At 40.1% G+C, this 144179-nt stretch overlaps 1 protein-coding gene across 5 annotated transcripts; it reads right to left on the reverse strand.

Moving 5' to 3' along the window:
* Window positions 1–13550: 13550 nt before the first annotated feature.
* On the reverse strand, window positions 13551–76057 carry ZC3H12C (zinc finger CCCH-type containing 12C). 5 transcript variants are annotated; one of them, XM_089508223.1, is made up of 6 exons: window positions 75990–76057; window positions 32816–33567; window positions 20365–20504; window positions 17366–17600; window positions 16021–16127; window positions 13551–15422 (listed from the first exon to the last, which is right to left on the reverse strand). In XM_089508223.1, the coding sequence occupies exons 2-6, from the start codon at window positions 33493–33495 to the stop codon at window positions 14026–14028; spliced, it is 2559 nt and encodes an 852-aa protein (XP_089364349.1). In that variant the 5' UTR covers window positions 33496–33567; window positions 75990–76057; the 3' UTR covers window positions 13551–14025. The 5 variants fall into 5 exon arrangements, with proteins under 5 accessions (XP_089364349.1, XP_089364352.1, XP_089364350.1 ...); XM_089508226.1 differs by lacking the exon at window positions 75990–76057 and adding an exon at window positions 69469–69566; XM_089508224.1 differs by lacking the exon at window positions 75990–76057 and adding an exon at window positions 69477–69526.
* Window positions 76058–144179: the final 68122 nt, after the last annotated feature.

The raw sequence follows: 144179 nt of genomic DNA on the forward strand, positions 1-144179 counted from the left end.
GGCAGGATTGACCATGGAGAGACTTCCATTCTATCTCCTCTGCCATGCCACGCTGGGTGAAGACATGCTGAATAATGCACTGAAGAAGACAAAAGTACGTTTGTGCTATTTTTAGTCATGGGAATGATGAAGGGGGAAAGTGACAATTATAGAAACAAGACCATGTTAGTTCATTGGCAACAGAAATAAGAGCTGTACCTCTGCAGGTCACAGGAACATTTCTCAGTTGCATTTTTATCCACAGCCTAAGTACCCTAAAGGCACCATCTCCTGCCTGATCTTGGAAGCTAAGCAAGGTCAGCCCTGGTTAGTACTTGGATGGGAGCTAACGAATAGCAGGTGTTATAGGTTATATTTCATTGGAAAGAATCAACAAAATCAGCTCCAGTGTATTCATTGTATAAGAAACCCCTATTAAATACATGGGGAGGACAGGTGACTTGAAGGCAAACATGTACACACATTTTTATCCTGGTCGTCAGTTTTGCTCCTTGCAAGTCCTCTTCCTTCTAGCAAATACTCTTAAAACTCAAGCACTGAGGGGCCGGCAGAGTTCACACAAGTTCCAATAGGTTAGGATCCACATTCTCAATATTTTTGAGATGTGGTGTATAAAACCAGGTAAGTTTTTACATCAGAACTTGCCCCCTGAGATCTGGTTTGTTGTTCTTATCTGCCTTCACGTTGACTCCAACTTAAGACAATCCTATCCTAGGTGTTATTTTGGCAACATTTCTTCAGAGGTTTGCCATTGCCTCCCTCTTTGGCTGAGAGTGTGTCACTTGCCCAAGGTCACCCAGTGGGTTTCCATGGTCGAGTGGGGATTTGAACACTGGTCTCTTGGAGTCTCAAACCAAAACTAAAAAACTGCAACACACAAAAGACTACATTTCAAACCACTGGAAATCTGTGTTCTCCATTTTAAAAAGTTTAAGAATGTAATTAATTTGAAAACTGCTGAAAGGCAAAGAAAAGTTACCATAAGCCTCTCAGTACTGATTGTTTGGGAGCCTGAACAGAAGGCTGCTGCTCCACAAATAGAGGTATTTGGTTAGCCACTGTAGGAACAAACTGCCAGACTAGTTAGGCCTTTTGATGATGCAGCAGGGCTCCTGTTACTTCTTATTTCCCATTCTCTTAGATACCACACACAACAAGGCTTTAAGTCAAGCGTGCACAACCTTTGTCAACCCTAGGGTTACATCCAATTTTGGATGAGGAGGGATGTTCTAGGGCTGGGAGATTTCCACACATGCTAACACACATCCCCAAATACTCTCTTCCCCAGTTCCCTCTCTCCTCCCCATGCCTTACCTCTCCTAATATTTAATTTAATCAATGCGGATGTTTAGAGAGTAGCAAAGTAGAAAAGTGAGATGAAGCTCTTGAGAGTGAACGATGCATTTTGACTTACTATCCAATCATTAATGAGAACTGGAGGCGCAACGGTTAATGCTGGTACTGTGGCCGCAAGGTTGCAAGTTCGATCCCAGGGCTCCAAGGTTGACTCAGCCTTCCATCCTTTCGTAGATCAGTAAAATAAATATCCAGCTTGTTGGAGTCAATTGGCTTACAGATTATAAACTGCTTAGAGAGTGCTGAGTTCATGGATAAGCGATATAGAAATGTAAATACTATTGCTAATGACGTTGTCTACTCCCTGCCAGGGCCAGTTTTGGGCCACAATTAAGACTGCCCCAATTAAACAGTAGGACATGACATCATTATGCATCTGCAAGGTGATAACCTCAACATGCATCACAGGGCCAGAAGGCTGAAGATGCTGCTGAAGTTTTTATTGGCACAAGAAGGTCTCTCTCTGCTGCAACCACACAGGTCTGCATCTAAGACCAAAGAAATACACACACACACACACACACACACACAGCTGGTTTGCCCATGCAGGAAAAAAAAAGTAAGGCAGCAAACTTGCAAGCCTACCAAGTGGCATGTCATCTCACACGTGACAAATCTGGACTAGATCCCAAAGGAGTTGCCTTTGAGCAAATTGTTTACTGCTTTGACATGCTTTTGTTTCTCAAATACCAACAATAGCCAGCAAAGGATGTAGCCTTTTCCTTCATCAAACTTCCTTCCCACACCATCTTAAATTCAGCTTTAACACCTCAAGGAAGGTGCAGCATTGTGACTTTCCATCACCACATTTATTCCCCTAAAATGACTGTTAACATGTATGCCTGACTAAGAAGCCTGTGAGCTTCAAAAGCTTGTGTAATGAATTTTGCAACCTTTGGATTGCCTTAATAAGGGTATCGAAGTAACGTATGTTTTGGATTTTAGTATATTTTGATCCATGACTCTGCTGTACTAGAAATGGAGTTTGTGGGGCTGCCCCCGCTCCACTGCCGATAAGTAATGTACATTACATTGATGGTTATGAAGGCATGAAGAGTGTGAAGACTGCAGCAATATCTTGACGTTATTACTTCTCACCAGGATCTAGTTCCTTCTGAGCTCCATCCTATTCATATACTCTGCATTTATGGTTTCACATAATTATTAGAACACTTGAGCTCAAGGGCATAAGGCAGGGACAATGTAGGATGGGTGGTACAGTGTTCCTGAAGCATAAGTCACTTGCTGGCTGTACAATGCCAAGGCACAGCAACAGAATTAAGGCCTAAGACAAACTTTCTCCAACCTGGGATCTGAGAAACCCATTTGTGATGTTATTCATCAATACCTTGTAGAAGTTGACTGGAACTGATAACTATGCTGCGGGAAACTAGAAGACAAAATAAATAAAATAAATAAATAAATAAAAGGCACCAGAACATAAAACTAAACACTAAGGTCAGGTTTGTCCACGCCATTGTATTCCCCATCACCATGTTCAGATATGAAAGCTGGACAGTGAAGAAAGCTGATACAAGCAAATCAACTCATTTGGGATGTAGTGTTGGAGAAGTGGATGGCCAAAAAGACAAACAAATACATCACTTAACAGATAAAGGCTGCTCTCCTGGAAGACTAAGGCCCCATACAGATGGGCCAAAATAAAGCTGCTTCGGGTCACTTTGGAGGTATGCTATTTAAATGATGCATGTGTCCTAAGAGTCCGGAAGCCGCACCAAAGCCACAATCCAGTCCTATGGATTGGAGCGCAGCTTTGGCACAACTTTCAGACTCTTAGGATGCATGCATCATTTAAATAGCATATCTCCAAAGTGACCTGAAGCAGCTTTATTTTGGCCTGTCTGTATGGGGCCTAAGGTAACTAAACTGAGGCAGTCACACTTTGCCCAGGGAACTCACTAGAAAAGACAATAATGCTAGCAAAGGTGGCGGGTGATAGAAAGGAAGACATGACAGATGATTAGTCAGGAAGGTCATGTGCTTGAACCATGAGGACCTGAGCAGAATGGCTGAGCATAGAGTGTCTTGGAAATGTCTCATTCATAGGGTCACCATGAGTCAAAATGCATAATAGGGTCGCCATGAGTCTTGAGCAAGACCTTTCTTGTCCTTACGTTCCATTGCTGGCATACTTACATGGATGGAGGCTAACAGTGGCAGAAGGTCAGTGTGGCTAATAGCTTTCCAACTGTCTTGGAGTACATTCCTGTGGTTTTCCAGTCATGACAGGCCAGAGCTTTGTCAGTGTGGCACTGTGTTTGCATGGGGAATGTAAAGGGGTATTGCATTCCTCCTTGCACAAGTGTCTAAACAGTGCAATTACTGTTACAGGAGTTACGTTAGCATAACAACTCAAGAAGAATCTGCCCATTATCTACCCATCTTTAGCTACACCTATATGCATTGCCGTGAAGAGTCCTGTTATTTTAAGCACACTGAGCCAAATATATTTTTCCTTGTGTACTTGTACAGTAAATCTCCTTTCCCTTCATTTCTATGAAATCATAACACATAAGCAGTAGCTAAAACAGGTTAATGGGAACACAACAGACATCTCTCTGCCCTGGAAGGAACATGGACAGTAAGATGAACTGGAAGAGATCTGAATGGCTACAACACACAACCAATGACAGCAGAAATATGGTAAGGAAAGACTGGGTACTTGTCTCGTCTGGATACTTCAGCGAACTGATCCTTCAGAACCTGTCTGCACAGACAGATTAAACCCATGTGGCTGGAGTGCAGGATATGGAAAAAATAAAACAACAAATTCTTAAAATTAAGGATGAAAAGTCCTGGCATTCCAGACCTCCTCGCACCAGAAAGATGTTCATCCTGACAAGCAATCAGCAGCAGTAATTTTGAGACATCTAGTGATTTCTATGCAGAGTGTGGAAGTTCCTTTTTTTGGACTACAGTTCCCAGTCGTCTCTCAGTAAGGGGTACATTTTAATTTACGTTCAGAAAGTGGTCTGGGCCACCATATAAATAAGGCTTGCCTGGGGGCCATTACTAATAATGCACATTACATCGATTAACAAGACTGATTTCAAGACATAGCTATAGAATTTGACATTTGCTTTACACTAATCTCAGGTTTACAGTGTTTATTCTGCAAATGGAAATCATGCCATATATGCAGCCATTTTAAAATAAAAAGAATATTCTTCTTTCCTGGTTTTTTTCAGAAAATGTATGGAAAACTGTAGTGAGCCTTGGGGCCAGCTCTCTTCCAAAGACTCCCTGGGGGAGTCGCAGAGATTGCTAAAATGGGAACAGTTGAAAACAAACAAAATCAAAAGTGGCAAGAAGTCTCCTTCAGTTTAAACAAAGTAATAAAAGAGTGCAACAGAACTGTTGCAATTTATTTAATAATTGAAGTGCTGTTCCTCAAGGCAACTCACCTTTTGGAGTGAGATGAAATTGGTGGTTCAGGGAATCTAGAGGGGTGAGGCATTGCAAAAACAATTTGGGGGTCTTTGTGTAGTCCCAGGGTCCTCACTTCACCCACATCTATGAAAATCTTTCTCCATGGTAGATGAAAAAGTGTACATATTAGCGGTTTTGGAGTGTTGTTCAAATTCTACCAACAGTTTAAAGCTTATGTGGGCAACCTTACAAGGGCCATGGGGAGATATGGAAGCTTTGGTGGCCACAAAATGGGGCCCCAGATGCTGCATGTGGCCCATGGCCTTTGCTTTCCCCACCCCTGGTCTAAAGACCTCTCATCTACAGTGCTTGAAAGAGGCGATCAACAGTAAATCTCAATCACAGAATTAAGCACATTCTTTCATATTTGATGTGCTTCCATGGCACAGTGCAATGAAATATGCAGCCATATAGCTGTTTAAGTTTGACCGTCCTTTCACTGGTTTCTCTTTCCTGAACTGAAACATTCATCAACATTTCATTTGGCAAGAACCTCCCAGTAATGTCTGGTTTATTCTCTTAAAGCACTATGGGAAAAACAAATAGTCTCAGCAGACATGTTGGCATGATCTCAAAAGAAGCCATTTTACTGTCTTTGAATGGCGCAATGTTTGATATTACTACTACTACTCCCCTCTAAATGTTACATGAATTCTGTAACTATAAATATATATGTATGTTCTGTACACGTATAGCAGTTCACAAGAGGTTTTTCCAGTGGACTTTCCTTCTGCGTTGCCATATCAAGGAATCAATATGCATACTGATGCCAATGTTCCATTTAACCCAGTGTATGATCTCAGGAGACAAGAGATCTTTTGGGTGCTGTTCCCTCTTTCGTTGTAGAATGTAAAATACAGAGGAACTTAGAAATGCCTAAGTATCTTCATGTAAATCCTATGAGATGGCTCACTACTAATCCTGAGGCCAAGTAACTGCTACCAGGGCCAGACTGCTACCAGGGCCACAAGTAGCATTTCACATCCGAACTGTCAGTAGTAGCAATGAATGAAATAAGTGAATTGTCCTCATTCTAAGATTCTCATATAAAATCTCCTGCTGTATGACTGAGGATGCATCTGAAGTACCAGTATACACTAGTTTCAAGTAAAGTACACAGTATACACTAGTTTTTAGTAAAAAAAAAGTTCAGTGGTGGTGGGAACAAAAAGAGGGTCTAAGAATAATATCCTTGAATTAAAAGAAGCCAACTGTCTACTGCCCATTTAATATATTTTTAAATGATTTGATCAGTTAGAGGAATTTCCTTAAATCAAGCCAACTCAAGCAATTTAAATTTAATAACTCAACCATTTCATTACTGAATGTGTTTTTATAATTTTGTTCTCTTCTAGCAAGGTCAGCGATATGAAACAAACACAGCCCAACCATGAGGGGAAGAAAACCTAGGCATTTTTATTATTTGGTCTGAGAACAGAATCTATGTACATGCTTTGCCATTGCTTTCATATAAATCCTGTCCAAGGACTTCATTATTAGATGAAAATAGGCAGATCACAGAGAATGTTCACAACAGCCAGTGGAAAAGATTATTAACAAGCACTTCACCAGAAGTTTCATACACACACACACAAACCTCTTTCCTAAGAGTTTCCAAATATGTATTAAAACCCCACCAGATCAAATAAAATAATAGTAATAGTGGGAACAGAGGGCTAATAACCTAGGCACATCAGTGAAACATCTGTTGATCTCTTCCCAGAAATCTACAAACCTGTATGTAGTTGCAGGGTAATTTAAAATTCAAAATACAGAAGTGTCTGCATAGGAATTGATATAGACCACACACACAGACACACAAAACCAAATATGGAACACTTAAAAATGGTTACACATTTGAAAGGTGCCAAAATAAGAAACTTGAATAAATCCATTCTGAAACCCAAAAATTTACTATGTTTTGTCACTTCGCTGGGTTCTGTTCCCAACAGTGTGTGTGTGTGTGTGTGTGTGTGTGTGTGTGTGTATTTACAAGCAAGAAATATACACATTTTAAAATTCATTGGATATCCTTCCATAAATGTATACTACAGCAAATATCTAAAATGTGGATACTGCTAATAACCACATTTAAAAATAAATGTCTCATATGTCAGAAATGCCAGTGGGTATCAGTGATCACTTAAATGCCTTAAGCTGTCAGCACTTCAATGGTGTAACACCACAATACTGAGCACAATGAAAATGTTTACTGTATACTAAATAAGGATCATACATTTTGAGCATTCATTATCTCTTGTTTCTCTCTCACGCATATCATCCCAACATCTTGCAATCGTTTCAGTTTATGCTTTAGATCAGTGATGGTGAAGCTTTTAGAGATCAAGTGCCCAAACTTAAAGGCGTTCCCGCACCAGGTGTTACCAGGTGCCAGGGAGTGAGACTTCCAAGGGGCAGGACTTCCACCTTCTGGGGGTGGGGTGGGATTTCTGCCTTCCAGGAGCAGGACTTCCAGGGGTGGGACTTCCCCAGAGACATCCATATGCCCTCATTAATGGCTTTGCGTGCCAGAGAGGCATGAGTGCCATAGGTTCGCCACCATGGCTTTAGATAGATCTGTATAAGTGAGCATCCATGGTTTATATGAACTCCTGTTTGCTTAATGGATGAGGTACATATCCTTTTGTAGTGCATGAAGTTGCATTTTCAGTGAAGTGAATGTAACAATGTAAAAAAAAATCACGGGTGTAGGGTCAGCATCACCATTTAACACTGCTGGGAACTGCTCATCTCTGGGAACTTCGTTCATCTGCTCCTCTTTTTGTTTTTTAAGCTTTTACAAAAGCAATATAAGAAAGGAGCAACAACTTCCCTCTCCTGGTCAGTGGAGGTAAGTGAAGCCAGAGGAAGAGGGCAAATGAACAGGCAGTGGTGTCAGTGGCAAGGAAATTCCCTGCTGCCCTAATATGGAGCCAATACCACAGTTATCCATAATGGAACAAAGGGCTTACTAGACTGGGCAACTGGATTATAGGTGGTTCAGACATGTCCATAGGTGCATGTAACAGTGGAATTTGTCATTAACACAATACCTCGAATGGCAAGAGAGAGCTTACCCATAAATAGACATATTCCTATAATGTTGCTTTTTTAAAAAAAGGATTAAATTCAGTCCCCAAAAATACTTTTTGCTATATTCTACATAATACTATTATCACTTAATTTAAGAATATTATCCCTTATAATAGTAATTATGCATTCATCTAACATTTAGTTTCGTTAACTCAGAAATGCTACAGACCATGTCTAATTTACTTAAGCAGATAATTATTTCAACACTTTGGGTAAGTACACACTATAAAAAGATTACATGCCAACAGATGGCATGTACACTATTTGATCATCATACTAGGTGTCACTCAAGATGAAACTTCTAGTGCAATTAACACAAAATTTTGCTTACAATTGCTAAATGCAGATTCATCTGCACTGGACTACAAAGGACTAAGCAGGGTGTGCAAAATCTATACCAACAACCACTCACCCCTTAAAAATCTCTGACATTTAAAAATTATAAAAATGGAGATCATCTGCTAAAATTGTTATTGTTTTAAAATAAATATATGGCTAGAAGTTTGTGTAAAGTTCTCTTATAAAATATCCCACCTTCACATTCTAAAATAGGAAAAAAGAGTAGTCCTTTCACTTCCTTATTTTAAATAAAAGGATTAAATAATATTCAGATAGACAATATATCAAAATAAATATTTCCCTAACCTATTTTTAAAATAAAGATGAATAAAGTTTGAATAAAACAGAATATAATACTTACACGACATTAGGCAGTGCCCAAAAGTTTATCACATTTTATTTTTAATAAGTGGATATCCTCTATATGAAGCTTTCAGGCAGCAAGAGTAGGGGTGAAAAGAAAACAAGTACAGAAGGGGTAGGACGGACATTGATACGGCTAGTCAGAGGGAAGTAAAATAGAAAACAAAAGTCCAGAGAGAAGGAAGATGAGGAGGAACTAAAAAGAGTTCATGACAAGGATTAAGGACTTGGAAAGGAAGAAAGCAGACAAAGAAAACAACACCGAAAGCAAAATGGGAAAGGTTGAAAGAAGAAAGAACAGCAAAATTTTTTAGAAAGATAGGAAGCAAAGCAGCTAGCACTTATAGCAGAATAAAAATATCCATGAAATCACAGTTCAGATGTACTCTATTGCAGTCTACATTTAAAATGTTATGCAACATTTTAGATCCAGAGTGTTGTTTTGTATTTGATGAAACATAACTTTTATTGTTGATTTACTGATGTCACTATGATGAATGACATCATAGCGACTCCATAGTGATATCAAAACCCTACAATTATGACATTCACATTATTTTCTCACTTCTTGTCAGATAGCTAACAACTTTTAAAGAGAGGGAGACCAAGACTCCAAGGAGAAAAGCCTCAATATTTAATTTTTAGTATTGAGTTGGATGACTACATCCATTTTCAGTGAACAAAACAGTGAATCAAGCATTAAATGCAAACAGAAACTCATCTTCCTAAATGAAATATAAAAAGAGCTCAGAAGGAAAACCAGCATATTAATCAGAAGTGCAAAGAAAATTTAAAAGGGGTTACGAATATAAATAAATAGATGGTGGAGTGAAGAATGCTGGAATCAAAGTTAAGTGTAGACTGATTGTCAATGGAACTTCAGTCACTACTAATTTAAAGCTCATTGATTTAATGGATTTACACAAGGACTAAATCTAGATTCAATTGCTGCACCTTAAAAACAGGTCCAGTTGGGGGACCTATTAGAATGGAAACATTTGGGTCCAGATGGGTATGCCCAGTAGCACTCTTGCCTGAAATCTTGGAATGCCAGGATTCAGCTTCACAACTGCTTCCTATGTTTGAAACCTTATGGGGAAAAGTAATAAGCTTTTTTTGTTTTGCAATGTGATCTCTTCCAAGACACCTATTTTTAACTAACCTCTCCTGCCACCTTTTGGACCTGAAACTCCCACTCACCTTTCTATTTCTATGGCATCACTTCAAGTCTGAGGGAACTCTTTCCTCTTTTCCAGCTCTGGATCTGAGTTGCCAAGCTAATTACTTTGGGGTGAAGGAAGAGAAAAGGGTGGTAAAGACCACTATGAGATCAAATTTCTCCCAATATAACCAAATGGTATGATCAGTTACAGCAATTGTGACTTCTAAATGTAGTATGTTTTAACTTTAACAGTTACAAAAGTGACAATTTACCCCTTTACCCATGTATGAGTTGATGTAATTTTCACTGTATGTGTTTGGACCTTACTCTGTGTCAACACTAAGAAATGGACCTAAAACAAGTCTGGAATTTCTATAGTAATATCATTTCCCCTTCTTTTCTTTTTTAAAGTGTAATGCCATTTCTGGAAACCCATTAAAATATACTACAGAATTGTGCTTCTTAGGATATCTGATGTGGGAGATCAACTATTGTTTCCCAGTGTGCCACTGAGCATTAGTGCCATTATTTCCTTCTTTCCTGGAAATTGGCCAGGGATGAGCAGCCATTGGCTCAGGAATCTGCACTGTACCAGGGACCACTGGTTTGAGTAGCACTGCTCAGGACTGGGCACAGTGGTCTTAGATTTCTTTTGGACCATTGCTCTCATGTTCCCTCACTATTGTTTACCTCCTGTCTATGGCTGCAGGGAGCTGCACTCCAGCACCATCTGCAAATTCTCAGTGGTTCTATGAGATGTACCCCATCAGCCGTTTTGTACATCATGGCAAAGAAAAAGGAACAAAAAGGAATCAATGTGGATAATAGTAAAAAGTAGGCATGAAACAGAAAAAAGTAAAGCGAATAAACCCAGTGGCTGCATACTTATAAAAGGTGTCATACAATTCCTTGGCTTTCTCTTTAGAAAATTCTTCTTGCAACTTAAACTCAGCACATTCTTGTGCTTAACCAAATCAGTTGAGAGAATTAAGGATCTGTTTAAGAGACATCAACATAACAGAAGAGCCAGCAAACATTTCCTTTCAGGAAAAGTACTGAGGCCAGACATGTGAGTCTTTCAAAGCACAAAGTGTTTTTTAAAGTTAAGAAACAATAATGGGAAGCTCCTGCAGCAGAACACACTGGAGCTGTGAGGTTTTCTTTTTAACCACTAACTTTTCAAGGCAGGCCAAAACCAAGCTTCAAGACTGAAGAAGAATTTTATAAAGCACAGCTGCTTTGTGTTGTCTCTCTAGACTGGCAGACACTGTTTATTTGTACATGTGTTTAGGTGTATGTGTATGTGAATGAATATTCATCCCATATTAAATGTATATGTAAAGAACTGAGTTCATATTGTAGCATACAATGCACAGGCAAGCTTTTTTTTGTACCCTATAGCCTATTGGTCAGGCTTCTGCAAGCAATGCACCACAAGCCAACAGAAAATGCAACTTATGAAAGGATCTCAGTCCAGAAGACATAAATTTCTACACTGTACACTCTCTGGGGATAGGAATCCCACTATACCTTGGAGAAGGGCATGCATATAGAGTTGGGGGAATAGTAAAACATTAAAGTTAGAATATAAAGCCATAAAACAGCACATGAATCAACTATTGCTTGTGGAGATAGTCCACCAGGAATCTTTTTTTTACAAGTAACAAGCAAGTCAGGTTTTTGCACAAATTCTATTTGTTTAAAGGGGAAGGGAGGCTTGCGTACAATACACTATGTACAATCTCTTAATTGAAACATACTATATAAATAGTGAAAACCCAATTCCAGAAGAAGAAATGGGAAATACATTCTCTTTTAGGAGAGATGGACAAAATATAAGACAGCACCTACAGGAGGGCAGAGGAACCTAACACAGGTTTCCCCAACCATTTGTCCTCCAATTGTATTGGATTACAACTCTCATCAACCTAACATAATGGGAGTTGTACTCCAGCACACGTGGATGGTACCAGGTTGGCAAAGACAGGTCTATGAGAAATGAGATCCCATCTCATTAGCAGTATAGAAGAGCAATCATGAATTAAAGTTGCTGAACACGGTTCAGATTATTGGATATATCTATAAGCACAATGCTTTATAGGAGCATTTACTGTATACCAAAATCCTACTTCTTGCAACACACAGTGTTGCACAAGAAGTGAAAAATGTTTTCCTATTCAAAAGGTGCTTGGACATTCTTTTCAGGCAGCATTTTACCAATATTTTTAGGTAAGATCTCATTTGATATTGTTTTAGAGCAAGAGAAAGAGGCATCTTTAAATAGGAGGAAAATGTATACGATATAAGAACTCAATGATTTCCTATATAGGAGGAGTTCTGGTTTTAAAAACCATTAGATTTCTTTCTTTTTTAAAAAAATAAGAGATAAAATGTTGCCCAAAGTTCAAAAATTAACTATACACATTTGTGTCTGTGTGTGTCTGTGTGTGTGTTTAAAATTAGATCTATAAATAAAAATAGTTCTCATAGTTAAAGATACAATTTGTATCAACAGTAAAGGTACTTTCTGGTTCTACAGGGTCTTCAAGTGACAGCTGCACACACATTTATCAGCAATTTAACACTGTATACTAGGGAAACATCACAGTATGTTGCTTTGCAGGGAATCCTAGTGTGCAGGCAGCCGACTGCAATGCCTATAAAGTCACTGACTACCAGATCTATCTATGTAAAATTACATTTTAAAGAAGCTAGCAGAACCCATAACTTAAAACCAGAAATCTTCCTTACAAATTCTACAAGAGGCAATCCTATTTGCATTTAAAATTATGTAGTTTCTAGAGAGAATTAGACCTACGTAATTCAACAAGCCAAACAAACTAACTTGGAGAACATAGTCTACATAAACTAGGATCCAGCACTGCACTACTGCAGTTCCACTAGTGTAACAGGAGTTTCCCCTCCTTTCCTCTCCCTTACAGCCTTTGGTGTTGCTTAAAAATCTGCTCTGGAGGGTTTCCCAGTTCTCCAGAGTAGATTTGAGACTGTATGGGAGCTATATCCATAGGTGTGGGTGGAACTAGTTCCCTCCAGTTCTGCAGACAAAACTGCTTCCATCAGCAATACCATTGGATTCTAGCCAGTATATCATAACATTCTCAGCTATAATGCTATAATACTATTATTACTGTAGTGCAGTTAATAAAATGTTGCATATCCTCAACACAACATAAAGCCTTCTCAGGTCAGCTTTGATAAATAGCACAAAAATATACAGTATCTTATATACAAAAATTGCATTGAAAACAATTAGGGTTCATTTAAAAACAGGTTTTTTTTATGAAAAAAAAGCATTTTGTCCATTATACCTGCACATTAATTAGGGGAGCAAAAGACACACCTAACACAAATTTCAATTTCATTGCCATTTCTAATGAATGGAAGTACACATCAGCTGGATACGGTCAGTACCTAAACCAGTCTATTTTTAGGCAATTATGAATTGGATGAACTGAACATTTTCCAAACTTCACATAAGGCTTTTGCCTTCTACATAATAAATTAGTGATAGCAGGTTTCTCTCATACTGATTGCTTCTGCTTGCAGAAAAAAAATAAACAGTCATCAACAAATAATTTCAATTAAAACCAATAAAAAGTGCCATACTATAAAGTACTAATATATTGTTACCCATTTCAGTGATAAAACTGGTAACTCACAAATTGCTTAAAAAATAAAGTCAGTGCTGTATAAGACCTTTGTTTTCTATAAATAAAATGATTATAGCACAGCGAAGATCACACAATAAAATTAAATAACTTAATTGCAATAAAAAAGAGTTCATAATAAGCTTGGCTTGAAGAAAAAAACGTTGGCTGGGTGCATAAAATCCTCTTCAATTTTCTGCAGTTTAGAAAAGAAACTCTTTTGTACTCAAAGGAGAAAGCACCCAATATAAAAATATGTAACAATATTAGAAAGTGCTGCATATAAAACCCCAATGCACCAAAGATTCTATTCAGAGAACACAGATATAATAATATATTAAACTGGAAAAACCTTCCAGTTATGAAAACAAACAAACAAGTTGAACGAGCATTTAAAACCAAACCTGTCACTTCCAATGCATGGGGTTGTACATACAGATTCCATGGCACAGTATTTCACATAAATGGATTACTATATAACCTCCTTGCTGAGAAGGAGATCACAAATGCTATTGTAGCAAACCTCCCTCAGCATTATAGCTGAAACTGAACTAATAGACACCACAAAGATGCATCATCATTGTCATCATGTCATCAATAACCTAGCTGAGATTTTTCCACTAAAATGGCTGCAGCAAGCTGCTGAGCATCTGTCATATGAGGATTCCTTTTCATAACAATTCTCACAAGGTCAGGGGGGAAAATGTTGCACAGGTTTATATAGACTTTTTCTCGGCTATCCAAGTACCTTGGAGGGTCTTGAGGCATTCCACAGTAAGGTATCCGCCAAGGCTGATCTTGTTGCTCAGGCAAGCTTTGGAAAGCAAACTGTTCATAACATGGCTGTGAGGGGTTACTGGGCAAGGAATACGTTTGACGAAAGCTATACGCATCCATTCCATAGCCCTGCCTATCCCAACTACTGAGTCCTTCTTGACCAGAGTATGATTTTCTTTGTCTTAGTGGAGAATTATCATATAAGCGTGAGTCTGATATGCTGTCTACTCTTGTGGACACAAGGGCTCTCCCCAGGTGCATGTTCTTTGAATGCTGGGAACTTTGAGGAGCAGGGTAGTCACCAGGACAACTTGAACGAGCACCAGCACTGGGATGCTGAAGGTGTCCAGCCATGTATGAAAGTGGAGGTTTGTGATGATGCTTTGGTTCTTCATGACTATAACTCTGAATCCTGGACAGTGTATCATGGTAGCTCTGCAAGAAAGACTGTGAAGTTACATGGCTATGGGGATGCATATGTTGGCACTTTAAATTCTCTTCCAGTTGGGGATCAGGAGAACTCATGTAGGATCGATCATTGTAGCCTATGTAGGAATCACTACTGCCACAGCTCATGCTCCCTTCGCTACTACAATCAGAGGCTACAGAGCTGATTCTGTAATCTATGTCCAAGGAGAAACGTCTTTCAGGGCTTCGTGGACCAGAGAGGCTTAGGTTTGGATATGCACTCAGCATAGAGTAGTAACCTACATCCACTGGAGACTCACATTTGGGATACTGCTCATAAGGCATTGGCGTTCCATGATTTTTGGTTGCCATCATCACTGGGGGATATGGTCCCTGTGGTCTTTGATCCTGAGGTGGGAAATGGACTCCAGATGGAAGGCCATTGCTTAAAGGTGCAGTACTTTGGGGCTTTGTAGCAGCAGAATTCGGTATACTAACTAAAGAAGGTACAGACCTGGTTTCCAATTTGTTTTTGGTGGGAAGCTTTTCCTCCAAGTCTTGGTAGACTTGAGTCCTTATACTAGGATCTGATTGCCTCTTTGGAGCAGCTCGCTTAAGATCTGAAGTGCTATCTATTTTAGTGCTGCAAGGAACACTGTTGCTCTTCACCAGCCCTCCTTCACCAGCAGCTTTGGCAGCTGTGTTCTTAGACATGGCACGAAGTTCATCAGCTACTGACCTCTGAGGCTGATTTCCTCTTTCTGGATGGTAGTACTTGCATTTGTGTCCATAAGTGCATTTCTTCCCTGTATAAATTTGTTTGGAGATTTCAGCAAAGGGGAAAAAGGAGACAGAATTTAATTCTACACTAATGTTAAGATCCATTGTTATTTTGTTGTTTTATTATTATTTTGTATTATTTATTTATTTACTAGTTGTTATTTTGATTTCTAGATTGCAACAACTACTCTTTCCTATGACTGTTAGTAGGACAGGCTAATATCCCGCTTTCCTGTTGAAGGACTTGTATGACAAAAATAGTGACTTGTGTTAGGTTCTCAACACATGTTTGAGTAAGCAGGAGATGCATACTTAGGCTTATGTAATACCATAAACAGAATTTAGATATTTTTAAAAACCATAGTTCCTAAAATTATGGACAATCTATGGAATTGAAGTACAAAATTTCACTTTTCCAAGCTCTGATCATATCTATTTGACCAGATTGATTTTGTGGATCATAGATCTTGAAATATGCTTTCCAATTCTGGAACTGTTATTCAGTTAACGGACTAGGGTCATAAGTATGCATTAGGCTTTTATCAGCTTTTACAATGAAACAAATTAATAATCAATGTTCATTTATTTAAAGAAAACAGGTAGAGTTTTGATAAATAAAATTACCATATGGACATGGTTGCTTCTTATGTTCTGGTACCACAGGTTTTTTCCTCAGAAAATTATCTAGACTTGGACCATGGCGGCCAAGTGGATCATCTGGAGGCATGAATCTACAGAACATATAAAAACAATAAAAATGAACAAAGTACTTGAGACATATTTTACACATTGACCTGGAAAAAAACAACAACAAATCCATGCATAGCTCATATATCTAGTTTTGATAGAATATAACTTAAAAACACTTTTTATGCAGCAATATATGAGATCCAAGACAGGAAAACGCAGCAGTTAGTTAACCATATGTATGGGCCTATTTAAAACGGTATAAATGCATTTAAAAACCTAACAGTATACAAAAGGACCACAGACACAACAAAGTTTTAAAAAGACCTTTGTGCAGCCATTTAATCCCCCAAAGCCTGTTTAAAAATAAAGTGATTTTTACCTGCTGGTGTAAAGAGAGCAGAGAAGGGGCCAATCCTGCCTTCCATAATAGAACATTTCACAATCTGGAAACAGCCATCAAGAATGCCATCATGTATGCTTTCCAGATGGGTCTGTGACAATGATAGGGCTGGAAAAAAGCTCTCCACTGAGGATCTTAAAACTTGTGCAGGCTCAAATAGGGAGATATACAGATGGCCTGGTTAAGCTGGCTTTGCACTGGCTTGGGGACGTAGCATTTAGACGTGCCAAGCACCCAAGACGGTCAAACGCTGCGCCAATGATTACACACCAGCTGTCTTCTATCCAGCTTGGGGGTGCGCTGTTTAGATGCCACTTGCCCCAGAACTGGTGAAAAGCCAGCTCTAGAGGCAAAGGGATGGCTTTTTCCCACCCCAAATAGGAGCAAAAATCTGTTTGCTGTGACCCCAATCTAGCCTAAAAGGCGTGGCTCCAAGCTACCCCCTTATGGCCATCTGTTTTGGCCCATGGTCATATTCTGGATCCAAGTTAGATCCATTTACATTAATGTGAAATGAATCAACTATCTCATTGATTTTAAGATATTCCAATGCTCCAGTCTGCAAGGCAGAGGAATGTATACATGCTCTTCCTAATCCTCTCTCTACTGTTCATACAAAAAAAATATGCATGGCAGGTTCTCCATGCATACAGTTGTTTAATTCTCATGGTTTCCCTACATTTTAAAGGAAAACAGCAGCACAAATTGGGTTCTTGTATATAAAGGTTTCTATAATAATAAAAATACTAGCTGGCATATAGGATTATACATAGAACTACACTCAAATATACAGAAGTGATACCAGGGCTATAATGTGCTCCAGCCCTTGTTGCCAGCTACCTTCTAGGAAAAGGAGGGAAGCAAATCAGGGTTACTTACTTGTCATTGACAAATGAATACATAAGCAGTCGTTCATCAATGAATTTCTTCCATTCTGGTTTTTCATTAGCTAGATCCCTGTAGTTATCATTAGACACAATTATACCATCAGACTCAAAGGCCAACTTTACGATGAACCTATCATCATAGCATACCACCCTTCTCCCTTGAACACGGCGGGATGGGGTGAACACCAGAATTTTCTCTTTTTCCAATTTACGTAAGATTTCTTGATCTAGAAATATTAAGAGAGAAAAGAAAAAAGCAGAAACACTGAAGAGAAGTAAAAAATAAATTGATTCTACTGAGCTCTCTTGTAAGAGCAGATAAAAACATTTCAGGTTAGACTACAATGACTGCAGTCCAGAATCAGATGGCTAGCATTCACCAACATATTAACAACATATAAATACAAATATAAAATACATTTACCTCAGGTTCTACAGTCATGTTTACACATATTACTACAGTTAATTCCAGTAACTGGTATAACATGTCACTATTTTCACAGATTGCCTAACTGAAAGATGAACAAATGAGCAGGAAACAGAGTTTATTTTATGGTATCACTGATCAATTAAGCAAATATATACCCCAATCTCTATCAAAGAGAATATAAAGGGGTCTAATATAACTTCTTGATTCAGATGTGCTGGACCACACACTCTCATCATTCCAACTAGCATGACCACTGGTATTATGGGCATCATTATAACATGTTCACACACCTTCTCAAACATCTGAGCCAACTCAAAATAAAATGATGCAATGTGAAGTCAAAGGTTTTCATGGCTGCAGTCCTTAGTTTTCTGTGAGTTTTCTGGGCTATATGGCCATATTCTGGAAGAATTTATTCCTGATGTTTTGCCTGCAATTGTGGCTGGCATCTTCAGGGGGTGGCAGCATGGAAGTGAGTGGGGTATAGCTGAAAAACCCACAAAAATGATGCAAGTTTGAAGGATATTTAGATTATGACTTAGACAAAACTAGGGGTTCAACCCCCCTACCCCTAGTGGTTTGATAATTCTGCAAGTTTCTGAGAGGACTTACAAGAGGTCAGACTCAATGTGTTGATATTAATTACCATAATTACATTTTTTTTTAAAAAAAATGTCAGGCTTAAGCCTGAGTGTAATTCACTTCCCCCAGTCCAGTGAAATTCACTGTAATTGTCACAGCATTTATCTGGGAATAATGGGGGGCATTTAGCAATAGCAGCACATACAATTCTATACTACTTAACAGTAAACTCAGCACTCTCTCAGTGGTTTACAATCTGTAAGCCAATTACTCCTAACAAGTCAACCTTGGAGCCCTGGGATCAAGCTCACAACATTGTGGCTGCAATACTGGCATTTAACCACTGTGCCACTATGACTCCTTATTTGTTTGATTGCTGTGTGTCTTAACAACACCCTTGAGGCTTCACCTGTTACCTTAAACAGAGTTTCATAGTGTGTGTGTGTGTAATAGCTGCTGTAAAAGGCATGGTGCGAATTGCAATGGGCAGCAATGGACCGGAGGGAGGGAGTACAGTGTGCACCCATGGCAAGGAGGCTGCTGAGGCAAGAGGGATATTTCACGGGCAAGTGACAATGGGTGATGATGAGAGAGAAAATAGACATGAATCATAGAGTTGGAAGAGACAAGGGCCATCCAGTCCAACCACATGCCATGCAGGAACTCAAAATCAAAGCATTCCTGCAGATGATCATCTAGCCTCTGTTTAAAAACCTCCAAAGAAGGAGATGTGTGTGTGTGTGTGTGTGAGAGAGAGAGAGAGAGAGAGATGTGTGTATGTGTGTGAGAGAGAGAGAGAGGGAGAGAGGGAAAGAGAGAAAGAGAGAGAGAGATATTTTAGGAAGAGAGAGGATGGAGACATGGGAAAAGCAGAAAAGAAAGACAGAAGACTGTATAGGTTCAAGAGGAGGTGTCCACAGCACCTACAGCTATTAAAAGGAAGACAAAGGCAACAGAATACTGGAGGTGGATAGTCAAGATACAGACTGGGAGAAGACTTTCAAAGAGGTGAAGGCCCATTAAAAAAAAGACTGAGCAACTGGGGGAGGGAATAAGTTCAAAAGTAAGACAGAAGACTGTATAGGCTCAAGAGGAGGTGTCCACAGCACCTACAGCTATTAAAAGGAAGACAAAGGCAACAGAATACTGGAGGTGGATAGTCAAGATACAGACTGGGAGAAGACTTTCAAAGAGGTGAAGGCCCATTAAAAAAAAGACTGAGTAACTGGGGGAGGGAATAAGTTCAAAAGTACCCTGATTGTAGTATCAATATGTTTTTTATGCTTGCATATAGATATCATGCAAGTTTTTTTGGGGGGGAAATGCATTTTCTAAGCAGCAGATCTGCTGTGAATATGTTTTTGGGGTCCCCGCCCCATTAGATTACTAAATTCTGAACTTTAGTAGGAAAAATAATTCTTCACAGGGGAATTTCTTCCTGGCATCTGTTGATAATACATAATGCCTAACCCCTTTTTGCCTATCCCTAATCACAGATACAACTGACTCTGACTTTACAGGTTTCAGTCTTTATCATAGCCAACTGCTGTTGATAATTCCATCTATTTAAGATCACATGCACAGAGAGATTATCATCCATAGTTAGAAAGCTTTAAACATCAGTACATGATTGCACCCATAAAAGCTACTCTAGAGCAAAACAGCCAAGAGGCAATATTTTGTAGTTGAAACATTTGCTTGGTCAATCAAAAAAGTGATACTATTATTGTCATAGACCAGTGATGGAGAACCTTTTAGAAGCCAAGTTCCCAAACTGCAACCCAAAACCCACTTATTTATTGCAAAGTGTCATGTCCCTCTGGCTTTCTAGTAACAAACCCTGGCAAACTGTGCTGGGGCGATGGCACATGTGCCCACAGAGAGGGCTCTAAGTGCCTCCTCTGGCACACATGCCATAGGTTTGCCATCACTGTCATAAACTTTACAAATCAAGCTACTGAAGGCAGAACAAATTATACCTGTAATGAGAGCATCCGGTCGGGACTGTTCTTTTCTCCATGCTGGCACAAACACTGTGACATCTTTGTGGCCTCTTTCCAAAAACCAATCCACTGCCAGTTTAATCCCTCGACAAGAGAATACTTCTTTGTTTCCATGGCTGAAACAGACATCCCCAAATCACTGATGCCTTGTATTACAACCTTTACTCAACCTTGCGAATGAATTTAATGCACCAAATACTTTGGAGTATTAGTAATGTTTCTTCACACTCTCAGTTTGCAACCAGGTCAGCTGTTTTCACTTTGCATTACTACAGACAACCCCAAAAGATTTAAAGGAAGCTTTAAGAGTGGTACCTCAGACACTCTTGTAAGCTAAGAAAAGCAACACAGCACATTCAAGAAACTGGTCTTTTCATTTTCTAGAAAAATGCAATTGTTCTGTGTATATAATATATGCTGCTTTTCAGTCCCACCACCAAGAAGTCACAAAAATCATTTCAGTGTTTTTACATTAAAATGTTTATATTCTTGGGCTTCGCTCATGGATGAGTATCAAAATTTATACTATTTATGCAATGGACCAAAGTCTGAGGTATAAATCCAATTGTTAGTCACAACCAGCAATCTCTGTGATGAAGCACGATGGTGGCAGAATCACACTAAAGGGACCTTTTTTCTCTGGAAAACTGGTCAGAGGTAGGAGGGATGAGAAGAAACCTAGTCTGCATGGAACCTTTGACTGAGGTGGAGGTTCACCTTCCAACAGGATAGTCTCCCTAAATACAGAGCAAAAGTAACACTGGAATCATTTGAAAACAATAACCTAAAAATAATATTGCAAAAATCAAGAACCATGCAGTATCTTCGAGATCAAGTGAGAAATAGAATTTTCTAGCATACACTTTTGTGGACTCCAGTCCACTTCATAGATGTGCCAGGATGTCTTAGTACCTGAATGTATTAGAATGGCTTGGTAAAAGTTCAGATTTCAATTTGATTTGGGCTAGACCTGAAAGTTCCTGTTCACCAATGGTCCCCATCAACCCAGAGCATTTTTGCAAAACAAATGGTAAAAATTTGTTGTTGTTAACTGCCGTCAAGTCAACTTCTATTCATGGCAAGCCTGGTCAGGTCTTGCAGACTCATGGCTTGGTTTCCTTGACTGAGTTTATCCATCTGTCATGCAGTATTCCTCTTTTTCTACTGCCTTCCCTAGCATCATTGTGTTTTCCTGTGATTCATTTTAACTCTTATGGGGCCAAAGTACAACAGCCTTAATTTAATCATCTTGGCTTCCCAAGAGAGTTCAGGCTTGATCTGTTGTAAGACCCACTTGTTTGTCTTCTTCACTGTCCATGGTATTCGCAGTAACTTTCTCTAACACCACATTTCAATTGGGTTGATTTTCTTCCTATCAGCTTTTTTCACTGTCCAGCTTTCACATGGTACATATGGAAAATGGCTTTGACTAGTATCACTTTAGTATTAAAGAGTTATGTCTTTACACTGTTTGATCTTAATCCCAGCTATATTTTTTAAAAATTGAGTGGAGGAGGTCTCACATCACCCCTAGGGAACAATTAACATGGTTTCCCAGTATTCATTATTTTGACATTTTTAATGATTGTTATATTTTATCCCATCTTTCCAGTAAGCACAATTAGTGAAAATATTGTGTATAAAATTACCTTCATGTTTAAACTTGGGACCTGTCTCATTATGTATATGCAACTATATATCATTATGTATATGCAACGATTCCAAAATCCAAGCAAATTTGAAATTGAAAACAATTCTTGTTTCAAGTATTTCAGATAAGGGAGACTCAACCTGCATTATTATTATTACCATAATTAAATTACCATAATTGAAAAAGGTCTAAACCCCCTAGCCATGAGGAGGCCTACTGAATCAGTTGCTGCATGACAAATCAAAGCTTACATAAGACTTATTGATTCAGTGGGTCCACTCTAACTGAATTATTTAATTATTTATTATTTAATGTATAACCTTTCTTTCTCTTACCATGGGTAAAAGTGGATTATAGGCTGTTTGATTCAGGCCTAGGGTATTAACAAGGTACTTGTTTATTCATATAAAATGGTTCTTGCCATATGAATCTGCCTGTGCTTTGAAATCACCAAGGCTCTGGAACTTCCTTTCCAGAGAAGACAAACTAGTATCTTCCTTATCTTTCTGGAATGAGCAATCCTCTTTTTATTCTGTTAGGTCTTTGATCACATTTTTTTTTTTAAAAAAAGAAGAATCAGATTTTGTATAATGTGATGGATATGGATAATGTGATTTGCTGTTGTTTTCAAGGGTTTATGTTTTTAGCTGATTTTAGTGAATTGCTTTTAAACTTTTGTATCATGTAAATTTTTAAACTATGTTTGTTTTAACTGTTCTAAGCTGCTTTATGTTCTATACAGGGTAAAAGTCGGACTATAAAGAACAGCAACAATTACTGCTGTACTTTTCAGTATTTACAGTATATGGGTTTTCTTTCATTGTATATCATGCTTAAATTTGGAAAGGGCCAAGAGAAATGGACAATGAAGGAACAGAGAGATGTGTAATTCTTTTCTGTACTCCTTGCTTTCTACTAGTGTAAATAAAAACTCATAGAATCATCATCAACATTCTGAAGCCTCCTGTGTTTCTGCCATCATGGTCCTTTTTCGGTGGTCACTTCTAGCCAATTGGCCCATTCTGCTCACTTTCCTCATTTTTAAAATTAACTCATGGTTCTGTGGCTATTGAACATGCTCAGTCCATTGTGGAGGAGGGTCTCCCTTCCAAAGAAACTTCATATTGGAAATCTTTGACCACAGTTGGTGTTACTTTTGGCTACAGAAGGATCATCACTCAGAGAATGATTTTGGCATTAATATATATGCCACCATGTGCCAAACTAGCCTCCAGGGGTGGCTTACACTAATTAAAAACAAGCAATAAAACCCAAAGAACTTTATAAAGAGCCAGGGCGGATGCTGGTGGGCACATAATTTTCACAAAGCCTAGCTAGTTAAAAATGATGAAAACTCTGCTCCACTCTACCAGCATCTGGAGAGACATACATTTCTCATCCCTGTACTATAAATAGAGTAACAGTGGCCCCATACAGACTGCCAAAATAAAGCTGCTTCGGGTCACTTTGGAGGTATGCTGTTTAAATGATACATGTGTCCTAAGAGTCTGGAAGTTGCACCAAAGCTGCACGTCAGTCCTTAGGACTGGATCATGGCTTTGGCGTGGCTTCCGGACTCTTAGGACGCATGCATGATTTAAACAGCATACCTCCAAAGTGACCCGAAGCAGCTTTATTTTGGCCTGTCTATAATATTATAATAATAACATTAAGATGACTAAACCAAGGCTGTCATACTTTGGCCACATCATGAGAAGGCACGACTCACTGGAAAACACAATAATGTTAGGAAAGGTGGGGGGAGTAGAAAGAGAGGAAGAGCACATGCTAGATGGATGGATTCAATTAAGACGGTCATGGGTATGAATCTGCAAGAACTTAGAAGAACAGTGGATGACAGGGAGTCGTGGAGATGTCTCATCCACAGGGTTGCCATGAGTTGAGATCGACTCAAGGGTGGTTAACAACAACAAAAAATTGCTTTAAGGCTCTCTACTTAATTATGGTGCATAAAGAGTATTTTGTAGATGCCATGGATACGACTATAAAATACAGTATATATAAATAACTGATTACTCTCACTTTCTCTTATGGAAAAGAAACCCCTCATAGAGTTACATGAAAGATAAACAAAGGTTAAACTGTAATCTCATACACATTTATCTGTAACTCACACTGAACACAGTGAAATTCTCCTCTGCGACGAGGCAAGTATCAAATAGCACTGTAAAGCTTACTTCTGCTCAAATACCTATCACAGGCGGGTTACAGACTGCCGAAAAGCGGCAGCCTGCACCCGCCCGTTTCCCCGCCGGATCAGGGCCTCAGCAGCCAGAGCGGCAGCCGCTAAGGCCCCGATCTGCCGCTTTCCAGGCCGCGGGGAAGCGGCAAAATGCGGCCCCAATACATCACAACCATGCCGCCTCGTTTGGAGGTGGTGCGGTTGTGACATAGTGATGGTGGTGGCTGTGTGGAACGGCCGCCGCCATTTTCTACGCGCAGAGCACATACTAGGGTTAGGGGCGTCCGGAAAGGACGTCCATTTCTAACCCTAGTACGTGCTCATTGCGTACTTTAAGGCCCGTTTATAACGGGCCACAGAAAAACATTTTCTGCACTCCAATAGGTAGTGATGGATGTGTGTTCTTTAAAAAGAGTGGAATGCAATACCTTACATCTGTCGCTAGAATATAACTCCCTGGGTATATGATCTCAGCCACCTATTCCTTATAAAGCATTTACTTAGAACTGAGTTTGTCTTTTTTCTAGTTTTATGACATATCTGTTTAAAAAAGCAAGGCTTAAATCCAATTACTAGTCACAACTAGTATGCAGAGAGATCTTGTAGCACTTTTGAAACTAACTGAAAGAAAGAAGTTGGCAGCATGAGCTTTTGTAGAATTCAGTCTACTTCCTCAGATGCATTTGGACCAAAATGCTAGGTTTGAAAATGCAAGTGGATCTCCCTGAAATTTAAGTAGTTTCTGATTATTTCCTGGACGTATTTAAACCAAATTTATGAGACTCAAAGATTACTACGAAAGATAACAGACCAAGCTGGCTTTGAACTAGATAAATCTTCAGTGTAACCTTTCTTAAGCTGGTGCCCTCTAGATATTTTGAACTTCAACTCCCATAATCCTTTACCATTAGTTATATTTATCTAGGTTGATGGGAGTTGTGCTCCAAAAGAGTTCAAGATTGGAGAGGGTTGTTTCAGAGGAATCATATTTAGAGTATCAGAAGCAAGTGATTATTTGCAACCAAGAGAAGCTTATTAATATAGCTATTTTCCTTGGTAATTACTAACAGTTTGTTAAAAATTGTCTGTACCCAAGCCTGCTGTTCTCTGATTTTTCATTTTGTTGTGCCTGTACATTTTATGTTTTACATTTGTTTTAGCTGTTAAGAGAGTGGTTTGCTATCCATGTAAACTAAAATTACTTATGATAATACCAACACATATTTAAAAATTGCTCAAGGGGGCATAATGCTTGAAGAACCAAAACCACAGCAACAGGCAAGAGAAAACTGGAAAGGGTGAGGCATAACTGATAGAAAGGTATTTCTGTCAAGGCCAAATTGTGAACATCTCTTTGTTGCTCACTTTTATTAGAAAAAATAACCACTGTATGTTTCACCTTTCAGAAGGCACTTAAACTAATCTAATCAATATAAAAGACTCTGACGTTTTAATGGCTTAGAACACTGGAAGTGGAGTCAAGGCCTTCACAAAAATCACAAGCATTAGTTACCCTTGTTTTTTGCATTTGTAGAAATGCGCAATTAATCAGTATTCATCCACTGAAGAGCCAGTCATATTCTACTGTAAATAATAATATCTTCAAATTGAACTTGAAGGCAGTCTAGTTGGGAGAACACTGTCATTAATTTATATTTTCCTTTATGATTTGTACCAATGAGAACCTGCAGCAAAGAGAATGTTCATGCAATTTTTACATGTCTTCTATCGGTAATGGGAAAAAGAGACATGCAACGGGGAAAAATGCATTGTAGATGCAACAGTATTTCTTTTGCTGCCACCAACCTCTTGGAAATGTCACTTTGTGTAATTGGATGTACTTTTAAAGGCAAGCTTAGCATGGTTCATTACTAAGGTGGAAGCTATAAGACCTACTGGGTGAAATCCTGATTCCATTAAAGGCAGCAGAGTGTCTATGATTAACTGCACTATGATTTTATGGTCATGTTTTCATGCCTCAACACGGCTTACTAAAAATATCTGTTTATTAGCCTCAGCATTCTGGCCAAATGTCAAATAAATTCAACAAAACTTGCCTTTTAGGTAAGAATGAATGATTTCTCTCCAGTATTGTATCCAAATTGTGGCATTTACCTTGGAGGATGGTGCACCTCATCTTTTCTTTCTACATAAGGCTCCTGTTTCTCATATCCAAAGGTAAGAAAACCTGGAGTTCTGACACATGAGTGGACACACTTTCTGTTATAGTGAAACCACTAATGGATACAGTCCATTTTTTAAAGTTTGACCTGGTCCAACAAAATGAAGACATGTAAATGTTTGGCTCTATTTTGGTAGGTCAACTTGATCATGGGAAGTGATTAGATTTAAGCTCAATGCACCTCCTTGGTCAAAATGTTTCAATCAATGTGATGTTCTGTCTACTAGCTTCTGGAATTTTTTGAATATGTGTAAACACAAAAAACGAAACTATATTTTTAAAAAATCCACAGAACTGTGGCATGCATTTATTTATTTATTTATTTATTTATTTACAGTATTTCCAGGATTTATATTCTGCCTTTCTCCCACAGTGGGATTCTAAACCATGAAGACAAAAATTCAGAAAAGGGTTCAGTATTATTATGATGCTGGTCTTCAATGTTCAGAACAGATCTTGGTGTTATTATTAAATATGATGGTACTCTACTTCCATTATTTATTATGACTTTGGGTTGTTTTATTTATTTTAGTGATACAGTATTTTATCTGTTTGATTTGATTGCACAAAATTTAAATGCTCAATTGCTCAAAGAGTTTAGGCTGCAAGGCAAATAAGCAATATAAATAAAATTATATATCATCAGTGTCAGAGCTGGTCCTGCCCCACAGCAGGATGAAAGAACCAGCTTGACATGGCATTGTGTGAGTTGAGGGAAAGACAGATAAAGGCAGAGAACTGCTGAAAAATGGCGAGCAAGACCATGGCTTGGATGTAGCAAGGAAGTAACAGTTACCTGCAGCGAGTTACTTTTGGGAGAGCAACAAAGAGATAAATGGCAAGTAGTGTAAAAAGTGAAATTAAAGTTCCTTATTAATGTAATGAGTAACAGCTTCCCAGTGACTTTTAAATATCACCATTAAATGGCATTTTTAGAGGCGTTTTGACAGGAATTACTCAGGTTTTATGTGACTTTTGTTTTTCTTGTTGCTGTTGTTGTTGTGTGCCTTCAAACTGTTTCTGACTTATGCTGACCTATCATATTATGTAAGCCTATCATAGGGTTTTCTTGGCAAGTTTCTTCAGCCATTGCCATCTTCTGAGGTTGAGAGAATGTGACTTGCCCAAGGTCACCCAGTGGGTTTCCATGGCCGAGCTGGGATTTGAACCCTAGTTTCCATCCAGAGTCATAGTCCAATGCTCAAACCACTATGCCACGTTGGTTCTCTGACTTTCTTATCAATCAGAAAAAAGCTTTGGGATTCATAGAATCATAGAATCCCATGATTCTATTAATCCAAAGGCTTTTCCCCTCTGTTAAGAGTTCTGAAAAGTAACAGAAAAATAAAGAGAGGTGCTACAAGAAATTTTTCAATGTTGCAATGGGTTACTCTCCAAATGCTGCACTAAGTACTGGGAATGAATTGCTTCTCAAAAGTACCATAATGTTCCAAGTTACAGACATGCAACTTGGGGGAAGGCTCATTTTTATTCCTCTCCAAGCACACTGGAGTAGCATTTATGGTGTTTTATAGAAAATGAGAGCTACTCAAAAAGCCATGAAGTTGTGCTTGAAAGGGTCTTCCCATCACACAACTGGAGCTTTAATATTTTTCCTCCTCACATTTCCCACAACAGATGAACTAACTGCTTATCTTTTTGGGTGCAGCTGTAGAAACTGCCAAGAAGGCTCTGGTTGCACATGTGGTGCCCTCAGATATGAATAAGCAACTATTCTAGCTTGCAGCCCTGGTTTACTAAAGCATTACACTTAACTTCATGGCAGCAACTGATACTATTTGTTAAAGGCTGTAGAACACATATTTTCTGTTATGTAATCACCTCAATTTCATTTTTACAATAGGTATTACAACTCTTTAGCAGGGTTTGAAAAAACATCCCTGGGTTATAACTAAGAAGACTTGAAAATCATGATGAGAAGACTTTAAAATAATAAATACGTATTTACTCCTGTTCAGGGATGGCATTTAAACATTTCATTTTGTGCTCTAGAAATCTGGCGCTTGTACTTGAAATTCAAAGCATTTTTCCAGATGTACTCTTTGGAGTTTTGAATCTTACACAAATTATTGTTGTTTTGAAAACTATATAGTTTTGTTGAAAAACTGTTTGTCCCTTTTCTCCTTGCTCCACTCAATCAGGTTTATATTCATAATATGCTGCAGTTTGTTAATGTCAAGAGATTCTCCAGTACTGTGGAAGAAAATACATAATGATGGAAATATCTAACAAAAAGCTTCATGAGTAACTCTGGTCACTTAACGTAATCCTACATGTTTGGAAGAGAAGATTCATGGTGTTTTATTGTACTTCTTTTAAAGCAAGGAGTCATTATAAAAGCTCAGTGAGGTAAGATTTCTTTTAACTGTTTAGTTTTGTACTGACTGTTAGGTTCAAAGAAACAATCCAGTTTGAGACCACTTTAACTGCCCTCAGTGCTAGGGAATTCTGGGAACTGTTGTTTTGTGAGACATTTAGCCTCTGTCAAAGAGCTCTGGTGCCACAATAAACTACAGTTCCCAGGATTCCCTGGCACTGAGCCAGGGCAGCTGTAGTGGCCTGAAACTGGATTATTTCTGCAGTGTGTTTTGGACCTTAGTCTAGAAAATGAGATCGTAAGAATTATAAAAATAAGAAATTACAGGATTATAAAGTAAAATATGAATGAATGTACATTATCAGTATAGTTTTCTCCAATAATAATAATAATAATAATAATAAATTTTATTTGTATACCTCTTTTCCATAGATCAAAGCGGTTTACAGACCATATAAAAACCATTAAAAACATCTCATAAAAATAGATAAAATCCACTAATACAAATTATACAAAATCTGAACACAATCATTCAACAGGGTAAGGCAGAGAATCGATGGGAACAGGAATACACAGCTTCATTTTACGGGGGGAAGGCTTGACAGAAGAGGAAGGTTTTGAGCCTCTTTTTAAATGTTACCAGGGAGGTCACAAGACGGAGCTCCTCGGGGAGACCGTTCCAAATTTGTTCCATTACTACAGTTACATACAGAAGGAATAACATGCAGAAGGAAATGGATTTTACAAATATATTCTACATCATATTAATTAAAGCTCAGGTGCTTTTTCAAGGTTACTACAATGAATGTTGATGATCCTTCCAGTTTGGACAGAAACTGCACTAATTTCTCTCCGTTGAATATCTTTCTGAATTCTAATAACAACGGTTTGCAGTGTTCGTTTAATATTTCAATAAAAGAGATAATACCTTTATTATGTAGACGCACCCTATTATTTTAAAGGATGCTTCTTATATATCCAGAGTAGTCCATGGGGGAAAGCACATTTACCAAGATTTGTAAAGGGTGCCCCAAAGCACTCTCTGCTTCAGGTGCACAAAATAGTGCGATTTAGAAGAGAAAAATCATGGTGCTGGCATGTTTTTAAAAAATTACCTAACAGAAAAAAACACTGGCACCATTAGTTTGAAACAAAGCACCATTCACAAGCTTTTTAAAAAAAAATCTATTGTAAACCACTTTGACACCCAAACTGGGAAGAAGGCGAGATATGAAGAAGGCGAGAGAAAAGGTTGCTGCTGCAATAATATTCCTTTGGTCTTGTTATAGCTAGGGCTATACAGATAAGGATTTTTTAAATATTCTGATTCAGAATTACAGTAGAATCTACCAGCTTGTTAGTGTCTCAATCAGAGAAGCTGCTTGGAAACTATAGTAACTACAGTCGTCCATCCAGATTCGCTGACTTCCCAGTCACAGTCTTGAATTTTTCCGCTGATGGGAGCCAGGATGGACAAAATGTTGCATATGCCCGCAGTGCGCGTATGAGGCCATATGCTGGAGCACTCCGCCATTGTTTTCAATGGGGGCTTGAATATTTGCCGTTTTCTGATTCATGGGGGGCCTGGAATGGATTCCCCATGAATCAGGAGGGACAACTGTATTGTTATAATCTGAATAGACAAATCAGTTTCAGTTGTTGCTTCCTCTTCAGGAACAGTTATATTATAGAAATTGAAAGAGGAATAGATTAAAAACATCTAGACAAGCAACTCTAAAGTATGGTTTACTTTGACAATTTGAAACTTAAATCATGGTTTGGATTCTAAACCATGATGTTTGAGTGTTAAAAAGCCCAATATATTTTAGGAGATGAATACTATGAGGAAAGGAAAATATAGGGCTAAATCCAAAATTAGTTCTACAATCCGCCAGCCCCATCCACATAATTGCCATCTGTGGATTTGAGCATCCATGGATGGTTCCAGCCCATTCACCCCAAAAGCAGCGATGGCACATGGCTGTGCTGCCATTAAAATGAATGGGACTTGAGGTCCCACAGTTTTTGGCATCCACAGAGAGGTCCAGAATGGAACCCCTGTGTCTATATGGTACATAGGGTTACTATGTCAAAAGCATGCAGATCTCAGGATTTCTACACTAAAATCTGAGGCCTAGTGTGATGTCATGGGAATGATCCCTACTGCTATCTTTAACCATACTGCATTAAACATCAACCACAGCTGCTCAGAGCAAATCATTTCAATTAAAAAAAATAGTACATCACATGTGAAAATACTTCACTGTTTGGAAACTAATGTTTTTGAAGAGGAAAGGCCCACCTTTTCCCAGCTCTGTTTTAACTGCTTTGCAAGTGCTGCTTTAATAACACATGAGAATTGTACTTCAACCAAATAATTCTCCAAATAATTTTTCCTAATCTGTTTTTAATGGGTTGTTTCCATTAACCAGTGCCCCTTATTGGCCACATTTCCCTTTCCCCCAATGTTAGGCTAGATCACTCCAATCAATAACCATCATCATCATCATAATGCTATTAATAACAATGAAATATTTGGGGGGGGGATGGTGATGATGAATTTACAGCTTTAAAATGCTAAAAACCTAACATATCCCAGCCATGATTTCAAGCGAGTTTGGGAATAAGTGGGAAAGAGTGAGGGGGGACAAGGAGAAGGAAATGATGAGTGTAGTTAAGAGAAGTGAGGGCTAGAAAGAGAGGATGAGAGAAAAAAAGGAAGATGAAGAGAGAAAAGACAAGTGAATAGGATAAGGAGAAGGGAAGGAAGGGGAAGTTGAATGAAACTAGTAGATATGGGGTGGGGAGAAAAAAGGTAAGATGTTTATTCAAGGGATGTGTGAGTTTGAGAAGGAAGCATGAGAATGATAGAGTGCTTGAAGGAGATGTTCAGCAAATAGTTCTGGGATAATGGAGAGGAGAAAGATAAGAGAAAAAGGGACTAGGGCAGAAGGAGAAGATGAATGTAGGATGTATGAAGGAGAAGGTAAGAGGAAAGAGGTAGAATCAACACTGAGTGGGTGAGGGGAATACAGAATGAGTCAGAAAGAAAGAAGAGTTAAATCAACAATTAAAAATTAACCTGGTGCCCAAGTAGAACTAACAAACACACTGCACATTTTGCCAATATTGGTGCAACACATGTCCACTTCAGACCAAGAAATTAAACTATAGTGAAGATTTAACCATTTAGGGTAGAGTGAAGACAGTAGGAACAGAACTAGGAAAATAAGGTATGAAAACACACAAAGCAGCAATTTTTTTAGTACTATGTTCAGTGACCCCATAAAAAAGCATATATTGAGACAGCTGTGGATTTCCCCATGCAGACCAGTTCCTCCCACTGAACCCTGGTGCCAGTCACAGTTTGCAAGTGAGAATGAGAGTGAGGGTTGAAGATGATTAGGGAAATCCTCTGGAGAATACATAGAATACATGTCCTTGTGGTATTTTTTAACCTTACAGAGTATCTGTCATTATTTTGAATAATCTTCTTACATATATTCTTGTTATATGCCTTCAAGTAGTTTCTGACCTATGGCAATCCTAAAGTGAGCTTATCACAGGATTTTCTTGGCAAGCTTTGTTCAGAGGGGGTTGGCCTTTGCCTTTCTCTAACAGAGTATGCTTTGCTCAAGGGCTTCCATGGCCAAGTAGGGATATGAATCCTGTCTTCCTATGTACACAGAATATTTTATTTTTCCTTCTGTTCAATATCTAATCTCATTCAAAATGTGCACAAAATCCCACACTTTTAATTTTATATAGTTATAAAACTTACAATAGATATTTATTTTTAATCATTTTAAAAGGCATATTCATATTTTACAAGTACTTTAGGAAGCTCCATTTTTAAAAGCTGCTCTGCTATTCTTCCTCTATATCACTGTTTTTATTTTCATTTTTCTTGGGTTTTAGTTTTAATAAAACTACAATAAATACTACAGTTAAATGCATGACTATTTGAATAATAATCACAAATAAAATCTACAGCTGATTAAAATTTAAATCAAACATACATAAGAACCTATCATTAATGTAGAAACAACATACCTCATTGCAACATTGCTGCCATCGATAACAATAGGTCTCAAGTTATCACCATCCACTGGCACATCCTCCTGAAGAGGAGAATCAGATCTCTGTGACTCAACAGAAGATGCTTCTCGCATTATGCAGCTGTTAATGCTACTTACACTCTGTTCAGTTTCAGTTTTATTTCCAAGTTTGACAAGTTCTCCCAAGATATCATTGATTAAAGCATCTGTACCAAGTTTATTGAGGACAAGCTGAACCTGTTCTTCAGAGTAACCTAATTTAAGTGCAAACTCTAGTTTGGTTTGATATTCTTTCATAACGTCAGGAGGCTTCTTAACTTCTTTAGACACTATCTGAGCTTCCTCTAGTTTAAGGTCTTGCAAGATTTCATTGCGTTTTAATATATGTGGTTCTAGGCAAGGAGACCTACACAGCTGTCTATGAGTCTTAGGTAAGAAGCATGATCCAGTTGTAGCTGATCGTTCTGATTCATTATCAGAATTTGTGCTTTCCTCAGAATCGCAACTGGAACTTCCAGTTTCTTCAGAAGTCTCCTTGTTAGCATCCTCCTTCCTAGAGTTAATTTTATCCATTGTTGGTTTCTCTACCATTGACCAAGGTGCAATGATTTGAGTCTCTGCGGTATCCCCATAGAGGTGGCCTAGGTCATGTCCCAAGTGATCCTTCAAGCCCATGAAGCTGCTGCATGTATTTGACTCCACTTTGTTGGTTTTTCTGTATTTCTGAATATAAAGTATCCTGTATTCCTAAAGAAGAAATAATATGATTAGAACTAGGTAATAAGGTAAATAAGGTAATGCTTTTTAAAATGGAACTTGAACATTTCTTAAGATTTAGTTTATTTGCCTTCTCAACAGTAGATAAAAATCATATGGTGAGATAAATGTGAATCTCATCTTTGTGAAAGGTTCACTGAATACCTTCATTGAACAAATATAAATTTGCCAAGCCTCCACAATTATTTTGGGAAAACCTACGCTGGCCTCTGATCTTTGTATAGGGTAATAAGTTCACCCAGACAATTTGGGTTTCAACTTCAACACAGGTCCAGCTGACAGCTTGACATAACATCCATTGTCTGGATAAGACCAATCAGATGAGATGCTTTTAAAGGATCTTTTGAAAAATACAAAGCCATTTATGTACCTGTAATTTTACATAAATTAAAATTGAGAGAGATTAAGACTAATTGTTCCAATCCAGAAGTGGTGATCAGCAGAAAGAAAGCAGCTCTGCATTGGTAATTACTCTCCTGTTGGATGTCCCATGCTCTGAATCCATCACTGCAGGATGAGTTAATGACTACAGTATATAGTTTTCCAGAGATGGGAAAGACTATTTCAAGCACTCATTTTTTGTCACCTTTTCTCAAACAACATCACACATGATAGTGCTTAGCATCTGTTGGGCTCAGGAGATCCTCACACATGACTGACTGTGGATGGAGGCTATTAATATATATTTTTGTCAAAGCTGAATATGTCGATCCCCAATATTTCTTCCTCCCCTTTCCTGTCACAGCTCTTTAGTTCCTAAGCATGTATTTGTTGAACAATCACAAAGCTTTTTTTACCTTAGACCTTAAAGTTTGCAGTATGGAACTAAAAAAGAAATTTGCCCATTCAATCGATTTCAGTCTCTTTCAAAAGTACTTATTCATTTTCGTGATATTCTCAGTTTCATTTCAAAGAATGCCCAACAATAGTAATGCCAGTTAACAGAATACCAGTATTAGCTACAAAAAGATGCAAGAGACCTGACTTTACAAAAACAACAATCTCTAGATTCATTCATACAAAGCTGCACTCTAAATGCATGCTGAACTCAGGAAGCAAAACTGAACAAGGTTGTGATTTACTAACTGCTGCAATTCACTTGTAGACCATTGCCACTAACAAATCACAACAGTATCCTAATAAAAGAATACAGTTCAAAACCCACACTTTGGCGGCCTTCATAAAACTACCACCAAAAAGTATCTTAAGCAAGAAAAACCTATGGAAAGCTATGTTGCTTAGCAACCAGCCTTTCGTTGCTAGGATGCACTCCTTTAACAAGCCATCATGAATGCTAGCAGAGTGCAAGAATAATTTGGTTCGAACAAAGCCTATGAAAAAGATGGGGACTTAAGTGCGTCTGGTATACCCTTGGAGAACAATGCAGCTGCCAAACCAATCTGGAAGCTCCGACATCATTGTTCCATAAACCCTGCAATCTGCTCTGATTGGAGGAAGTATATTTTATGGTCAATACTTTTAAACTGGGCTGGTAAATTCAGGTTGGTACAATAGTATTGCAATAGTAAGACACAGATAATCATCCTTCATCAAATTCATGCACTGTGAAATACTCTCTTTGCCCTGAAAATATCAGTACCTGGATACAAAGATTGCAGTAAGATCTACTTTCATGCTACCACATCTTAGACTGAAGTGCAAGTATTTTTTTTTTTGTTCAATTTATAGAAAAACTTGGTAAGGCATTTATACCACAAAGAGAAGTTTTTATTAGAATAATCTTTTGCTACAGAGGGTTAAAGCGAAGCAATCCTAAAACATGAATCACTTTGTTCTGTGCCTTCAAGTTGTTTCTGACTTATGGTGACCCTAAGGCGAATATATCACGGGATTTTCTTGGCAAGATTTGTTCAGAGGGAGTTCACTTTTGCCTCCTCTAAGGCTGAGTGTGACTTGCCCATGATCACCCAGTGGGCGTTCATGATGAAGCAGGGATTTGAACTCTGGTCTCTAGAGTCACAGTTCAACATTAAAACCACTATACCATGATGGCTCTCTACTGGTTACTAAATAAGAAGTTTATTACACTGGGAAAAACTGGAAGCTTAAAATAGTAAGAACCCATTATTAACTCACAATTGCACAAATGGTTTTCACACGCAAAGTACTGTTATCCTGTGCAGAATCTGAAATCATTCTGCATTTGCGTGCAAATGGGCAAATGGTTTTCACACGACAGGACCAATTGTGCCTCCATCCCACTAATGATAAAGGCATGTGCATCCCAAAAAGTGATCAAATGTGCAAATGATTTTTACACGTAGACCAAGACAAATCTCTTTCTGTTTGTATATATCCCTGCCTTCCCTCAGTAGCTGTTTCTTTAAGAGCTCTGGCTCGGAGGGAAGGCTGAAGTGATGGCCAAGCTATCCCCTTTAAGGGATTTTGGACTTCAGCTCCCAGAAGCCTCAACTATGTTGGCCAATAGCCTGGGATTCTGGGATCTGAAGTCTAAAATGAGTCTGAAGACTCAGGCTTGCATCCTTCCGAGGTCGCTAAAATGAGTACCCAGACTGTTGGGGGCAAATTAGCTTACTTGCTAATTAGCTTACTTGCTGTTCACCGCTATGATCTTTGGAATAGCGGTATATAAATAAAACAAATTAATTAAATTAAATTAAAATCCCTTAAAGGGGACAGTTTGGGCATCACTGCAGCTGAAGCAGGACACACACACACAGAGGAGCGTGCCAAGACAAGCATTCTGAGGCAAGCATTCATTCTCTCTCCATCCTTTCTGCCCCTTGCATCAACTGTTTGTTTTAAGAGCTCTGGCTACGAAGAAGAGTGGGTACTTATTTTATTTGACTTATTCTGTGGCACTGGAAGTAAACTCACCTCAAAGAACCATGAGAAATCTGGAAACAAACACAAAAAATGGGTAGAATCCTGTGAATAAACTGCAAGTAGCTTTCACACTAGAGCAATTGTGCAAAAAAAGAAAAAGAAAAAGAAAAGCAAATTCGTGAATCAAATTTCCAATATTTCCCTGAAAATGTTTATTTCCTTTTTCATGTCACTTGCTTGTCGGATTCTAAGCAGTTTGTCCGCAACTTTGTGTGAGAACCAAATGTGCAATTGTGTCTAATACGCTGGATAACTGTGGGTTCTGATCCTTTTAAAATTCCAATTTTCCCTGTGTGATAAACTCCTAAGAAATGCAGTATTTGCAAAGCTAACTAATGTATACAAGTCACAGAACTCCCAGAATCTCATGACATTTTTTAATAATTAATATGAAGCTGAACACAACATATGGATTTTAATGCTGCCCAAATTTTTGACACGTGGACTACATTGCACAACATGCTTAATTAAGTTCTGTCACATAATTACCTGAAAATACATCACACCAAATACAATGGAATTTTTTAAAAGTATACTGAGGGATCAACCATGGATCTTTCTGAACATTATCTAGAGATAGTACTACCTATATACATCAAAATGAGACAAAGTAGTTATTTTAAGTACTGAAGGCTATCTTAACTTCCTGTAGTATAACACAATCCCATTAAAAAATTATCAGAAACATGTCCCACAGAGTTCCATGCATTTACAACAAAGTAAACGTGCTTAAAATTACAGCTATAATGACATAACCCTAGGCATTTTGTTCCCTTGAACTTATTCCTATTTAAATATATACAACACTATAGTCTCAGGCAACTGTTTATCAGTATCCACTGTAAACAGACACCATGGCTTTGGTTTTCAAAACTGCATTCCCACTGGTATATGTGATTTACACTTCTCCTTTATTTTGTTTTTTCATGGCATGTGGTGGCTGGAACTTTACAGAAGTTGGGAGGTACATGCCTGTAAAATGTTTAAGTCTTTGGAAAAGCCATCTGATGCACTATAGAACATATCAATTATACCCAAATGCTGTGGGAACAGCTGGCTGTATAATGAAAGGAGATTTTTCAGCCCTAAGCCTCAACCACAGAGTGAAAGAAGCCTTGCTGAAATGGACTGTAATACTGGCATGAATTTATACTGGACTAAAACCAACATTTGTCCTATGTAGAATAGACATATTAAAATAAATTATACTTAAGTTGAACATCACATACAAATCCAATTTAACCAACAGTTGTAACTTGAGTGGTTTGTTTAATATTTCAGCCCTCTTCCAATTACCATCACTTTTATTTACATTATTACTTTTTGAGCTGTGAAAGTAACTTTCTACCATACTAATGAGGATTTAGAGCTTAAATACTGTAAAAGCTCCTGATCCTTCCTGCTCTTGGAAGGTAAGCAGGGTCGGCTCTGATTAGTACTTTGATGGGAAACTGCTAACGGATCCCTGGTGCTATAAGCTATATTTCACAGAAAGGAACTGGCAAAGCCACCTCTTAGTATTTCTTGCCTAAGAAATCCTTATGAAATTCATGGGGTCAACAAGAAATCGGAAGGCAGAAACACACACAAGGAGAATTTAACAGTACCAGATAAGATTATGCTGCAAGGTCTTTGGTACTGTACATAAGAACTGTTTCAGATGCAATAGTAAAGCTTCCCTCTAATCAATGCCCCTAAAAATGTCATTACAATATTTCAAAGGAGATGTCAGCATGGGGAACTGACAGATCACTTGAGTTTTTAATGTGCACAGTAATTACTGGAATATCTGGAATAACCAGTGCAAATCAAAATAATGAATATGTAATAAATATCTACTGCAGGACTTTGGGTGTATTTAATTACCATTGTATTTCAGAGAGTGATGCAGACAACAGCCCTTTCTCTAACAAAGGAAGGATGTCCCGTTGAACAGATTGGTTAATGCTCTGGGGCAACAGATGTCTACTGGAACTGCAGGAGACCAGCAACTGGTGGCTTGCCCATCTTCTGAAAACTTTCAATAGACTTATGCATATGTTCACACAATAGGGCATGTGGTAGAAATGCAAAACTCTTTTTAACCCTTTCTTATGACCCCTTTCCCTCCCATTTGATATTGGAAAATATCTTTTTCTTCCCCATTTGATAGGCTCAATGAATAAAGTGTTAAGTGTTCCTTAGCGTACTATCCAACCACTAAATGTAATAATTAGTTCAAAGTTACAAAAGAGCTCAGTGGGTATAAGTGTGTACCCATACACCCACATAACATACAGATCTGAAATCACCAAAACCACAGTGGCAAAGCATCCTTTGGTTTCAGCAAAGCTGGACTGAATCTTTCATTGCAATACACATTATGAAGTCATACGAAATCTAATTCAACCCCTAAATACATATAAGTGAAGATCCCAAGCATGGGTTTGTTCCTATACATTTTACAAAAACAAAACAAACATTTCCTAGTTCTGTTAACTGCTGAAACTCAGCTTGAAAAATTGTGATTGACCATTAACCAGTTTCAAGCTTCTGGCAATATATCACTCTTGCTTTTTTCCCCTTACTATTTCACTGAAAGTTTAAAATATGAATAAAACATTGAAATATGCTATTTTAGGTGGTATGGGGAGGAGGAGAAGATGGTTTTTGATGTATTAAAAATGTCTGGGACATATTGTGCTCCTTCTATTTGAACACAGAAGAACAAACTGGTAGGTGAGAAAAGTAAAAATGATTATTCCCTGGCAAAGACAAGTGTAAATACTTACGTTAACTGGAAAGTACAGATATTGGGACGCTTTTATTTTTAAGCAGCAGTTCTAGAAGCAACTCCTTAACACGATTTTCAGCTGCAAACTTCCAGGCGGGCAAGCAGAACAATGAATGGTTGACCAGATGGAATAGCAATGTCTTTGCTTAACCTATTACTGAGCAGAAGAGCAACCAATCACAGGCCAGAAAAGGCTCACAATTAGTTGGTCAGGCAGATGCAAAGCAACCTCCCTACCCTGTGTCAGGTTTGTAGGTTTCTAAGAGAAGCAAGTTGATGTCATTCTCAGGGTCTGCCCCGGGCAGCATGTGTATTAACGCGGGGTGTGCAGCAACAATAGGCCACACAAAAGAGACTAGCAGGCAGCTGCTGTATGAGAGCCAGAGTCATTAGGGAGCAGGCTGCCAACAAGAAACACCTGGCCTGGGCAGACTTCAGCTTTTTCTTCATTGTTTCTAATTCGTGAAACAAAGAAAGGGAATTATTTTTGAGTAGTAAAAGTTGCAAGGTTGTACTAGGAGAACTCAAAACAACACAAAACAAAAACCCTACAGCTAACTGCCACAAAGAATGTTTTGCATCTCTTTTGGGGGAGAAAAGGCCACAGTGCTGAAACAGTGGCATAATTATGCCCATACTCTTCAAGAGCTTTGCAAAGTAGTAAAATCAAATTGAGACAATGAAAAAAAATTGTTGAGAGGAAGCCACGTTTGTGCCAACTTACACAGAAAAGTGTTTTTTTCCTAAAGTATTTGTTAATGTTCTTTAAAATCTACAAAAATTTCTGTTCATGGAACCAGGGAGTGACAGATGACGTCTGGAAGGAATACAGCAGTTTTAGAAATCTCTTTATCGGAAAATCTCTAACACACGTGGAAACAAATCAAGAAACTCTGGGGGGGAGGGAGATAAGTTGTGATCATATTGGCTTACTGAGTTCCATAAACTGTATATACTCATGTATAAGTCAAGAAATTTTAATCAAAAAATGAACAACAACAAACCCTGTATGTAGAGAGAACTTGTAGCACTTCTGAGACTAACTGAAAGAAAGAAGTTGACAGCATGAGCTTTCCTAGACTTAAGTCTTCTTCCTCAGATGCAAGTGCTACAAGTTCTCGTTACATATTGATTCTACAGTCTATAACACAGCTATATGTTTGAATTCCAAAACTTCTTGATTGACTTATCCGCAGAGCAATGTAACTACAACACCTTAACTTTTAGCAAAAAAGAAACCCTCCCCTTCTGTGAGTAGTGGTGAAAGGTGAGAGTTTAGTCCATCCAGAGAGTACCTAAATGAAGGGGATTCCAGCGACATTATTCCACTGATGAGGAATCAGGCTTTGAAGGATTTCAATAAGATATTTGTGTATGTTTGTCAGTTTTTCCAGGTTATATTTGGGCAAAGTTATCACATTAAAGTTAAAAGCTGCAGTTACTGTTAACACAGTTGCCATTTGCTTTGTTTTACCTTTACATCCATTTTGACATGTGAGAGTTTTCTAAGCCGTACCCATGCCTTCCCTACACGTTGCACAGACACCATTTACCATAGTCTCCTCCTCATCCACCCAGCCTTTAGGGTGAGCACAGCCATGCTTGCCAGAATTTTTTAGTACCCTGGTATCATTTTCCTGTCCTTCATCCTTTACGTCCTCTGTTTCATGACCCTAAGTTTTATCCTCAACTTATCCAAGCATCATATCCATAATTTTGGTTCTCAAGCCAAACTTATTACCTGTGAAAATTTCAGTGTGTGTGGATGGTCTTTTTATAATATGAAACTGGGAAACACATTTTTCAACATCTAAATCATGTACAGCTAGCAGAACATTCAATCTAGGCAGGCAGTCCCAATTCTTATAGTAATACAGTAAGTATAGCAACTCCTGTGAGGAAAGTTCTATTCAAAGCAACTGCATAAGTTTTAAAGGCCCCATACAGACTGCCAAAATAAAACTGCTTCGGGTCACTTTGGAGGTATGCTGTTAAAATGACACACACATTTTAAGAGGCCAGAACCTGTGCCAAAACTGTGTTCCAGTCCTTAGGACTGGATCGTGGCTTTGGCACAGCTTCTGGACTCTTAAGACGCATGCATCATTTAAACAACATACCTCCAAAGTGACCTGAAGCAGTTTATTTTGGCCTGTCTGTATGGGGCCAAAGAGATGCCTTTTTCTGCTGGACTTATTCCATCTATCCTCAGCAACCATCTTGAGGGAGAGAGAGGCAGGCTAGCTCCACCAGGTTTGCCTGGATGAAGCAGAGCCCTCCCTCTGGTCCATCTGCCTTGGTCCAGGCCTCAGAGGGAGAGAAGAACTGCTGGACCTGATTCCCTCCCCTCCCCACCATTCCCTTCTCCTTTTGTGTCTGTCTTTTAGATTGTAAGCCCGAGGGCAGGGAACTGTCTATTATCCCCTCTTTTGTAAACCGCTCGGATTCCCAGTGATTGGACGGTATATAAATTATTATTATTATTATTATTATTATTATTATTATTATTATTATTATTATTATTAAATGGGTTCAGGTGTATTAAATCAATTTCCTGCTGCATTCTATACATGAATAAACGCTGAAAACAGACACTGTAGAGAAATAAACATTCTTCACTTCATACAGTCATAACACAGGAAAATTCTCAGTGAAAATTGATTTGAACTTTAAATAAAGTTTATTTTGAGTCTAGTTGATTCACATCTATTACACGCTGGATTAAAAACAATTTCAAAAGAAAAGAAAAAAGACAACACATAACATAATGCAATGTATTGCGATATGTATCTAGTATTCCCAGATTGCCATATTTTAGATATGCAATCAACTGCAGAATCCACCACTCTATTGCATTATATATCTATTATTTCTGCCAATAACAGCAAACAAATTTTAAAAAATGGAAAGAAATTATATTTAACAAACAAAACAACAATAAATACATTTTAAATTATTCATTTAATAAACAACAACAACGCCCCCCTATATTCTGAGACAGTCGTGGCTAATTTGAGGTTTTCAATGAGAAACAGGAATCCCCTCCCTAATTTCTGCCATTGAGAACACAAAGAATAAGAGAAAACTACCTCAAACCACAGCAGGAAGCCTGATCTCCGGCACTGGATTAAGCTTCTTTGCAAACAGCAAATAAAGGCAGTGATCTGAAAAAGCTAATCAGTCCCTGCTGTGGTATTTAGACTACCTCAGTTACTGGTATAGGATAATGTTAAGCGTATTAAAAACATCTGTAGGTGAGATGAGGGATCCAAGACTGGTTTGCCCAGTTTTAAGTACCAGTACTACCTTTTTAGTCCTAACAGTATCATTGTAAATATGGTAATTTCTTGGCTACTTTTAAAATAGTTAGATCTGCTTATTTTTGAGAGAGATGAGACAGAGAATAGGGCCCAAACAGACAGACCAAAATAGCTGCTTCGGATCACTTTGGAGGTATGCTGTTTAAATGATGCATGCATCCTAAGAGTCCAAAAGCCACCCCAAAGCCATGCTCCAGTACTAAGGACTGGAGCACAGTTTAGGCGCAACTTCTGGCCTCTTAAGATGTGTGTGTTATTTAAACAGCATACCCCTGAAGTGATCCGAAGCAGCTTTGGCCTGTCTGTTCGGGTCCTTAGTTTCAGACATAATACCAAGATTATTATGTACACAAATTTAAATAAAGACATCATTCTTATGCTGTTGAGGTACAAACAGTTCTTGGTGCCATATGTGTGTGTGTCCCCCTTTTTTGCTGTGTATGTTTTGCATTCTACATTCCCATCCACGAAAAAGGAGACACACAAGATTGCAGTGATTACAGAATCATTGCACTAATTTCCCATGCAAGTAAAGTCATGCTCAAGATTCCAATCATATACAGAGAGAGAAATCCCAGAGGTGGATTTAGTAAAGGAAGAGGCACTAGGGATCACATTGCAAACATACATTGGATAATGGAGCTTGACGAGGACTTCTAAAAGCAAATCTGCATGTACTTTATTGACTACAGTAAAGCCTTCAACTGCATAGATCATGAAAAGCTATGGCTTGCTCTTAGTGGAATGGGAGTGCCACAACATCTGATTGTTTTGCTGCATAACCTTTATCCAGAACTAGAGGCTGCTGTTAGAACACAATATGGAGAAACAGAATGGTTCCCAATCAGCAAAGAGTAAGGCAAGGTTGCATACTGTACGATCATTCTATTTATACAATTTGTATGCAGAAAATAATGTTTGCACAGTAGGCTTAGACTCAAAGGCAGGAGGAGTGAAGATGGGGGGAAGGAAAAACAACAACCTAAGATTGTACAATACCACTAGCAGAAACCAAAAAGGAGCAGCAACAATGATCAAAGATGGTCAAGCATCAAGGTAGACTTAATGCTGAACATTAAGAAAAAAAAATAACCACAAGAGCTATAAGAATTCATCCTAGACAACAAGAAAATCAAAACAGTCAAAGATTTCCCATACATTGGATCAAATATAGACCAAAACAGTCTGCGGTTCAGAAATCATTAAAGAGAGATTAAAGTACATTTATCACACACAATTGCGCAAATAAAGTGATATTGGCCTGTTACAGACTGCCAAAATAAAGCTGCTTCGGGTCTCTTTGGAGGTATGCTATTTAAATGATGCATGGGTCCTAAGAGTCCGGAGGTTGCGCCAAAGCCACACTCCATTCATAAGCACTGGAGTGCAGCTTTGGTGCAGCTTCTGGATTCTTAGGGTGCATGCATCATTTAAACAGCATACCTCCAAAGAGACCCGAAGCAGCTTTATTTTGGCAGTCTGTAACAGGCCATTGAAAATACATTGTTACTGAAATCCCAAAAGTAAAAAGATGTGCATTAATGCTTCTTTGTGACTACTTTGTGTGGGTTTTGTGCGACATTGTGTGAAATCATTTTGTGTAATTACATGATTTTCCTGGGATATTCAGGGATAAACTCCCAATCTCCTTTGTCTGACAAACTTCTAGGAATGGCAAGGGCAGCTATGAAAGAATGAGTCAAGATCCTAAAGTGCAAGGATAGTTCAAGCCATTGTATTCCACATCACAATGTATGGATGTGAGAGTTGGACAGTGAAGAAGCCTGAAAGAAGGAAAATCAACTCATTTGGGATGTGGTGCTGGAGAAGAGTGCTGAAGATACTGTGGATGGCCAAAATGGCAAACAAATGAGTTCTAGAACAGATGAAGCCTGAATTCTCCCTAGAAGCCAAGATGACTAAATTGAGACTGTCATACTTTGGCCACATCATGAGAGGACATAAATCACTAGAAAAGGCAGTGATGCTGGGAAAGGCAGAGGGCAATAGAAAGAGAGGAAGACTACACATCAAATGGTTAGTTTCCATTAGTGAGGCCACGGGCTTGAGCCTACAGGACCTGAGCAGGGCAGCTGAAGACAAGGAATCTTAGAGATGTCTCATCCACAGGATTGTCATGAGTCAAAGTGGACTTGAGGGGAATTAAGAACAATGTTTTGCATGTGATAAATTGAGATTTCCTCCTCAAAACCAAAATGCAACAAGCATTTATGTTGTATGTTCATTTCTGAGATGCTGCAGGGTTGTTTACTGAAAATATCCCTTGGCAGAGTTTAACTGTTCTTTACAAGCAAGAGGTGACATTGGAAATGGATGTCATGCAACACTGATAACAATCAGGGGCTTTTATCCTAAAAGCACTTAAGGGGGAGTATTCTCATTGCTTAGTTCTAAAGCAATCTTCCTTGAATTCCCATGGAATTACTCTACGGTAGGTGATTTCCTGTAATCTGCAGCTTTCCTCAACTTTATTGGAATAAACTCAATATTAGAGTTGTGAGACTATCTGAGCCCCAACAGATCTCATTGTCTATCTTTCTGCCAGTCCCAACCAAGCAAATTTATTTTATGAAATGAGTACAGCATGGAGAAACTAGAGCAAAATGAGCTAGCTAGCAAGAACAGCCTTGTTGTGCTTCTTGTGAAGGCCTAGATATTCCTGAGGATATACTTTGCTGCTGCCTAATATCAGGTCAGATTACATGTCCATCTGGACCACTGTTACTCAAAGCAGTGACCATGGACCAGTGTCGGCCCACAGCCCATTGGCTGCTGATCCCTCATAGGTTTCCAGGAAAGAAATAATGAAACAATTATAGCCAATGACCACATATATGATATTGGTCACTGGCAAACGGGGGGATCCCAATCCTCTACATAAAACAGGTTCTTGGTCAGATCTTCTGCATCACCTCTCAGTCTTTTAACCAAAGAGACAGGAAGGCTGAGAAGAGGAAAAACTGGAATACCCAGAATTTCCCCCTTATTTTTCCTAAGCCATTTTTCTGGAAAAATGGAAAAAATGGATTATGACATATTTTATTTTGGTATAAAAATATCTAAATTTAACCCCCAACTATTTCTAAAAACTAAGGCCCCATACAGACAGGCCAAAATAAAGCTGCTTCGGGACACTTTGGAGGTATGCTGTTTAAATGCTGCATGTGTCCTAAGATTCCAGAAGCCACACCAAAGCCAAGATCTAGTCCTAAGGACTGGAGTGTAGCTTTGGCGCAGCTTCCAGCCTCTTAGGATGCATGCAACATTTAAACAGCATATCTCCAAAGTGTTCCAAAGCAGCTTTATTTTGGCAGTCTGTATGGGGCCACAGTAAAAAAGAAGATTCTTAATTAGTACAGTATTACATAATTTTACTTTTTGGCTTTGGTTTCCTTTTATCAGTTCTTTTTATGAGAATGAGTGCTTCATGCCAACCTAACCCTATGGAGGGCTAGAGGAGACAAAATAATTTTCTTTGTTTTATCAATGTTGATGATTTCTACTCTCCCCCCTCCTCCTCATAAACTGGCAAAACAGTTAAGGTTTTGCTTAAACTTCAGGACATTCATTTGAAATAAACAAACAAAAAAATTATTTAAAAAGTTAATTCAGCTTGTAATGATTGTCTGAAAATGTGTGCTTTCATATACCTAACATGATAATTTATTCCAAACCAAATTATACATGATGCATGCTAGGTTCTTAAAGCAACAAAGTGACTTTCAGTCTGTAGAGGGCACCAATATCACCTCCCCGCACAGTTTTTCACTGACCCCCCCCCCCACCATGGCTTCAAAATTTCTGGAAATATTACACCTATACTAGGAACTGAATCTGAAATGCTATGAATATGAAACATGTGCACTACCACTAAACTATATAATCCTTCTCCAACCAGGAATCATTGGATCCGTAGCTGGCACAAACTCATTAGAAGATATAAATTTCTGAAAGACCCAGCTCACAATGGGTTGAGAAATTCCAAGCTTAGGTCAGTTTCTGAACTCATCTCAACTCAAAAACTGGCAGTCACAAAATCACTCCAGAAGGAAACAATTCATAATCATAACTATACTGTTTGTAATTCAATACTGTAATTCAGTACTGTAGAGAATCAGATTCCAAACGTTTAATTATTAATAGGTCACTCGAATAAGATACCATAAAATAGTAGTCTCCCCTATCCACAGGTGATACGTTCCAAGAGCCTAAGTGAATGCCTGAAACTGTGGACAGTATAGAATCATAGAGTTAGAAGAGACCCCAAGAAGGGCCATCCAGTCCAACCCCATTCTGCCATGCAGGAAGTCACAATCAAAGCATCCCTGACAGGTGGCCATCCAGCCTCTGTTTAAAGACCTCCAAAGAAGGAGACTCCACCAGAATCGAAGGCAGTATCTTCCACTGTTGAACAGCCCTTACTGTCAGGAAGTTCCTCCTAATGTTTAAGTGGGATTCCCTTTCCTATAGCTTGCATCCATTGCTCCAGGTTCTATTCTCTGGAGCAGTAGAAAACAAGCTTGTTCCATCCTCAACATGTCATTCCTTCCTATACTTGCAATGTTTTTGTGATTGACTACAGGTAACTGAAAACATGGAGAGCAAAACCACAGATATAGGACAATGTTATATTTTTGGATTGCGGCTGACCACAGGTAACTGAAACCAAAGGAAGGATACAGGTGGACTATTATACTCAGTTTCCAAACTACAGGCATAGGCTTTTGAATAAAGGTCCCCTCACTCAATTCTTTGCAGTAACATCTGGACTGAGCATAACAGGGGAGAGAACATCTTTTTAACTCTTTTTAAGGACCATGAATGGCATGTGGTGGCAGACTGAACTCAACAGTTCATTTAATAACACATTTTCAGGTGGATTCTAGCTTGATAGCCCAGAGTTCCACCCCAAACAAGCAATTAAACCAACTTTATATAGAATTGTTACAAAAACGTGCAATGAGATAAAATGAACAACAAAAGGCTATGACACACATTAAAAAAACTCACTAATAAAGAGCAAGTACTGTTTCCAAACTATGTGTGTAAAACTTGGTCTTTGTATTTTATTTCAATGTTCTAGTTGTTATCCTAACAATGAAACTTGTCAAGATGTTTTAGAACATGGCTCAGAATGTTTTCTACATGTTTAACTGAACTTGAAATCATGAGAAACTTGCAAATTTTCTATGTCTACACAACCTGTTTTCTTTAACATGGCTCTACCTCATTTAGGCTTTATGGTCATTTTCTAACTTTTCTCCTTCACTGGTCAAATGTTGTGCTAACAAAATGGTCGCAAAATTGTGGTTTCAAGCTTATTTCAAACCATGATTTGAAGGTAAATCTTGGTTATTTTCAGCAAACTATGATTATTACAACCAAGAGAAAGAAAGGGAGAATTTGGATGTAAAAAATGGGAAAGATGAGCTCATGCCACTTTCCTGGCATCCAAACCATGATTTTGAGAGGGGTTACTGTAACATCTGAATTAAGTAATGTATGTGTGGGTGTTTTTAAAGCTAACACATGAGCACATGTGATAAAGTTACAAAACCATCACACTGCTGTTTATTTAGATGCGTCATGAAAGCTGTCAGAAGCATTTCTAACATTCTTCCTGGAAAAATCTGGACATTGTCCAAGTTTAGAAATTCTTCAAAATATATTTTTTTAATGTCTGAGTAATCATGCTGTCAGAAAAGCATTCATTTTAGGTTTAGAATTAGTAGAATTGATTCCCTACTGGACACAACGAAGAAACTTAAGCAGTAAATAATGTGAGTCCCTTGTCACACTGATGATAGGGAATAATGGCACACAGCAGATGAACAAAGAAAACTCTAGTTCTGCACCAAAGCCTTCAGATCCAGCAAACTGAGCAGTCTAGCCATTACTGAATGCTACATTTAAAACACAATGCTGAAATTTAGGAGGTTACTACAGGTCACTGAAAAAAGTGGCCTGCAGATTTGATCTAGGCTCTCTGCCTTGAGAGGCCAGAAATTCTCTTTCATTCCAGGAAGAAACAGGTCTATGTATGTTCATCATTATTTCTGGGTACAACCCTTGCTGTAAGGCTAAAATGGAATTTAATATTCACACATAAGATTTTATTCAATGGTTCAGTCTAAAACCTTTGTAATCCAACACTCCTGACATAGGAGATTTAAGCTGAGAATGTTAGTGATAGCCATAGAATGCTGCTTGTAGCCAACATTTATTCTTACCACGAAGAATCACACTTATTAAAGAGGATTTCCATTGTTAGCTCACAGTGACTAGTAGCCATGTTACTCTCCATTAATGATAGAATATATTTTTGTGACAGGTTATTTAACATGCCAATCATATCTAGCAATTTTTTATAATTAAATGAGACAGCTATATTAGCCTTTTTTGCCCCTCAAAACAAAAAAGGGCATGAATAGAGTTTACAGCATTTTCAACACGTATTTCATCACTGACAATTATATATATATATATATATATATATATATATATATAAATATTTATTTATATCCCGCTCTTTTCTCAGGACTGGGACTCCTAAATGCTTTTGTATTGATATTGTAGTAATAGGTATCAAATCACTTTATTTAGAAACAGATTTAAAGACAGCAAATTATGTGACAGCACTTTTAATATCAAAGAGCCAATGTGGCATAGTGGTTTAAGTGTTGGACTATGACTCTGGAGACCAGGGTTTGATTCCCAGCTTGGCCATGAAAACCACTGGATGACCATGGGCAAGTCTCAGCCTCAGGGGAAGGCAATGACAAACCCCCTCTGAACAAATCCTGCCAAGAAAACTGCACAATAGGTTCTGTTTAGGGTTGCCTTAAATTAGAAACAACTTGAAGGCACACAACAACAACTTGCAATATCAAGTTGGCTGCTGTGTGCCATCACACCCTATCGCCAATGTGACAAGGGACTCGCATTATTTACTCCTTTGATTTCTTTGCTGTATCTAGTAGGGAATCGGTTTCACTAGTATAGAAGTGGAAACTTCAAACAAATACACACTTTTTACTGCTCCTCCGTGGTTAGGAGGTTTTTGGAAGAATGCAGATCTACCTATCCCTTGCCAACAGTGACTGCCTCCTGTGCATACAGTCCTTGAGAACTGGCCCTTACCTGCATACCCAGTAACAAAAGCTCTTCCATGCACTTCTCCAGATTAAGGGAAGGAAGTTTTCACAGTCCATCCATAGGGTGAGTGCAGTGATTTCTCAGCCTGCGTGATGTGTTTTTGCAGAAGCAGTACACCACTACTTCCCTTTTGTGAAAACCTAGCACCAAAGCTTCCTGAACTGAAACAAACTCCTTCTTGTTTCTACTAGGAGAGGAGGGTTCCACGGAAGCCACAAATAAAGGGAAAATATGGAACTCTGCCTCTAGGCTACAGCAGCAGATCTGCAAAGTCAAATAACATCCCTACAAAGTCAGCCTGATAGACTGAGTTGGTGCAGCAGCTGGCAGACCCCAGCTTAAGTACTTCTTTGTTGCTGCGACAATCTTAAGATTGGGTCAGCAAGTCGCCTCAAATTCAGCACAGCTAATCTGATTTATATACAAATATGCTGGTATTACGTGGTTCCTGGATAATACCCTTCCATTTAGCAGATTTTACCCAAAGAAATTAAAATCTCACATTTTTGAGGGTACTGGCGAGTCCCTACTTCAGAACTTCAGCAAATTTTAGATTTTCATGCAAAACAACAGCCTGATATTTACACAAACATATCTTGATCTAGATTACATTATTAGGATATTATGTTCTTTTTTTCCCCTTGTAAAAAAAATGGATCTTAAAACTAGCAAAGAGAGCAAGATAAATTACAATCTAAAAACACAAAGGAAGGCACAAATCTAAAAGAGAATCAGCTAGTGACATTCAGATTTCAATTATTTCATAGCAAAATAATCCAGTAACTAGCTCTGCAAACCAAGCACAACTGACCCTCGAATCTAATCCAATATTATGCTTCTCACAATAGCTAAAGCAGATTGCCTCAGGAGAAAGCTTAATACTCTCCTCTCCCTTCCCTTCCCGGCCCCACTGCCTTTTTAGTATTGTGTGGGGAGCTGGATTTTCTATGACCTCAGCTTTCATCAACAGGCCCTGAGGCAAAGCTACTGTTCACCTCTGTGATCACTCTCTAGTTGGAGGATGTGGAACACAAATTATTCACACTCAGCTAACTTAAGGTTGCAAAAATAAAGTAATCTGAGTATTTTACCTGAGTAACCCACTCACTAGGAAAAATTATAGAAACCTTGATTTTATGTTAGGGTTCCTCACCTCTTTTGCTGCACAGTAAATTAAATGTAACTGAAAAATATATTGCTATTGTTGTAGCAGCAACAGTGAACGACATTGTGTATTTTGTCTGTCTGGTGGACCAGAGATTTTAAAAACCTGGCATGGATAATAAAGCCCCCCTGAAAGTATACGTTTCTGGTTATTTTGTTTGTGGTACTCAAACTTTTTACCTTTGGGATCCCTTTTACATCTACATGACCAAGTCACGCATTACCCCAACATAGTATATTAATAAAAATATTTTGTTTATTTAGTGTGTTTATTTTCATTCACACATTCATGTATATTCTCATTTTAACATTTTATAAGGAAATAACATCATTCAAATTAGAAAAGTTTTATTTAAGTAAATTCAGTATTTAACTCAACCCATGTGAAAATTTTAAATAGAAAAGAGTTTGGGAAGAGGAAGAGGGATCAGAGCCTCCAAGTCTCATACCCCCCTGGGGTTCCTGTCCCACTGTTTGAGAACCACTGCTTTAAGGTTTGGGCCAAATAACTGCATCTGGTTTCAAGTAGGACAAGACTACGTAAGGCTATCTACTGTTGGAACACTGGTACTACTACTGCATAATTCAGCTACTTGGTAAGTATTCTTTCTTTTCTCCAAATACGTGTGTGTGTGTGTACACACAGCCTGCCTCCCCCAACTGCGGGCTTGCCATTCGCAGATCTCAACATCTGAGGATGGCAGTCCCATTGGCCCCTGTGGCAGCATGTACATGTGTCACCATTAAAAGCCATGGGACTTGAGATCCCATGGTTTCTGGCATTTGTGTGTGTCTGGAATGGAACCCTTGAGGATACTAAGGGCTGACTGTGTGTGTGTATGTATGTATGTATACATCAATCCATACATATAATATGCACATGTGTATGTAGGAAATGTGTATGTGTAAACATTAAGTTTCTCTTTCATCTTTAGCAACTGAACAAGTTGGAAGCTGATATGTTTTGCTTATGTCTTATGTTTCAATCCTGTTTGTTAATCTCTCTCTCTCTCTCACACACACACAGTGATCAACCACATCCTTCAGCAATCCAGGGCAAATTTGGGAGAAGTGTTCTTGGTTTGTTTTTAATCACTTATGTAAGTATGGATATTAGTAGGGCTGGGGGAAAAACAGTTAAATAAAAACTCTAAACCCTTTTTGCACTAATGTTTTAATGAGGGGAAAAGAATAGTGGCATTTATGGAAAGTTCAGTTAGTGACTTACAGTATGCACATGAGATCCTCTATAGAAGCAATCTGACATTTTTGTCCAATCCTGTTTCAAGGCTGTGCAAGAGGGGTTGAATGCAGATGCTCAAGCAGATGCATGTAGATGCTCAGGCAGGTGCATGTAAATGGGTATCTGGCTACTCATTTGGTTGTGTTCAGCTGTGCAATGTTCAAACTATTATGCTCCTATTATGAGAGGAATCAGGAAATAAAACCAATTTCTAATTCAAAATGGGATATGAATATTGAGATTTAAATTGGATGTAAAAATAATAAATGAGATGTAAATATTGCCACGAACATAATCTTACTGCCTAACAATTCAGTTATCCTCATTGCCTGAATCCTTCTCTATTTCCTGACCAAGTCACACCAGAATTCCAATGAAATAAGTAGTCTACCCACTATGCTCAGGGTGAAAGCCTCAGACAACTATTAAGGCACACCTCCAAGTAAGCATACCTCTTCAATGAATGACTGAATGTAAGATAGGCAGTGACCCTCATGTAATCATCATTTACTTTTCCTCAAGTAGAAAATTTCCTTTGAAATAAATTCAAATTTAGGCTGAATTTAATGTGTAAAGTTTTCTGATGTCTAGAATATCTACACATTTATGCAACCCAGATTTAAATGGTGGGTAGGGAGAGAAGGGACACATTTTTCTGAATACAAATATATCCACTGTCTAAAACCTAAAATGACTATAAATGAGATATCACAAAATGACTATAAATGAGAGTTGACAGAAAAGGCTTCATTGTTAAAGTTTATTTTATGCATAGTAATCAGCTTCTGTTAAAGAGAGCAAGTAGCTCTTCTGCAAAATCTCAGCTGATTCACTCAAATTTCCAAATTTAATGTATCTTTCATCATAAGATAAAAATATAATAATGAATTAAAATGACCATTGCATGAGAAACCCCTTGAAAGACATTATGTAGGCATCGCTCTGCAAATATGTGTTTAAACTTGCTAAACTAGTTTTTAATTAGCCTCCCGTCTTCTTTTTGCTTACAGATAACCATACAACTGTGTATTCTACAATTTTTCACAATAAAGCAAAGGTATACATACAATAAATGGTATTTTAGCTCTTAAGTAATTATTTTATCACACTATTCTGGTACTGTCCAGAAAAGAGATTTTCACTAAATCTCTTTCTCTAACACATCATACCATATCTATCATAAGACATTTTCCTTTATGCTCTGTACATGAAAAAAGAAGTATAATGGGGTGGGAAATCATTCCACTATTATATTTTTTGGGAATGTCCTACTTTAAGAAATACATGATTTCATAAACATAAATAAAATAAAAAACAAGTTAAATTGGGCAACTGAAAGGATATAGTACTAGTTATACATAAAAATAAAGCTCTAATTAATGTTTTAAAGTAAATATGCCTAGGTAGCACAAATATTTAGTCTAGTACCCTCTTTCTTTCTTTAAAAACATGCTTCTTAAACTATCTTATGTGGAAGGGGGGGGGGGGTCACCAGGGATTTTTTCCTCTCAAGTCAAGATGTGTGTGTTGTTTGCTTTCAAGTTGAGGAGCCAGCATTGGTTTGTCAAGAACAAATCGTGCCAAACTAATCTTATATCTTTGTTCAATCATGTCATTAGTTTAGTAGATGGTGGGGATGCTGTGGATGTCATTTATCTGAATCTCAACAAACCATCTGATGAGGTCCCACATAATGTTTTGATCAGAAAATTATTAAATGTGGAATAGATGGAAACACTGTCAGACTGATGTGTAACTGGTTGGAAAACTGTGTTTAAAGAACATCATCAATGGCTGTGCTTCAAACTTAAAAGAAGTCTCAAATGGAAGAGAAGATGCCAGCCACAGATGCTGGTGAAACGTCAGGAATAAACTTTTCTAGAACATGGCCACATAGCCTGAAAAACCCACAACCCCCCATTTTTAGAAATGATTTTTGTGCCATGAATATGTGGACATTTTAACTGCAATGCTTTTATTCACCATCTTAAAAAAAAGTGTTTTTCTCCCCATGGGGGTACAAAAGGATTCAGAAGAAAACAGACCGTCCTTTTTCCCCCCTGTTCCCCCCCTCCCCAGGCTTTCATATCGGTACTTCTATGTTAGCATGCATAGGTTTCTTCTGTTTACCATTTAAATTATGTAAATGGAAGTATGTGCTAATGCATTGTTATGTCTTAACATTTACATGTATTCCAAAAAATAATTATTGAAGTAAGGTATTCTAATTGTCTTCCTATCTCATTTAAACAGCACATATCTTTTGGTGAGCTGCGTTAAATTACAGTTTTGAGAGAAAGGTGAGCTCATGGCCTAAATCCAGTTCTTAGTCCCAACTAAATCAGGTCCAAATAGAGTAGACCCACTGTATCTTCAGGAATTTGGTAAGTCTACACGTTCCATTTATGTATAAGTTCCATTTATTTATAGCTGGGACTAACAGTTGCAGACCCATGTTTACAGAGACGTTCAACTGAATCTATGCTGTGTATAGGGCTGCACCTAAGCTGGGATCCAACCCAATGTTTGGAAACAATATATTAGGTGAATTATTTATTACTAAAATTAGGACTACATCTCTAAAATCTGGATGATATTTATATTCCAATCATCAGCTCTGCTGCTGTGGGATGGGCAATTTCTGCTACTATATTTTTCTGTGAAAAATTCAACTACCTAAATGCTACTGTTTCATAATAAATTCACTTTACTAGATTTTGATAGTAAGTCAAGTAGTTCAGTTCAATTACTTTTGGCTAGTGGAAAACTTTTAAACACTGACACAGCACATAAAATAAGTTATTATTTTTAAAAACATTATTTAAATAATCACAATGATTTTTTAAAAACTGTTTAAATATAAGTCTCACATACTAAATTAGTTCCAATCGATTAGAAAGAAGGGAAACACTTTAATTAAAATTCTGTCAATGTCAAAAAATTGATTTCTATAATATTTATATTTCTTCTTGAAAATCAGTATGCCACATATTATTTAAGTTTACCTGAAATCTTTTTGGGCCAAATAAATTGCTTACTTACAGCATGCAACACCACTGTGAGAACATGTACATTTGCATCTGAACACACACACACACACACACACACACACACACACACACACACACACACAGAGAGACAGAATTCTTTTCTGGTCTCAACTCAACCATGCTTTTTAATACGTTCAGATTTCTTAACTTCCTAATAATGATAAATGCACAAAATATACCTGTCAGTCTTGTCCTGGAAACTGGAAATGGCAGGACAATTAATATCAATATATACTATGGTTTACAAGATCTTGCGCAGCTAAAAAAATGCGTTGAAGTCTTACTTTTCATAGTCATTCCTATCATATGGCCAGTTTTATTTGTAAAAGCATTTTTAAATACAATCTCTTTTTACTTACATATTTTTCTGTGTGCATTGAAGAAAGTTATGCATGTCTGAGTGCTCTTCAGCTGCAGTGAGATTAAAAAAAATGCTAAATGAACAGCAAATGCAGAATTTATCAAGATTTTAGTACTTATCACCAGAAGCTAGTGGGCTCCCTAGGCAAATGCAAGGTTGACAAAGTAAAATGTTTAACAGTTTTAGTAATTATGTGTTCCAGTATGTGTATGCACCTTAGATTATTTTTAGGTAAATGGGATGCATCAAAATTGAGAGATACCAAATTTTTTGATCTCATACTGCTGCCAGTTCCTAGATGCTTTCTGTATTTTTTGGTACTATTTCTGAAACCTGGATATTGTTCCTTCAGGCTTTATCCACAATGAAAATAAAATCATAGAATCACAGAATCGTAGAGTTGGAAGAGGCCACAAGGACTATCCAGTCCAACCCCATTCTGCCATGCAGGAAATCTCAATCAAAGCATTCCCGACAGATGGCCATCCAGCCTCTGCTTAAAGACCTCGACGGAAGGAGATTCCACTACTCTCCGAGGGAGTTTGTTCCACTGTCAACAGCCCTTAATGTCAGGAAGTTCCTCCTAATGTTGAGGTGGAATCTCTTTTCCTGTAGTTTGCATCCATTGTTCCGGGTCCTATTCTCTGGAGCAGCAGAAAACAAGCTTGTTCCCTCCTCAATATGACATCCCTTCAAATATTTAAACAGGGCTATCATATGACCTCTTAACCTTCTCTTCTCCAGGCTAAACATCCCCAGCTCCCTGAGTCATTCCTCATAGGGCAAGGTTTCCAGACCTTTCACCATTTTAGTTGCACTCCTTTGGACACGCTCATTTCTCATCGTCTTTTTTAAATTGTGGTGCCCAGAACTGGACACAATATTCCAGGTGGGGCTTGACCAAAGCAGAATAGAGCGGCACTATTACTTCCCTTGATCTAGACACTATACTTTTACTGATGCAACCTAAAATTGCACTGGCCTTTTTAGCTGCCGAATCGCACTGTTGACTCATGTTCAACTTGTGGTCTACTTGGACTCCCAGATCCCTTTCACACATAGTTTCATTCAGCCAGGTGTCGCCCATCCTATGTCTGTGCATTTCATTTTTCCGCCCTAAGTGCAGTACCTTACATTTCTCCGTGTTGAATTTCATTTAGTTAGCTTTGGCCCAGCTTTCTAGTCTATTCAGATCATTTTGAATTTTGATCCTGTCCTCTGGGGTATTTGTTACTCCTCCTATTTTGGTGTCATCTGCAAACTTAATAAATATGCTCCCAATTCTGTCATCCAAGTCATTGATAAAGATGTCGAATAGCACTGGGTCCAGGACAGAGCCCTGTGGGACCCCATTGGTCACTTCTCTCCAGGATGAAAAGGAGCCATTGTTAAGCACCCTTTGCGTTTGGCCGGTCAACCAATTACAAATCCATGTAACAGTTACCTTGTCTAGCCCACATTTTACAAGCTTGTTTGCAAGAATGTCATGGGGAACCCTATCAAAGGCCTTACTGAAATCAAGATATACTGTATTGCATCCACAGCATTCCCTTCATCTATCAAGCTGGTAATTTTATCAAAGAAAGAGATTAGATTTGTCTGGCATGACTTGTTTCTCTGAAATTTTTGTGTTAATGGAATTGCCTTCTAGATGTTCACAGACTCTCTGTTTTAATTATCTGCTCCAGATCGTTATCTTACTGCAAGTGTAAGTGTGCCTTATGATATGAACTCATGTCTAGAAAATTAAATCCATGTTCAAAAAATGACAATTTCATCTTTTAAAGTAAAAATGGTGCAGCAAATTAACCAAATAAAATTCCTACATACAGTACCTTATACAAAAAACATTCCTATCATCTTATCCTTACCCTAAATTATTAGAGTGATACCCACCCATCCAATAAAGACATAGTATACACAGGTTAACCTGAATGGTTTTAAATAAGATCCCAGAGACCCAATATGTCTAAATATCTTATAACATCTGGATAAAAACATGACTGTCAGTTGCCAAACAATTCCAGCGAGGGCTAGTGTGGTGTAGTGGTTTGAGCACCACACCATGACTCTGGAGACAATGCTTCGAATCCCAAAAGCTGTGGAAATCCACTGGGTGACTTTGGGCAAGTCATGTTCCCTCAGCCTCAGAAGAAGGCAAAGGCAAACCCGTTCTGAACAAATCATGTCAAGAAAACTTTACAATAGATTTGCCATAAGGTGGAAGCAACTTGAAGACACACAACAACAATGACCCCAACAGGCAGAGCTTCAACTTCAGTTAATTGACACTTTAAACAGAAAGGGCCCCAAAGCTATCAATTATTTTTACTAGCTTTGGTAAAGAAGATGCAAGTCTAAGATAAACAAGAAAAGGTTATCAGTGCACCTATAGATGTGTTGGCCAAGTAGCAAAATTCAACAAAATACAAATCCACAAAATACATCATGCAAGCTTTCTTCACTAGGCAAAGATGTTAAAAATTATATAGGTAAAGAAAGGTGATGATGTTAGAGACCCAGGCCTACATTTTGTCTCAGAAGTTAATTCTGTTGTCACTTAATATGATCTGGAGGCAGTGGTGTCACTAGGAGGGTGCAGGGACGCAGACCGCACCAGGTGACACCCTAAGGGAGGTGATACTCCTCCTCCTCCTCAAACATCTGCATTTTGGCAGAAAGGAGCTGTGGCATTTGCCTGCATCTCTTTAAAATGCTGAAGAGATGGGGTGAGTGGGGTGAAGCTCAGTAGGAAAAGAAAGGAGAGGCCCCAGGTTTTTTTAAAATAAAATTTTAAATTTTAAAAAATAATTTTTATTTTTTTAAAATAAATTCTTTGAAAATATCACATTTTACCAAATTTTCACTTTAACAACATGAAACTATGTATATGTAAACACATTTATTCTGTGAGTATGATATTGTAATTTAAAGGTATAATAAATAATAATAAATAAATAAATAAATAAATAATTTAAAGGTATAATTTTAATTTTGCTGGTCATGTCACAACTATAATCATTACATTCACTGATATATGGGTATTATGATTTATGAGTAAATTAGTACAAAAACATTACTAAGGATTCTGTATGGGTTTGAGATGGGAGGAGGTCAATGGGGGGGGGCATGGTTTACCACACTGGGTGACATCAACCCTAGAGATGCCATTGTTTGGAGGGATCGTAATGCAGGCAGAGGCCATTCCTCTTCATGGCCATATGGGGACTGGGGACAAAGGGCAACTAAAGACAAGTAATAAAATTTCAGTACCATTAGCAACAGAAAAGTAACTTAACTTTATACCCGATGTATAAACCTGGAGATGGTTGCAATTTGCCTGCCTGCACACTGCACAGGTTCCAAATAGAGAATAAGACTAGAAAGGACTTGTCTGAAACTCTGCTTCTGCTGGTCACTGAAGAAAATAACCAGCAGTGGAACAAATGGTATGATCTGTATAAGTTACCTTCCTATGGACATGTCCAAAACCAAAGGAAAATATATATAGAATGGCATCAGTGGCTGTCAAATGGAGTTATGGGATGGTGACAGAAGAGATGTAAAGGAGTACAAATAAGGAGAGGAAGAGATTGATTTACTGAACAAATAAAACTCAGAAATACCTATTTGCAGAGTTCATAAACAACAGTATGGGAAACCAACTTGAAAATTTAGATTCAGAAAACTGTCCAGAACGTTAACTTTACCTGTAAAGATTTTGAAAACAGTAGTTCTCCCAATCCTACCACTCAATTGCTACTGAAGATCATAACATTCACAATTCTTTATGCTGATTGTTTGCTTGTTTGCTTGCTTGCACAATCATTCCTCTTGAAGACTATCAGATTCTGTTTCTTTGGGCCAAAACACACTGTAGAAATAATCCAGTCTGAGACTGCTTTTACAGCCTTGCTTAGTGCTAGGGAATTCTGGGAACTATAGTTTGTTGTGGCACCAGAGCTCTCTGACAAAGAAGGCTAAATGTCTCATAAAACTACAGTTCCTATAATTCTCTAGCACTGAACCAGGGCAGTTAAAGTGGTGTCAAATATCTGAAGTGTGTGTTGGCTCTTTGTGAATTAAGCCAAATTGAAATTTAACCCATTAAATTTACTTAAAAGTTTCTCAGTGTCAAAATTAAAAATCAATCCTGTTATACTCTAGAATTTTTTTGGGAAGGAGTCAAATTACTTTCCCTTGAAGGCATAATGGCATGTGCACATTTTTTTTTTGAAACTACTCTTGGTTATGTGCTTCAGCTTAGAGCTGTTGAAGAAATAAAAATCAATACATGGTTGATGAAACATTCTTCTATGGTTACTACATGTCTGTCCTCTTCATTGCAATCCTTATAGGGAACTCTTTGAAAAAAATATCTGAAGCACCAATTTCCCATTGACAACTGAACTAATACTAACTTGTCAAAAGAAATTAGAAAACAGAAGAATGAGTTGTATTTTTAAGGTCCTGGGAAATGATAGGGCATTTATTCTAAGTCCTTGCTAATACAGGGCCTTGAACCACTTAGATCACCACTGTAAACCACAAAGAAGATACTGGGTTTTCCCCTATACTATCCCTGCTGTGATATATTTACATATTAATTATGCACATACAGTACTTTTCAACCACATCATTGGCCCGTTCTGTTGCACATCTTCTTAGAGGTGAACATCACATTGAAAGGGTTCCCTGACAGCCAGGAGGAACATCACATCCCCCCCCTCCCCAAGTAATTCGTTCCTTGGAAGTCAATCTTAATGAACTTTCAAGAATTATCTGATTAAAAACATATGCTCTGTCAATTATCATGTGGAAAACACTAGCTTACGCACTATTTCCCGCAAAAGTAAGCCATATACCAAGAGGAAATTAGGTAGTTGATATGCTTTTGCTGAAGCTGAAGGTTATTCAAAGTACATCTGTTTGTCCTTTAGTTTTGCTGAAGTGATAAAAAAATTATTGCACATAAAATTGCTAAGACGTATAATTATTTTAAATTACTGTACATTACAAACCAGCTTTATCTTCAAAGTGGATAATTGACAAAATCAAATAGTTTAAAATGGACAGTAAGATCCCTGTACATAATGTTGAATGTTTTCTTATATTCTCTAACTCTCTGTTGCAACAGTGAATTTGTTTTTTCTTCATCAAATAGCATCAGGAAATAACAGAGATTTGTTTCACTGATGGTGTGTGTGTGTGTACTGCCAAAATAAAGCAGTTTGACACCATCTTAACTGCCATTACTCTAGTCTACCAAATTGTGGGATTTGTAGTTTGGTGAGGTAGCACAGCTCTCTGACAGACCAAGCTGAATAATTCACCAAATCACTAATCCCAGGATACCTCAGGATGAAGCCACAACCATTAAAGTGGCATCAAACTGCTTTATTTCTGCAGTGTAGAAGAAATGATAGCTAATGTAGAAAGAGTTAATCACCACTTGCCTAAGACATGCTAGACTACAGTAACAACAGGAACCTTGAAACAGATGGGACTTGTGAATAAACATAATTAGGATCAGGAGTAAAATATAAATGTACCATCCTTTCAAAAGATAAATGGAGTACAGGAAAGTTTACAGGGGAAGCTCCCTTAACAGAAGGCACATGACTGGTCCATCTGCCCCAAGTCACTTATTGACTTGTAGCAGTTTTAGATCTCCAGCTTGTGTGTTATCTGAAAACTATGGGGATCAAATCTGAGATTCTTAGGGTGCATCTACGCTGTAGAAACAATGCAGTCTGACATCATTTTAAGTACCGCAGCTCCATCCTATGGAATCCTGAGGGTTGTAGTTTTACAAGGTCTTCAGCCTTCGCTTCCGGAAGAGTGTTGGTGGCTCACAAAACTACATATCCCAGGATGGAGCCATGGCATCTTTACTGGTGTCAATCTGCATTCCTACTACAGTGTAGATGCACCCTTAGGCATACATATATAATGAGCATTGTTCCACTGTCTTACAGAACTTTCTATTAGCTATCCTATTTCTAACCACTAAGGCTACTTTCATAGAATGGATTCAGAATAGTACCCGAGGCTATTATTGAAATGCTTATTAGAGGTGTGTGGGAAGGACTAAAAGATTTAATATTCTTTTTCCCCAAACATTTTTATTAATACATACACTACAAACATAAACAATACAACACTTCTCAGCTACATATTGAACACAACAACCACATAAAATTCCTAAAAATATACAAATATACATCTATTTACAAATGACTTCCTCATCCTGTCCTTCTGGTTTAATCATATCTAAAGTTTTCTTTCTTTTCAACTTTTACCTTTAAATTAAATTCTCTCTTTTCATGGCAGTCCAATTTAGCAATAATTTACTTATCATAAACCATTCATTTATTTTCCATTATGTAAAAGTTTTAACATTTTGTTATATCAAAGACATGTAGTGAAACCTCAGCCCATCAACTCCAAAATAAGATTTCCCCCCCTCAACAGGTGGAGATCTACCTCCATCCTACAATAACAAGAACACCAGAAATAGGCTGTAAGGAATGCTATAAAAACTCCAATAGATATGTGGCAACAAACACTGACATCACTTTAACTGTCTGGTTATGTCTGGGTGATGTCTGTAATAAATAAATAAATAAATAAATAAATAAATAAATAAATAAATAAATCCAAGAGTTTAAGACAGCCACACTAAATGAACAGCCACAAAACCAATGTCTGACTTACTGTATATACCCAACTATAAGTCGACCTCATGTATATGTTGAGGGCAGGTTTTGGGGTCAAAATTACGGATTTTGATATGACCCATGGATAAGTCGAGGGTAAAATTTAGAGGCATGTAACAAAGGATGCAAAGGATGATACAAAGAAAAATGATGCCAAAGAAGTTAGAAAATTCTGGCAGGCATAACTGTTTGTGCTCATCCTAAAGGGTGAATGGATAAGAGAGTAGAGGGGATCCATGCTTCTTTTTGGTGCTCCCAGGATGGACTAAGTTCTCTCCTTTTACCACTCTGTTCAGAAAAAGGGGATGGCTCCTTTTTACATATATAAGAGTTAAAGTACAGTAATTACATTGACCCATGGATAAGTTGACCCATATTTTTGGGGTCAATTTTTGACTAAAATATCTACACTTATACATGGGTATATACAGTATTTCATGAGATATGTGAAAGAATAAGCTTATGTAGCCAAGTACTACATTTTCAAAAAACAGTTGTCCACAACCACAACTGAGAAGGGGGCAAAAGGATGTGCTCCACTGCTTATTAAGTAGGTAATATGTATCACAGGTATAGTAGGCTCCATTTCAGAGGAGGGAGATGATGAAACCACCTGAGTATTACAGTTGATCCTCCACATTTGCAGTTTTGACGTTTGCAGATTTGTTTTTTGCAGTCTTGATTACTGTGTTGTCTCTAGGAATCTCTAGGTCCTCCAGTGCAATTCTACCAGAGGTTGACCATAGGGTTGTGTTGGAGAACCTGGAAGTTCCTAGAGAAAACACTTCTATAAGAATCTGCAGCTCCTCCAGCATGACTCTATGATCAACCTCTGGTATATGTTGGCAACAGAGTTGCGCTACAGTACCTGGAGAATCCTAGAGAGGTATTCTCTTAGGTTAAAATAACAATATTTTTTTTATTTGTGGTTTTTCCACATCCACAGGGATCCTTTACCCCTAACTCCAGCAAATGTGGAAGGATCATTGTACTTGCCTGAGAAAAACCCTATGATTTCCATGCAGTCGTCATAAGTTGTCAGGCGAATTGAATCTGCACAAACACACGCATGTGTCTATTCATAAACAACAGTGCTAAGATAGCATAAAAAGCTCGAAGTTGATTGCTTATTTAGGTTTTCCACTATCTGCTAATGATTTCAATGAATCACCTAACCACTACACCTGCTGTTTGAATCGGTCTGGTCAGTGTAGTCACATACTTTGAGTTTTCATTCCTTCCGTCTATTCTGTACAAGTATTTATTTATTCTTTATTTTATTTACTTTATTTATATGTTGCCTTTCTCCCAGGCCAGGATCCAAGGCAGCTTCCGTAACACTTTTAAAAAGTTTCCAAAAAGTTTAAGAAAAAATTTAAAACACCACATTGAAACCCTCTAAAACTGATTTAAAAACAGATTAAAATGTATCAAAAAGTTATGTAAAAGTTAACTTGAGTAGTTACTGAAATTGTGAAATTATCTTAAAGATTCTAAATCTCAATGGAAGTAAACACAACTTTGACCTCTTGTAGACTGATTTTTAGTTTTTCACTTTCTAACACACACCCTTCTGAATAGCAACAGAACTGGGACAAATAATATTTTCTCCCTTAAAATGTGAACAAAGATGTTTCAGGAAACATAATATTTTATTGCACAAAAGCAAGCTTTTAAAGAATTAGGAAAATATCCAACAATACTGAGTAATTAATTAACAAAATTTATTATATAGAGTGGAAGATGGAAATGGAAGATGTAGAATGGAAGATGCAAACTATTTTTAACTATGGAACAAACACTTTTGAAGACAAATTGATAGAGAGAGCTGATTGCAGTGAAATGAAATCACAGTTCAAATTAAATCTCTCCCTAAAATCTCAAGTGCAACATAAAATTGGTTGAAAAATGGAACCCAGTTTGTTTTTTTTAGCAAATGCATTTTGGCTGCCGAAAACATAAATACCATACTGCAGAACACATCTGAATACATGCAAAAGCTAAATAACTCATTCTATATGAATACAAAAGTACAGCGGTTCCTCCACATTTGTGGCTTTGACCTTTACGGATTTGGTTATTCATGGATTTGATCAGCATGTTCTCTCTTGGAATCTCTAGGTCTTCCAGTGAGACTTTGTGGTCAACATCCACCGGAGGCCATGCTGGAGGACCTACAGATTCTTAGAAAGAACACTTCTCTAGGCATTTGCAGGTCCTCCAGTGCAATTCTCTGGTCAACTTCTAGCAGATGTTGACCAAAAACCTGTGCTGGAAGACCTAGAGACTCTTAGAGAGGTGTTCTCTCAGGTACAAAAAATAGTGTTGTTTTTTTTAATTTGTGTTTTTTAAAACTTTCACACTGTGCACCTAACTCCAGCCAATGTAGAGGGACCACTGTAAAGTAAAATGAACAAAATCTTACCTTTAATATCCTGCTCTGCTTTGTATATTACTGCATATAGTTTTATAATTATATTACTGTATAGTCTGACCCCTGTATCCAAGGAGAATACATTCCTAAATTTATCACAGATAGCAAAAGCACAGATAACTGTGAATGCTAGAAAACTCCATGATAGGGTCACCATAAGTCAGAAATTACTAGAAGACACACAACAACTACACCAAATATTTCCCGTGGAAGTTGATCATAGAGTCATGCTGGAGGACCTCCACAGACTGGACACAGATTGCAGGAGAAAACCTGGTGCACCATCACAGAGGGATGGGGGGAAATGAATCAGGTAGAAGCTGCCCAGAGAGACCTTTTTTCCCCCGACACAGGTAAGTGAAACCACATTTACTGATTCTGAAGATATGGGAGTCAGACTTTATATATATTATACTGTATATTTTATTTTAAGCACAAATACTGTACAATAATATTGTAAAAGATGCAAAGGCCACAATCTCAAAAGCACCACAGACTGAATGCAGATTGAAAAAGCACTGGTTGCAATCTCAGAAGCACCACAGACTGGACCCAGACTGAAGGAGCAAAGCACAGAGAGATGGGGGAAGAGGAATTGGGCAGTGCTCACTCAGTGGCAAGTGAGCCAACTGGCTTGGCACCTTTTTTCCCTCTCAGCTCGCTTTGCAAGCACCATACGTGCAAGTGAGCCTCCATAGGAAAAACTGACAATATTCTATTTCCATGCATGCAAATTAGACAGGTAAATTCCACTAATTCAAGGAAGGGTACACTCTTTCCATAGGCATGCCTTGGGAGCACAGAATCATAGAACCGTAGAGTAGGAAGAGACCAGAAGGGCCATCCAGTCCAATCCCATTCTGTCATGCAGGAACTCACCATCAAAGCACCCCTGACAGATGGCCATCCAGCCTCTGTTTAGAGACCTCCAAAGAAGGAGACTCCATCACACTCCAAGGCAGTGTGTTCCACTTCTCAGAAAGTTCTTCCTAATGTTGAAGTGGAATCTCTTTTCCTGTAGTATTATCCCATTGCTCTGGGTCCTAGTCTCTGGAGCAGCAGAAAACAAGCTTGCTCCGTCCTCAATATGACACCCCTTCAAATACTTAAATAGAGTGATCATATCACATCTTAACCTTCTCTTCTCCAGGTTAAACATATCCAGCTCCCTAGGTCTCTCCTCATAGGGCATGGTTGCCAGATCCTTCACCATTTTGGCTGCCCTCCTCTGGACACACTCCAGCTTCTCAACATCCTTTCTGAATTGTGGTGCCCAGAGCTGGACACAGTATTCCCAGCAAGGCCTGACCAAATCAGAATACATGTGCATATGCAAGCAATCCCAAGCGAGCCTCTTAGTCAGGGAGAACTGGGAAAAGAGCGAATCCCCATCAAATTAATGGAACTTGTCTGAAATTTGCAAGCGTTGAAAGAATAAATCATCAGAAAGATCGTCCCTGGGAGGCAAGGGAAGCCTGTACCAAGTGTCTGTGTTACTGCAGAGCCCACACACCTTCCTTTATGAGATCTGCTGTCAATCTGATGGCATATGTGTTTACTATTGTTTTAGCTAATAATATATTACATTTCAAAATAATAAATGTTTTCCTCTCCAAATGACACCTGTTAAAAATACAACTAGTCATGGAGCTAAAATCATGTTTGCCACATTCTCTCTCTTTTAAACTGGACATTAATTGAAGCCACAGTCCTGAACACGCTTCCCAGGAGTCCCATTAAAAAATCTGTGGGGCTTACTTCTGAGTAGACATGTCTGGGCAAGCATAGAATTGCAAGATTTATTTGATAAAGTGGGGGGGGGGGAGACCCATTAACTACTTTTTTGCTGCTTGTAAGGAACTACAGAAACAGAATCCATTCTCTAAGTTACCAGTCTGAAATGTGTATTTCTGGCAGTGGGCCATGGGTTCTTAATTTTAAAAGGGCAACAGTAGCAATACAGTAGTGGCTAGAATACTATCAGACCTGGAAAAATATGATCAAAATTCTTCATTATTTATGACTTTGCTGGGTGGATATTATAATTCATTCACTTAGGTCTGATTCACATTTTATTGGCTGTGCTCTAGTACAATACCAATGCCAGAATACATATGTAAACATTACATTAACACACACACACATACAAAATCAGTGGTTCCCAAATTTTGATCCTTGGGACATTTTGGGACTTCATCTCCAAAAATTCCTAACTTTTGGCCAAGTTGGAGGATTAAAGTTTGGGAATCATTTTGCACTAGATAAACATATAAAGTGGTCCTTCCACATTCTCTGGGGTTAGAGGTGAAGGACCCCTGTGAATGTGGAAAAGCCACAAATATAAAAACAGAGAGGATGCCTCTCTAGGAATCTCCAGGTCCTCCAGTACAACTCTATGGTCAATATCTGCCAGAAGTTGACCATAGCATCATGCTGGAGGACCTACAGATGCCCAGAGAAGTGTTTTCTCTAAGAAGTTCTAGGTTCTCCAGCACAACTCTATGGTAAACTTCTGGTAGAGTTGCGCTGGAAGACCTGGAGATTCCTAGAGCAAACATATTAATCAAAACCATAAATAATCAAATCTGCAAAACTCAAAACTGCAAATGTGGAGGGCCAAATGAACCAATATGTATTTGGCACTTGGGCACCTATACTCAATGAGAAGAAAAAATAACCCTGCAACTTGTTTCCCACAGTTTTGCTGTGAGGCTATTTTCCCAACCCAAATCCAGCAGCACTGTGTCTCATACCTACTAATAAGAGCCCAATTCTTTACATACTTCAGCCAGTGTATTTTGAACTTGGGCACTCATACTCAATAAGGGAAAAAACAACAATAGCCCTGTACTTGTTGCACACAGTTGTTGTGAGGCTAACAAGCCAGCTTCATCCATGTTCACTTGGAACTCTTACTGAGTTTAGTGGGGTTTACTCCCAAGTAACTTCACTCAGTGGGGTGGCCTTGGGAAAGTTACATACTCTCAGCCTCAGGGGAAGGCAATGGCAAACCTCCTCTGAACAAATCTTGCCAATAAAACACCATGATAGGGTAGCTTTACGTTCACCATAAGTTGGAAACGACTTGAAGGCACGCAACAACAACAACCTTCACTCAATAGACTAGAATAGACTTTTGAATATATATAGGTGTGTGCGTGTACACCACACTCATACACAAACTAAACCTGGGCAAGTCACACTTTCTCAACCTCAGAAGAAGGCTCTGGCAAAACCTCCTCTGAACCAATCTTGCCAAGAAAAACCCAGGACAGGGTCTCCATAAGTCAGAAACAACCTTAAGGCACACAACAACAAATATAGTTTGTCGTGTGTGTGTATACCGATTGACAGATGGATAGATGTACACATATCTATATAAACCATTTGAAGGCACACACAACACACACATACACAAACTGCATTATTTCTACAGTGGTTATATGCACCCCTAACCCAATGAAGTAACCCTAGGCAAAGTCACACTCTCTCAGCCTCCTCAGGGGAAAGGCATGGGCAAAACTGCCTCTGAACCAATTTTGCCAAGGAAACCACAGGAAATGACTTTAAGACACACAACAACAAATGTACATCTAGTTTGGTGTGTGTGTGTATATACATATATATATATATATTGAGAGAGAGAGAGAGATTTATACATATACACATATACACACACATATATGTCTATATAAAAGACTTGAGGGCACATAAAACGCACACACAAACTGTATTATCTCTACAGTGGGGATAGGCACCCCTAACCCAATAAGGTGACCCTGGGCAAAGTCACACTCTCTCAGCCTCCTCAGGAGAAAGGCAAGGGTAATGGCAAAACCTCTTCCAGTCTTGCCAAAGAAAAACCCAGGATAGGTTCTTCACAAGTCAGAAACGACCTGAAAGCACACAGCACACACACACACACACACACACACAGCATATGCTTCCACAAAGTCACACTTCTTCAGCCTCAGGAGAAGAAAAGCAAAAGAGCGAGGGGGAAACCTCTGAACCAATCTTGCCAAGAAAGGCCTAGGATAGAGTCTCCATAAATCAGAAACGACTTTGAGGCACACAACAACAAAGTTTGTTGCGTGTGTGTGTGTGTGTGTGTGTGTGTGTAGACAGATAGATATAGATATATAGATACACACATCTATATAAACAATTTGAAGGCACACACACAAACTGACCCCTGGGCAAAGCCACACTCTCGCAGCCTCAGGAGAAGAAAAGCCAAATAAAAGGGGGGCCACCCTCCTTTGAACCAATCTTGCCAAAGGAAAGCTCCAGGAGAGGCTCAGTGCCTTAGGGTCAAAAATGAAGGCACACAACGAGGAGGAGGAGGAGGAGGAGGAGGAAGGCAGAGGGAGGGAGGCTCCCTTATGGTCCAGCCCAGCCTCCTCCAGCTATGGCTTCCTTCCTTCCTTCCTTCCTTCCTTCCTTCCTTCCTTCCTTCCTTCCTTCTTCTCTCTCACCTTCCATCAGTTCCAGGCGAAGGGGGCCATTTTATCCTCCTCCTTCATCCTCCCAGCCCAGCCTCTGCCTCTCCTTTTCAGGGCCTTTTGGGAACCATTATAAATAATGCAACTCCCCAAAAGGCGAATTCAAGGAGGAGGAGGAGGAGAAGCGGGAGTCTCCCCTCAGACTAGGCCCGAAACCCCCTCAGCTCCCGCCCCTCGAGTGGGTCGAGGCGGCTCCCTTTGTGGCCTCCTCCTCCTCCTCCAGACCCACAACAACAACAACAGTACACAAACACACACAAACAAACCGCTGGGTCTCCTCACGACGGCGAGGCACCTGCCAGCAATGGCGGTTGGGAATGAAGCACAAGGCTCTGTGGAGGAGTCTGCACTGGAGAAATAACCCAGTTTCACCCCGCTTTAGCTGGCCCTGCCTCAGTGCTGGGGGTTTGTAGTTTCGGGAGGTGTTTAACCTCCCCTGGCTAGGCCGCCCCCCTCAACAAACTACACTTCCCAGGATTTATATATCTATATTATATAATATTTATTATATAATTATATTATATACGTGTGTGTGTGTGATATTATATATATATATATAGCTGCTCTGGCTCAATGCTGTGGGAATCCTGGGAATTGTAGTTTATTGTGGCACCAGAGCGCTCTCTGACAGAGAAGACTCAATGTCTCACAAAACTACAGTTCCCAGGATTCGCTGTGACTTCTTTCACACAGTTGGTGTTAAAACTGTGTTCACAATCCAAATCCAGCACCATGGTTCAAATCATGTTGGAGAAATAATCGAGATTGAGACCGTTTTAACTGCCCTGGATAAAGGCTAGGGAATTCTGGGACCTGTAGTTTGTTGTGACACCAGAGCTGACAGAGAAGGATAAATACCTGACAAAACTACAGTTCCTAGAATTCCATAGAATTGAGCCAGGGCAGTTAAAGCGGTCTCAAACTGGATTATTTCTGCAGTGTGTTTTGGCACTGAGTCTGCATCTGCACTGAAGAAATAATCCACTTTAGCTGCCCTAGTTCAGTGTGCCACAGCAAACGTCAGTTCCCAGGATTCCATAGCAGTGAGGCATGGCTATTAAAGTGGCATCAAACTAAGGCAAAAGAATTTGCCTCAGAAGCGACAACATCAAGAAGACCTGGGCTGCATCTGCATTGCAGAAATAATCCAGTTTGACACCATGTTACTTCCCATGGCTCAGTGCTATGGCAAAGGAGGGACAAGGCACTGTAAAATGTGGGGCATTCAAGAAAAATGTAGGACATGACCAAAGAATAATAGAATCATAGAATCGTAGAGTTGGAAGAGACCACAAGGGCCATCCAGTCCAACACTGCCATGCAGGAATTCTCAATCAAAGCATCCCTGACAGATGGCCATCCAGCCTCTGCTTAAAGACCTCTAAGGAAGGAGATTCCACTACACTCCGAGGGAGTTTGTTCCACTGTCGAACAGCCCTTACTGTCAGGAGCTTCCTCCTAATGTTGAGGTGGAATCTCTTTTCCTGCAGTCTGCATCCATTGTTCCGGGTCCTGTTCTCTGGAGCAGCAGAAAACAAGCTTGTTCCCTCCTCAATATGACACACTTCAAATATTTAAACAGGGCTATGATATCACCTCTTAACCTTCTCTTCTCCAGGTTAAACATACCCAGCTCCCTCAGTCATTCCTCATAGGGCATGGTTTCCAGACCCTTCACCATTTTAGTTGCCCTCCTCTGGACACGCTCCAGTTTCTCAATGTCCTTTTTGAATTGTGATGCCCAGAACTGGACACAATATTCCAGGTGGGGCCTGACCAAGGCAGAATAGAGTGGCACTATTATTTCCCTTGATCTAGACACTATACTTCTATTGATGCAGCCTAAAATCGCATTGGCCTTGTTAGCTGCCGCATCACACTGTTGACCACACAGTTGTGGTCGACTTGGACTCCTAGATCCCTTTCACACGTAGTTTCATTCAGCCAAGTGTCCCCCATCCTATATCTGTGCATTTCATTTTTCCGCCCTAAGTGCAGTACCTTACATTTCTCCGTGCTGAATTTCATTTTGCTTTGGCCCAGTTCTCTAGTCTGTTCAGGTCATTTTGAATCTTGATCCTGTCCTCTGGGGTATTTGCTACTCCTCCTAATTTGGGGTCATATGCAAATTTGATAAGTATGCCCCCAATTTTGTTTTCCAAGTTATTGATAAAGATGTTGAATAGCACTGGGCCCAGGACAGAGCCCTGTGGGACCCCACTGGATGAAAAGGAGCCATTATTGAGCACCCTTTGGGTTTGGCCAGTCAACCAATTACAAATCCATGAAACAGTTACCTTGTCTAGCCCATATTTTACAAGCTTGTTTGCAAGAATGTCATGAGAAACTTTGTCAAAGGCCTTACTGAAATCAAGATATACAGTGGTCCCCCGGGTTACGAAATTAATTCGTTCCGCTGCCCTTTTCGTAACCCGGAAACTTTCGCTAGCCGAAATGCCCATAGGCGCTAATAGCGAAAGCCGCTTTTTGGTGCGAAATCGCGCCGAAAAGCACCAAAAGTTTTTTCGTAACCCGAAAAAACTTTCGTAACGCGGAACAGTTTTTTAAAGTAAATTTATTTCGTAACCCGGAAATTTCGTATCCTGGCGCATTCGTATCCCGGGGTACCACTGTACTGCAGTCCGTCCTCGCCTTACGTGGGGGATCCGTTCCGGATCCCTCCGCGTAAGGTGAATTCCGCCTATGCTCGAGCCCCATTGGAAACAATGGGGCTTGTGTGCGGCGGCGCGGCGACGTGGGCGCGCGCGCGGAGCAACGGGCGCGCGCGCCCATTCAATTGAATGGGATGCGCCGCCCCTTCCACCCCGCGCGTGCCCTGCGGCTTGAGCGCGTATGCTCAAGGCCGCATATGGCGCGGGCGCGCTGTATATCCACAGCATTTTATCAAAGAAAGAGATAAGATTTGTCTGGCATGACTTGTTTCTCTGAAACCCATGTTGACTCTTTGTGATTATGGAATTGCCTTCTAAATGTTCACAGACTCTCTGTTTAATGGTCTGCTCTAGAATCCTGGTATAGATGTCAGACTAACTGGACGATAATTGTTGGGATCCTCTTTTTTTCCCCTTTTTGAAGATGGGGACAACGTTTGCCCTCCTCCAGTCTGCTGGGACTTCTCCTGTTCTCCAGGAGTTTTCAAATATGATTGCCAATGGCTCCGATATTACATTTGCCAGTTCTTTTAATACCCTTGGATGTAGTTCATCTGGTCCTGGAGACTTATATTTGTTTAGGTTAAACAGGTATTTCTGTACTATCTCTTTGCTTATTCTGTGCTGAAATTCCTCTTTTCTGTCCTCTGCTCCATTGTCCTCAGGTTGAGCACCCCTTTCCTTTTCTGAGAAGACTGAGGCAAAGAAGGTGTTGAGTAATTCTGCCTTTTCTCTGTCCCCTGTTAACATTTTGCCATCTTCTCAATGCAGTGGTCCTACCATTTCCTCCTTCTTCCTTTTGCCAAGGACATATCCAAAAAAGCCATTTTTGTTGTTCTTAACCTCTCTAGCAAGCCTGAGTTCATCCTGCACTTTAGCTTTTCTGACTTTATCCCTACACATGCTCGCTATTTGTTTGAATTCCTCTTTGGTGATTTCCCCATTTTTCCCTTTCTTATACATGTTCCGTTTAATACTTAGCTCAGTTGAAAGTTCCTTAGTCGTCCATCCTGGTTTCTTAAGACACCTCCCATTTTTATTTCTCATTGGAAATGTTTTAAATTGTGCCTTCAGTATCTCCCTTTTGAGAAACTCCCATCCATCCTGAACTCCCTTATCTTTTAGTATTCCTGACCATGGGATCACCCCCAGTATTTCTCTAAATTTACTAAAATCAGCTTTCCTAAAGTCTAGAATGCATGTTTGTACAGTTTTAGAAAAGCTAAACACATTCACAGAAATGTAAATACAGTCATCCTTACTGGTTTGCGGTCTTGCCATTTGCGTCCCTCGGTTTTTTGCAGATGGCAAGCCGGGAGGGACACAATGGTGTGTGTAATCAATGGAGCCCCAATATTGGTGATTTTCCTGTTTGGGGGGGGGGAGGTCCAGAACGGATCCCCCACGAATCCGAAGGGATAACTGTACATGCTTCTTAGTCATGCTCAAAATGGAGGAAATTTTGGAATTCCTCCTGGATAGAAGGTTGAAATGTGGGACATGTTCAGGAAAAGGAGGATGTCTGGTCAACCTGTACAAGATGCCAATGCTGATGTTTATCTTGCTGGAATTTTATTTAAAGAATTAAGGATAGAACTAGACAACTAGACTACAAAAGGGGGATGCTTTGATTGTGTGTTCCTGCAAGGCAGAGGATTGAACTTGATGGCTCTTAAGGTCTCTTCCAACTCTGTGATTGTATGACAAGGTCCTAAAGTGTAAAGATATGGAATGGAATGCTAAAGTCAGAATCGTTCAAGCCATTGTATTCCCCATCACTGCGGAGCGATTGCAAAAACTGGACAGTGAAGAAAGCAGATAAGAAGAAAATCAAATCATTTGAGATATGGTGTTGGAGAAGAGCACTGAGGATACCATGGTCAGCCAAAAAGACAAACAAATGGGTCCCAGAAGAGATCAAGTCCCAAACTCTACCTGGGAGCCAAGATGACAGCAACAGAGGCTGTCATACTTTGGCCACATGATGAGAAGGCACAATTTATTAGAAAAGACAATAATGCTAGGAAAGGTGGATGGTAGTAGAAAAAGAGGAAGGTCACATGGCTGATGGATGGACTTAATCAAGGATCTCAATCTGCAGAACCTAAGCAGAACAATGGAGGACGTGGGGTCTTGGAGATGTCTCATTCATAGGGTCATCATGAGTCGCAGTCCACCCGAGGGCAGTTAACAACAACACCATGGTGTAATGGTTTGACTGTTGGATTACGGTTCCAGAGAATGGGGTTTGAATCCCCTGCTTGGCCATGGAAAACCATTGGGTGACCTTGGGCAAGTCACCTTCTCTCAGTCCCAGAGGACTTCATGAGGTGGAAATAACTTAGAATCATAGAATCACAGAGGTAGAAGAGACCCAAGGGCTATCCAGTCCAATCCCCTGCCATGCAGGAGCACACAATCAAAGCACTCCTAACAGATGCCCATCCAGCTCTCTTTAAGGAATGACTTGAAGGAACACAACAACAGTTAAGGGCATTGGAAGGGTGACATGATGAGAAATAACTATCATAGGGCCTAATACTTGGATGACAAGCCCTGGGTTTCCCATCTAGTCCTATTCCTACCATTCCCATCCAGTCTCTCAGATGCCACCTTTCCATTTCGAGGCACCATCATCCCATTGCCAGGAACTTCCAAATGTTTATTATATATATTTTATATTTATATATATAAATATTTATATTATTATGTATATATCGACTTCCCCTTCTATCTGGCCCTTTTGCTGTTAGTATTACTGTGTTGTTTTTAATGCTGTTTTAAATTGATTTTATTGGAATGTTTTTATATATAATTGTTCGCCGCTTTGATCAAAATTTTGGAAAAGCGGGTTACAAATAAACTATATTATTATTATTATTATTATTATTATTATTATTATTATTATTATACTCTCCCCAGGCAGGGTTTTGAACTTTTTAGTTCTTGGACCTGTACATCAGAGTTGCATCAGTCTTTTCCACTCAACAAACACACCAAGGACAAAAAGAAGTTTGATGTGAAGTCGAAGGCATCCATAGTTATTTGTGGGTTTTTTGGGCTATGTGGCCATGTTCTGGAAGAATTTATTTCTGACATTTTGTCTGCATCTGTGGCTGGCATCTTCAGAGAAGTTTGTTCACAGATGCACTGTGAAGCAGCCTCAGCCTTTAACTGCAATGTGTTCTTACACTGTTGTAACCCACTATCACTCAGTCCATGCCTTGCCTTTTTCCTTCTGAGCCATGTATATTAACTCTTCCTAGCAGACCTCTACATCCCCGAAACCTGAGAAATTGTATTGTCACACCAACCTCTTGCCATTCATTGTGAACATAAAGACCCCACACCCAGTGCTAACCATGTTGACCTCCCTGCTAGTTTTCCTTGCTCAACCTGCATCCTCTCCATTTATTTCTGAATGTGGATTTTTGCTGTGCTCTCCATATCCAATGACCCACTTCCACCCCTTCCATGTTGTTGTTATGTTAATTGCTGTCAAGTCAGCTTTTACTTATGGTGATCCCAAGAATTAGAGGCCTCCAAGGCACCCTTTTTAAATGTCTTGCAAACTGAGGAATGCAGCTTCCTTGGCTGAGTCAACCTGTCAGTAATGTGGTCATCTTCTTTTCCTATTATGTTCCACCTTACCAAGCATTATCATTTTTTCTAATAAGTCATGTTATCCCCTGCCATCTCTAAATATGACAGATTCAGTTTAATCATTTTGGCTCCTTGGGAGAACTTGGGCTTGATTTACTCCAGGACCCATTTATTTGTCTTTTTTCAGTCCATGGTATCTGTAGAACTCTCCTGCAGCTCATTTTGAGGGAGCTGATTTTCTTTTCCTTGCCAGCATTCCTCACTGTTTATCTTTCACAACCACACAACAATAAGGTGCACCCAGGCAGTTGACACACACATGCTATGAGCCCACAATCTCCACTCATTTGCCCTCCTCTTAGTACCTTTCTTCATCCCTCCTCTGATCCCACAGTTAACATCCCATCTTTACAAACCCTTATTTCACTTTCAGGAATTATCTCCCATCCTGTAGAAGAGGATACCCCTGTTCCACCCGTGCTGACCAGCACACTCTCCTCTTACCTTGGGGTCTTTGGCTCAGTTGTTTTGTTCCCTTCGCTTCTCATGTGAGTTCTCCAGCTTTTCCATCTCTCCTGCCAGTGCTCAAATTAAAACAGCTCCAGGAAGACTCCCTTGTTGGTTGTTTTTAGGCTGAGGCTAGGGGCTAAGTGCTGACAGAATTAAAAGGAATGGAGGGATTGGTAGATTTCATTAAGGATCCCTCAGCCCCGGTAATTCAATAGCACTCTGTGTTGCCTAGGGGAAAAGCGGTTTCCTTTTAAACAACCTGACTGCTTGAGAGACTTGAAGCCGCCTAGTGCCATACACTGCTCCAAGAAGCAGAATCGGGAAATTTTAAAATGCTCTTTGCTTTGCTTCCAAAACTCTAAGATAAAGCTTGCTGCTTCTCTTAAAGCATCCTAGCCTCAGTGCTTTCCCTCTTGCCACTGGTGAGAGGGGAAGGTTTCCTTTTGCTAGGAAAAGTCAGTGTTCAGAGCTGCTCTCTCATCTCAGTACTAAATCTCCTCCTGCTGGAAAGAGCTTAAGAAAGAATCTCATTCATATGATACCAGATTTGTACTCTACTGGCTGACAAACAAATATTTGTCAACCAGGTAGGTGGCAGAACAGTGTTGCCAGTGGCTGGGTGTGGGGCAGAATCCTAAAGTAAGGGATAAATCTTGGGGTAGTTTGCAGTAGATCAGCAAGAATATTTGACTCTATCATTAGTGAAACAACAGCAAAGACAATTCTATCCCCTTACCCTAATCTAACTGTTGCTGCTGAAATGAACACGGCTACACCAAGACATTGTCATAAGGTGGCTCCAGTTCTTCCTGGAAGGGCAGACCCAGAAGGTTGTGCTGAGGGACACCTGTCCAACATGCTGGCCACTGGTCTGTGGGATCCCTCAGGGCTCAGTTCTGTCTCCCATGCTGTTTAATATCATCATGAAACCACTGGGAGAGGTCATCAACCTGTTTTGAGGTTCAGTGTCACCAGTATGCTGATGACACCGAACTCTATCTCTCCTTTCCATCTGACCCCAAGGAAGCTGTTTCCACACTAAACCAGAGTTTAGTGTGGACTGGACAGTAATGGACTGGATGAGGGTGAACAAATTGAAATTTAATTCAGACAAGACAGAAGTGCTCCTGGTCAGTTGGAAGACAGATCAGGGGAAAGGGATTCAGCCTGTGGTGGAAGGGGTTATACTACCCCTGGAATCTCAGCTTTGCAGTTTGGGTGTACTCTTGGGTTCAGATTTGAGCCTGGATGCCTAGGGTGAGGGACCTAGGTTTCAGCTGTGGCAGGGAGTACATTTGCACAGTTAAAAGTAGTGCACCAGCTGTGCCCATTTCTTGAGAGGTCGGATCTGGCTACAGTGACACATGCCTTGAGTACATCCTGTTTGGACTACTATAATGTGCTCTACATGCTCTATGTGGGGGAACTCTTTGGAAACTTCAGTGGGTCAAAAATGCTGTGACCAGGCTGTAGAAAAGATCCTAAGGAGTAAAGATATACAACTAAGTACTAAAGTTAGAATTGTCCAAGCCATTGGATTCCCTATCACCATGAATGAACATGAGATGAACATGAGAGATGAGCAGTGAAGAAAGCAAATAAGAAGAAATCAATGCATTTGAGATGTGATGCTGGACAAGAGTGCTGAGGATACCATAGACAGCCAAAAAGACAAACAAATGGGTCCTTGAACAGACCTGAGCTCACCTTGGAAGCCAAGATGACCAAACTGAGGTTGTCATACCTGGACCATATCATGACAAGGCATGGCTCTATACAATAATGCTAGGAAAGGTAGAGGGCAGTAGAAAGAGAGGAAGATCACATGCTAGATGGATGGACTTACTCAGAGAGGTCACGAACATGAATTTGCAGGACCTGATCAGAGCAGTGGAGGACAGGGGGTCTTGGAGATGTCTGATCCATAGAGTCATCATGGTCTCGGGTCGACTTGGGACGGCTAACAATAAATGTATATCCCACTGTTCAGCCACAAAGCCTCTCAGAGTGGTTTACAGATTGTTAATTTGACAATTATAGGCCCCCAGGTTTACAATCTGAAAAGACATGACACATAAGGAGAAGGGAATGGCAGCAGGGAAGGGGATCAAGTCTAGCAGATGCTGCCAGTTCTTTTCTCCATCCAAGGCCAGGATTATGGATTTTGATATGACCCCGTGGATAAGTCAAGGGTAAAACTTAGAGGCATACAACAGAGGATGTAAAGGATGATGCAAAAGAAAATTATTCCAAAGAACTTAGAAAATTCTGGCAGTCATAACTTTTGGGCTCATCCTAAACGCTTGATGGATGAGAAAGTAGAGGGGATCCATGCTTCCTTTTGGTGCTCCCAGGATAGACTAAGCTCTTGCCTTTTACCATTCTATTCAGAGAAAGGGGGTGGCTCCCTATCTCTGTCTGTCTCTGTCTCTGTCTCTGTCTCTGTCTCTGTCTCTGTCTCTGTCTCTGTCTATCTATCTATCTATCTATCTATCTATCTATCTATCTATCTATCTATCTATATTACATTGACCTGTGGATAAGTCAACCCAGGTTTTTTGAATTTTTGAATTTCTAGAATTACACATGAGTATACTGTACACAGTAATGTCTTGTCTTCAGACAAGTTAACACCCATGTTAACACCCATAAAAAATTAGCATTTTCTACAGAAAACACCATTAGGATGTCAGGAACATGCTGGATCAGATTTTTGCTTGCATATTCTTTAGGATAAATCAGTCATTTTCAGAGTATGGGAATAATTATAAAATAATATTAGAGCCCTTCCTCTTGAATTTATGTAATCCTTGTCTAGATAGATAGCTCATCTATCAAAATACCCAATAATTACTGTCCCCTGTGTATCAATGAAATTAGCATAAATTAATAAAACATTAAAAAAACAATTGCTGAAATCAGTGGAAGAGAACTCACCTCATGAAATGAATGCGAAGTGGATTTTAGAATAATAAAAGCATTTGTTGCTTTGGTTTTGATTGTCACGGATGAAGAAGTGACAGCAATTAGTTTTTCCATAGAAAATGTGAAAAAAAACCCCGTTCTACACAGTTTCCTGTGGTAGTTGTTGATACAAATGATATCCTGTTCAGAACTGAATTTTGAGGGATATGAAATATTTTAATTGCTTCTGTGTTTTAGGCTCTTAGAACTCTTTTCTTTCATGTTACAGACAGATAAAATTTTGTGCATACAACGATGTAATCTTAGTTTTATACACACACACACACACACACACACAGAGTTGTGCCTCCATATTTGCTAGGGTTAGGGGAACAAGACCCCCGTGAATATGGAAAAACTGCAAATAACAAAAACACTGTTTTTACCGTAGAGGACACCTCTCTAGGAATCTCTAGATCCTCCAGTGCAACTCTGTGGTCAATGTCCAACATACACTGACCATAGAATGGCACTGGAGTAGCTACAAATGGTCTTTCAGTGCAACTTTTAGTTAAAGTTGACCATAGAGTTGCACTGGAGGACCTAGACCAGTGATGGCGAACCTATGGCACGCGTGCCAGAAGCGGCACTCAGAGCCCTCTCTGTGGGCACATGTGCCATCGCTGCAGCACAGAGTTTGCCAGAGTTTGTTACTAGAAAGCCAGAGGGACATGGCACTTTGCAATTAATAAGTGGGCTTTGGGTTGCAGTTTGGGCACTCGGCCTCTAAAAGGTTCACCATCACTGACCTAGACAGTCCTAGAGAGACCATATTAATGAAATCCGTGAATAATCAAATCCACAAATATCAAAGCTGCAAATATGGAGGGATGACTATATATATATATATATATATATATATATATATATATATATATTCGTCCCTTCTGATTCACGGGGGAATCTGTCCCGGACCCCGCCTCCCTGTGAATCGGGAATATTGCTAATATTGGAGTTCCATTGATAATGGTGCATGCTATTAGGTTCCTCCCGGCTTGCCATCTGCAAAAGACTGATGGGATGCAAATGGCAAGGCCACGAATCGGGAGGGAGGACTGTATATTAGGAACTAATATGTTTCAATTATCATCCTACATCACAAACAGAACTGTGGTTGGGGAAAGAACACCTCTCTTTTTCAGAAGCAGAGCCTTGATGGTGTGTACAGTTTTGTACAAAATCTTGCAACTGTTGGCTAATCAATTCATAGAATCATAGAGTTGGAAGAGACCACAAGGGCCATCTAGTCCAGCCCCCTGCCATGCAGGAAAGTACAATCAAAGCATCCCTGACAGATGGCCACCCAGCCTCTGTTTAAAGACCCCCAAAGAAGGACACTCTCTGAGGGAGTAATTTCCACTGTCGAACAGCTCTTACTGTCAAGATAGAAGTTCTTCCTAATGTTGAGCTGGAATCTCTTTTCCTGTAGCTTGCATCCATTATTCTGTGTTCTAGTCTCCAGAGCAGCAGAAAACAAGCTTGCTCCACTATGTGACACCCCTTCAAATACTTAAACAGGGCTATCATATCATCTCTTAACCTTCTCTTCTCTAGCTTCCTTAATCTTTCCTCATAAGGCATGGTTTCCAGGCCCTTCACCATTTTGGTTGTCCTCCTCTGGACATGCTCCAATTTGTTAACATCCTTTTTCAATTGTGCTGCCCAGAACTGGTTTTATCCTGAATACAAGAGAAAATGAAAAGGCAGCTTTAATTGTTTTACAGTTTCTAGCAGTGGATCATTTTAACAGAGTCCCCACCCTTGCAGATGGGAACAGTTGTTGCAAGAACCAACAAGCTCATCCCCAAACTGTTTGTTGCTCTTTTTCCGTCCCACCATAAGCATCAGATCAAGCGTGTGTTTTGCCATATCCATAAAGCCACAGGAAAGCCATGTGGTTTTCATGGCACCCATAAAGTCCTGATATGGATATTGAGGTCTGTGCTTAGAGACAAACACTAGGTCCAAACATTCATATCTGGGGCTCATAGTGAAGGAGATGGAATGACCCAAGGGTTGGGAAAGGAGGGAGTCACTCCTTCTTCCTCACCAGGAGCCCCAGATCTGAATGAGCTTAGGTTGGTGTTGTAGTAAAATCATAGATGGGCAGATCTGAGGGAGACTCTCCAGACTCAGTTGCTCAGATCTTAGTAATGCATACCAGAACCTTTCTCCAAGATCACAGTAACTATGATTTATTGAAGACTGAACTAGCACTTAGCACAAAACCATCCATTTTAAGGATATGTTGGCATGACTATGCCTATTACCTAGGTCAGGCTTTCTCAGCTTTTTTCCTATGGAGGAACCGTTGAAATATTTTTTGGATCTCAGTAAACTACTGCATAGAAATTATATTTAAAGCTCAAAAGAAATGCCCAGCTGGCAACACAATCTCCAGCAGACCCCCTCACCCTCATTTGAGAAACCCTGGATATTATCAGATGGGGAAGGGACAGGGACGAGTTCGCTCTCCTGTCCTTATCCAGGGACGAGATTGCTCTCCTGTCCTTATCCCATCTTTATTGCGAGTGCGCAAAAGCATTTCACAGACATCACACTTATCCTGTCATTATCCTCTCATTGAAGTGGAATTGTCTTAACACAAACTCCCATTAATACAAAATGACAGGACAATCTCACATCAATGATGGGACAATGACAGCATAAGTGTGATGTTGCATGAACATCTTTCATGCGATTGTGGTCAATTGCAGTTCAATGATGGGGCACTGACAGGATAAGCATGACATCATATGAAAATCTTTTTGTGATCATTCCATAAGGACAGGAAAAAGATGGGACAAGAATGTCCTTTCCCCCATCTGATAATCTCCCCTGATTTAGGTAGAGGCTAAGAGAAACAGATTTTAATTGCCTTACTTCTTTCCCTATATGGCCAGTAGTCCCCCCTGCCATATCTTCCTCTGATCTTTAATCCTGGAATAGAGGTATTAGTAAAATAGTCAAAAAAAGTTACTACCTGTTACCACTCCTCTCTTAGACGTCACCCAGCCTCAGGCATATCATAATTACATTCAAATCATGTAAGTACAAGCATATTAATTATAAATTCTGACTACAGAAGTCCAAGATGTGAAACAGGACAGATACGAAATTTTAAAACAAAGAATGATGCCAACATTTTTAAAGTACAAAGTACTAAAAATTTAAAATGCAGATGTGACATCTTCTTGCAGTTTTGGGTGCTTGTTTACCAGCCTTGAGAATTCACTTAAGCATTAGTCATTGGGTATTAGAACACTTCAGACACCCTCAGCATCTTACCTTCTTCCCAAACAAAAGTGTTTGTGTAATATGTAGAAGATATTTGAACTGGGGGGGGGGGGGGGGATCCATTTGCAAGAAGGTATTGTTTTTTTCTTGGTCAGATCAAATGTCCTTCCATTCAGTTATTTCTAAACTCTTTACCTTCAGGAAGCCCTTTCCCAGATTCTGGAAAAGTTGCTTTTTTGCATTATAGACTCCAGAACCCACAGCCAGTAAATCATTATGGTTGGGTTTTTCTGGGAGTTGCAGCCCAAAAATCTAACTTTTCAGGTCTTTGTCATTTCTGTAATAGCTTTTCCATCAAGGATCCCCTGCACACCTGCTATACGAGGCTGGCACACCACCGTGAACTCAGTCATGCTCCTTTATTATTATTATTATTATTATTATTATTATTATTATCTTTTATTTATAAAGCGCTGTAAATTTACACAGCGCTGTACATACAATCTTTTAGTTAGATGGTTCCCTGCCCTCAGGCTTACAATCTAAGAAGACACGACACAAAAGGAGAGGGAAATGGTGGTGGGGAATGGGATCAGGTCCAGCAGTTCCTCTCCACTTCCGAGGCCTGGACCAAGGCAGATCGACTGGAGGAAGGGCTTGGCTTCTTAATGGATGGTTAAAAGGAGGCTTCCTAGGTCAGAGAGGGGCTCACCTCTGGGAATGCTTCTCTAAACAATATAGTCTTTAATTCAGTTTTGAAACTGGGTAGAGAAGTGATGAAGTGTGCATGTGGGGGAAGAAGGTTCCAGGAGTAAGGGGCAGCAAGCGAGAAGGGATGAATTCGGGAGGGGGCAGTGGTAGTCCTACACTGTGACAGGAGACCTTGACTACAAGAGCGGAGGGTGCGAGTAGGAATGTAAGGAGAAACAAGGTCAGATAAATAAGGAGGGGCCAATCCATGGAGGGCTTTGAAAGTCAATAACAAAAGCTTGTACCGGATACGGAAGGGGAAGGGGAGCCAATTAAGGGAGGAGAAAAGAGGAGAAACATGGTCAAAGCGGCGAGCGGATGTGACAATACGGGCAGCTGAATACTGGACAGAGATTAAAGGATGGAGGTGTGAAAGAGGAAGTCCTGTCAGAAGGAGGTTACAATAATCTAGTCGCGAAACCACTAGGGCATGGACTAGAGTCTTGGCAGTAGAGGCTGAGAGGAATGTATGGATCTTGGCAATGTTGTAGAGAAAGAATCTACAGGCCTTGGCGGTGGCCTGGATCTGGGGAATAAATGACAGAGAAGAGTAAAAAATGAAGCCAAGACTGCGGGCTTGATGAACCGGTTGAATAGAAGTGTTGTCGACATAAACAGAAAAGGAATAGTGAAGGGTGGGTTTAGGTGGAAAGACAAGAAGCTCAGTCTTAGACATGTTGAGCTTCAAGCGCCGAAGCCGCATCCACTCTGAGATGGCAGTCAGACAAGAAGAAACTTGCTGTTCAAGCCTTGGAGAAAGGTCAGGGGTGGAGAGATACAGCTGAGTGTCGTCAGCGTACAGATGATAGGAGAAACCAAAAGAACTGATGAGTTTACCTAGGGACAGTGTGTATAGAGAGAACAGAAGGGGACCCAAGACAGAGCCCTGGGGAACTCCAACGGATAGGGGAATGGAGGATGAAGTCTGGCCACCCGTGACCACTGCAAAAGATCTGTCTGACAAGTAAGATTTAAACCAGTCGAGAGCAGAGCCGGAGAACCCAAGGTCAGAAAGTAAATCAACCAGGAGACAGTGATCCACAGTGTCAAAGGCTGCAGACAAATCAAGAAGAATGAGAATAGAGTAGAGGCCGTTTGCCTTGGCCCTCAATAGATCGTTTGAGATCTTGGTGAGGGCTGTTTCTGTAGAGTGCCGTGGGCGGAAGGCAGACTAGAAAGGGTCTAGGATGGAGTTGGCTTCAAGAAACTTAATACAGCAAGAATAAACGACCCGTTCTAGGACCTTAGAAAGAAAAGGAAGAAGAGAAATTGGACGATAGCTAGACAAAGAAGAGGGGTCGAGAGAGGGTTTCTTCAGAATTGGGGAAACGAGAGCATGTTTGAAGTCAGAAGGGAAGGAACCCATAGAGAGAGAGAGATTAAAGATATAGAGGAGCGAAGGCAGAAGAGAAGGGGCTATAGAGATTAGGAGACGGGAGGGAATAGGATCAAGAGAGCAGGTAGTAGGTTTGGAAGAATTTAGCAGCGTAGAGAGTTCATCCAGAGAAACAGGGGGAAACCCAGAGAGTTTATTAGTAGAAGGTACCAGGAGGTTAGTGGTAAGGGGCAAGTCAGGAGGAACTATTTCAGATCGAATAGTAGTGACTTTAGTGATGAAGTAGTTGGCAAAGTCAGTGGGGGAAAATGATGAGAAGACAGGGGGAGAGGAAGGTTTTAGTAGTGTATTGAAGCAGGAGAACAAACGCTGCGGACGCCTCTCATTAGCGCCGATCAGCGATTTAAAATAGTTCTGTTTTGCCATAGACAGAGCACGTGAAAAAGATAAAAGGATGAATTTATAATGAATGAAATCGGCCGGTTCCCTAGACTTTTTCCAAAGACGTTCGGCCGCTCTAGAGCAGGACCAGAGGAACCTGATAGTGGGAGTGAGCCAGGGCTGAGGCCTAGTCATAGGGGAAGACATGCGTACAGATACAGGAGCAAAGCTGTCGAGAGTTGAAGAAAGAGTGGAATTAAAGAAAGACATTGCTGAATCAGCAGAGTCCCCAAGATCAAGAGAAGAGAGAGATGATTTCAAAGTCTTACTGAGATGGTCAGAGTTAACAGACTGAAGGTTGCGGAAATGGCGCTGGACAGTACGACGAGGAGGTGGGATATAAATAAGAGTAAAATAAATTAAAGGGTGGTCAGACAATGGAAAATCAGATGCCAGGTAGTCGGAAATGACACATTTAGCTGCAAGAATAAGGTCGAGACAGTGACCAGAGGAATGGGTTGAGGAGTTAGAATGAGGCTGAAGGCCAAAAGAAGCAAACAGGGAGCTAAGGCGAGATGAAGAAGGATTGTTGGGATTGTCAATGTGAATATTGAAGTCACCTAGGATCAGAGAAGGGACTTTGTCAGATAGAAAAAACATCAGCCAAGATTCAAAGTCAGATAGGAACTGGGTAGCAGAACCAGGAGGGCGATAGATGACAGCAACCCGGAGCTGTAAAGGAAAAAAGAGTCGAATACAGTGGGACTCGAATGAAGAGAAACAATAGCTGGGGGGGGGGGGGGAGAGAAAGAACTTGAAACTGGCAGGAATTGGACAATAGTATACCGACCCCTCCTCCTCGACCCTCAAGGTGGCTTGTGTGAGTGAATGAGAGACCGCCAAAAGAAAGGGCAGCGGAGGTAGCAGTACCATGGGCCGGGAGCCAGGTTTCAGTAAGAGCGAGAAGGTTAAATGATCTAGAGAGAAAAAGATCATCGACAGCAGTCGCTTTCAGAGCAACAGAGTGACAGTTTCAGAATGAACAGAGGAATGGAAGCTGGGAGATAGGAAGAGGAGTTCACTACAATCTCTGAGAAGAGCCACTGCTTAGTGTTAGTGTTAGAGGACATTATTACATAGACAAACTCCTCGATAGTGTCCACCATGGCACCTTCAGGTGAGGCAGAGAAATCTCTTTCTGAAACTGTGGAACATCCCTGTCAATGTAGACAATGCAGAGCTTGATGGATAAGTAATTATCTTAATAAATAAAATGCAGCTTCCTATATTCCCTTTCAGACTCATGTTCTATTTTTTAAAGCTTACCTTATAGCATGGGACTACTTTTATTTTGTTGTTTTATAGTATGGTCAATCTCTTTCTTTTCCTCTCTCTTCCCGCTCCCTTACTGCACCACTTCCATCTACTTTATTTCACTCTTTCTTCTTCTCTGGAAGAACAAAGATAAACCCCAAAGGCAAGTGGTGATAGCAGAGCTGCACCTTGACTCACTCACCTTAATTGGAACCCATGCTCACTTTGGGGGCCTGACCAATTAACCAAACAGCCACGTTTTTGGTCATTCACAGATCATGTACAACATTGCTCAGGAGCCCTTTAACACACTAGACAGTTATAACACTATGATTCTACTTAACAGCCATGGCTGCATCCTATAGCGTCCTGGGGTTTGTTGTTTGGTGAGTAGAGTTGCCAGATTTCAAGGTTAGCCCTGGGTCTTCAGTTTTCATAGGCTGTCTCCAGGTGGAAGATGAGGGTGCAAATCTGCAGTTTTGGTGTGTTCAGCTCTGGGCAAGAGATAAGGTCTGTGGTGCAATGCTTGTTACAATTTGCAAGGATCAATTATTTGTTCCTGCATCTTACAAAAACTCAATGTACTTATTTCATTAGTTTTCTCTTTTGTGTTGTTGTGGTGCCAAGGCTCACCATCTGCTCTGTCTTGCATCTACCTTCTGACTAGAAGCAAGAAGGTTATATTAAGTTTTCCTTATTCTGTCTCTCCAAGCAGGTGAGCAACTGCTGGTGTAACAATGACATTGTCAAGGGCCATGTCTCTGGTTTTGGCTCTGACAACTGAGGGTCTTGGATGATCCTGAACTAGTAACCCTAGCTAATTTCCAAGTTCCAAAAATATTAGCAGCCTTAAACCAAACAGTAGTGTTGTCATTGATTTCATCGAGATGGGAGCTGGACAAACCAAAAGAACTGATGAGGGAGAGAAGTGGGAGAAGAAATCTCAGTATTCCCTGTTTTGTAGTTGGCAGATAAGGCCCTGCTGCATAACCCAGTTTATGTTCAGAAGTTACTTTTTTGAACTGCAAATCTCAGAATACCCCAACCAGAATGCCATAGCACAATGTTTTGCAAGCATAGCTCCATGCGATTTTGTAGGCAACTGTGGCAGCCAGATTAGTTGTGGGGAGATGTCTTGAAGACAGGGTTCCCAGACCTCAAGACCTGGAGATGTCTCAGAGTGAGGGAGAGGAATCTCATGGTGAGTGATCTGCTTCAAAGGAGTCACAGACAGAATAGGCAAAGTGGTGAGGAAGCACAACCTTCAAATGGTTTACAAACTGACGAAGAAAATCTAGCAAATGCTTCGTTCGGCCAAGGACCAGAGAGACCCTCTCACAGCCACAGGAGTTTACTGCATACTATGCAGCTGCGGACAAGTCTACATAGGGCCCACCAAACGCAGTGTGCAAACAAGAATCAAGGAACGTGAGAGACACTGCAGATTGGGCCAGCCAGAAAAATCAGCAGTAGCAGAACATGCCACAAACCATCCTGGGCATAAAATACTGTTTGAAAACACTGAAGTTCTGGACCATGCCAACCACTACCTTGTCAGGATACACAGGGAAGCCATTGAGATCCACAAACATCTGGATAATTTCAAGGGGAAAGAAGAAACCCTTAAAGTGAACAAAATTTGGCTACCAGTCCTGAAGAATAGCAAAATAAGGACTCAGCAAATGCAAATGGGAAACCATTCAGAGTCAGGGACTTTCCCAGCAGATAATGATCACCAATTAGCAGATATTAATCCTCGTTTGCATTAGCCTCCCAGGCTGAGGCCAGCCATCAACACAGAACATTACACATGCAAATCACTCCTGCATTCCCAGGCTCACACAGTATATATACACCCAATTTTTCCAGGCAAAGCATTCTCTGAAGATGCCAGCCACAGATGCTGGCGAAACGTCAGGAAGAAACTCTGCTAGAACATGGCCACATAGCCCGAAAAACCCACAAAAAACTATGGATGCCGGCCATGAAAGCCTTCGACTTTAAATTGTCATTTGTTTGAGCCTCGAAACAAAGATTTCTGATCTGTTCATGTGGCATGTAAAAAAAGAGAAGAAAGTGGAGACATGTTAGCCTAAGACTTGCATGCTGCTATCTCATAGGCAACCAGCATTTCTCATTATGTTTGAATGGTTTGATGTGTGGTTTTATGTACTTTGATGCTATATTATACAGAACAAATTTCTCTCTCACCCAAATTTTCTTTTCATCACATTTCAGTAATAAATTTTTTTTTACAGAATGAGCAATCATTATGGTATCTGCAATACTATGAGCTCAACCTATCTTCTTTAAATTGCCCTTCTCTCTTTCAGTCAGTTTTCTTAATAGCCTAGTTCAGTGAGTAAAAAGACATATAGCTAATAGTATCTTATGATAATAGAAACTGAGGGCTATGACACCTTGGTGTATTATGTATATTTTATATGTGTGCATGCAGTAAGCTATATGTGTACCATCAGCATGGCTTTGGTAACACTGAACATCTTTTCTAACAGTAGTCAACCACCAACTGACTTTACAACAGTTTCAGTCATTTTTTAAATAATTATGTCACCTTGTTATAAAATTGCACAAACTATTATAGGCTGCTTTATTTTGTGCATGTGTTAATGGATGAAGCAGAATATTTACATAAATTTCAATTCAGTCTCAGGGCTGGTTATGTGAAAAGGATCATTTGGATCATTTGGGGTTGGACAGGGAGAATGTGTTCCTGTTGGTTTTGTTTTGGGTAGCATTCACTACTAGTTCTGGGAAACCTGAGACACCATTTTAGTAAAATGACTTGCACAATATACATTTAATTTCTTTGTTGTAGTTGTAGTTGTGTCTTCAGGTCGTGTCCAACTTATGGCAACCCTAAGGTGAATTTATCATGGGGTTTTCCTGGTAAGATTTCTTCAGAGGGCGTTTGCCTATGCCTTTCTCTGAGGCTGAGAGACTGTGACTTGCCCAAGGTCACCCAGTAGATTTCCATGGGTGAGTTGGGAATCAGATCCTGGTCTCTAGAGTCATAGTCCAACACTAAAACCACTATAGCACACTGGTTATTTATACAACTGATTTGCATGTGGAAAATATTGATTTGCTGCTTTGCAAATTCTACTATTTCAATCTTTCTATAGGGATTTGAGCTGTTAATAATGTCTAATGTGTGCTGTGATATCCCTGCAAATTAGATACAGTGATTATAGATGACCATGAATCTGCTTAAGCAAAGAGAATAGAGGCATATAAGAAAGCCTTATACTGCACTGCCAAAACTTCCATTGTTCTTCTAGCAAATAGGACAAGAGATGTGAAGAAAATATTCAATTGGAGTAGTATTATCCAACAACTACCACTTCACCCTTCCAGAAGTTTTCCTTCTTCAGAATTCATGAATATCTGTGCTACCCTCAGAAAAATCTGAGGAGATCCCCACAATTCACTCTAAACCTTTGTCATAATATTTTGCAAGAAAAAGCAAAAATGATCTGGGGAACACCAGAAATTATATATATATAAAATCTCTGGTCCTGGGTGAAGGGAGAAAATAATGCCCACAGGAACCAAACTATGAATAGCTTGAGGAGCCTTACATGAGGAAGAAATCTGGGAATTATTAATACCCCAAAGCAGTAAACACTCTGTGTGACGTTCTGCTCAGGGAAAGACGGCTGCTGTGGAAAACAAATAAACTCCAAGTCAGGGTCAAACACAGTACACAAATATACTTTCCAAGCAAACACAGCCAGCTCATTGAATTCTCTTACATAAGTGCCAGCAGTCATTGTCCAACTGGCCCATGCTGCCAGGCAAACACAAAGGCCACCATCCAGCCATTTTTCCAGTCCAGCAATTTGAAGTCCCTTTGATTTGAATTGAAAACATTTAAGCACTTCCCAAGGATTCCCTTGATGATGATTATTATTATTATTAAACTTTATTTCTAAAGCGCTGTAATTCTACACAGCGCTGTACAAAGTCGGTAAAATTAAAGAGTATATAAAAGCCTGCCCAAGGCGTACACTCTAAGATAATAACAATTAAAAGAGGAATAGATAAAATTACCATATAGAAAAGAAAAAACAAATTAAAAACATCAAATATAAAACAAATCACATCACATCAAATATTATCAGACAGCCAGATGACAATCACAAATTCCCTGAGAACGCTTCCCTAAACAATATGGTTTTCAGCTCAGCCTTAAAGCCGGTTAGGGAAGTGATGAGCCGTGCATGCAGAGGAAGAAGGTTCCAGGAATGAGGGGCAGCAAGAGAGAAGGGACGGATCCGGGATGGGGCAGAGGAGATCCTGGGTTGAGAGAGGAGACTTTGGCTACCAGAGCGGAGAGTGAGAGTAGGGATGTAGGGAGAGAGAAGATCGGTTAAATAAAGAGGGGCCAGCCCATGCAGGGCTTTAAAGGTGGGTAGCAAAAGTTTGTACCTGATGCGGAAAGGAAGAGGGAGCCAGTGAAGGGAGGACAACAGAGGGCAGACATGATCATAATGGCGAGCGAGTGAAATAATGCGTGCAGCTGAATGCTGAACAGAAATTAATGGGTGGAGATGAGAGAGGGGAAGCCCTGCCAAGAGGAGGTTACAGTAATCTAGTTGTGAGACCACTAGGGCATGGACCAGTGTCTTTGCGGTAGAAGCTGAGAGATATGGACGGATTTTGGTGATATTATAGAGAAAAAATCTGCAGACTTTGGCTGTAGTCTGGATCTGAGGGATAAATGAAACTTGAAACTTATGTTACTCGAACAGAGAGCTTGGAAATAAAGGGTTACAAATAACTGGTTGCTTATAATTAATTCCCCTTTTCTCCTAATGTTAAATGTATACATAAGTTACATCACTGTTGTAGCTTAGCAAGGAAGAATTTCACCCTTCATTGCAGTAATCACTGCAGCCGTTTTGAAGCCTCTACAGTGAAGGGGTTATGGGGACTGGCAAAATAGTGGCGGAGGAATATCACATGATTCAAGTGCTGGCTCATGTTGTGCCTTCTGATGCTTTCTCATGCTCTGTTGTGGGTGCTGAGGTAATAACATGGGCAATCAGAAAACACTGTGTTGTGTAAGTTGCTGCTGTTGTGTGCCTTCAAGTTATTTCCAACATATGGTGACCCTATCATGGGGTTTTCTTGGCACGACTTATACAGAGGAGGTTTGCCATTGCTTTCCCCTGAGGCTGAGAGAGTTTGAGTTGCCCAAAGTCACCCGGTGGGCTTCATGGTTGAGCTGAGAATTGAACCCTGGTGTCCAGAGTGGTAGTCCAACACTCAAACCACTATGCCATGCTGGCTCTCATACTTTTTAAAAAAATAACCATGACAGGGCCTAATTTTATCTTTTAGATCATAAGAATTGTAATTTTAAGTAGATGCTTTAGTTCAGGCAAAAAGAGAAAATTAATTGATTAATTAAAATAAATTACAGTATCAGGATGAAATTTTTGACCCACCCAGTCTGTCCAGCTGAGAAATTCCTCAGCCTTCCTCCTAAGAACATTTTCCCTATAGCCCAGTTCTAGTCAAAAAGAGAGAGTTGGATTTTCTTGCTCCAAAAGACAGAACCTAATAAAACCTTGGGCCTGAACAGACAGGCCAAAATAAAGCTGCTTTGGGTCACTTTGGAGGTATGCTGTTTAAATGCTGCATGCATCCTAAGAGGCTGGAAGCCACACCAAAGCCATGCTCCAGTACTAAGGACTGGAGCGCAGCTTTGGCGCAGCTTCTGGTCTCTTAAGATGCGTGTGTCATTTAAAAAGCATACCTCCAAAGTGACCCAAAGCAGCTTTATTTTGGCCCGTCTATTCGGGCCCCTTGTGATCTTTCATATGGGAAAATGTGGTGTATTTTCTGGGTGTGCTTTCCTTTTAGAATCAATGCACAATTATCCAAATATAAAAATGAGCTGGGAGGGAAGGCAGCATTCTCCTCTCACTTTCTTTCTTACTCTCTCCCTGAGAGAAAGATAACAGCTAAAGTCGGATATTGCTGGAGAAGGAGGAGAACAAGGAGGAAGAGTGTGAAGAAGACAGTAGACAGAAAGAAAATCAATTCATTTGAGATGTGGTGCTGGAAAAAAGTGCTGAGGATACCATGGACAGCCAAAAAGACTATGGCGGGATACATACCGCCATTTAGTACGTATAGAATACGTACTAGGGTTAGGAAGGGGCGGTGCTTCCGCACCCCCCTAACCCTAGTACGTATCCTATACGTACAAGATGGCGGCGCCCCTTCCACATGGGTGCCGCCATCTTTGCGTATCGGATGCTGAGCGTCCGTACGCGTCGCGCCGCTTGTGACGTAGCGAGCGCGCCCCTGGCGCCTCGCTACGTCGCAAACGCGACGGTAAAAGAAGCTCCATTTTGGAGCTTCTTTTTCGGTCCGCGCGGGAGTCGGGCCGTCTGAAGGCTCCGGCTCCCCCGCGGACCTACTGGCGGCGGCGGCAGACCGCCGCAAAGCGGCGGTCTGTACCCCGCCAAACAAACGGGTCCTAAGTCAGATCAACTAGAACTCTCCCTGGAAGCCAAGATGACAAAACTGAGGCTGTTGTATTTTGGCCATATCACAAGAAAGCATGAAATAATGCTACAAAAGGCAACAGAAAAAGAGGAAGATCGCATGCCAGATGGACTCAATCAAGCGAATCATGGGCCTGAACCTGCAGGACCTAAGCAGGGTAGTGGAGGATTGGAGGTCTTGGAGATGTCTTATACATAGGGTCACCATGAGTTGGGGTTAACTTGAGGGTAGTTAACAATGAATTCTGCTATGGAGTTGCTGGACACCGCATTATCAGTTTCTGCTATAATGACAGCATCTAAATTTGCTCTTATCTAAGATATTTTATCTGTAAAAGGATTGCTAAAATCAACACAGCAAACTGCAGAAGACTCTTGAATTGTATTCGGGGGGGAATGTGTCTGGGGGGTTTCGACAGACAGCCTCAAAGGGGTGGTCTGGAGCCGCCTGTTTTCCCTCCGGAGGGAGCCTGCAGCAACCAAATCACGTGGACTCCCTCCAAGTCAATGACGCAAGCACGGCGCCCCGACGTGTGGACGCAGTGCCGCACTTGTGTCATCATGGCGGCCCCCATATGGACGGGAGGCCATCATGATGGTGGCGTCTGTACGGACTAGGGTTTAGGAGCATGCGGTTGCTGCGTGCTCTCAAACCCTAGAATCACCATGGACACGCCCCTTCCTGCCCATCCGTCTCGGGCCTGAGTTAAATTCCTCGCGAGCCTGAATAGCAGCAGACATGGTACATGCAGAGAAGAAGGCTTTCTTCACTGCATACATTGCCACTTCATAGGAACAAAGATGCTATCTGTATTGTATCTTTATGTTACCAGCCATAAAACCTTCCAAGCCTTTCTAGAATCCTGAAGGATCCATTATCCTTTGAAGGCCAGCTATTTTAATATGTGCACCGTCACTGCAGAGACAGACAGTAGTTGTGATGACTGACCAGAAAATGATCTGTCCATGACAACCTAGAAGTATTAATCACCTCCACCCACAGATCCATCTGTTCAGAACTGAAAACACCATCAAGGGTGAGACCTGCTGAGTGTGTAGGCTCTGAGACCAACTGAATCCTTGAGCTGCACCTGACAGAATGACTTCAAATAGGAACTTAAAGTAGCCCAACTTGCAACAGCAACTCTGAGACAGTTCTGTGAGCTTGGCCCAGGAGTTTTCCTCCCTCTGATAGGCAGTGAGCAGGGTGACCAGTCCCAGTTCCAGTCTATCCTTGGTTTTCCCACTCAGGTAAAGACATTCAATGTCATTCAGTTTCCTAATAGGTAGTCTGTTTAGTTCAAAATTATCTTTATGGACCATAGCTAATCTGCCCCCTGCCCCACTTTCCTCCACCTTCTCACTAACACAGTATCTTGATGAGAGAACCTGAGCCTGTGTTTGCTGGGCCAATATCATAATCTCCTAGCCAAGTTTCTGTAAAACATGCTGGGTTGGTCTTCTCATCCTTAAGAAGGTCGTAGATTATATGTATTTTACTTTTAACTGAGCTGGCATTGCACAGGAGCAAGGTGAGGTTTTGTGGGTTGCTTGGTTCACTCTCCAGGTGTCCTGGGATGTCAGGGCAAGTGGGAGATAAGACAGGTATGAAGCATCTCTCTACCCCCCTTCTCTTTCTCCTTCTTCTGTAATGTCACTTTGTCCTGCCATCACCACATCTCTCTCTGCTTCAGACAACTTGTATTGCCACCGCATTTCTTGTAAACATTATGCACAAATAAAACAACCCCCATGACAACAGTAATTACAGATTACACAATTAATATAATTGACACACCTGAATGATCACCAGACAATAATTCCCAGATTGTACATACTCGGTTGGAAAAACGGAGTAGCTGGCCAATCCAGTATAACTTTACTCACACTAAAGTGAATAGCTAACTAGATAGTACCAGGTTGTGTTCTCACCACTACCCAGTCTTACAGCTGCCACTCCCACTGACAGCTGAATTTATCAGAATAACAATAACAACAACAACATAAATTATTATTATTATTATTATTATTATTATTATTATTATTTCTCACCCACTTCTTCCCATGGATCAAGGCAGAGAATAGCAACAGATTAAAATACAACTGATAACTGATTAACCTATATAAGTACCCAGTCATGTAAAATTCTCATAATGTATTAATTGGATTTTAACATAAATAAACATGCACAATGCAAAAAAACACAAGGATTGTTCTTCATTGACTTCAGTTCACTCACTGAATTGACAGACAAAATGTTTAGTGGGTGTCTCATTCACAGAGTCTATATAAGACTAAGGATAATACTACACACAGCTTTTAAATCATGATTTCATCGGGAAAGAAATGGCTTTGGTGATACCCGTTGAATGACAACTCCTCTGATCCATAGCTGGTCCGACCCTGACCCATCCCTTTTCACTCACAGGGGAAACCCATGAATGACCTCACAATCACGCAAGTCCCCAGGTGCAAAATATTATTCCCAGAGCAATTACATGATTGCCAGTCATATGGTGTCAGTGTCCCCTCTTTTTCCTATTCCCTTCCCCCTTGCTATTCCAAAGTGCCCTGACTATCTTTGTTTCATTTTCTATTTATTTTCTTACTTTCTTCTCCCACTCTCTTTTAAAACCTTTAAACACTATGCCAATGCAAAGCTCCAGAATTCTGTGGAAAAAAGTGGGGGGGGGGGGGGAATCAAAAAAACCCTAAAGACATACTGAGTAGGGCATAAGGAAGTGAGGTTAAGGAAGAGTCAGGAAGATAATATCTTGGGAGGCAACAGCCCTAGTCATGTGATAGAGGGTGTTCAGAAAGCGGTATATTACCATTTTGTTATTACTTGTGTGACTGTTGCAAGCATGGGGCTTGTGCAGAAGAGTCCTATGGCCTTTTCTGCATGGGCCAAAAGGCCCATCCCTTCCACCTGTTCTGGCATTGCCCTATTTGGACGCACAGCCCAAACCCCAATTCTGTTGTGGCCAGTCCACCAGAACCAGGGCATATGGAGCCCTGGTCGCACAGTGGTTAAATGCCGCTACTGCAGCCACAAGGTTGTGAGTTTGATCCAGGACTCCAAGGTTGACTTATTCGAAGGTCGGTAAAATGAATAACCAGCTTGTTGGGGGCAATTGGCATACAGATTGTAAACCGCATAGAGAGTGCTGAGTTCACTGATAAGTGGTATAGAAATGTAAATGCTATTGCATAACAAGATTAAAATGAATTAAAATAACTCACCTGGGAAGATCTGGAGCTCTCAGTTCCTGCACTGAATCAGCTGTCTGAATGGGAATCCTACTGAGCTGCCTGGAGTATCCACTATCACCGTAGGTTGCTTGTTCTGAAGTCAGATTGAGGCACCCAGCATGTGACTGTCGCTGAATATCTCATTCAGACCCCAGAAGTGAGCGACCCGCTGCCACAATGGATGAGCCGGGCAATCCAGCAGGATGCCTGTGCAGAAAATCATTGTGGCATGGAAACAGAGGTCAAGGTAATGGTGACAGTTTCGGGCAGTTGCTGGACCAGATACTTGGGCCTGCTCCTGGAGTATCCTGGCCAGTGCAGACAAGGCCAAAGAAGACTTGATGGGCAATTTAAAAAGAAAAAAAAATGCAGCTCACAGGTGACATGTGGCCCTTGAGACCTTTTTGAAGCCTCAAAGAGCCATCACAGCACCCTCAATCTTTGCAACTTTTAAAAACCTGAAAATACATAGTGATAATTTTTCCATGCACATCCCCCTACTTTTCAAAGCCCAGAAGTCTTTCTTCAGCTAGGAAGTAAACTGGAATTTGACTTCTGCCTTACTTTCTGGTTGGAAAAAGCCTTTTTAAAATAGCAAAGTGAGACCACCGAACATAGTGAAGTTGCCCCCATGGCCCAATTCCAAAAAGTAAACAAAATTGGGATAAAGTTACATATCCTCTACAATTTGAAAACCAGAACATGGGTGGCGGCTCCTGTCAGTTCATCACAGTTATCTGTGATTGAAAGCCATCACTTGTTTGATCTAAATTCAAACTGCTAACTCTACATCTCATTTAAATGTTGTTCTTTATTTGCAGCCAGGATTAAATAAATCAGTGGTTTTCAGGTGGTCTTTTAAAAAAATGAATAATATTATTAAATACATGTTTACTCATCTTCCCAACTACTCTGTGCATTCTAGTGTACTAAATGTTTTCTTCCAAACATCTTGTTAATTGCTGAATTTTTTATCAGGAATGAACAGAAATGAAGACAACCGAGTTCTCTCCTTCTGAATCTCTGTGAAGAACGTCTTGGTAAAACCAGTAAAATAAGAACATTTCATTACAAAGTGTCCTAATAGCTTGTGTTTCTGAGCGCAAGGAAGAAGGATTGCATTGAGATGATAATTTATTATAAAAACAAACTGTTCCATTTTTAAGGTGGTTGTTCTACTTGGTAAGCTATAAATGTGATGATATTTTGTATTCTACTCAGGAGAAGCAAGTATGTGAGTGCTTAAATATCTAAATATGTTTTTGTGCTAGCGATTTATCTATGAGTCAGGTTTAATCACCCTGCCTGAGTTCAAAAAGGGGAATGATTGGGAAGGGCAAAACAGTAAGAAGAAGAAAGCCAGATACTATCTTGAGAAAATATTTTAAAGGAATAGATCAAACAACAGAGACTGCAAAATCCTTAAAGAATTACAAGACTTTAATAACATACAAAAAGAATGTGGAAAATTGGATTTCTATCCAAACTGAACCCAAAATATGATTTTATCTATTGTTATCCTCAATGATATTGGAAGTTAAGCAGAGTCAGCCCTAGTTTGTCCTTGGCTGCCAATGAATACCAGGTGTTGTAGGCTATGTTTCGGAAGAAGAAACTAGCAAAACCACCTGAGAGTATTTCTTGCTTAAGAAAACCCTATAAAATTCATGAGGTTGTCACAGGTCAGCAGGCAACTTGAAGGCACATACACATATCCTCAAAAGTTCCTAAGACCAAATGAGGATATAAAATAATCAGTGTCCAGTAGTCACCAAACTTTGTTCCTCCAGCTGTTTTGGACTTCATCTCCCAGAATCTCCAGCCAGCTAGGCCAACAGTCAGAAATTTTGGGAGATGAAATCCAAAACATCTGGAAGTCCAAAGTTTGGAAACAATTCCAGAGATCCATGGGCTGTTATACTCCCTGTCCCAGTTGTGCCCTTTTATCATGTCCACCATCCTCTTTTTTGTTTTTGTTTTGGCCCCACGTATAAGACAGCCTTATTCTCCTTCTTCCTTAAATGACATGACAGACATTAGATACTGGATGAGTCCTTCGATTCTAGTAGCTCTTGCATTCCATGACTAAGTGGCCTTCAGTCTCTCTGTATATAACATTTCTCTTTGTATGTATCTCTCACCCTTTATTGATTTTTTCATTTTCTTTTTTGCAAAACACAACCAACTATTTCCCTAGAAAAGTCCCCCTTTCTAAAACCCTTTATAGGTACTGTAGGCTTTACACCATGTGTCAAAAGTTACATAAGAAGAGCTTATCTGGTTCAGATCCAAGATCTACCTCGTGCAACATTTTGTTCAGATTATCAGTTGTTCACAAGAAGCTTGCCAGGAGGACAGAAATTTAACTGCTTCCTCTGTCCAATTGATATACAGAGCCACGTATCACTATGCTGCCTAGCCATTGACTAGCCATCCTCCATGAATTTTTGCAACCCCCTTTTAAAGCTATACAAGCTGACAGCCATTGCTACATTTTGTGGAAGTGAGTCCACTATTTGCTGTACACTTACTTTTATCTATTCTGAATCTTCTATCATTCAGTGGATGACCCTGGATTCTTGTATAATGTCAGAAAGAAAGAAAGAAAGAAAGAAAGAAAGAAAGAAAGAAACTCCCCCTTTTTACTTTTCTACACCATACATAATTTTGTATTTCTCTATCATGTGATTAGTTCCAGCATGGTGTAATGGTGTTGGACTAGGACTCTGCTCAGCCATGGCATATCTGCCAGCATTTTACTGATGAAAACTGGAAAATGTGTGACCAAGATGGCAATATTTATTAATGAGGAAGAACAGACCAACTAGTAAATGCGCAGAAGTTTGCTTTTGCCTGATTCTACTGGGAAGGGCAAGATTCCACTATCTCCTCTTCTCTCCCCTCTGCTGTTAACAAAGTACACATTATTTTGCACTCTGATCTCAGCTTGGAGCCATTGAAGAAAGGTGGAGGCAACGAGGAGAAAGTAGGAAAGGGTGAAAGAAACTGGGATCTTTTTAAAAGCATCTGAAAAAGTGAAACAACAAAAGATTAATTGGGATTACTAGTACCGTGATGTAGTGGTTTAAGCATTGGACTAGGACTCTGGAGTTCGAATCCATGCTCACCTATGGAAACCCATTGGGTGACCTTGGACAAGTCACACTTTTGCAGCCTCAGAGGATGGCAATGGCAAACCTCCCCTGAAGAAACCTGCCAAGAAAATTCCATATTAGGTTCACCTTAGGGTTGCCATATGTCAGAAATGACTTGAAGGCACAGAACAACAACAACAACAACTAGCATCAACAGTCAACAACACTAAGTTCATTATTATTAATCTGACAGATTACTTTAAAGGGGTAATTTCCATTTATTTAATTTGGTTAAATTTTTACCAGAATTACTTGGACAAGCGATCTCTCTCTCCACAGAAACAATGGAAATATTAAAATAATGTGGAAAGATTAAAATAATAAAAATAAGTACAGTTGGCCTTCATATACACGGATTTTTATACACGGATTCATGCATCCACGGTTTGAAAATGTTCAAAAAAAGTACAAATTTCAAATATCAATCCTTGATTTTCCATTTTTTATAAGGGACACCATTTTGCTATGTCATTATATTTAATGGGACTTTAGCATCCACGGCTTTTGTTATACATGGGGGATCTTGGAACCAAACCCCAGCGTATAACAAGGGTCCACTGTATCAGGATCACATATATCAACCCTAATTGTTTCTTGGACTTCTCCCAGGATAACCTTTTTCTACTTACACCAGTTGCCTGAATGTTTTCTAAAATTACAGAACAGGTGAGCTGTACAATTACACAATTATAGTACTACTACTCCACTTGAACTGCCACAGCAACATCTTTATAATTCCTATATAGTTGAGTCTCCTCTGGAATTATCAGACATGATGAAGCACTAAGAAATATTAAGACAACTATTGTAATTTAGCCCTATCCGTGACTAACAAGGGCTGCATGCCATCTACCCTATGCACACTTACTTGGGAGTAGGTTACCTCAGCGTTGGACTACAACCCTGGAGACCAGAGTTCAATTCCTCGCTCAGCCCTGGAAATCCACTGGGTGACCTTGGGCAAGTCACATAATCTCAGCTCCAGAAAACCCCATGATAGGTTCACATTTGGGTCACCATATGTTGGAAACAACTTGAAGGCACACAACAACAACAACAAGATACAGTGAAGACATGGAAGGCAATTCTAAGTATACATTTTGCTTGTAAGGGTCTTTGTATTTACAGATGTTTCAGTGATAAAGTAAGTTGCCATCCCCCTGAAAATAGGAAAACATTGATAACACCCCATCTGCAAATGTTGAGACCCCCACCTTTAAAACAGTTCCAGTGTTTTATAAAGCACAACCCTTATCTTCCTGAATTTGTCCCAGAGAATGTATGATGTTCCAGATCCACAAAGTACGGGTATGTCATATGATCAGAGGAGAGAATGAGCCACTTGCCACATTTTTTCTGCCCCCACACTGAGTGGGAGAGAGTGCCTGACATTCACGGGTAATTGTCACCAATTTTCAACATTCTTTTATGAAAGCTTTTAAACCATGTATTCAATTATTTATAGGTTCATCATTGCAATAGATGGCTTTAAGATCCTGGAGTCTTATTCAGCCCCAAAGTAATAGATTGTGCATATTTCTCTGCCACACACTTCTTTTCTCCAAAGTGGTAAGATTAATCCTAGAGGCTTGGTTCTAAGTAGAAAAATATATAAGCTCACAGCTGTAAAATACTTTTTAAAAAATGTCTTTTTAGTTTCATGAACTTGCTTATGCTTTTGTGAGAATTCTTTTTTAGCAAGAAAGAGTATAAAATTCTTCTGGTTTTGCTAACTTTGTAGAAAGAACATTCTTTTATTTTTAAAAAGAGATCCTTTCAGTCACCTCTGGTATGTCCACTCCAGAGCTTTTTGGACTATGGCTCTAAGAACTGGCTAATGATGGTTGGAAGATTCTGGGAACTGTAGCTCAAAAAAGCAATTTCTCCAAGCTCTGGTCCCATTTTTGGCATGCATCATTCTGTCTGTTGAACCCTGAGCACTCAGACACCCAGAAATAGAACAGAATTAGGATAACAATTGGAAGTAAACATAATTGAAAAAAAATGCTGAAGAACACACAGCTGATAATGTTAAATTGTGGGATTCTGTTCAGTAGAATGTGTGTGTGTGTGTGTGTGTGTGTATACACACACACACAAATGTTTTATTACAAAAATCAAGGCATGCATATCTTATATAAATACTGTAGTTATACAGTGCTGAAAGGTTCATCCCACACCAAGTCCAAAACCTAAAATCTATGCATTTGCTGTTGCTATATGTCTTGGAGTAATTTTCAACTTATGGCAACCCTAAAATGAAACTATCATAGGATTTTCTGGGACTAAGGGCCCGAAAAGACAGGCCAAAATAAAGCTGCTTTGGGTCAGTTTGGAGGTATGCTGTTTAAATTATGTATGTGTCCTAAGAGGCAGGAAGCTGTACCAAAGCCATGCTCCAGTACCAAGGACTGGAGCGCAGTTTTGGCACAGCTTCTGGCCTCTTGAGATGCGTGCATCATTTAAACAAAGCAGCTTTATTTAGGCCTGTCTATTCGGGCCCTAAGTGTGTGACTCACCCAAAGTCACCCAGCGATCCTCTACTGGGGGAGAGATCAGGTTACTTTACTTTTTACATTGCTATTAGCCCCTTTTTACATCAGCAATAACAAAGGAATTGTTGCATTACCTGATCTTTATATTTATTTATTTATCCATTTATATGCCACCTTTCTCCTAGAAAGGGACCCAAGGAGGCTCACAGATAAAATCAGTTAATAACTTTACAATAAAAAAATTAAAACAACAAAAATATTTTTTCTGAATTATATACATTTTTGAACAATAAAAACTTTGAACTATAAAAATGTTCTTTTAGATCTGTAGATTTAGTGTATGAAAACAGGCCTACCATTTCTGGTAGAGCTGGAAGGCTAATAAACTGGTCTCTGAGAAATCTGTACCAGCTTTACTCGTTTGTTGTTTTTCAGGACTTTATCACACTTGGCTTTTAAGCATGATTTGAGCCAGAAAAAAGTGGCTTTGGCAATACTTATCCCACGCTACCATCTCTGACCCGTAGCTTCCATTTTCATTAATGGGGGAAACCCATCAATGACCTCACAATTGTGCTAGTTTCCAGGTGCGAAACATCACTACTGGGAAGTTGCATGATTGGCGATCATGTGGTGTCAGTGCCTCCTTCTCTGACCTTTGCTATTCCCAAGCAAGCTGCCCCTCCCTTTCCCCCTATTTTAGTCTGTAACCCTGCTTCGATCCACCGGGAGAGGTGGGGAAACATAAATAAATTTTGTTATTATTATTATTATTATTTCTGTGTTTTTTAAAAAATAATAAAATTGCTGTAGCAGAGCTCTGGAATTGCATTTAAAAGTTCAAATAATTACACCCTCCCCCGAAAAGCCTGCTGGGTAGGGCATAAGGCAGGGAGGGTGAGTTAAGGGGAAATCTGGAAGAGAGTATGATGGCTAAAACAGCCCCAGTCACACAAAGATGTGTGTAATGGCTGCTTTGAAACTGGCTTGTTTCTGATATGTTTAACTGATGTGATTGCTGTGAAAACAGGGCCCAGTGTGGTAATGTGCTCAGTAAATAGACCTGGTGTCTGCAATGTGTCTTTCCATCTGCAGCTGACACTTCAACCTTTCATCTGAATTCCTTCATCCTATATATATATAATGACCATCTCTACCCCTTAATGTGGGATGGGAGGCCTATACTTCTCTAGATGTTGTTGTACTACTTGTCACATCAGCCCTAGCTAGCATCGCCAATGGTGCCGATAATATGTAGAGGACCTAAAGATGCCCCCTTCTGCCTTAATGATTTGATACAATAATTTTACAGCCCCGCAAATGCATTCCCCTACAAAAAGCCAGTGCAGCAAGAAGCTGAATAATGACAGTGGGGTACTCAATGGGGTTGTTGGTTAGAGCACTCTAATTCTCTGGATGTTGTTGGATTGGAAGAACCAAATGGATACAATAACACTGAACTACTTTGCAGGCCTGGCGTTACCCACAGGTCACTTGGCCACAGCTTTGCCTCCTGTAATATGGATATAATGATGATGGATTTTATATCCAGTAATTTTATTAATTTTATACCAAAATGAATGTCTCGGCTGACATTCTGCTCATTCATTGCAACAACATAAGTTTTACTTCCTAACATGGCACTACCTTTCTGTAGCTGTGGGGCTGAATAGTCTTGTGAGGCAGGAGGCTATGCTGATAGTAGCACCTTTGCAACGAGGCACTGGTAATAAACCACTTCTGAATATCTTTTACCATGGAAAACCCTATGATGGGACAAGCCAAAATGAAACAACATGGGACAGAATTTCCTGTTAGGAATAGGGTTGCCATAACTGTCAACCTCCAAACTGGGACAAATGTAAAAAAATGTAGGACAAATGTAGGACAAAATTTACCCCCCCCCAAATGTAGGACATATTTTTAAATGGAGGACACGCAAACAAATTTAATAATTTAAAAAAGCATTAATATAAACACACGTTTCTTAGGCATGCTCAAAATGGAGGACATTTTGGCATTATTCCTTGACAGATGGCAGAAATGTACTTTCCTGTCTGGCCAACCCTCCCCCCCATTCCAAAACACACACAAAGCACATTTGGGCATTTGACATGGCTTTATTTAACATGGCCTCTTGCATATTTCAGAGGCTTATTGCATATTTAAGTGTTAAACCCATATGCTTATTGCATATGGGTTTAACACTTAACATGGGTTAACATGCCTATGCATATTGAACACGCCAAGGTGGTTTAACAAGAAGTGGATTTGCCCTCGGTTTCAACTGTACTTCTCAGTAGTGTGTACTTGGTTAAGGCACTTTGGTTTTTCTTCACTGTGCATGAATTTGTAAAAATCAGAGCAACTTACATTGGCCATGCCTCAGAGGCTTGTTGATATCAATATCACCACCACCACCATCATCATCATCATTGTCAAAACATGGCAGACTTGTTAGCATTAAAAGCACAAAAAATACACAGAAAAGGCACTTTGGAAAGTCACACTCTCTCACCTTCAGAAAGAGTGAATGCTTGCTGCAGAAGCTGATTGATATCAATATCACCATCGTCATCATCATCATCATTATCACAACAAGGCAGACTTGTTAGCATTAAAAGCACCACAAATACACAAAAAACGCACTTTGGAAAGTCACACTGTCTCTGCTTCAGACAGAGTGAGTGCTTGCCTCAGAAGCTGGCTGATATCATCATCATCATCATCATCATCATCATCATCATCATCATCATCATCATCATCATCATCATCATTGTCAAAATGAGGCAGACTTGTATATTTTTAATAATAAAAATTAATTAAAATAAATAAAAAAACAAGGCAGACTTGTATATTTTCAATAATTAAAAATTAATTAAAATAAATAAAAAACAAGGCAGACTTGTATATTTTAAATAATTAAAATTTAATTAAAATAAATAAAAAAGCAGACTTGTATATTTTCAATAATTAAAATTTAATTAAAATAAATAAAAAAGGCAGACTTGTATATTTTTAATAATAAAAATTAATTAAAATAAATAAAAAAACAAGGCAGACCTGAATGGCCACTCACCTTCCCTCCCCCTCCCCCTCCTCTCCTCCTCCTCCTTCTCGGCCCAGAGTCCTCCTCCTTCTCCTCCTCCTCCTCCTCCGTGACTCCGCCTCCTCCTTGATGGTGGCCAATGGCAGACTGGGGCTGGAAATAGCCCTGCCCCCGCTCTTCTGCCATTGACCAGCCAGTGGCCTCAAGGGGACAAGTTTCCTTTTAGGCTTGCGCGCGGGCGCACAAGTGCGGTGACTGCAAGCTTCCGCTGGCTGCGGCCTGGGAAATTGCCCGGCGCGGTCACACAGAGGAGGAGCGCATGCAGGAGGCGGAGGCGGAGGCAGAGGCGGGTGGCTGACCGGCTGGCCTGCCGGCCGACCAGCCTACCACAACAATGGGTGGGTGTGGAAGATGAGAAGGAGGAGGCGGAGGAGGCGGAGGAGAGCGGGTGACTGGCTGGCCAGCCAGGTCCCCCAGGGGCCGGGCCGAAAACCATGAATTAGTGGTATCCGGGCCAGTACTGAGCTGGTACCACCAAAAGCGTGACTGTCCCGCCTGCAGGTGGGATATGGCATGCCTAGTTAGGAAGGCACTCAACAAACTACTGGGGATGAGCAGAGGACAAGTACAGGTAGCACTGTGGCTAATGGCACAACTGGACTCATGCCAAAAGGATGTTCAGATGCTGATGTTCTCAGAGGTGAAAGGAAAATCTAAAGCTGCATAACATATACTATAGGACTCAATTAAGGAACTCATGAATTTGCAAGTCCTATGCTTACTTTCATCAGTGGATGGCTGAATCCAGAATTAGCGGTATCCGGGCCAGTACTGAACCGGTACCACCAAAAGCATGACTGTCCCGCCTGCAGGTGGGATATGGCATGCCTAGTTAGGAAGGCACTCAACAAACTACTGGGGATGAGCAGAGGACAAGTACAGGTAGCACTGTGGCTAATGGCACAACTGGATTCATGCCAAAAGGATGTTCAGATGATGATGTTCTCAGAGGTGAAAGGAAAATCTAAAGCTGCATAACATATACTATAGGACTCAATTAAGGAACTCATGAATTTGTAAGACCTATGCTTACTTTCATCAGTGGATGGCTGAATCCAGAATCCATGGATACAGAAGGCCGAATGTACTTACATCCCACTATGTATTCCTAATGGGCCCAAATCTTCTAAATATTTGCAGAAACAGCATGATTAGATCAGAAGCAGCAGTACTTGCTGGCTCAAGGAGACTGTCAGAGTTTGAGGTCCCCAACTCCTTGATCAAGGCAAATGGGCTGGGGCTTCTGGGAGATGCAATCTGAAACAGTCTGAGAACCACACAGTTCTACACTAACTGGGGGCTGAGCCTGTCTCTATACTTTTTTTAAAAAAAATAAATGCAAGGTTTTGTGTATGTATGTGTCATTTTATTTAAGGATTTCACTTTGTGCCTCTCCAATTCCCATTTTCAATTCCAGATGTGCAGTTAGCTTAGTATTCCAACCTTATCTCCCTACCTATAAATGGACTTCCTGTAGTATTTTTTTCCATATTATTCAACCCGTTTTGCCACTTATTCAAAGCGCCAGCACTCCATGCATACAGAATCCAACAGTAAGTACCACAGATTTCAAAAGTGCACTTTAGAATGTATTTAATCCCCCACTAAAATCAATTGGATTTACAAATGTTTAACTAGGCTGGTTTGTGTGAGTTTCAAAGGCAGGCTTGCAGAATTTCAAAGGGTTCATTAATCCCCCCAAAACTATTGCTTTCACTTCCTTAATGTTTCTGTAGTCTTACAGGATGGTGTCCTCTAGTGGGTAGTCATGAGTGTTTCTATAAAATAATAAAAAGTGTGAAATTAAAATTGTGTGGTATATTTATGACCGAACACATGAATTATCCAAGCAGCGCAATCCTATGCATGTTTATTCAGAGGCAGGGATGAAGGAAATATTCATAAAGATTCAAATCTCTGAGGAAAAGGTGTTTTGCAAGTGTCAGGAAAGGAGAATCTTGGATGTGATGAGATTCTTCTGCTGCCCAAAACTCCATGTATTTTTTTTCCTGCAAAATATGATATTTTTTGGACAGGAAACCTTTTTTTTGCAACAAAAAATGGATTTTTCATGCAAAAAAAATTGTTCCCTATGCAGAAAAATCCATTCTGCTTAGCACAAGCAGCTCTGGGGGTTCTGAGGCCATCCTTTTGCTCACATTGGCTTATGAACAACAGCACAGACAGTTCTGAGTAGCTGTCTGAAGCTATCTCAGCCCTCTGGGAGCTGCCTTTTGTTCAAGATATCCTTTCTGGAGTAAGGCACTTTGCATTGGGTAGCCCTGGAGAATGCGTGTTCTGGTTCTTTGTTAAAATGAAGGCAAATTCTCTGTGAATAATGTGTCCCAACTGTGATATGGTGAGTGCTTCAAGCTTTTATAGGTCCCAAAGGGGAATAGACAGGTGTGTGAGTCTCTCAATGGCTGTTTATCACATCAGCTTTATAGAACCTTAGGATTCAGAGTCACTGAATAAATACCAGTTGCTGGAGACCAACAGCTGGGGAGGTTAATGGATTCATGCCATGCAGTTAGCATATATGAAAGATTTGGTTGGTCAGGGTGCTGAATCAATTGGAAATTTACTTTGATCTGGTGGAACTTTTCTTATATTCTCACCTCTAAAGCTTTGAGTCTGTGATGGAGCCTCTAACTACAAAGCAGGGGTGAGAACTGTGCAACCCTCTAGATGTTGTTGGACAGCAATTCCTAGTGTTCGTTCTCATTAGTTTTGCTGGCTAGGGCTGTTGGGTTGCAGTCCCAACAACACTGAGTGGTTGACTTAAATATTTTTATCCCACCATGTATCCTGGAATCTCAGGGCAGCATAGAAGTAAAATAATGTAAATATAGGTTGAGTATCCCTTATTTAAAATGTTTGGGACTATACATATTTTGGATTTTGAATTTTTCAGATTTTGGAATATTTGCATATGCATAATGAAATGCCTTGGAGATGAGACCCAAATTTGAAAATGAAATTTATTTATGCTTTGTATACACCTTATACACATAGGAGATTATCACACAAAGCTTCCCTTGTATTGTTGTTCCGGCTTTTTAAACACCTGACACAGCAATGATTCTTATTGCGTTACCATGCCATTGCGAACTAATAACAGGTTGCCCATGAATGTTATCACACTACTGTTCTGTTTACTATCCAAGATTAATCAGTAGTCTTGCCATTGGCAATGGGGTGTGTGCAGTGAAAGCCCTTTAATCCCTGTTGAAATGGTCGCAGAACTCTCTCTTGGATTTGGTCTAGTTTTTTTAAAAACCAGAGATAGTTTGTTGAGATGGTCCTATGGTATGACCAACAAATATTATTCTTGTATTTTTTAATATTTATAGAGTTATACCACACAAGTACCATTTCACTAATGCTCTAAAGCAATGCAACTCTTAAAAAAAACTAAAAGAAGGACACACAAGAGAAGGGACCATATTGCTGTATCTTGGAATTAAAAGGAAACCTACTTGGGGCTGGGAATAAAACTTTGCAACTAGTGCTGGAATTTGCTGGAAAATAGTTCAGGACATCAGAAATATCATTTGGTTTGTTTGTTTGTTTCTAAAACAAACTCTGTGTATTACAGTAGGAAGAGCTCAGCCTTAGACGAATAGAGCAAGCAAAGCAGTTCAAAATAAATGATGTTATTATCAGAAAAGCACTAGAGGGCAGTATGGTCACTTTGTATGGCATCAGTGTATCTTTCTCCTTGGATGAAGGGTACAAGAGCCAGAAATCTTTCACTCTTCTCTATTGAAGAAAAGCTCAGAGACCAAGTCAGAAAAAATGACTTTCTAAAAAAGAAGCATACTTGGCAGAGGGCAGTAAAAAGAAACAGTTTCTGCTCATGGTCTCATCTATCCACAGAATCATAGAATGGAGAAATGTATCATACCCCATCCTCTAACTACCTTCTGAAAAATAGTTACTGGTACATGGTTGCTCCCACAGGAGAACAGATAACTTACCTCAAAGATAACTGAACAATATCTGTGCTTTTCTACCACCATCATAAAGGGCAATCTATGTAAACAAATACAGCTGAGATTGAATTGTTATCACAGGAAGCTAACTGTGCAATGGATGATCTGTCCAGTCATATCGAATAGAACTGTCCACCTGTTAATTTGGGAGAGGCATATGCTCTAAGTCAAACAGGTGGCTTACTGTTACACACAAATATATGTGGATTTCTGAAATTTACACTTTGTGACACAGAACATCCAAGGGCACAGAGTCATATAGAGTCATAGAATCATGGAGTTGGAAGGGGCCTCATGGGCCATCAAATCCAACCCCCTGCTCACGGCAGAATCTCCAGCTAAAGCATCATCAGCAGGTAGCTGTCCAGCTCATATTGTTACACAGTGATTGTGCTATACCACTCTTCTTCTGAATACTGACATTGTACAACCATGTATCTATCTGCCAGTGTGCTATTTTATTGTCCCATTGTGCAACAGAGAATGTACAGTGACTTGTTTCTGCAACCCCAGTGAAGAAAGTGGTACACTAAAAGCACTAACAAATAGTTGTACCTCATCCAAGAACATGTAACAGTGTGGCTGGAATCCTGTTGGTCAGTCTCAACTAGAATACCTGTGGTGGACTGAAGTATGGGCAATCTATGTTTAGGGCTTTGTTAAGCCAAGAGCAAGCAATGTTTTACACAATGCACTCAGGTCTGGACACAATTCGGAAGGGCATCCGACTTGGTTACTAAGTCGTTAAGCTGATCACTGGCCCATTAAGTGAGGAGCCAAGTTTATTGTCTCACTTGGGCAGCAGAGGCAATTCTGGTTTGGCGACTCCCAAACTTCCTATGGAAAATCTCCAATTTTAGCTCTCTTTCTAGGGCTCTGCCTTTGCAGGGCGAGCTGCCTACGTGGTCTCTCCGCTTTTAGGTTAATGGCGGGTCTTCTATGGGGTCAGTCAGGGGTCATAGCACAGACTGCATGTACCCAAAATTTTATTAAAACCAAACTTGGTAACACTTCCAAGTTGTTTCTGACTTATGGCAAGCCTATCATGGGGTTTTCTTTGAAAGATTTGTTCAGAGGAGGTTTGCCATTGCCTTCCCCTGGGGTTGAAAGCTTATGACTTGCCCAAGGTTACTCAGTGCCCAAGGTTACTCATGGCCGAGCTGGGAATCGAACCCTGGTCTCCAGAGTTGCAATCCAACACTCAAACCACTATGCCATGTTGGCACATTAATTCTCTCTCCCCCCCCCCCTCCATTACTTTTAATCTTTATACTATATTTTACAGTTACAGTTTATCTGAGAGAACCATTATAGAATAATGTTTAAAGTGCTGAACTTGGAAGAGAAAGACCAAGTTAAAACCTTTGTATGATAGAGGAATTTACCATGTTACTTTGGCCTCTCTTTACCTCTCAGGAAATCTACCTCAATGAATTCTAATACTGCAGGGAATCAAACTTACATCTACCTTTTTAAAACATAGCTTATTCTTTAACCTCTTTTTGTAATACATATGGCTTCGCTTTGAGAAAGAAAGCATTTGAAACAAGTAACTAAATAGCACTGTGCTTTCTTCTCACCTATCAAAACTTCATATGACCTTAGTACACCCTGTTGTTATCTCATATCTAGAATAATCTAATAGCAATTGATTAAAAAAACCACCTTATATTCACAATGCAAACATGAGTTTCGAATTCAGATTTTGAGTGGCAAAACTACAGAGTTGGGCTGAATATTTCTGGATATTTCTTAGAGCTCAAATATACAAAGCCCTATTTTTTGCTATGTGGTTTATTATGATGGTGGTGAATTGTTTTAAGAAATGTAAACCTTACATTTCTCTTTCCCCTCACCAAAGGAGCTTACAAAATATAGTTTACTTCCCAACATTTCACAGATGAAAACTGGAGCACATATGGCCAACCAACATCAGAGTGGGGTCAAGATGGCAAAGGTTATCTGTGAGGAACAATATGAAAGCTAGGAGAGGCTGAAACAGTTTGCTTTTGCTTGAGCCCACTGGGAAGGGCTGCACTCTCCTTCCCTACCTGCTGAGTAGAGTGTGAACTATTTTTTGCACTTTGAATTTAGTTTGCAGCAATTGAAGTAATCTGATAACAAAGTGAAAAACTGGGAGGAAGTAAGCAAAACCGGGACATTTTAAAAGCATCTAAAAAGTGAGACAACAGAGGAGTAATCGGGACAGGACAGTTGTGGGGTATGATATAGAAGGCATGAAAATGATAATAAAACACATTGATAATGGAAAAGCAGCAGCAAAACAAAAAAAAATTACAGAAATAACCAAAACAAACAGCCCATAAATAACCCAAGCAATAAGCAAAGTGAATTATTGCTGACAGTGCACTTGAAGGGAGCCCTTGTGTAGAAGTGAGGAAGAGTGCATGTAATAGTGAAGAAGGGGAAGGAGTCACACATGGCAGTGATGATCATTGCTACTCTTTGCATACTCTGATCAGATCTGGCATCATTCTCCAGTCCTTCCCCCAACAAGCAGGATGTCATTTCAACACAGATGGGTGCTGCCTGTACAGAGAAGGGCACTTTCTCTGGATAAGAAAGAACCTCATGTTCAGCTGCCCATCTGCTTCTTATCCACACAACTTTGAAAGGAAGCCCCTTTTGCATATTTATATCTTTTGCTCTGCCTGCTGCTCTGCGAGAAACAATTAGATGATGGTGCAGAAGTTTCCATTGCTATAGGCTGTTGGAATAGAATTAGGAGAAGGGGTGGGGGTTAGAGCGGCAAAGGAAGGGTGAAGACAGATGTAAGGGAGAAAAAAGAGCAATTGCAGTGGTCTCACAGTGTGAGCCTGGCTTCCTTCTGGCTTGACAATTTGCATAGTAGGCATAGATATAAATGGCTTAAACATGAGTTTAGCTGTCAGCTTTGCCCTCCTACCCATGGATTTGAATGGGCAATCTGGAGCCTTCCAGATGTTCTGGACTGTAACTGCCATGAACTCTAACCATTGGCCATCTTTATTATAATACCCTCATCAATGGACACTGTAATCCAAAAGAGTCAAGGGATAGACTATTCATATTTTCATTTGTTTTAATTGTATTTCTAAAGCAATGTGAGTTCCATCCAAAGTCATTAAACTTAGACTGTTTTGAACTAAGGGCCTGGAGTACTGGAGCATGGCTTTGGTGTGGCTTCCAGCCTCGTAGGATGCATGCAGCATTTAAACAGCATACCTCCAAAGTTACCCGAAGCAGCTTTATTTTGGCCTGTCTGTTCAGGCCCAAGGTTTTATTAGGTTCTGTCTTTTGGAGCAAGAAAATCCAACTCTCTGTTTTTGACTAGAACTGGGCTATAGGGAAAATGTTCTTAGGAGGAAGGCTGAGAAACCCATTTGGTTTTAAGTCACAATTAACCCATCCTGTTGTTTTCAGTGGGAACTAAATTCAGCTAATTGAATTTAGATGCAATCCCACTTATTCAATTATTTATTTTCCCCAACCCCATTTAACACACACGTACAAATACATGCACACATATGTATACGCACATACACACCTTTGGAGCAGTAGTTTGACGCTGAAAAATTGCTCCAGGAGCTGATATGAGAGGGAGAGATGTTTTTGTATGTTATGATTATAGATATTACATGTTATGATCTAGATATTATAGATCACTTATTTATTTCTTCTTTAATTAAGGGGTTTTTAAAAAAAAATTTTTTTTTTTTTGCAGAATTAAAACATTCTGTTGGAGCACTTTGAGAACCAAATTTGGATCATGCAAATTTGTACTGAATACAAATTAATAATAATAATAATAATAATTTGTTTTATTTATATACCGCTATTCCAAAGATCATAGTGGTGAACAGCAAGTAAGCTAATTAGCAAGTAAGCTAATTTGCCCCCAACAGTCTGGGTACTCATTTTAGCGACCTCAGAAGGATGCAAGCCTGAGTTGAGCTTGGGCCCTTTTGCTGGTCTTGAACTCGCAACCTTGTGGTTTCGAGTGAATGGCTGCAGTACAGGCATTTAACCACTGCGCCACTACATGTTCATGTTATGTAAATTAAACACCTCATTTGTTTTGCTACCACTAATTCAACCTTGATACTATCTCTATAGTAAGCACTATAGTACTAAGATTGCTAGTATGGTATAATAGTTAGGGTAGTAGACTTTAGAAAAGAGCCCAGTTGAAATTTCTTTTTGGTCACAAAGTTTAAAGGATGATGTTGAACTGTTGGCCATCTCTCTTAAGGGGATGATGTAGTGGTCTGACTGGAGACCAAGGTTTGAATTCCTGTTCAGCCATGGAAACCCATTGGAAGATCTTAGGCAAACTTTTTTTCAGCTGCAGAAGAAAACAATCCTCTTCTGAACAAAATCATATGAAGAAAACCCTAGGATTGAGTCACCTTAAACTGGAGTTGACTTGAAGGCAATAACACCAAAAGAGGAGAGAGGGACCATGTAAACTAGCTCTGTATAGTGCTAGTGCAAGGACAAATATTTTATTTTATTTATTCATACCACACACTGGGACCCAAGGTATGTAAGGATGAAGGTGGTGGTGGTGGTGGTGGTGATGATGATGATATTGTCATGCATATGAATCAGCCCTCTGTATCCACAGATTCTGCATCCACAGATGCCACCATCTTGAAAATATTTTTTTAAAGTCCCCCAAAGAAAACCATTTTGCCATTTTATATAATGGGCACCATTTCACAACACCATTGCATATAATGGGACTTGAGCATCCATGGATTTTGGTATTCACGGGGAACCAATCCTGGAACCAAAACCCAGCAGATACCAAGGGTACACTGTATTATTTTATTTTTTGGCCATTTGTTTTTGTTTCTCGCTGTAGTTAATTGTTTTTTGTGGAAGACTGCTGAGGGGTTTTAGGACATTATCACACCAGCCTCTTTCTTGCTACAATCATGCTTGTAATATTAAAATGGGAACTTTTTAGGCAGCCATCACCACATCTCTATCATTTACATTGGGGAGGAATGCAACAAGACAATGTCTGCAGCCAGAGAGAGAGAGAGAGAGAGAGAGAGAGAGAGAGAGAGAGAGGCCTCAGAGGATGACAAATGAAACTCTTCAAGCAGTTAAGGATAGTTGAGAAGCAAAAGTGAAAGGTGACAGAAATAAAGTCAGAACCCTGAATGCAACTGTTCAACAACTTGTTTGTAGGGAGAAGGAAAACTACTATAATAAGCAATGCAGAGAAATAGAAGATGACAACAAAAAAGAAAGCACAAGATCCTAGAAATCTTCTTCCATAAGATCCTAGAAATCAAAGGAAAACTTAAACCAAGAATGAGGATGTTATATGACTAGCAGGGGGACATATTACAAGACCAAGTAGAAATAGAAATAAAAATAAATAATGCACTGAAAAACTATATAAAAGAGATGAAAGGAAGACAGATTCATTCAAGAATGAACCATTTCAAAGTGAACCTGCAATTTTGGAAGATGAAGTGGAAGATGGACTTAGAATACTTGGAAGAAATGAATCACCAGGAACAGATTGTGTACTAGTAGAGCAGCTTCCAGCTACAGACAGAATCTACTCTAGTTCTAACGAAAACCAATCAACAAATATGGAAAACAAAAGAATGGCCCACAGATTGGAAATGTTCAATATACATTCCAATCCTTAGGAAAAGGGACACCAATGATTGCAATAGCCACTGGGCCATTGCCTTAATATCCCACACAAGCAAAATTATGTTCAAAATTCTGCAACAGACTTTTACCATATATGGAGCAAAAAATGCCAGAAGATTTAGATGTGTTTGTGTGTATGTGTCTTCAAGTCACCTATCAGTTTATGAATATCTCATTAAATTCATAGGATTTTGTGTGGCAAGGGGTACTCAGAGGAGTTTACCATTGTCTTCCTCTGAAATAAGCCCTACAGCACCTGGTATTCTTTAGATGTCTCCTATCCCAATACTAACCAGCCCTGAACCTTCTTAGTTTCCAAGATCAGACAGTATATGGTACCTCTAGGTCAAAACCCTAGCTAACTATTACTTTATTGTGCAGAAAAAGCTGTGTACTTAGTGCCAATTCCTGTGTTTCTGTCAAAGTTCTCCATTTTCCATTGCGCCATAGCAGTGGCCAACAACAAAGGGGAAGCTGATCTATGATCCCACGGGATGTCCTCAATAGTTAGATCAATCCCATTGGTGTGTTGTGTGGCTTCATGTCCTTTTTGATTTATGATGACATAAGGTGAATCTGTTATGGGGTTTTCTCAGCCAGGTTTGTTCAGAGGGGGGTTGCCTTTGCCTCCCTCTGAAGTTGACAGAGTGTGACTTGCCCAAGGTCACCCACTGGGTTTCCATCACTGAGTGAGGATTTGAGCCCTGGTCTCCAGAGTTGTAGTCCAGAGTTCAAACCACTACACCATGCTGTAGCTGCAATAAAACTTTTGGAGGTTTTTAAAAAAATCCTCTCCCATTGAACAGGAAGGTGTGCCTGTTCCCAAAGCAACAATGTCTTCACTGCTTGCGGCACTACATCTTCTGTATGCACCTTCCCAGTCTTCATAACAGCAAAACCTGCCAATTAACAAAACCAGTGTGATTCCCTTTCCCATTGGTGGTGTTTCCATCAGCATAACTGCATTCATTATGTTTGTCTGCTGAAGTGTTAAATCAAAGCCTCTCTTGGACAAGGATATCAGTGATCAAGATATCAATGACTTGTTCTCAGGTCTGCTGCATGCCTGCACCGAGATGCTGAAATCCTTGAAAGACCTTCATTTGAATATAAATCAATCAGTCAATCAATCTACTCTTTTGAACCTTACCTTTTGGACTCCACCACATGTCAACTAGCAAGAAAGGATACAGAGGAGAGCTCTGAGGATTGTGAAAGGGTTAGACGACAAAATCACTCTTTCTTATGTTTAGTCTAGGGAACAGATGAGCGTGGGGGAAATATGTTGACAGTTCTGAAATATTTACAAGGATGTCAGAAATAAGTGAGGGAACACATGTTCACACTATCGGCTGAAGAGAGAAAAAGTCATGAGTTTAAATTACTTGGAAGTCTTAAGTCTCCTAAAGTTTAATTCAGTTCAGCAAGGGCTGAGCTGCCCAGAAGAGCTGATAAGAACCTGTGACATTAAAGCATTGCAGGTTCTTATCAACAGCCAAGAATACAGTGAAAGCAAAACAAAATGGATGTGCTTGACAAAGCCACAGATTAATACAGAGGGTATTTGCAGAGGAAGAGTGGCATATAAATCTACAATGGGGTCGGCAACCCGTGGCCCTCTGATGTTGTTGGACTCCCACTTTCATCACAGGCTATGCTGGTTAGGGCTGGTGGGAACTGGGTTGAAGGGCCACAAATTAGGATTGGTGGGACACTTTGCTGTACCTTCCACACCCTTTGGTGGTCTTGATGGAATAAAAAATAATTGGATAAGTTGGATGCATATGACAGAATTATGTGAAGAAGGAAAGGGACTGACTGGCAGTGCAGATTTATACATGTCTGTTCAAGGCACCAGATCCTGTGTGATCTTGCAAGCTAAGTAGGATCAGCCTTAGTTAGTATTTGGATGGGAAATTGCCAATGAATACCAGGTGCTGTAGGCTATATTTCAGAGGAAGGAACTGGCGAAGCCACCTCTATGTATTTGTTGCCTAAGAAAACCCTATGAAACTCATGGGGTCTCCATAAGTCAAGAGGTGACTTGAAGGCACCCACACATTCATAGAGGCATGTGTAAAATATTTCCACTGGTAAATACTGAAGGAGGTGTACTGTCAGTCCTGTTGAATTAGTGCTGAATTAGTGAGAATGTAAAGAGAAAGCAACTTGGGGTCCATTCGCACTACTAAATTCCACTTTAATTGCCATAGATCCATCCTATGGAATCCTGGGATTGGCAGTTTAGAGAGGGGCACTGGGAATTCTCAGTCAGAATGCTCTAGTACTTCCTGAAACTTCAAACTCCAGGATTGGGTGGAATTGTTACCCAAATTGCTGGGGTCCCAGGAGTGCACCCACAAATTAATATGTTTTAGAGGAATTTAAATAGCTCAAGTAAAATAATATTTTGGCCAGGGCAACATCAACCTTGGGACCCACCTTGTTTATACCAGCTCCAAATCACACAGAACTCCAGAGGCAAAACCAAATATGTTTGTATACTTTTATTTAAGGTCATAATCAACATGTAGACACAACACATGCACTCATGCACACAGAAGAACTAAGAAGCAAAGGTGGGAGAAGTGGAATAGTGGAGATTTTGCAAATGGCAATACGTTACCGACTGTGGAACGTGATTCAAATAGAGTCTGGAACAGAGAAGGCTCAATAGCCACTGTGGCAAGTGGGGTGGCAGGAATATTGAGGTGTCTAGTCTAGTCAAACCAATAGTTTGTAAACTAGTCCAAGGAACTATTGTTTAAGTATTAATATTTATACCACAAACCTTGTCTTGGGAGCAGAAACCAAGGAATGAAAGGATTAGATTCTTGCTAAGTAGTTTCCCAGGAGGAAAAGAATGGTCAGGCGCTGCAGTGAATGTTCAGTAATTGGTGTAAACATTGAGTTTAGGGGAAAATAAAGCTAAAAAACTGTAATTTTATTAGAACAATATGTTGAATGCTAAAATAAGAGCTAAAACCTGCTGTGAGGCTTAATCTGGCTTATAAACCACATTTAGTAAGTTAATAGGCAGAACTGGGCTTGGAAACTGCAATTCCCAAAATAATACAAAACTATAACAATTCCTCTGCGTCTCACACCTTGTATAGAAATGAGTACACACAATATTATTATATTTACAGAGTGCACAGACAGAGGCTTGGATGGAAAGGGATATACAGTATGCCCAAAGCAGATAAAAGTGTACAAAAGATTCAAAAAAAGACCAGACGCGTTTCGACAATTGTCTTCATCAGTGGTCCAAAGAACTGTGGGAATGAAATAAGTAAAAATCAAACACTGTACTGACATAAAGGAGACCATATAGCTTGAAAATGGTAAATGTATAGGTACCTACTTAAGCCACCTTGTAAGGTAGAGCATGTGGGAACCACCTTTCCTTTTGGTAAGTGGAAGGTCAACTCAGACCTTGAGCCGTGCCTGAAAAATTTAGGCAAAATTTGATAAAATATGGATTACAATAAAAGCTGTTTTGTGTAAAGCCAATTGCTATCAAACTCACCTAGGCTGGGGTGTCCCACAAGTGCTTGTCAGCTCTGATGCTGTTATGCAAAGGGAAAAATTTAAATCCTTTTGCAAACCAAAAACTAATGCACCTGTTAGATCTCATCAGAATTCATTCTGCAGTGGATGCGATCCTGTTAGTAATAACAGTCCCTGCCATTATTAACAGAAAAAAAGAAGGCCAACATTTGAAATACTTATAGAACAGCAGACCAATTGCAGTTGTCATTTAGAGCATACGGTTTCTGTGTTTGTAGTGTGTACATCCAAAACAATTCCCTGTGCCGGAGTTTTCTTTCAAGATGTAATCCAGTTCCCGGGACTCTTTCTATTGTCCAGAACCTGATATCCGTGTCCGAGTGGTTGCAAAGAGTAAAATGTTCAACCATTGGTGCGGTCATCCTTCTATTCCTGATGCAGCTCCTGTGCTCTGATATCCTTGTTTTTACACTGCGAGTCGTCATCCCGATGTATAGAAGGTCGCAAGGGCATTGGATGGCATAGACCACTCCTTTGGTATTGCAGGTAAACAGATCATTCAAGGTATACACTCTATTGTTCACAGGATTAAATAATGCACTGAAAAACTATATAAAAGCATTCAACATATTGTTCTAATAAAATTACAGTTTTTTAGCTTTATTTTCCCCTAAACTCAGTGTTTTTCCATTTGCTTCTTCGTTTAGGGCATCACCTCCCAGTTTCCTTTCTTTTATTGGTGTAAACATCCCAGACAAAAGGATTTGCATTCTTAGCTGGAGCGTCCCTGTCCTCTGTATGCACATGCAGCCACCTTCCTTGACCTTGACACTATTGCTGTCCTCTAAAAACAGGGATTATGCTGGTGCCTCTGGAGATCTCATGATGGTGGGTGCCTTCCTTGCTCCCTTGCTAGCACTAACTGGTTTTCCAAGTGTAAAGTGGTCAGGCTTGCACAGTGGGGTCATTCCTAGGTCACTCACCCCAGCATCACTTTTAATATTAACTTGACATTAAATATGAGGGGAGATCGGGGGTCTGGTCTTGTGGTAACACCATAGTAGATAAAGTTCAATTATAATCCCAGTGAAACACTACAGTGATAGTGATGGGAATCTTGCAAAGCTATATGCACAATTGTGTCCAGGCACATGTGGATCCCTTCAGATGATACTAGCATCCAGAGTGCATGCTTTCAGATTTTTATCTCTGGATCTGGGTTCCTTGCTTTAATGGTTTCATACCCAATTCACTTCTGCTCTTTGGGGTTTCTGGCACACTGCAGAATTAATGCAGTCTGACATTGTTTTAACTGTCATGGCTATGGAATCCTGGGATTTGTACTTTTACAAGGTCTTTAGCTTTCTTTGCCAAACACTAAAACACCTAAATCTAGCTTGGGGGATTCTGGGAGTTATTGTTCAACAAACAACTTTTCTAAACTCTGCAGTGTGTATAAGGCATTGTAAATAGCAGGATGGAGCTATGGTGAAGAGAACTGAAATTTGTGTTCTGTATTGGACTTGTGGTGTAGTAGTTTGAGTTTCGGATTAGAGCTCCAGAAAACCAGGGTTGGAATATTTAACCTTGGAACTCCCCTGGGTGACTCTCTCTCAGCCTCAAAGGAATTCAGTAGCAGATCACTCTGAACAAATCTTGCCAAGAAAATTCCTAGTCCCTGTAAATTGACTTGAAGACACACAACAGTAACAATCAGAGCAAGCCATTGGACTTATTATAGGCTGCAAATCAAATGCAACTGTGAAAAGAGTTACACTTTTCTTCTCATCTCACTGGATCCCCCTTTTCTAGACTTAGTTCTAGGTCTTGCTCGAAAATGTTTCAGAAAGTGGTAAATTTTCAAGTACAGATGTTCATCATGACAATTTGCACAGCCAGGCCCACAAGGAGAAATTCAAAAAAGAGAGATAGAATTTTATACAATAAGATTTCATTCTATCATTCCTAGTTTGGTGCACTGATTTTCAGGCATGGTATTCTAAGGCAACATAACTGCACCTTGCAGTATTTGTTTCACATTGAATATCTCTGTAGCTTTGAATGAAGGTCTTGCTGGGCTCATCACTGAAAACACTACATTCAGAATATCATGTTTCAGTTAGGCAAAAAGGAATTATAATGAAAAGCAACAGGAGCATAAAATGCGAATGGTAAAATGCCCAGTGGGACATTTTAGCAGTGTTCTAAGTCTGAGTTCCTGCGAGATGATTCCATTGATATCTACATGGTTACAAAGAAGAATTTCTAGCTGTTTCCTTGAACAACAGGATGTTTTGAATGGAATAGACAAGAAGAGAGTTATGTTCCATTTCTCTTCTTATATGCTAAATGCATGCTTTGTAATATGCTCCAGCATTATTTTTTTCAAGTGGCAAACACTACTGGAACAGGCAACATGTACAAACTACAGTAGATCCTTTCCAACCACAGGAACAGGGTTTCAGTTCTGGACCCTGTTGCAGATGCAAAAAACACAGACGGTTGCACCCCATAGAACAGTGTGCCCTTGCCTTACACGGGGGATCTGTTCCGGATCCCTCTGCGTAAGGCAAATGGTGTGTATGCTTGAGCCCCATTGAAAATAATTGGGCATAAACATGACTGCGGCATGGTGCATGCAACATTAGAATTTTCTTTGCACGGCTTTCAGCATAAGCTGAAAGCCACGTAAAAGGCATTCGAATATGATGCTGGCACACTGTATTCACTGACAGCAGTGAACACATGGATGTATCAGCACATCTATGTGCATTTGCCACCACTGAATAATATATGGTGTGGCAATCCATGAGTGGTCAGATCTGTGGGTCACCAGCTCTCTGATACGAAGGGTCCACTGTACAAAATACAAGCTGATTATTCCCTTTGTTGAGACAAATACTGTAGCAATTGAATATTGAGAATCCTTTCTCCTGTAACCAATATTCTTATAATCTTTAAAATGATAACCTGAAGGACTTTATCACATGGGAGAAATTGGGCAAAATTGGGAGTTTAAACAGTGATTATCCTGTGCAAAATGCAATATCGCACTTAAGATTTTCACATGACGTCATTATTAAACAGGCAATAAAGAGGCAATAAACAGCAACAAATCATTCACAGGGAAATCCCAAAAATGATTTGTTGCTGTTTATTGCATCTCTGTTGCCTGTTTAATAGTGATGTGTGTTAAAATCTTAAGTGCAATATCATATTTTGCACAAGATAATCGCTGTTTAACCCCTCCCCCCTTTCCCATGCAGACAGTCATAGCAGTCTGGGAACAAAGGGTGAGGTATATTTTTTGCATCATTTTAATGCTATTATACCCCAGTTCTGGTGCAGAATGTGCTGGATGTCATCTGGACTGCTCATACCAGAGCCAGGGTTTGGGATGTGCTGCAATGCCAAGAATGGTGGGCGGAGATTGGGAGATCCCCACCAACAATTAGCTTCGCTTTAAATGTTGGGGGAATTAGCTTAAGCTTGCAAAAGGTTGAGTAACTTCAGGACCGTTAGCACCTATGTATACCAGTACTCACTGAGGAGGACCCCAAAGTTTGGGTGAAATGAGGCTTTATTTAGAAATGTGCAGAGTCCATCCAATAGCAATTCAGACAGATACAGCATTCAGAGCTAACCAAAAGAGAAATATGGAAATAGGATAGAGGAGTGTGTGTGTGTGTGTGTGTGTGTGTGTGTGTGTGATAATTACCTGTCCGAAGAGTAGACCACAGAAAGAGGGAGTGGCTTAAACATGACTGCAGTCTGAGGGTGTCAAAGCTCTTACATGGAGCACAGACTGGGGTCTAACTGTGTGCTTACTGTGAGTGCATGTGCTGTGTGCTGGCTGAATGCAAAGAGGATAGGTTTTGGTACCAATATTTATATCTAATATCCTATCCCCTGGGACCATGCTTGATGATCTCTAGCAATGTAACAACAACCTGATTGCTTTTCCAGGAATCAACAATGGGATTCCAGACTGGTTGATGGCTTTAACTTTAGGGTAACAAAAACAGTGATTGGATGAGGACAATCCCAGAGTGGATGGTCAGGGAAGTTGGCTGGAAAAACAACAGGGGGTAGGCAGAAGGAAGTGGCTTACTACTTCGGTGCAATGAGTCCTCTTTTGTTTCTTGGTGCAAGAAGAAATACAAAAGGGGTCAGAGTGAGGAAGAAGTCAGCACACTCATTTAGCTTTCATTGTAGGATTATGTGGATTGTACACAGGTCCTCTTCTCTCCAATCTCATGGAAAATGTACCTGGTGTTCCAAAGGTCATTGTGACCTCTTAAGAACATACTGGCTCCAGACATGAAAATATGAAAATAAGGAGATCTCATATACAGTGTGGGGTATACATAGGGTTGCCATAGCTGAGGACCTCCAAACCGGGACAAATGTAGGACAAGGTTTAAAAATGTAGGACCTTTTTTTAAAAAAAAAATCCTGGCCAGGAAATTTTAAAAAAAGGTCCTACATTTTTAAACCTTGTCCTCCTTCTCCTTCCCGGCTTGGGAGGAAGCCTCAGCCTGCTCCCAGGACGGGAAGGAGGCGGGGGCCGTTCCTCATCGCGGCGATCACAGGCCAAGGCTTCCTCCCAAGTCGGGGAGGAGGAGGAAGCCGCTTCCCACCGCGGCAATCGCCGCGATGAGGAGCGACCCCCACCTCCTTCCCGGCCTGGGAGCAGGCCAAGGCTTCCTCCCAAGCCGGGGAGGAGGAGGAGGCCGCTTCCCACCGCAGCGATCGCCGCGATGACAAGCGGCCTCCTCCTCCTCCCTAGCTTGGGAGGAAGCCTCGGCCTGCTCCCAGGCTGGGAACGAGCGCAAGGGCTGCCTGTCATCGCGGCGATCGCCACCGTGGGAAGCGGCCTCCTCCTCCTCCCCAGCTTGGGAGGAAGCCTCGGCCTGCTCCCAGGCCGGGAACGAGCGCGAGGGCCGCCTGCCATCGCGGCAATCGCCGCGGTGGGCAGCGGCCTCCTCTTCCTCCCCAGCTTGGGAGGAAGCCTCGGTCTGCTCCCAGTCCGCGATTGCCGCGATGGCAGGCGGCCTCCTCCTCCTCCCCTGCCTCACGGAGGCCTTGGAGGACCCCGCGGCCAGAGCTCCGACCTCGGAGCCGCTTCCAGGGCCTCGCTGGGGCCTGGGAGACAGCATCTCCCAAGCCCCAGAGAGGCCTTGGAGGACTCCGCGATCGCGGAGCTGCCTCCAGGGCCTCGCTAGGGGGGCGTCCCGTGGGCGGGGCCAAACCGGGGCGGGACCATGTGGGCCCGCCCCAAACTGGGAAAGTCCCACCCCCAGGCAGGATATGGCAAGCCTAGGTATACAGGATGTACTAAGAGTGTGTCATCTGAACAGGATCAGACCAGAACTGGGTGGAGGAATGGGCCTTTTGACCTGTGCAGGCAAGGCCTTTGTTGCATTTGGATGTGATGCATCCTGGTTTTCATCTGTGAAATGTTGGAGAAATGCCATTTTCTAGAAGGCATTTGGGGAAAAGAAATTGAATTTTTGTGGGGGGGGGGGTGTATTGCAGGGAATGTGGTCCCCTGATGTCTACTAGGTGGGCTAATGAGACCCTAACATCAACCTGCTTGATAGAGCTGTGCAATATTACACAGTTCTTTGAAGTTTTGCCAGAGTCACAATTTGGATCTTTTATTATCCCATTATACTCTGATCCCATCCCCCACAACTATGCAATTATCTTTAAATATCTGTGGCTTAATAGTGTATTACATTTGTGTATCTGAAGATGTGAACTGAATTCTATAAAAGCTTATGCTAAAATAAACCAGTTTCAAAAGTGCTGCTGGATTCTCCCTCTCCCCCCTTCCCCCCCACCTCTGATAAAACCCTATCCTGATAAAGCAGCCTAATCTAGCTCCTTTTCTGAAGAGCTGGCAGCTAGTCTGTAGTTTTTCCAAATAGGCATCAAAGGTGAACTTGTCATGGTTTAAAAAACTACCATCATGTAAGAAAGAAATTTCAGACACCCATCATTTTCACCCAGCATTTTACTGTATACAATAACCCCCATCTCCCTTTTAAAACATATTCTGTTGGCCTTAATCTTGTAGGATTTCATGGAGAGAAAGCATAGCAGTCTGGTCATACTAGATCATTTTTCTAACAATGTTTTGTGAGCTGAACAATTTGCATTGGAGATGTACGGTGCTTGCACTGTGGAGACGCTGTTAATTATGGGCCTGCTTTCACATTCATTTTACTCAGCCATTAGAACAGAGATAAAAAATCATTACGAATAATTAATGGCATTCATTGGCCTCTCTCTCTCTCTTTTAAAACACAACATTTGTTTTCAATAAAAGGAAATTCCTGTAATTGCCGTGCTGTGATTAAAATGCCGTGGGGCACTTCAGCAAATCTTGCTGTCATTGTTAGGGACCTCTTGGTTTAATGCTAACTTATTAATTATTTTTTTCTGGAGATTATCCTTAATGATATTGAACAAATGGCAATTTATAGTTATTAGGCACTGTACTTGCTTCATAGAACATAAGAAATGTGTTAGACTAATGAGAAGGGTTTGATTTTGGCTTCTGAGAGCATGCCAAGTAACGGTTACAGCTTGGATCATGAATCATTAGTAGCATTTCACCTATGGCAGAAAAAAAACCCCACTTTGTATTGTTCTTCAGTGGTGCCACTTCACAGCTAGTGGAAAGAAACAACAAACATTTTGAGAGGAAACAAGGAGCAGATGTTTAAAGCAGGAATAAGAATTATGGGCTGCATGTACCACAGACCATTTTTGTCACCCTGGATCCTTTTCAAACTTCCCCAATCCTGCCCCCCCCCCCCCCCCTGGAAAAAATGAAAAAAGAGCAGCAATTCATCTTTTACAAAGGATGCACCTCTTCCACCTGTGCCTTTTAAAAATAATAATTAAAACCCTCATTTTTTTTACAATAATTTTGTTTTCATGGAGGGAGGGTTGGTAAAGCCTTGGAGATGTCACAGGGAGCTTGTTCATTTGTGCATTAGAGTATCACTACTTAATGCAGGAGCAGCCAAAATGTGACCAAAGGGCCATATGTGGTCCCTGGGTCTCAGATTTGGGTTGCCTGAAGCCCCAGCCATCCCCTGCCAAAGCTTCCCAACACCCCCTTTTTTAAAAAATCAGTTTGATTTTCAGACAGTTTTTACCACAAAGCCATATAGAAAGCTCCTTCAATGCACAAAAGCACTTGATAATATAAGCATGGCAGAACCCCTATGTTGCCATCAGTGGTTGTTTTACCCTGCAACAAGAAGTGATGGAATTTGCTACACAGTTGTTCACTGCTGATTTAATGTTTTAACTATCTCATTCATCTGTGGGCATATCTGCACAAGCCAAATGTATAGAGTGCCCTGTCCACATGATGCAGGGTCAAAGTTCTGATTGGAGTGCTGACTGTCACCATGATGTGAGGCCACTTCCGCACTGAATCTGGGCTATCCATCCCTTAAACCAGATTAAAAGGATTTACCTTTTGCTACACAGCTGGATTTCCTCGAAAATCCAGACCATTCTGAAGTGACTCTGGGTGCCTGTTTACACATGTGTACTGCTGTGTCTCTAGGCATCACTGCTGCTGGCATGAGTCACTCTCTCTGAGGTCTCAACCAAGGTGCCCAGCCATGTGTTCAGTTATTATTATTATCATCATCATTATATTTATTTGTATCCTTATCCTTTTCCAGAACTTGGACTCAATGCTGGGTGTATTGTTTTCGACCTCAGAGGGAGTGATTCACACCAGCAGTGATTGGGCCTGGTGGCACAGCAGGATGCATGTGTAAACAGACACCCAGTGTTGCTTCTGAGTGCGGAGGTAACAGGGGCAATCTGGGGCAGCTTTGGGGCCAGAATACTCGAAGAGCAGCCTAGAGTATTCTGGCCAGTTTAGACCTGCCCTATGTCATCTAATCCTCTTTGGCTTGATAACTTAGCTGTCTTGTTCTGAAACCACTTAGTAAGTAGGCTGACAATATTTATCATTTAAAATGGGACAGTCATTATTATTATTATTATTATTATTATTATTATTAACCTTTATTTATGAAGCGCTTAAATTTACACAGCGCTGTACATGCAATCTTTTTAGTTAGATGGATCCCTGCCCTCGGGCTTACAATCTAAAAAGACATGACACAGAAGGAGAAGGGAGTGGTGGAGGGAAAGGGTAAGAGGTCCAGCAGTTCTTCTCTACCTCCGAGGCCTGGACCAAGGCAGATGGACTGGAGGGAGGGCTTGGCTTCATAATGGATGGTTAATCATTTTCCAGGGAAAATACATACTCTCAGGTAGGATAATGCATATACTGTACATAGCAATACAGGAAATGGTTTGATAAACAGGCACCAAAAGAACATCAAATAGTAAGCAACAATTATGCAATGCCTGGGAAGGCTTCTCTGAACAGGATGGTTTTCAACTCCGTTTTGAAGCTGGTTAAAGAAGTACCTTTTTCATATTTCTATACTGTCTTGTTATTTTAATATAAATGTCAATTTTGTCCAGTTTTTTTAATGCCCTGTTATGTTACAAAAATGGTTTGAAGATCCCTATTTTAAATTGTGGTTGTAAAAAACCAAACAAACCAAAACTGTGTCATGGAGTGTGCGAAGTTTTATGATAAGGTGTTGAAAGACCAACATTTGTTGCGTAAGATTATTTCATCAGAGAAATATCCATGGTACAGTTGTGGTGAAATACAGTCCCCCTCTATGTCTACATAAATTTTTGTATGAGTTCTGCCACTGAAAAATAGTTGTTAGGTCAAAATGTTCATGTAATAAAACTTTTGTTTTTGTCTTACTATTTCATGAATATGGAATATTACATACTCTTCCCATTTTTGCCACTCCGATGTCCTGTTTTTATCTCAGGGAAAAATGGTCAGTCTATTGTTAAGACATTACCTAGGCTGCAACATGGGCTGGAGAAACCTAGAGGTCAAGAGAGGGAGAAATTGAAATAGATGAATCACCATATGCAAGGCCCTGCTGCGCCTAGTGGCTATTATAACGAGGATTCAGGGAATGTTTATTTGGAAAAGCATGGAATAAATAAGCATCATATACCATGAATCAAGTGAAAAGGTCTTCAAGTGGCACAAAAAAGAGGACTTTAACATATCTCACAGTAGGGGTGCCATCACTCTTGTACCTATGCCCCTCACATTATCTGCTATCACCTGGAGGGAGGCTTTAGATCTTAAGGTTCAAGTAGGTACACTGTGGGAGGAGACACTCTTTTAGGTAACCTGGCCTCAAGCCAAATAGTGCTTTATTAATTAAAAGTGATACTATGTGTTGGACTCCAGAAATTAACTATGGCTTTTGCTGCAGAGGGGTGGAAGTGACCACATTGGATATGACCACAATGAAGCATATTCTCTACATGGTACAAATATCAGAAGAACTTTTCTGAATTAAAGTTTCCACCATCCAATGCTGTGGTGTATTTCCAATTGCTAGTCCTAAGTAGACTTTACTCCATGAACTGACTATTGAATGGTCCATCAACACTGAAGCCCATCCCAGTTGGGATGAGCAATTGAACTGGAACCAGCAATTGGATTTATACTTGCAGTCCCACTCTTGGCTGACACAACATTTGTTGGTATGGCACTATATGATTTCCTCACCTGTAGTTTGTTAATTTGGACATAAATACCCTAAAGTCACCAGATCCTGTTTGATCTTGGAAACTAAGCAGTGTCAACCCTGGATAGTACTTGGATGGGAGATTGCCAATGAATCCCAGGTGCTATAGACTATATTTCAGAGGAAACAGTTGGCAAAACCATCTTTGAGTGTTCATTGTCTAAAAAAACCTTATGGAATTCATGGGATCACCATAAATTGACACGTTACTTGAAGGCACACACACAGACAGAGTTTGTTAATTCACAAGGAGAAGGCCACATGGAAGCCAGCAGCTGTAGAAATGTCTTTGGCCAGATCTGAGTCAAAATCAAGGCAGATATAAATCAGTCAGACCCAGGCAGCACATAAATGTATTACATAAGCAGGTAAATAAAGAATCTCTGTAACTTGTGAAATACTGTAGCCATTTTCACCTTGTCATGCGGAGACATTCCAGCACAATCAATAAGGTGTGCATGAAAGGTTACCTGCTCCCCAAATAAATCCTTTCTAAAAATAAGGGCTAAATAACCTAGCCTGCCTGTGTATGAGAAAAGAACAGTATAACCTTCAGGGGAAGGGATGCAAGGAAGAGAATGACAAACAAGGAGAGATCTTGAGCACCTAGCAGGCTGGAGTTTCACAAATACTATTTAGGCAGTGAGATCATTTAATCATCATCTTGATCTTAGCTGTTTTATTTTAGGTGGCTTTCCCAACAGATAGCCATGCTTTTAAAAAAGAGCCAAATACAACATTTTGCTTCTTGTTTACAACCTGTGTCAGTGGCAGATTCTTATAGGATTCAATAGTTTAGTTTGACCTGCTTACCTTTGACCAGGCTTACCTTAGTTAACAAAGCCACTGACCAATAGCAATAGCATGTACGTTTTTATACCACTTATCAGTGCATTTAAGCACTCCATAAGTGGTTTACAATGTGTGAGCCAAGAAGCTCCTTTTCACAAAGTATTTTTATACCCTTGCAATACTACCTCTGTTCTTCATCCTCTGTCTACCTGGGGATTTTTATTTATTTATTTATTTTTGCAGCAGCAGCAGCAGCATTGAGAGGATGATGAAGGAGGAGAAACACATAGACTTTTGTTGCTGGGCAGCAGCAGTGTTTCAGTAAACAACACAATAAAGCTTGTTCTAGCCCATCCTACTGTAAATGTGTGTGTCAGCCTACAACAAACAGGGTAAACAGAAGCAGCCTCCAGCATCCCTGAGTTTGCATGAAGAGCAAAAGAGAAAAAAGGAGAGCAGATGAGCCTGCCTCACCAGGTTACCGAGTATCATTATATAATAAGGATAAAAATATACATCTATAAATTTGCCCACCAAAATCATATGAAAAATGGAAGCTGGTAAAAGGGAAAGTCATCCCTGGATGCATTTTGGGAAAAAGCCTCCAAGTGTTCTCTAGAAGCTTCACAGTGTTTTTGTTTACTTATGCAAGGCTTAGCTGAGCTGTTTTTTCATCTCACATATGCATATTGTTAGAACCAGATAAAGGATTTTCTGAAACATGTTAACCTGGCATGTATCCACACTGCAGAAATAAAGCAGTTTGATACCACTTTAACTGCCACAATTCTATTCTACAGAATCCTGGGATTCGTTGTTTGATGAGGCACCAGAGTGCTCTGACAGATGAAGCGAAATACGTTGCCAAATTACAAATCCCAGGATTCCACTGGATGGAGCCATGATAGTTAAAGTGGTGTCAAACTGCTTCATTTCTGAATTGTGGAAGATCATCTACTCTTCATTGGTGTGGTGCATTAACCTATCCTTATTCTTTCCATGTTCTTTCTACCTCTGGCTTCAAATTTTCTGTTGAAGAAGTAGTGTCTAGGAACACATCTACTTGGTTAATTGAGATATATTTATGATACTAATTCATTTATGACTCTGCCACAGTTCAGAAACAAATTAATTGTCTATTAATTCTTACTTTCTCAATAATGGGCCCGAAAGGGCGGGCCGGGGCTGCCTTTCACTGCTGCGCAGCAAAAAGAAGCACTAAAAATTGGCTCCTTTTTGCATTGCCACAAGCAGCCTGCGGCAGTGCGAACACGTCGCTGCTGCACTGCTCCATTTGGACGCAGTGCAGAAGCGATGACATCGCTATGTACGCCGTCTATACAGCGCTGCGCAGTGATGACATCGTAGTCTTGTGCTAGGGTTGCGGGGCATGTGGGCGCTCTGCCCCGAGGCAACCCTAGCACATGACGAGGGCGTCGTTTAGGGGCCATTTGTACCAGGCCTATGTTGCCCAGCCAAACTGCTACCGATTGAACCCTGCCCTACACCTGCACCTCATTTCACAATAATCCCTAGATACTTCTAAAGATTTTGCACAGGTTTCTGCTTACTCATGTTGTTATAATATTTCCATTTTAATGTAGGCATCTAATTCCCTCCCCATTGTTAACTACACTTTTATAGCTTTCCAGCTGCCCTGTTTTCCCCAGTTGTACATTTAGTTTTGAACTGCCTCCTTTTCTTTTATTGAACATTTGGGAAATATATTATTGGGCATGATGAAACAAAAGGAAGAACTCAGGGGAGCTGGTGAAGAAGAAGTATGGTAAATTGTGGAGTGTTTCTCTGAAGACAATTGTATAAAGTGTTTTATAAAGTGATTGTTGGGCTAATTGTGAGTAGGGATTAATAAATCTGTTTTTCAATAAATTAATACCTTCATTTTATTTTCTCCCACACTGAGATCAAGTAATTTCAGTCCAAGTTATGGATAAATTGTGGTAAGTTCTTATTCATAAATTCTGAACCATAATGCAAACCTAATGAAACCCTCACCAACCAAATTCAGTAGGCACAGCTATACAGAGAAGGACATTTGGCACCTTATTGACATGTGGCTGTTAAAGATAAGGAGCCTATGGGAAGGGGGGAGTATATTTTGCCTTTTGCTCAAAAAATTCAAACATACACCACATTTCTCCTCGTCACTTTTAATCCTCACAACAGCCTAGTGAGGTAGATCAATCATGCTGAGAAGCATGATTGGCCCAAGGTCATCTGGTCAGTTTTATGTGTCAGTGGTGACCTGAACCTGGATCATCCCAGGCCAACACCTGCATTACACGTCTCTTGTATGTTTGATAATATTAGATGTGTCATTTGTTTTACATTGGTTTCGTAGTCAGCAAATCAGCTGAAAATTCTCATAGTGCATTGACAAAACTTGCATGTCGTTCAACACCTGATCTGAAGAAGCTGTGTACCTTTCCATTGCCACCTATAACTAGGATATAAATCATATGCAGAGAGGCCAAAGAGGAGCTCCTGTCTTTGAGATTATTTTGTACACTTTTCCTGAACAGCTGTCAGTTGTGACGGATGCTCCGGAATGCTATTATCCAATGAGGTGCCAAACTGTCAGCATTTCATTAAGATATGCTGGGGGAGAGGTGCAGGAACGCTACTTAGTATGCTGAGTGCATATGCTGTACCAACATATTTATTGGGTAATGTCCTTAAAGTGGCATGAAGTGGTTGCTCTGAAGCAATCACTTCCCCCTTCCCATGTGGAAAAGACTTGTAGGTGCCATGGTGCAGCCATTTTAATTTTTTAAAAGTGGTGATGGGGAGGGTGTATGTATGCAGATGAATTCCCAGCAGCAAACACTAATGAGATCCAGGCAAAAAGAACCCAAGAAGCTCTTGGCATTTGGCTGACTAGACAGACAGACAAAAAAAGTATGTATCCCATACCCAACTGTCACAGTAGGGATAGTCCCAATTAATCATCTGTTGCCCCATTTTTTTCAACTGCTTTAAAAATGTCCCACTTTTTCTTTCATCCTCCCACTTTGTCCCTTTGTACTCAGCTTCCTTCAATTGCTGCAAACTGAGTTCAAAGTGCAAAGTAGTTTTCAAACAATTCAATGGCATTACTGGGGTTGGTATCACCCCAGTGTGATAACTCATGCTGTCACCCTCATGCTCAGTCTCCAGGCCAATGGTCCCTCATGAGTAGATTAGGATGCTAAAGGCACTGCTTTGCTTGCCTGGTGGGCCAGGGCAACCAAAAGGACTGTCCATGTTCCAGGTTGTACCGGTTTGCTTGCTTTGTTCCCAAGTTCAGGTGCCATTCAGCAGTGGTTGAGGCCTCCAGGAGTTTACTGTGGCATTCCAACAGCATCCTGACTGGCTTCCTTGCCGCTGCTGGGTGGTGGACCAGATCCTTTCTAGGATCTTCAGTGTCCGGGAATCCTGGTCTATCCGTGCAGAGGTACAGCAGTACACACTGGAAGACAGATTATTCATAAAAGCTGTTTGCATATTATTTGGCATATAAATACCATACACATTTTGGGTGGTGAGGGTGGTGCTTGGGGGGGGGGGGGGGAGGCCAGAATCTAGTTGTTTAGTCCCAACTAGAGTAGACTGTGGTGTTGTGTGCCTTCAAGTTGTGTCTGACTTACAGTAACCTAAGATAAATATTTCATAAGGTTTCCTTGGAAAGATTTGTTCAGATGGGGTTTGCTCTTGCCTTCTTCTGAAGCTGAGTGTGTGACTTGCCCAAGGTCACCCAGTGAGTTCCCATGGCTGAGAGGAGTTCTGAACCTCCTGGAACCCTTTTCCATCCCTCAGACCATTACACCTCACTAACTGTTGAATACATATCAGTATGTAGGGAGATCTAATTGATTCAATATGTCTACTCTAATTTTACTAACAGTAGGCTGAAGTTACATTTCCGAAATCACTTAATGAGTGGGAATGAAGGCATGCTATTGGCCCAACAAGATTTTTTTTAGTACATTTAGAGAATCCCTTTAGAGAACATTTTGACAGGACTTTTCACACTTTATATCATCCATCATAAAAAATGAGAAAGAAAAGAACCATGTGAAGAGTAATTGTTGTTAATGGCCCTAGAGTCGACCTCAACCCATGGCGACCCCGTGGATGGGACATCTCCAGGACCCCCTATCTTCCACTTCTTGGCTTAAGTAATAGACAAGGTTATCTTTTTTAAACATAGTAACAAGACTGAAGCCCAAAATTATTTCTACAACACTAGAATGAGTAACAGGATTTAATGACTTAAAAAAAACCTTTCTAAGCCTGGTCTATATGCTTGATTAGTCTTTGGTCCCGTTTTTTGAGTCACTCCTAGCTTCTGCCTCCTGGCTTGTTCTTTGGGCTTGATTACTAGTTTCATTTTATTTCCTTGTTCACAGTTCCAGGCTCCCTTGGGTTTGTTTTAAGACCCAACACTAATAGCTGGTTCCTCCAGCTTTGAGAAAGGTATGCACAGTGCCCTTGACAGGCACCTTCCCACCAACTGGATGGAAGCAAATATTGTAAAATGTAAAACAAAACTAAAAGCTAACAGCTGAATACTCAGAGTTTTATTTTTGAAGAATGCAAATTCTATCCTCTGTGGAGACTAAACAAGGAAGAGATGTATGTGTACGAGAGAAAGGAGGGAGGGAGAAAGAGGCACTGAGAGAGAGAGAGAACGGGACACAGTAAGATTAATGGGCTTACCCTTAACTCATTGACAGAAGGACAATCTATATCCTACCAGGGACTTCAGTAAGATGAGGACATTGCTGCAAATTTATTGCAAATTAATCCTCGATAAATGTTTTTCAGGATGAATGGTGTTTTGAGAAGATATGAGGAGGGGCAGCAGAAGGCACCCTGAAATGGATTACAGAAAGTAAACAATAGATAGAATAGAAGCTGCCTGGGCTGCAGTCGAGCCAGGTTGGGAACAGGGGAAGCTTGCACATCAGGAATTCATTAAGGAAGAAGGGAAGGAATATTAATACGCTCAAAGAAATAATATCATAATGGGTACCTTGAATGTCTTCATTATGATGGACAGGCTAGACATACTTTAGTGACAGTAGCATGAGAGACAAGTTAAGCATATCAAAGCAGGTTGAATAAAAGAGGCGAGTTCACCAATGCCCATCTGGAGTCCTTTTTGTAGTAGTTGTTGTTATGTGCCTTCAAGTCATTTTCGAATTACCCAAGATTTGTTCACAGGGGGTTTTCTATTGCTTTCCTCTGAGGCTGAGAGAGTGTAATTTGCCCAAGGTCACCCAGTGGGTTTCATGGCAGAGCTGGGATTTGAACCTTGGTCTCAGAATCACAGACCAATGCTCAAACCAGTGCTATACCATGCTGGCTGGACAATATTTTATGTAAATATCAGGGATGTGAAATACAGGAAGAAATTTGATCATCCTCAGTGATCAAGCGTTTCTTGATGCACCAAGATGATCCTTTGAGAAAGTGGCCAATTGCCACAAGAATGTTCTTTTCTGTACTTTTTTTTTTGCAGGTTTGGTTATGCAAAAACCTTGTTTTTGTGCTGAAAGCAGTGGCTGAGATCCTACATCCAGATTGCCTAATGTGACTCTCTTATGTGGGGAGTTGCACATTGGTTGTGCTATGCACCCCTTTTGCTGGATGGCAGCATTGCATAACTAAACACACAGTGAAATGTGTAACTCAATACACCCAAATACACTCAATACAACCAAATATGCATGTGCACCCATGGGCATTTCTGCTTGAACAAAATCTGGATGTTTTCTATCAGACAACAATGTCTGACTACTTCTATAGGAAGTATTGTAAAATATCAATATGATTCCAGCCAGAGTGTTTTGCACAAAGGACACTGTTTAATATTTTTGTGCAAATTAATTTTTGAGGAAAAAGGCCCCCGAATGAAATGTTAGAAAATTTGCAAACTCTCTTGTAATTTTGCCTAATGGGGAAAAACCTTTGAAATCATTTGTTCTTGTCAGAACAAAATAAGCAAAGATTTACATCCCTAGTAAATTATTTTATTGAAATGGAAAGTCAAATTTGTTCTGACTTTTGACTGGTTGGGCAGATAGATTGATGGCAGGGGTTGGGAAAATTCGAGTCCATGTGCTGGAGTGTTAGTTCACACTTTCTGACTTGAAAAAATTGGGGGTTATTTTGTTCTGGTATTTAGCTCCAGAACATAGCATCATTCTGGTTTCCTCCATTTTGGCCACAAGTGTTGTTTAAACAAGTAGGGTTCAAAATGGAGTAAAACCACTTGGTTTCACTTGTGCAGACAGCCCTTAAGGTAAATGTAGATTTTAATAATCATTATACAGTATTAAAGAAATCTTTACTAAGACGATGGAACAAATACAAAACAGTGGCCCGGTACATACCTGACTTGATGTCTGGAGCGGCGGCGGCTTTTTTTACTCCGCAGGGAAGCTGCAGCCACCAAACCATGTGGTTTCCCTGCAGAGGAAAAAGAACACGCAAAAAGTGGCTTCTTTTAAAGCCGCAGAGGCGGCATAACAAGTGCGCCTTTAAGCAACGAGTGGATGCCTTGTGGCGCTTAAGTAACAATGGCAGCGCCTGTGTACACAGGGTGCTGCCATTGTTAAGGCACTGCGCCGTACTAGGGTTAGGGACCATGCAGTTGCCCTCAACCCTAGTATGGCACCAGCACGTACCACACCTACATTGTGTCTTAAAATACCTTCATTGGCTTTTTCTCATGAAGCTTTTTACAGAAACGAAAATGGTATGTAAAGACAGATACTTAACTTAAAGAGATCTGTTAATGCTGGAAGAAGGGGCATTACAGAATGAAAACAAGTGAAGAACTGGAGACAGAGGGATATGAATTTCAGTGGTACTTTTATAGACAGATATTTGAGAGATTTAAGATGGACAGAAATGGTTTGATTTGGAAGTAATAATATCAGAATTTGAAATCCAATTGTGTAATGATGATCATTTCATTGCTAAAATGTACAAGCTATTGTTGAGAATGGAAATGGAAGGGGAACAGGTTAAAGAATGTATTATAAAACAGGCCTAGAATATAGGTCATAATATACAAATGGACCAATGGTACAGAATGTGGACAAAGAGTATAAAGTTTACCTCTGTTATGATTTAAAGGAGATTTATTTTTTTAAAATGATGTATCATTGGTGTTTTCCTCCAGAGAGACTTTCCAAAATGTATAAGGTTTTCAAACGCTATGCTGGACATGTCATCAGAAAGAGGGAACCTTTATCATATGTGGTGGAGTTGTGCTAAGATGAGAATATATTGGACTCAGATACATTCTCTTATGGAAGATATTCTGAAGTTTAAATTCCAGTTGAAGCCCGAACCTTTATTATTGTGGTTGATGAACAGATGGAGAAGAAACACTGAAGAATCATCCACTATATGATTACAGATGCTAGAATATTCTTTGTGCAGAAGTGGAAGGATGTGGACATCCTTTCACAGGAAGAATGGTTGATAAAATTGCATGACCTGGCTGAAACTGATAAATTGATGGATTTGATTAGAGAGAGATTTGTTAATTACCTTTTAAAAGGGTGGGAATTGATAACAGCTTTTATGAGAAAATATTGGAAGAGAATAGCAATTTTAGGATTTTAAGAATAGTAGAATGGCATAAAATGTAGATGTTTATCCTATATATATACTTAGAGGAAGCAGAATAATTTGATAACTACCTCCGTCAGTTGTAAATTGGAAGTCACATGTATTCTTCCTTTTCCTATGCTATGCATTCTGTTATGTTATTACATTTTGTGTAATGTGTTAGTCTGTGTAATTTGTAAGTGTAGCTTGTATTATTAAAAGTTATGTGCTCATTTTTTTTAAAAAAAATCACATTCTATGATGAAAAGTTGTCTCTCACCACTTGGGGGAGCAACTCTGTAAAAAAGAGAAAAAGATAATAATACTCCAAACCATTAAATATATTGGTTGTAATTCAATGTTCCCTCAGAGTAGCATAGATGTCTGCATGCAGAAATACAGTGTGCCAGCACTATGCAATCCCCATGCAGAATAGCAACATTGTGTGACACATGTCAATGACTGGATGGTGTTATGCAATGTGCAGTGTGCAGTGGCAATTTCTAACATTGTTGTATGTCTTTTGTGCTACTTTGGATAATTTACCCTGCATGTTTAGCAAACGTATACATATGTATCTCAGTAACAGAAAGCCAGCCATGGTCTAATTTGACGTAAAGTTTTCCTCTCCTTCATACATGGGTTTGACAGAAAATGGCTGGAGTCCCACTGAATCAATTCAATGGTGAGTCAGTGGACTGACTGTAGTTGGGAGTAATCCATCCTCCTGCGTTGTCCCCCAATGACCATCTGAACTTGTTACCTCATGTCCGCACCCACAAAGAGTTGCATTCCTGTGGTCATTGCTATCCCATGCATCTGAAAGTGTTGCCAGAATCTGGGATTTTCCCTGGAAACCAGGAATTTTAAAGGTTTTTCCAGGTCATTTCTGGGATTGCTAAATTTCTGGGAAGTTTCTGGGAAATTCAACCTTCCCACTCAAAAAAACCCAGCCAAAAATACCTTCCTGCCCCCACAAAACCTCCCGACATACCTCCCATCCTGGAAGTCCTGCCCCCTTTAGCCTTCCCATAGTGCCTTGCACCCCCCAACCCAGAGGTCCTGCCCCCATTCCGGGAAATTTGGTGGCATTCCGAGAAGCCAGTCAGGGAATTTTCTTTGAGGGTGATTGGTAACACTGCTGAAGAAGCATGGTCAAGTCTACGAAAGCTCATGCTACCAACTTTTCTCTTTCAATTAATCTCAAAGGTGCTACAAGATCCCACAACTTAGGATGTGGGAGTTCATAGCATGGTGGGTTGCCAAGCTAGTCTAATTACTGGTTGTACTGCTAGATAAGTGGTACTTACCAAAGTTTGGAAGAGTTATCCTTTTTTTTTTGACAGCAACTTCCCCCAAAGTACTTTTTATCATCTACAGTTTGCATGCTTTCCTAGCTAACATTACCAAAAAAAGATGACATTTCCAGGTTCTGCCCCTGATTCTTGGGCTGTATCTACACTGCAGAATAAATGCAGTTTGACAATGCTTTAACTGCCATGGCTGAATACTATGGAATTCTGGAATTTCAACTTTTGTTAGCTATTGAGCCTTCTCTGTCACAGAGCCCTGGTGCTGCAACAAACTACACATCCCAGGATTTCATAGGATGGAGCTATAACAGTTAAAGCAGTGTCCAACTGTATGAATTCTGCAGTGTGGCAGCAGCCTAAGAAATAGCAACCTGGTTCACACTTTACCCCAGCTGAGCATTTGAAAGTGTGTAAAATAAGTATGTGAGGAAGAGATATTCTGGTCCCAAGTCTCTCTGTCTTTGCTTTGTTGGCTACCTTTAGAAGGCAAGATCCACTTTTATAGTGAATTCACATTCATATCTTTCTGAGAACAAAATTCTGCAAAATTTGTATATATGTCTTTATGCTGTCTAAGCAATTCAGTTCTCTACAGACCCCCAAGTCAGAGGGAGGAATTGGATGATGCCTTTCTAGAACAGATGACCACACACTCAGAAAGGAGAGATGTAGTAGTGATGGGCGACTTCAACTATCCTGATATTTGCTGGAATTCAAACTCTTTGAGGCAAGTGAGGAATTTGCTAGACCTTCAAGGTCTAGCAAATTCCTCACTTGCCTCAAAGACAATTTCATTGTCCAAAAGGTGGAAGAGGCAACAAGGGGGTCAGCTATTTCAGATCTGATCCTAACCAACAAGGATGACTTGGTTAATGGGGTGCAAGTGGTGGGATCATTAGGTGGAAGTGACCATGTTCTCCTGGAGTTTGTTATACAATGGAAAGGAGAAGCCAGGCATAGTCAAACACGCATTCTAGACTTTAGGAGAGTGGATTTCAGTAAATTTAGAGAAGTATTGAGGGTGATCCTATGGTCAGGAATACTAAAAGGGAAGGGAGTTCAAGACGGATGGGACTTTCTCAAAAGGGAGATACTGAAGGCACAATTTCAAACAGTCCCAATGAGGAAGAAAAATGGGAGGTGTCTCAAGAAACCAGGATGGATGACTAAGGAACTTTCAACTGAGCTAAATTTTAAATGGAACATGTATAAAAAATGGGGAAATCACCAAAGAGGAATTCAAACAAACAGCTAGCCTGTTTAGGGGTAAAGTCAGAAAAGCTAAAGCGCAGAATGAACTCAGGCTTGCTAGGGAGGTTAAAAAAATAAAAAGGGCTTTTATGGATATGTCCGCAACAAAAGAAAGAAGAAGGAAACGGTAGGGCCACGGCGTGGAGAAGATGGCAAAATGTTAACAGGGGACAGAGAAAAGGCAGAATTACTCAACACCTACTTTGCCTCAGTCTTCTCAGAAAAGGAAAAGGGTGCTCAACCTGAAGATAATGGAGCAGAGGACAGAATAGGGGAATTTCAGCACAGAATAAGTAAAGAGATAGTACAGGAATACCTTGTTAATCTAAATGCATTTAAGTTTCCGGGTCCAGATGAACTACATCCAAGGGTATTAAAAGAACTGGCAAATGTAATATCGGAGCCATTGGCAATAATCTTTGAAATCTTCTGGAGAACAGGAGAAGTGCCAGCAGACTGGAGGAGGGCAAATGTCCCCATCTTCAAAAAGGGGAAAAACAGAGGATCCCAACAATTATCGTCCAGTTAGTCTGACATCAGTACCAGGAAAGATTCTGGAGCAGATCATCAAACAGAGACTCTGTGAACATCTAGATGGCAATTCCATAATCACAAAAAGTCAACATGGGTTTCAGAGAAACAAGTCATGCCAGACAAATCAAATCTCTTTCTTTGATAAGATTACCAGCTTGGTAGATGAAGGGAATGCTGTGGGTGTAGTATATCTTGATTTCAGTAAGGCCTTTGACAAGGTTTCCCATGACCAATGGGGTCCCACAGGGCTCTCTCCTGGGCCCAGTGCTATTTAACATCTTTATCAATGACTTGGACGACAAAATTGGGGGCATACTTATCAAATTTGCAGATGACACCAAATTAGGAGGAATAGCTAATACTCCAGAGGACAGGATCAAAATTCAAAATGACCTGAATAGACTAGAAAGCTGGGCCAAAGCTAACAAAATGAAATTCAACATGGAGAAATGTAAGGTACTGCACTTAGGGTGGAAAAATGAAATGCACAGATATAGTTTGTGGGACACCTGGCTGAATGAAACTACATGTGAAAGGGATCTAGGAGTCCAAGTAGACCACAAGTTGAACATGAGTCAACAGTGCGATGCGGCAGCTAAAAAGGCCAATGCAATTTTAGGCTGCATTAATAAAAGTATAGTGTCTAGATCAAGAGAAGTAATAGTTCCACTATATTCTGCTTTGGTCAGGCCCCACCTGGAATACTGTGTCCAGTTCTGGGCACCACAGTTCAAAAAGGACATTGAGAAACTGGAACGTGTCCAAAGGAGGGGGACTAAAATGGTGAAGGGTCTGGAAACCATGTCCTGTGAGGAATGACTTAGGGAGCTGGGGATGTTTAGCCTGGAGAAAAGAAGATTAAGAGGTGATATGATAGCCCTATTTAAATATTTGAAGGGGTGTCACACTGAGGAGGGAACAAGCTTGTTTTCTGCTGCTCCAGAGAACAGGACCAGGAACAATGGATCCAAGCTGCAGGAAAAGAGATTCCACCTCAACATTAGGAGGAACTTCCTGACAGTAAGGGCTGTTCGATAGTGGAACAAACTCCCTCAGAGTGTAGTGGAGTCTCCTTCTTTGGAGGTCTTTAAGCAGAGGCTGGATGGCCATCTGTCGGGGATGCTTTGATTTGGATTTCCTGCATGGCAGGCAGTTGGATTGGATGGCCCTAGCGGTTTCTTCCAACTCTATGATTCTATGATTCTATGAAAGCTAAATGAGAACTCTAACTGATGTGCAACTCTAATTGGTGTGATACTAATTGATGGTGCAAGGCATAGGGCTGGTACAGGTGGGTGCAACTGGACTAGCAGACCTACCCATTCCTACCTCCTGATGGGCCCCTGTAGACATTACACAGAGAGTTGGGGGATGTTGTGTAACAGGGTGCACTGTATTTTTCAGGGTCTGAAATTATATGGGGAGCCTCCCTTTTAGAAGCCTCCCCTCAACACATAGGAAAGAGATATAAAGATAAGAGCCTAGTCTGCTTTTCTGTTTTGCACATTTGCATCAGCCACTCTCAGAACACCTGGTTAGGCTTAAGCTTTATTAATATAGAATTTTACTTTTTATTATTGCATGTATACAGCAAACAGAAAAACCTGGAGAATGTCATTTTGGATTGTAACTCCCAGTATCTTTCAGCCAGCAGAGCCACTAACTGTGCCGGTTGAGGGATTCTGAAAATTGCAATGCAAATATGAAATTATCTCTAACATTCTGTTGCAAGCATTCTCTTTTGTCTTTTCTTCCTCCCAGAACCCTCTCTAGACTTCCAGTCTTGTGTACAATCCAAGGTAGACTAGCCTATGGTAAACTCAGATTAGCTGTCCCCAAACTAGGATCTTCTAGATGTTTTGGCATGCAACTCTCATCATTCTCATCCCAGTAGATATTGGGTAAAAAGCATGTGTACTACTTGCCCTCCCCCAGCCATCTATCTAGTAATTCTAGGAGAAGGTTAACATTTCTTGAAAAGAACCAATTCTTAGAGAACCTGAGTGGTCTTTTGCAGCAGGTTTGTGTCCAGGCCATGTTGGGTGGACAACTGGGAGATGTAGTCCAAAATAATCTACTGTTCCAAGCTCTGACAGAATCACACATCAGCAAGAGAAACACAAGATGGCACTGTTCTGTCCCACCCAGGGCTGTTCTCTTCAGCTCCCAGCCATCAGTGATGAATAGGATTGTTCTTGTCTCTGTAGAACAGAAGGTTATACAGTACTTAATGTGAATTACATTCTTTTGGTCAGGCAACCAGCACTGAATTGTGCAAACACCCAAGGCTGCGTCTGAAAAACCCGAAATGTCTGTCTCTTAATTCTCTCAGCATTGCTAAAATCTCTCATCATGATGTTTATGTAGCTGTCCTCTGCAGGAGAAAATTGCAGTGTTAGCCTCAGCAGGGCACCTTCCTTGGAGGTCAGCACACAGCTGCATCAAGCCAAGTGCAATGAAGGGTATTTTCACTGGTACTGGAGAAAAGTGGTAATAGTTGTACCCTTACAGTGCTATTCTTGCTTAGTTAGGTTTGTCTGTTTCAAAGACCTATTGTGTTCAGTGAGGCTTATTTCCAGATATGTACATTTGGACATTATTTTTACCGCCCTTATGAAACACACTATTATTCTCTCTTTTTTATACAGTATCTTCAATCATCAGCCATCATAATCAGCATCTATATAGATATATAGATGATATATATCTGGCGTTGTGATGTGCCTTCAAGTCATTTCTGACTTACAGTGACCCTATCACAGGGTTTTCTGGGGCCGAGGATGTATGACTTGCCCAGTGGGTTTCCATGGCCAAGCGGAGAATCAAATCATGATCTCCAGAGTCGTTGTCCAACACTCAAACCACTACACTATGCTGGTTATCATGAAATGATCAATATAATAATGTTTTCAAATACATCTGTGGTGCAGCCATATTAAAAATACTGTGCATGGTTTACCCTATCTTAAAAGGGTTAGAGAAAGTCAGCTAATACGATCATCCCTTTATGATCAGATGCTTAAGTGTACAGTTATATCATTAAATTCCAAAGTCAAGATTATCCATGCTTTCATATTTCCAGTTTCTATGATTCTGAAAGCTAAACAGTGAAGAAAACTGACAAGTAGAAAATCAGCTCATTTGAAATGTGATGCTGGAGGAGTGTTCTACAAAGACCATGGATTGCAAAAACAAAACAAAACAAAACAAAACAAAACAAAACCCACCCAACCAAACAAAAACACACCAAATGAATGGGTCTTAACATCATGATTCACTGAAAAATATGATAATACTCAGCAAAGTGGAAGATAGTAAGAGAAAAGGAAGACAACATTACAGGTGGATTGACTCAATGAAGGAAACCATGGCTCTTAGTTTGCAAGACTTGAGCAGAGCTGTTGATGACTGGGGCTCTTGGAGTTCTTCCATGCATAGAGTTGTCATAAATTGAAGCCAACCTGATGGCAAGTAACAACAACAAATCAATGTACAGGACAATTCATAAGATTTTTTAAAAATGGCCAATCCAAAGATGAAGAGTATCTCCATACACACACATTTATACATATAGGATAACCAGTATAATACAAGTGTAAAACAAGTTATACAAATACATATATCAAAACCAATACAATACAGTGCAAACAACCTTACCAATTCTGACTTATGGAAACCCTAAGGCAAATCTATCATGGGGTTTTCTTGGCAAGATTGGTTTAGAAGAGGTTTGCCACTGCCTTCCCCTGAGGCTAAGAGCATATGACTTGCTCAATTCCACCCAGTGGTTTTTCTTGCCTGAGCAAGGAATTGAATCCAGGTCTGCAGAGTCATGGTCCAACACTCAAGCCACTATGCAACACCGGCTCTAAGCTTACAAATACATAATATCAGAACATACAAATTTATAATACTATAATACTAAATTCCAAATTTAAATTTATTAAAACTAAGATTTAAAAACAAGCACAGTAGCAGTCTGCAAATATTCAGGAAGTCGGTGTATCGTGTCTGAGTTGCTTCCATTGAAAGGGACATCCCTTGAGGGGAGTTCTCATCACAGAAATTTGTGACTAGCTAATTTTTCCCATTTTCTCACTTCTTCAGCAGCATATTTAAGTGCATCCACACTAAACACATTTACGGTACATACTCAACTATAAGTTGACCTCATGTATAAATTGTGGTCATGTTTTGGGGCCAAAATTATGGATTTTGCCATGACCCATGGATAGGTCAAGGGTAAAACCTGGAGGCTCCTTCAGTGTGTGTATGTGTGTCTATGGCAAGAGAGACTCTCTTTTGAAAAGGCCCACTGAAATACCCGTTTAAAAAAAACCTGAGTTAAAGGGGATTTGCCCCTCGGCCCTCCTCATCCAGGTCAGAAAAAACAGGTGCAAGTGTGAACTACCCCCAAATTCGGGTCAGGAAGACCCAGCACAAGTGTGAATAACCCCAATTTAAACTGGTTTGCAAAATGGTTTAAAACATAGTGTAAACGAGCCCATTAAATACAAGGGCCCCCTTCTTAAAGGAACACGACAGGAGTTTGTTTAGTAAAATAGCATAACCTGACACACAGTTTGGAAAATACTGGTTCAGAAGGAATAGATTTGAAGCTAAGCAATGAAACCCAGGATGGTGGTGTTCTTAACAGACCTTGGGACATTACCACCACACACACCCAAACCATAACCTGCTTCATTAATAACTGGAAGAGTTAAAATCTTAAGTCATTATCATTAACACTAGCAGATAAACATGTTAGTTTGTTGCTTTAATCATTATGTTAATTGTTAAGCTAATTATTGGTTTTAAAAGAAACCATAGGCATTCTGCACACCAGAGTGCCTGATCAAGGGTAAATCTTATGAATGTAAACAAAAGCTTCATAGGACAGACTTATATAAGGAGATATGATCCTTCAGATAGCCTGGGCCTGACTCCTCTTTCAAAGCACAGGACGTCAGGAAATTAGTATTAAATTTTCCATCAAAATAATAATAACAATAATGGGGCAAGACACTATAACTTGTGACTGCTTGCAAGTGCTGCCATTGTTTTCAGATAGTGAAAACAGAAAAAGCGGATAATCCTGCTTCTAGCTGGAGCCTTTATGGAAGCAACTGTAGTGCAAAGCTCTGAAAGGTCTGAATATCCCAACACAGATAAAAAGAATATGGTAAATCGTTTGTATTGAGGAAGTAACCCATAAACCCTGAACCATGAAAGAATTAGAAACTAGAGACCATTTGTGAGCAATCTGGTT

The sequence above is a fragment of the Sceloporus occidentalis genome, unplaced genomic scaffold, assembly GCF_023333645.1.
Source record: "Sceloporus occidentalis isolate IW3139 unplaced genomic scaffold, rSceOcc1.0.p SCAF_2, whole genome shotgun sequence".
Lineage (NCBI taxonomy): Eukaryota > Metazoa > Chordata > Lepidosauria > Squamata > Phrynosomatidae > Sceloporus > Sceloporus occidentalis.

Coding starts and splice junctions, on each gene's coding strand:
- ZC3H12C (XM_089508223.1), bottom strand. CDS start 33,495: ATGGGCTTGAAGGATCACTTGGGACATGACCTAGGCCACCTCTATGGG. Junction 17,601..20,364: donor ACCGGATGCTCTCATTACAG/GTATAATTTGTT, acceptor TAATATTTCTAG/ATCAAGAAATCTTACGTAAA. Junction 16,128..17,365: donor TATTCATTTGTCAATGACAA/GTAAGTAACCCT, acceptor TATGTTCTGTAG/ATTCATGCCTCCAGATGATC.